Here is a 137,393-nt window from a genome sequence, read left to right as displayed (position 1 = left end):
TGTGTGGTGTGTGTGTGGTGTGTGTGTGGTGTGTGTGTGTGGTGTGGTGTGTGTGGTGTGTGTGGTGTGTGTGTGGTGTGTGTGGTGTGTGGTGTGTGTGTGGTGTGTGTGGTGTGTGTGGTGTGTGTGGTGTGTGTGGTGTGTGTGGTGTGTGTGGTGTGTTGTGTGTGGTGTGTGTGTGGTGTGTGTGTTGTGTGTTGTGTGTGGTGTGTGTGTGTGATGTGTGTGTGGTGTGTGTGTGTGGTATGTGTGTTGTGTGTTGTATGTGTTGTGTGTGTGATGTGTGTGGTGTGTGTTGTATGTGGTATGTGTGTGGTGTGTGGTATGTGTGGTGTGTGTGTGGTGTGTGGTGTGTGTTGTGTGTGTGTGGTGTGTGTGTGGTGTGTGTGTGGTGTGTGTGTGTGGTGTGGTGTGTGTGGTGTGTGTGGTGTGTGTGTGGTGTGTGTGGTGTGTGGTATGTGTGTGTGGTGTGTGTGGTGTGTGTGGTGTGTGTGGTGTGTGTGGTGTGTGTGGTGTGTGTGGTGTGTTGTGTGTGGTGTGTGTGTGGTGTGTGTGTTGTGTGTTGTGTGTGGTGTGTGTGTGTGATGTGTGTGTGGTGTGTGTGTGTGGTATGTGTGTTGTGTGTTGTATGTGTTGTGTGTGTGATGTGTGTGGTGTGTGTTGTATGTGGTATGTGTGTGGTGTGTGGTATGGTGTGTGTGTGTGTGGTGCGTGGTGTGTGTGTGGTGTGTGGTGCCTGTGGGTGCGTGTGTTTCATTCAGGAACACAAACCATTGAAGCAGGAAGTAACCTGCACTGGAATTTACTTCTTTAATAAGTAATTCAACATAACAGTGTCGACACACCCTATGCAGCCTAGATGGGAGCTCCCTAAGGCTCCGTCCCACAGTCTCCGCCTTTCAACAGGAACTATAGTATAGATAAGGGAGACACTCTTTGCAGACCCATAGTGCCATGAGAGAAACCCCTGTTTGAACATCCCTGGCCCACCCACTCATGTGTAGTCCAAATCCCTCTGCTGATGATGTCAAGATTCCCAGTGTGCAGCCTATCCCTTTCTCCCTGTCTGCAGGTCCCCTCCCTCCCTCCTTCCTTTTCTTCCTGTGCCTAGAATGGGTACTGGCTCTATCACTAAGTTTCCACAGCTGTGACAAGATACCTGAGGAAATCCATGCAAAAGGAGGCAAGGTTATCTTGGCTCATGGTTTCAAAACTATCAGTGCTTGGTATTGTGTTTTGCCATGAGCAGAGAGCCAAGGAATGCCATATGACAGCATGCAACTGACCTCAGATGAGAGGTCTATTGGTGCAGAAGTATGCAAAGGACTGCCTTTGAGCAGAGATGGGGGAGGGGGAGACAGCAGACTGTGATGGTGCCGGGTTTTATAAGGGATATGGAGTATGCACATAGGGAAAATACATGACTGTGGTAACAGTGGAAACATGTGACATTGGCTGTTAATGGCAGGGCTGTTGGCACTAAGTCACTCAAGGCAGGTTGGGAGGCATTAAAGGAGCCGTTACGCTGAGGTCAAAGTCTGAAGCAGGGGATGAAATAATAGGTTTGTACTATATAGGAGAGGAGATGGGGGAGAGGCTGCAACCTTGGAGGAAGGCTGAATCACCTCCTCTACCTCCTCTATCTCCAGGGGTTGAGTAATTGGGATATGTTTTCTCTGGGTTTAAATCATGTTCACCGGGTGTAGAACTTAACAGTACCACCCATTTCCCATTTGGGATCCCATGGGTTTGTGATATAGAGATGAAGTTTTTTCAACAGAGAAGAAAGTTAGAGTGAGGATACATGTGTGTTACTTGTGTGATGCTTTGTATATGCTTGGCCCAGGAAGTGGCACTATTTGGAGGCGTGGCCTTGTTGGAGTAGGTATGTCACTGTGGGTGTGAGCTTTAAGACCCTCACCCTAGCTGCCTGGAAATCAGGTCTTCCATTAGCAGCCTTCAGATGAAGATGTAGAAATCTCACCTCTGCCTAAACCATACCTGCCTGGATGCTGCCATGTTCCCGCCTTGATGATAATGGACTGAACCTCTGAACCTGTAAGCCAGCCCCAATGAAATGTTGTCCTTTATGAGAGTTGCCTTGGTCATGGTGTCTGTTCACAGCAGCACAACCCTAGCTAAGACAACCTGGCATCTTCAAGACCAGTATGGGCGGCCTCCATGTAGGTCTGGCCATTCTTTACAATACCCTTCTGTTTGTTCATAGAGGAAGCAGGCAAAAAGGTCACGGGTGGAAGGAGAAGGGGGCAGATACAGAGGTGACAGGAATTATAATCAGCTCCTGATAGCCAAAATCCAACAATGCAAATACCTCAGTGTCTGAGATATGGGACCCACTCGTGACCTTCTAAGCTCCAATGTGCTTGAGCTTGAGCTTCACTTCTCTGGCTGCAACATGCACTGTTTTGTAGGCTCAAGCCTCCATTTCACAACAGCTGCTATCTTTGGTGGTCACCCCTGTGGGCCTACCATGTCTAATATGTTGGTATCTCCACTGCAATGGAGGCCGCACCCTCACCAACAGCCTCCTGGACTCTCTGACGCAAAGAGGCCCGCCATGGTGTATGACTTCAGGCTTCAGGTTCTCTCACCCACCCACCCCTTCCATCATGGGATTCCCGTGCAATTGAGAACGCATCTTCACCAAAGGCCTCTCACCTCTCGTAGCACCAACTTTTCATGTCCCCTTTATTTCTGCAGCTGTCGTGCCACTAAAACCAGTAAGTCTCAGCTTATTAAATTCTAAGGACTCGATAGCTTTTCCAGACCAAATGCTTCCCCAAATCAACACGGCTGGGCATATCACAGTAAGACCTCCGCTCCTGGTACCGACTTCTCTGCCGGTTACGTTTCTGAATGTAACAGCCACCACGATCAAAAGCAACTTCCGGAAGAGAAGTTTTATTTTGGCTTACGGTCCCTGTAGGTGAGTGAGTTCATCATGCCAGAGCAGGCGTAGCAGCCGGCGTGTATCCGCGCAGGAAGGCGATTATTTCTTCACTCTGTTCAAACACAAAGAAAGCAAACAGGAAGTGTGACGAGGCTTTAAAATGTCAGTAAAATACTTCCCCCTGTAACCACCACAAATGGTGCCACCACCTGGGGACTCAGTGTTCAAATACGTGAGACATCTCCGTCAGTTCTGGGTTACTCTGGACCATCGCTCGGGGATGAATTAAGGCCTTTCTGGCAGAGAGATTCAGCCTCTTTGGACTGCATGTCAAACAGCTGCCCAAAAGCATATTTACTGATTGTTACACATAAAGGTTTTTTTGTTTTTCCAGTAAAACAAGATCCTCATAGCAAAGCCCTTGATCTAATCTATGTGGCTCCTGAAGGAAGACGTCAGGCCCCTGCAACTTAGTCCTTACTGTGCGCTGTCTGCAGCACTCAGTAATGCTACACATTCCGGGTGTGCCGGGACAGTCACGTGACCAAAGTCACGCAAAGGCTGAGAAACTCCTTCAGAAAAACAACTCCACAGATGACAGAAAACAATCCCGGTTCTCTACGATGATTTCTTCAAGGTCAAAGGACTTCTAGAAAACAGCTATTTCATTCTAACGTTTGCCCTAGATCCGACGATCTGTATCAACTAGAATTCCACCACATTCTACTCCCCGGCCCCCTCGAGCAGCAAGGTCATGTCGTATATGCAAAATACACATAGCCCAACTTCAAAAGAGCCTATACACGGTTTCAACACTTGTTTAAAAGAAGTCTCTTAACTGTAACCCCTCATAAAATAAAAAAGCAAAGTGCGTACTGTGTATCGTCAAGATACAGTGGCACAGAACGTACTCTACCGACCCCCAAAGTGAGGAATAGTGGAGTAGAGAAATACAGGACCAAAGCAAAACTAAATTCCAGCAGGGGAAATCCAAAACCCTATACCTCCAGGGCCAGCATCTCTAATTCCAAAGGTCTTTGATGGCTTGGCTCATCCAGCTTTTAATTCTACACCATGTATCTTGCTTGGGTTGGTTCTACTCCCTCTGGGAAGTTCTCTTTGGCAGCTATCTCACAGCTCTGACATCTCAAACATCTTGGGGTCTCTGCCTGGACTGAGGCTTCACTTTCAGAGCTTCACAAAAGGCCTCCCGGGTGCTCCTTGCCTCCCAAGACTGTCTTCTTGCAGCAGCTCCAGCACAAGCACACAGTGCCTGGTCTCGGTGGCAGCTCTGAAAACAAGGGAGAATTCATGACCTCCTCGATCCTGCATCTTTTACATCCCCAAAGCCTACCCTGTGGATGACACGATGGAGCCTGGCTGCCAGCCTGGGATAGAATCACATTAGCAGCAGCTTCAACATACAGGTTTGTCGTTGCTGTTTGGTGGTGTTTTGTTTTGTTTTGTTTTGTTTTGTTTTTATAGGAACCAAACCTGTAGCCTCTCTTCACCACGTGGAGGGCCACCCAGGTACTGTCTTGCCCTCCGGGTACTTTCTCATTGTTCTTCTGTGGAGTAGGCAACTCCAGAATGATGCTAACAGTTATAGCATCTCTTCCCCACAAGCCTTGACTGTAACGTGAAGAATCCTAGAGCTCTTTCTGTTTCCAAACTGTATGTATGTTTTGTGGTTTTGTATTTTTCTCTGTTCCCCCTTGTTCTTGTTCGTCGTAGATCCGAATCAGAATGATCAGTCCAAAACTTTGCTCTCTTAAAATTTTCTCCATCAAAAAAGAAGCACATTGCTTTTTCATATTCAAAGATCATTTTATGTCTTGTTTTTATTCTTTGAGACATTCACACAATATATTTTATCATATTCCTTCCCTTTCCCCAGCTCTTACTATGTCTGCCTGTCTCTAACAAAACTAAAAAACCATGGAGTCTAGCTTTTGTTGGCCAACTTTGTGTTGGACAACTATTCCTGGGTGTGAGGCTTGACCTGGAGTGTGGTTGACATACCCGGTACCATTAAAGAAAACTGACCACCATCTCACAGAAGCCACTAATTGCTAATAGCTCCTTGTCCAGGGATGGGACTTCATACCCATACGTCTTCCTCCTCCAAACCGGGATTTTGTGCTGTGCAGGTCTTATGCATGCTGAGAGTCTCGATGAGTTCATATAGGTGTCTGCCCAGTTGTGTCTGAAGTCCCTTTCCTTGAAGTCATGCCCCGCCTCCGACAATCTTTCTCCCCTTCTTCCACATGGATCCCTGAGCTTTGAAGAGAAGGGTGTGATGTAGGCATCCCAGGCAAGACCAAACATTCTCTGTGCATTGCCTCGTTGTGGATCTCTGTGTTAATTATCATCAACTACAAGAAGAAGCTGATCTGGTGAAGGTTGAGCAGTGCACTGATCTATGAGTACAGCAATAGTGCCTTATAGTTGTTTTGCTATAGTTTTATTGCTATGGTTATTTAGTAGAATAATAGTTGCAGGTTTCCTCTTAGGACTTATGACCTGTCTAGTCTCAGGTGCTTGTCCTTATTGACAGTGTCTGATATGCATCCCAGCTCATGGCGTGGTTCTCAAACTCAATTTAAGACAAGAGGTTGGTTGTTTCTGTGACATTTTTGCCACAGTTGCACCAGAGGGTTTTAAGCTTGCTGGGCAGGTCATTATTATTGTTTACAGGGTTCACAGCTGGATGAAATCAATGATTACTTCCTCTAGTAGCATGTGTAACACCTTCCAACATGGCACACATTAGCCTCTAGGGGTGAAGCTTCCAGTTGAGTGCCAGCTATTTGTCTCCATATTCTGTGGCATAAGAATGTAATGTCTTCACATTAGGGCCTTAGAGTCAAGTTGTGGATAGTAATCAATAGCATTGGCAATAGCCTATAGCATATAGGTTTTGCTACCCCACCTATAGCTCCCAGCGAACCATGCTACCAGCCCCACCTGGTTTCCCTCTGATCCAACGTTGAAAGACACACACACACACACACACACACACACACACACACACACACACACACGTTTGTTTTTGATTTGCTTTATTTAGCTCAATGGCCAGGCTCTTCAAAGCCTTCCTCACCTATCACACCCTTCTTTTCGCTCCCAGCTTAGCACCCTAAATCTACCCTCATGCAACTCCAGTCCCAGTTGGGAAAGCGACCAACAGTCACTCTGCCCAATATTTCACGTGACTGATGTCTCCTCTTTCTCCCTCTGAAGCATGGGGAATAAATTCTTCACTCTTTATCTGCTTGCCTACCTAGGGGGTGGGGAGTCCTGCCTATTCCACCCAGTTCATCTTTATTGATTCATCTTTATTGCTAGCATCTTTATTGATCATTCAAAAGCCAATTGGGGAATAGGACCTTCAGTGCTCACATGCAGATTCCCAATCAGAGCATCAGAGTCACCCCCTACAGTAGCCTATAATATTTGGGGATGTTTGCGGGGTCCCACTGACCAACAACTCAAAAGATGTAACCTGTTCCTGGTCCTGAGGGTTTTATTATCATGTGATGTCTGGTTGGGGTATGCCCGCTCCATAACATGTTAAGTCCATTTAAACTCCTCATTTCATATATGCATATATTTTAAGAAGATGCTGTGATCCACCTCAAGCGGCCTCATTACTAACGAGGAGAAGGCAGCTGCCAGGATGCTCCCCCCAAGCCCCTCCTGTCTCCCTTCCAACCCCACACAGCATGTTTAAGAGTGTTGAGATTTGCCAAACCAGTGTTCAGGTCTCACAGTACCTCTCCCACAGGCTCAGAGGTCAGTGGAGACACTGACAGAGAACAGCAGGTGACCGGGAATCTCAGCAGTGAGGCATGAAAGTGAGGGTCCAGGCTGCTCAGACTGGCTGTTACCTGGGAGGGGCCACTTGTTTGGGGCCCTCCTTGAAGCCTATTCAGTACATACTCTGAAGCCTCCAGAAAGGGATTCTGAGTTGAACAGGCTGGGCTCTTGTATTCAGGTTTGCCTCCCCTGGAGACCGTGAAAAGAGGCTCAGCTAAGCAAGGAGGGCTCGCTGTTGAACGTCTTTATTGCACAGCACGAGGATCCAGCATATTTCAGCCATTCGGTCATTTACAGCATTCAACACTGAAGCAGATACCCACCACCCAGCTTTCCTGCAGGCGTGCTGTGGTGCCATGGGTAGTCAAGGGTGACACCTTGCAGGCTCAGGAGGAGATTCTGTCAGGGCAGTTCAGAGCCTCAGCCCTTACCAGCCACACACAACCTGCAGGAGGAGGCAGAGCACCAGCAGGAGGAGTCTCGGGATGCTGCATGCCCTTGATCCTCTGGCGCCTGAAGAGAGGAAGCTTTTCAGGTCTGGAAAAGAACACAGACAATATGTAAAGTGCATGGCTACAGGAACATAGATATGTCCGTACCCATTCTCACTAAAGCCCTCTCCTGCCTGGTACTCTAGGGATGTGTGTGTGTGTGTGTGTGTGTGTGTGTGTGTGTGTGTGTGTGTATATATTCTATTATGTATGAGTGTATATAATTTCTTTGAGGTAGGGTCACAGTAGTCATCCCTTAGCTAGCCTGGAACTCAGTACTCAGCACTTAGTACTAGCCTAGAGCTTAGTACTCAGACTAGGCTAGCTTCTGGCTCATAGAGGACCTCCTGCCTCTGCCCACCCCACCCCCCGAATGCTGGGACCAAAGGTGTTCACCACCAGGCCTGACCATTTTCAGGATGGCAGAGCTCTTGCTGAGTATGTGTTCAAAACAAACAAAGGAAAAGCTATTTTCCTCTGCAGCCAGAGACACCTAAATTCTCACAGAGCATTGAGAACTGAAGGGAAATGCCTCATTTGCTCTTACAAGCAAACAGCCCTTCAGCCTAACTCCTTTAGCTCCTGAGGAGAATGGGGACACCTCAGTGTCCCTCACTTGATCAAAGCAAACAGAACGATTTGCAGCCACTTGCTATACAGATGGCCGAACTTTCTGTACAGATTAGTTCTTTGTGTCTTTGTCTATATGCAGGTATGAGTACATGCATGTGGACAAGGTATCTGCATGCCTGTGGAGGTTAGAGGTCAACCTTGGTTGTCATGTTTCAGGCACCTTTCAGATCATTTATTTTTTAAAGACATTGTCTCTCACTTGGACCTAGCGCTCACAGATTAAGGTAAAGTGGCTGGCCAGAGACTGCTTCACAATAAAATAAAATAAACCATAAACAAACAAAGGTCCTCACAAACGAGCAATAAATGTTGATGCTGGGTGTGGTGGTACACTTCATCAATCCCAGCTCTCGGGATGTAAAGGCAGGTGGGTTCCAGACTGGCCAGAGAGATATACAGTGATAGCCTGTGTGCCTCAAAAAGAGGAGGAGCAGTCGGGGAGGGGAGAGGAGGAGGGAGAAGAGCAATTGATGAAGATCCCTCCTGACAGAGATCCTGGCCATGCACAGGTAATTGAACACGGCATCAGGTGAGGACAAGGTCTATCACACCTTTCCAGGAGAATGGAGGCCACCGTGGAGACTCAGGCCCCTTGGGCAGTTGGTCCTTACACACAAACTACACGTTCAAGTAAATAGTTTCATCAGGTTCTGTAAAGTAAGCAGCCTGGGGTCTCAAACTTGACCCGTGACCACTGTGGGGTGTGCTTCCCAAGTGATTCCTTGAGATTAGAAAGAAAAAAATCAGAATGTCCACTGTAGACTTAGATAAAAACTGAAACTTAAAAAAAAAAACTACATTTCTTATTCTGTGAATCCCCACAATTCTTTGTCACACTAGGGAAGAAAAAAAAAACTGTTATTTGTGGATGACTTGATACTGGTGCCTGAGACCTTATATATTCACCATAAGGTCTTCTAGGGAGGCTGGAGAGATGGCTCAATGGTTAAGAGCACTGACTGTTCTGCCAGAGGTCCTGGGTTCAATTCCCAGCAACCACATGGTAGCTCACAACCATCTGTGAATCCGATGCCCTCTTCTGGTGTGTCTGAAGATAGCTACAGTGTACTCACATACATTAAATACATTAAATAAATAAGTCTTTAAAAAGCAAAGAGGCCTTCTAGATTTTTTGACAGCTAGAGGCCTTTGTCACACCCATTACTTTTGCGCATCTGTGAGAAGGAAAGAACTGAAGCCAAGTTTGAGCACTCCCTGCCTGTCAGTATGTCTCTATGCTGCACAGACTACAGGACCAGATTCTCATTTCCTCTTGGAGGTTTTAGGGTCTCTGTGATGAGGGAAACACCACATCTGGTGTGAGATCCAGACCAGTGCTTCTGAGATCTCCAATCTGCAGCCCCTGCTGGAAGTGCCACTGAGTGGCCCCCTTCTGTACAGACACCACAAGAGCCATGCCCACCAAAAGGACACACACACACACACAGAGCATGCCTAGGATGGTTGAACACAACCCTGGGTATACACCACAAGCAGGTACTCCTAGGGCCAGGGGCTGGGTCTACTCACAGTTTTTTGTTCGTTTATTAGTTGGTTGGTGGTTGGGTTTTTTTTTTTTTTTAAGTTTATTTATTTCATATATGTGAGTACACTGTAGCTGTCTTCAGACACACCAGAAGAGGGCATCGGATCCCATTACAGATGGTTGTGAGTCACCATGTGGTTGCTGAACTCAGGACCTCTGGAAGAGCAGTCAGTGCTCTTAACCGCTGAGCCATCTCTCCAGCCTGGTTGGTTTGGTTTTTTTATTGTTGCCACATATGCCATTTAAAGGGGAAACTGAGGCCTAGGAGGTGGCTTGGTGGTCAAGAGTGCTCTTGCCGGGGCTGGAGAGATGGCTCAGTGGTTAAGAGCACTGTCTGCTCTTCCAGAGGTCCTGAGTTCAATTCCCAGCAACCAACCACATGGTGGCTCACAACCATCTATAATCAGGTCTGGTGCCCTCTTCTGGCCTGAAGGTGCATTACATGCAGGCAGAAAGCTGTATGATGTATACATGGTAAGTATAGGAGAGGATCAGAGTTCTGTTCCCAGCACATGTCTGGTGACCTGTAGCTTGAGTTCCTCAGGCCCTCTTCTGGCCTTCCTGAACATCTACACATATATGTTGTGCACGCACACACATTCATGTCTACATAAATAACAAAATAAATATAAAGAGAACTGAAATCATAGTGGTTTGACCTGGGTCTATCTCATGTTTAGATTAACACGCCAGCATTTCCCAGAGCTCCCATGTTTGTTAGTAGAGGCTAAACCAGGGTTTTGAACATTCTAACTGCTATGCCACCCACCACACAACACAATAGTCAATTGACTTTTTTTTTTCCCCTTGCATCTCTGATGATGGGACTCAGGGCCTGGCACATGCTAACGGAGGACTATGGTGTTGAATCCCACGCCAGCCCTTCATTCACTGTTGTTTGTTCATGAACATTGATTCATCGTCCTTCAGGGCTGCTCTGATGGGGAGAGCTTTGGCTGTGTCTAACCTGAGCTAGGTGGGAGCTTCCCATTCTTTCAGATGGAGGACACAGACAGAGCAAAGGCTCTTTAGCCTGAGGGAAATGCCTCCATGAGATCCAACACAGCACCACGGTGCCCCAAGATATCTGCTAGATACCTTGGCAGAAACACATCCCAACTCATCACAACACAGCCGTAAGGCATTTTCTCAATTAGTGATCCACGGGGGAGGGCCCAACCCACTGTAGGTGGTGCCATCCCTGAGCTGGTGGTCCTGGGTTCTATAAGAGAGCAGGCTGAGCAAGCCAGGGGAAGCAAGCCAGTAAGTAACATCCCTCCATGGCCTCTGCATTGGCTCCTGCCTTCAAGTTTCTTCCCTCTGTGAGTTCCTGTGCTAACTTTCTTTGGTGATGAACAATGATGTGGAAGTGTAAGCTGAATAAACCCTCTCCTCCCTAACTTGCTTCTTGGTTGTGAAGTTTTGTGCAGAAACACAGACCCTGACTAAGACAGTTTCCATGGGATTGGATGTTAAAACACAGCCACTTCTCAACATTCTAAATAAGACTGTCACAAATGAAGATACTCGTTCATATTGAGAGTAACTCTCACAATGAAGGCTCATGGGTGACGCGGTGGTCTGTTTGATACCAGTGGGAGTTTTTATCTCTGGGTTTCCTTCTCCCCAACAGAGAGGCAACAGATGCTCTTCCTAAACTGTGGTGGAATCCAATGATGTCAGTGGGCGGGGCACACTGGTTAAGAATACAGTCGGCACAACTTCAGGGGTGACCATCCCTTACCCATGAGCATCAGCTGGAAAGCTTGAACAGGGTACTCCCCATTGCTGACGTCAGCCTTTGAGATGGGCCCTGCAACGCCGCCAGTCGATCAAAGGCACAAGGTTGTTAACTGCACTTTCTGTGCCTGGCCAGCTACCCTGGAGGAGGATCTGGATATTTTGTCCAGCTTGGATGGATGGAAGCATATATTCAGAAGCCTGTGCCGCTGACCATGGCAGATAGAGAGGAGGCTTGGTCCTGGACGTTTCCAAGGACGGGAAACAGTAATTGGCTATCCTGACTCTCAGATGCTGCTCTGCAGACCTTGCATGGGAAAATTGCTAAAGTCCACAAAGAGCCCTTTCCCATAATTCCCAGGGAAGAAGCTCTGGTAAGAATTGAGTTCACCTGCAAGGTCACTAGCCTGTAAATTTACCCTGATTCCCAAACTTCGTGTCCTCCAACCTCTGGGGCCCAGGGCTAGCAAATCAAGAGACATAAACTCAACAAAAGGAGATTGCTTGGGAGAGAAAGGGCTTTGCATGATTGGTGAACAGAGAAATGCATTGGGAATGTGGAAGGCTAGGCCTGGAGACATTGCTGGTGCCCCACAGGAAGGGAAGGGAGATTCAGAAGGAAGCTGCCATTGAATGTCCTCCTCCACTAATGTCTTGACCCAGGGCTGTGACCTGAGGGTGGGGCTAGGCAGCGGAGCTGAGAATCTTCCCTGCTCTGGCTCTGCCCTTCCTAGACTGCCACGGGAGAAGGAAAGGATGAAAATGTCACTGTCACACCCACCGGAGTGCCTGAGAAAGAGCAGGAAAGGAACTCCGGGTTTCATGTCACACAATGCACAGCCAAATTACCCAGAGGTGAGAAAGGCAGAGACAGCACGGGGCTGAAGGGTGAACATTCCGCGACTGTGCCTACCACTGGGGAATCCACGCCAGCTTCTGTTAAGATGAGGAAGGCTGTAGCCGAAGACATCAGGTTGGAATGTGGCAGCCCCCCCTTCTTTGTCAGCACTGTCCCCATGTACCCAGTGTTCGGAGATCACTAGCGATCTGCTCTGCTAGCTTGGCTCCCAGGTTAAGCCTGCTGGGCACCGTACATCCAGCGATGACCATAAATTCCCCGCGGATTCACAGGGATCGGAACGTCATTGGGCTATACATGGATCTAATCTAATTTGATCATTTTTATGTCTCCTGGCACAAGCTGATGTTCTATGGACTGGTGTGCCAAGCACTAACAACAAAGACACAAGTGTATACGTGTGTGAGGTAAAAGTGTATTGTTGGGGCCTCCTTGTGCTTGCCACAGGCTGTGTTCCTACCCTGACTGTATAGAAAGAAGAGGCAGAATAAACCTACAGCCTAGGCCACTGTGCCTGGTCTGTAGGGTGAATAGGGAGACGGGGCGGGAAGGACGCTCTTACCACAGTGGCTGAATGTTTGGCGTGGGAGGCAGTAAAGGGCTGAGAAGATGCACCTGCATAGGCGGCAGCTGTGCAGGGTCCAAGCTCCGTGCCCCAGTGCGCCACAGTCTCTGCAGGGGCCAGAACAGGTCAGTGTTGTCAGTTTGCCCCTCCCTCCCAAGCCAGTCCCCGCCCAGCCTACTTTTACCCCACCCACCTGTGTCTCTGGTCGTGCTCGCAGTAGCGACCTGTGAAGTGCGCGGGGCACACGCAGAAACTGCCCAGAACGCAGGTGCCTCCATTGTGGCAACAGCGGGATCCAGGGACCGCACCTGCAGGATGACCCGGGTCAGCAGCTGTGTTAGCCTCCGGTGGCGCTTGGCAAGTCCCCTCCCGCAGAGGGGCAGGGCTTGGGAGGGGACCGTGCCTGCTGAGTGTTTGCTAGGTAAACCCCACTCTTCAGTTGATGAAAGCTAGAAAACAAGGTAGCAGGAATGTGGGCGGGGTCCCGGCGGGGACAGCCCTTGATACCCTCCAAGTTGCTTCTCTCCCTCTCTCTTCCACTGTTAAAGTCAGCATGTGACTTTGTGGACAGTGATTAACCACAGGCCTCCCAGGCAGGACCACCCAAGGGTGTGATGTCGCTAGCCGGGCCTAGAGCCACTGAGTTTGCTGGAGTTGCCCGAAAGCTAGGCGGCAGCATTTATCTTATTTACAGAGCAAAAGTTGCTGGGTTTACCCATGAAAAAGGGAATGAGACTTCAGAGTAAACTTCCTTCTTTTTTTAACTTGAGGTGAAAAGACGCCCCTGTCCGTGTCTCCCTTCCAGCCCGGGTGCTCGGGATCCACTGCCGAGGATGCGTAGCGTAGAGCTAAGACTTACTCTCCTCCAAAGTGTTGGAACCAGAAAGGGCCTCCGACGGGTGCGCTCCCTCCTGGCTGTCATTCTTTCTACTGGAACTACTCAGGGTTCCATCCAGTGTCGTCCCTGGGAGCTTTGGAGACAGGAGATAGCTAATTTCTCTGGCACCATCTCCTTCTCTCTGATAGCCTTTAAAGAACGACAAAGAGACAGAGATTTTACTATTTATAACTGAAACTGGGGGGGGGGGTGCGGGGATGGGGGGAAGGGGGTATTAACTTACTGTTTCCCGGACGGATGAGCTGCAACGCCACAGTCATCAAGAACAGAGGCCTAGAATATTTAAAGGAAGTCGTTGACGTTTCTAGTCCACAACCAGTCTAAGACAATTCCACACGTCAGTCATAATGTAAAATGTATAGGACATTTATAACTCAATAAAAATCACAAGCATCCGTAATCATTGTACCCCTTGTAAATTTTAAGGGTACCATCACAGTTTAGAAAGGTCATGAGACAGAAGATGGCCGGAGGATTTCAACCCTCCTAGCCTGGCTTTCTAATACCTGGCTGACTTCTGTCCTTACCTAGCTCCATTCGTTTTCAAACCGACACCCTGGGTTGCCGAGTTCCCTCTCATCCGTGCTTGAGGACCGATGGCCACGGAAGTTGAAACTCAAATGTTCTAGCCCTGGAGGAGTCCTTTGCTTCAGGTCTTGGAGTCACTATAGCGGGTTACAGAATGCACAAGCTTGCAAGATGGGGATGTCTCTGCCCTCTGCCTGGGCCAGAAGATGGCGGGGCTGAAGGAAGATCTGGGAGTCCAGGTGCTGGAGCCCCCTCAGGTCAGGACTGCTGAGCCACCAGGCTTGGAGTGCTGACTCCACGCAGTCCTGGATGCAGAGGGGGTGGAGATGGGCTGCCTGGCTCCCCAGTGCTGTTTACAGTGTTGGTGACAGCAGGGTGGCTGATCCCTGAAGTAAACCATTAGGGACTGAGACAAGCCTCCTCACCCACCCTAGAAAACAAACAAGAAATTGAAAAGGTTGAAATCTCAGCAGGAACCAAAATTTCTTTCTTGCTTTGGCAAGAGATAGGAGTGGAGATTCCCTACTGTATAGTTCTTGGGCTGGGAGGTAGAAAGGGTTCGGCTGGAGAGCGGTCTGGTCGATGGGACACAGCAGCTGAGGACTGCTTCTAAATGTCCTGCATGCTGACCGGGAAGGCAAGGGGGGGACCCTGCAGGCTCTGTGTCCTGGGGCGCTTCTCTGCTCCCACACATGGTGTTTCTGCCCTCTGCTGTGCACAGCACTCTCTGGGGAGACATATGCTTCCCTGATGTCACAGGTGAGGAAGCTGAACCTTGAGTGGGTAAGCCCTTTGGCAAGTAGATCATTGAGAAAAAGATTATGCAGACTGTATGCTGAGCCCGCAGCTCATCTGTGCACAGTCCCTTTTGCCTGAGCTGAGATGCTGCAGCCTGAATCACTGGAGTGGGTGCCCTGGGGCTTCTGCTCCTCAGATATTCTATCTGCTGAGATAGGACCGAGCCCTATCATTATCATAAAGGAGGACACTTGGCAACAGGTGTGGTAAGATCTTCTGTGACTTTATGTAGAAACTCAGTTCTAAAAAATCTTGTTTCCTCTGAAGTTGAAATGTTTGGCATTAACTTGATTTATTTTTTTCCTTTAAATACAAGCTTCATCAAAGAGGCTGTTAAATCAGAAGAAATTGGTGAGTTTCCTCAGCCTGTGACCTCCCAATGAAAGAAAGGGTTCTGTGAGCTTCCAGGACGAGAAAGGAACTGGCAAACACAGTGGACAAAACAGAGGACTCTAGGCTCCACCCTACAGTTACCTAGCAACATCCTGGTACTACTAGCCTAGCTCACTGTGTAAAACAACTCTCTCTCTCTCTCTTTCTCTCTCTCTCTCTCTCTCTCTCTCTCTCTCTCTCTCTCTCTCTCTCTGTGTGTGTGTGTGTCTGTCTGTCTGTCTGTCTGTCTTTCTTTCTTCCTCTCCATCTCCTTCTCCCTCCCTCCCCATTTTATCTCTGTCCATCTTCTCTCTCCCCACATTACCAGCTGGCCTCTTCCCTTCTCTCTCCCTCCCCTTTCTCAGCCTCTACTCCCTTCCCCAGACCCCCTTCCCAGGTCCCAAATAAACTTCCTTTTATACTAGGCCTGTCCTATGGCTGATACCCCAGGGGAATGCTCTGCATGGGCCCACTAAGGCCCCTCCTCCTGCTGCATCATACCCCGTTTTATAAAACATATCAACTAGTAAATCACTCAGTTCAATCACATGTACAAAACGAACACATTTTATAACTTGAAATCAGTGCATACTTTTATATGAGCTGAGCGACTGTAATTTTTAAAGTATAGGACTAGAGAGACGGTTCAGCAGCCAGGACCACTTGTTGCCCTTGCAGACGACCTGGGTTCCATTCCCAGCCCCCACGTGGTGATTCATAACTATCGATAACTCCACAGGATCCAAAGCCTTCTGCTGATGTCCCCAGGCACTAGAAATGCACACAGTGCACAGAAAAGCAGGCAAGCAAAATATGCATACTCCTAAGGTAAACCTGAAGCAGTCACTCTGCAGCTAACTGGGTGATCGCATTTCTTTACATGCACAGGTTTTAGGATGATGATGGTACAGAAAGCTATGAGAAATTCTTGATAATACTCAAGTTTAAAAAAGCTATCTCAAACCTAACCTTGCCTCCACACGATTTCCTTTACTAAAATTTTCATGGTGTCCATTTGAAAGCATACCCAAGAGCTGGGATATTTATCCAGTAAATTCAGACTCCTTATGTAAGTGCGAACCCGGCCAATCCCAGTTCCCCCTGGGCTGAATTGTCACTGAGTCAGGAAAAGCAGTTCCCAGACACCTTGGCCCCCACAGGTCTGATTTGCTGTGGTTCACCTGTGGCCTGTTTGCTTGCTAGGCAGGAGCTAAACCTCCTGAGACACATGGCCACTGCCTGATGAGGTTTGGGAATTCTACACTTTATGGTTGGAAACTGCACATGAAGGGAAAGAAAGGGCTTGCCTGCCAGACAGGAGAGAGACAAGCAGCAGCAGGGGATGCCCCTACCTCTGCTGTTTGCTTAAGGTCCAGGCGCCTGAGGAGCCTCAGAGAGAGGCCCTGGGTGTCAGAACTGTTGTTGATAAACCTTCTCACCTCACTGTTACTTGCTCTGCAGCAGGCCTTTGTGGTCCAGGCTGAGCCATTTACTCCCCATCAAAGGAAGAGCTTGGCATGTCACCCCAGACAGAGCTGCTGCATATCTGCCACCAAGGAGACCCAGCAGGAAGGGCTTGCCTGGCAGAGGCTGAGTGGGGCAGGGGGAGAGGATTCTCTCTTGTTATCTCTGTAAGAGATAAGACTGGAGTCACTGATCCTGCCTCCTGGGGGTCATCCCTAACTCACAGTGTGTGGGAACCAGGACCTCCCTGGCCCAGGACAGGACTGCATGCTGTCTGTCCCCTGTCCTCCTCTGGGACAAGCTATCACAGAGGAAATGACCTGATACAGATAGGTGTGGGGATTCTCTGAGCAAGGCTGAGAGCTTTCTGGGGTCAGAGGGGAGGCAGATGTGGCTCATCCCAACTCCTGGGTGCTTGGCTGAGGCACTTTCTGTCTGTCTGGCCTTTTCTCTCCTGGGTACATCATGGAGTGAAGCCATACTGTGCTTGTCCTCTGGGCCCTGGTAGCACAGGCACAAGACCAACAAGGGGCTAATGAGACCTCATGAAACTAGAAAGATTCTGAGAGGTTATTTCTCTGCCACGGGTGAAATGAGCCCATTTAAACCAGGTTAGATTAGATTAAAGGTAGGTTTATTGGGCAGCTGCTCTCAGGGTGAGTTTACTAACCCCAAGGACTGAGACTAGTCAGGGGAGGCCATGGATGTGTGATGGGGAAAAGGAGAAAGAAAGAAAATGCTCATTCTCAGAGAAGAGAACAAGAGATTAAAACAGTCTGGATTATTTGGAGGAAGAACCTCTGAGGGAAGGGCAGCCCAGCCCCTGATCTGGAAATTTCAGGGTTGGGGTCAGGGTGTGCCAGAGAGGGAGTGAGGGATGCTGGGAGAACCTGGATCCTGGGTCTGCTTTTTGTAAAATAGGCACCTCAGGGAGTTGGGGATTTAGCTCAGTGGTAGAGCGCTTGCCTAGCAAGCGCAAGGCCCTGGGTTCGGTCCCCAGCTCCGAAAAAAGTAAAAAAGAAAAAAGAAAAAAGAAAAAAGAAAAAAAAATATGCACCTCAGTCCCTTGTCCTGGTCTGGAAATCAAACTGCTTCTTATAGCAAAGGACGTCATTGCTTGAGTGCAGCCTCCTGAATGGGCGGAAGTTTATCTATGGAAGCTATACATCTGAGAAAGCCTTTGTGTCCAGAACATAGAACTCAGAAAACCAAACATCAAGAAAACAAACCAACCAGTTAAAAACCGGGGCACGGAACTAAACAAAAAGTTAAGAAGAAATAAAATTAGCTAAGCAATCTTTTAAATAAATGTTTAATATCCTTAGCTATCAGTGACATGTGAATTAACGCTACTTTGAGATGTCATCCTACCACAATCAGAGTAGCAAAAATCAGTAAAACAAGTGACAAAGCTGACATGTGCATCTGGAACGCAAACTGGGGGAGCCACTATACAAATCCCCATGGCAGTCCCTTAAACACCACGACTGGCTGCTTTATACCACCCCTGAGTATATTTCCGAAGGACTCTAAATCCTACTACAGAAATACCTGGTAATCCATGTCCGCTGTCCTCTGTTCACAAACTGCAAGAAATAGATAACTGGGTAATAGAAAACTGGGAAAATGAAACCGTGGATTTCACAGGTACAAGGAAGGAACTCAAAGTGATCATTTGGAATACAGGAACCCAGATCCAGAAAAGCAAATGCCCCATGTTCTTCCTAATATTTGGATCTAGCTTTAAATATTTAGATGTGTGTGTGTGTGCACATGCTTGTGTGTGCACACATTTAAATTGAAGTGTCCAGAGAGGGTAGATTTCAAGGAAAGGGAAGTGGAACAAATGTGGTAGGAAGAGGCACGAGAAATGATGGAACAGGACAGCAGGAAGGGTTAAATGGGGTGGAGGCAACAGGAGAGGGGAATAATGGGAATAAATGATATTAAAATAAATAATACTAAAAATGAGGGAACGTGGGAATAAGTAATACTAAAAACTTCTGCAAATTCCATGTGGAAAACTACTATTATAGAAGTTCCTAAAATAGATACACATATAAGAGGGGTTTAAATGAAGTTACCTGATAATTCTGGGTACAATGGCTCTCCCAGACACCACATGCTATCAAATAAAAAGCCCAATAGTACGAGTTAACTTTTCTCAAGCTGTTGATCAGTGGGATCGCATGGACACACACACACACACACACACACACACACACACACACACACAGACTCTCTCACACTACAGTCTATTTCCAGAGTTCTTGGACACTTTCCAGACCTTGATCAGAAATCATCATGGAAGACAGGAAGCAGACGTCTGTAGCAAAATCGTGTTTCCAAGCCATGACACCTCAGTTGAGACATGAACTCAGCAAGCGGGACGTCGTGAATGAGACTTGCACAGGACTAAGCAAGCCAAATTCACAGCATAAATGGGGTGGGGAGCACATGAAGTTCCATTCCTCTCTCAGGGGTTTGATCAATGGCTTCTGGAGAGCTAGAGCTAGTTTTCTTCGATGATTAGGTCCCTGCTCCAGTAGTCAGTCCCTGGACACCCATGCACACACAGGCAGCACTAAATACATTCAGTGGGTATTAAAAAAAAAAATTTAAGAGTGCACATGAAGTTGGGAGGGGAAAGGCATGAAGTGGGAAGGACTCAGAGGGGAGGGATGAGAACAGGAGCCTGTGGAGGACATTTTATTCCTAACCACACAGGGTCTTCCTTTACTAATTGAGCTAATTTGAATCACTGAAATCTGTTTGACAAGAAATCTCGGTTGCAATTTGCATAAGGATGAGAAAATTAAGCACCATCCCAGTATCCCCTGAAGGGAAATTCATCTTGTCAACTTACGATTTATGTAAGAATGCACTGTGTGTGGCTATATAATTGTTTTTCTGTGTTGTTATGTGTCTAAAAGAGAAGGGGGCAGAGTTAGGCAACCATCCTGGAAGTCCTAAAGCTAACTGAGGAGCAAACTGGTAGCTAATCATTTTCCATTGTCTAACTTCCTGCATGCTAAAATCGCTGTTTATGCTCAAGTGGAGAGGGTTTAATGAGAGAACGAGACATGGGAGAGGGATGAGAGAGAGAAGAAAAAGGAGAGAGAGGTTAGAAAATGTCTACCTTTTATTTGGAATATGACATAACTGCTCCCAGGTGAACGTGGGAACTAAGCCAAAGGTATGCTGGGAATGTCGCCATGGCAACAGTGACCAGGCAGTGTCACTGCTGGGGGCAAAAGCAATTCCTGATACCAACAGTTAATATTAAAAGTTAATACAGGTGGGGTTGGGGATTTAGCTCAGTGGTAGAGCGCTTGCCTAGGAAGCGCAAGGCCCTGGGTTCGGTCCCCAGCTCCGGAAAAAAAAAAAAAAAAAAAAAAGTTAATACAGGGGTTGGGGATTTAGCTCAGTGGTAGAGCGCTTGCTTAGGAAGCACAAGGCCCTGGGTTCGGTCCCCAGCTCCGAAAAAAAAGAACCAAAAAAAAAAAAAAAAAAAGTTAATACAGTAGAATCTTCCTAAAATACATACACACACATATATACTTCATGTGCATGTATACATACACAAATACATGTAAATCATACACATATACACAGACTCATATACATCATATATACATATATATCATATACACAGACAGATACATATACATCATACATGTACACATATATATCATGTACATATACACATACATATGTACATCATATACACATGCAGACACAGATACATATACATCATATACATATACACATACACATATACGAAGGTGATCTAAAGGAAATCCCCAAATGATGGGGGAGACAAGACCCGCTGGATGACTCCAGCACCAGGATTAGGTTATATTTAATTGAGTTGTTGGCCCAAAAGGTCCATGGGGACCCCAAACATCCCAGGCTGCTCCCTAGACTGAGGTCTGTTCTCCACAAGGCCTCACTGATGAAGACAGCATCTACACAACTCATTGAACATGAAGATATTGTGCTGGCCTTCATAGAGCCTTCACCCCTACATGCTAGCACCTTTAGTACAGGAAAGCGCTCTGCGTGCTACCAAAAGAGAAATATCAACTGCCACCCAGCCACGCACCCTGTGATCAACAATGGCGGCCTGCCTACAAGGTATGCTAGTGTAATCGTGGTGCAAGCTCGTGGGAGTGACCCACTGTGTAAGTCACTGCTCTGTTGCAGTGAAGAGACCAGGACCAAGGCAGCTCTTACAAGAGAAAGTATTTAACTGGGGCTGGCTTACAGTTTCAGAGGTTTAGTCCATTATTGCATGGCAGGAAGCATGGCCGTGTGCAGGCGGGTGAGGATCTCTGTAAGTTTCAGGCCAGCTTGGTTCACATAATGAATTAAGTTCCAGGTTAGCCAGGGTTGCACAGTGGGACTCTGTTCCAACATGAACAATAAACTAACAGACAAACAGATACATGTTCTTTTTAGGATAATCAAGGCCAATGAAAAAATTAAAAAGACATAAAAATGCTTTGTGTCAACTAAAGCACCTCTAGCTGCTGGAGAGATGGCTCAGTGGTTAAGAGCACTGACTGCTCTTCCAGAGGTCCTGAGTTCAAATCCCAGCAACCACATGGTGGCTCGCAACCATCTGTAATGGGATCTGATGCCCTCTTCTGGTGTGTCTGAAGACAGCTACAGTGAACTCACATACATACAATAAATAAATCTTAAAAACCCTCTAACTAATGTACATCAAAGTCTCTTTATTACATTATAGTTATGAATTTCTTTTCTGAGACCAGACATATATATGCAATAGTTGGTAAAAATGAGCTTTTTAAAATCAAGGTTGCAATAGACAAAAAATAATGTATAATAAAGACCTTCCTAGGGGTTGGGGATTTAGCTCAGTGGTAGAGCGCTTGCCTAGGTAAGTGCAAGGCCCTAGGTTCTGTCCCCAGCTCCGGACAAAAAAAAAAAAAAAAAAAAAGACCTTCCTGTCCAATTCCTTTTCGAAGATGGGACTAGACGAGAACAAACAGCAAATATTTAGGAGCCAAGCAAGCTCACTGTACGTAGTAAAGTGGCAGAGCTATACCATCAATTCTTAGAGACACAACTAACACCTTGAATTTAATATGATTTTAAAATGCTCCAAAAAATGTATAAGCAGCTTTTTTGCAAAGTAATTTTTTTTTTGGTTCTTTTTTTTTTTCGGAGCTGGGGACCGAACCCAGGGCCTTGCGCTTCCTAGGCAAGCGCTCTGCCACTGAGCCAAATCCCCAACCCCTTTGCAAAGTAATTTTAAAATGCATTCATGAGGTTGGGCTGAGCGCCCACTGTGGCCACACTACAAAAGCTGGCAGTAAGACTCGATCTGGACTCTCACCTTCTGAAGTGTTTAGATCTGCCTCCTGCCCTGCGAAGACTATATAGCTCATTCAGGGCAAAGTCCACGGTCAAATCCTAGGAAAGAGTTTCCTAAACCAGGATATGCTGCTGGCTGGACACAACCCTCCCCCCTTAGAAACTGCAGTGACTTCCAATGTCAGCTCTACTGCCTTCTGTGGCTGTTTGGTATGGTGATTTCCTTCCGGAGAGCAACTATTCTTTTGTGGCAGTGGTGGTGGTGGTGGTGTGTGGGGACAGAATATGATGGCAGGGACTGCCGGCAGTAGGCTGGGATGGAGACATCTCAGAAGTCCGAGGCAGCTCCTTGTAAAAAAGGGTGGCGTCTGGGACCTGAGAAGCAGGAGACACATCCCTCCAGGGGACCCACCATCTGAAATAAGAGGCTGCCTGCAGTAGGCCGGGATGGAGACATCTCAGTAGCCCGCAGCAGCTCTTTGGTTGTTCCCATTTCTCCTACCCTTAGCCCTGGTCAACGGCTGTATAGATTTCATTTGTGCGTGACTGCCTTTCATTTGGCCTCGGTGTGCATAATTATTCTATTATATCTGACTTTCCTACTTCTTTCTCCTTCTGCTCTAGTGAATTCTATGAAACTAGATGTTCCTTGATGTAATGATTCTTAAACAATTGGAAATTGAGGCATAGAGGCACAGCACAGCCCTAATGGCCCAGGTGCATGCTGTGTGTTCTCATTTTGGAAACAATGTCATAACTACACAATGGTAGTTCCAGATTAATACCTGACTTGCAAAGAAACTTTGAAGAAATTATTAGAAAATGAATTTGAGCCAACATTGGGACCCCAAGAAAGGAAAAAGTTATTGAAGTCAGGAAATAACGTTTTACATAACATTTGAGAATGGTTCCTGGATAAGGAAGTATAGAATATATAAAATTATATACTAGTAAAACTAAGTCAAAATACTGGGACTCTTATGAGAGTCATTGTGTGCAAGGGACAGAAAGCTAGCGGAACCTCCTAGTTAAGGGTTAACTTGATTCTTTCTGGCCACTGCCTGGCAGCTTTGCCCATGTCATTTATCATTAGAGCTTCACAGGAAAGTGCAAGTAGCTGACCTCGGGGCTCTGAGCTCTGAAGTATAATAAGTCAAAAGTTAAAGTTTAAATAATGATAAGTTTGCAATTATTATTATTTTGGCCATAGGCCTGGTAATAGGGGAAGCTTGAAACTTTGGGAAACAATTGTAATTCTTTTTTTTTTTTTTTGTTTGGTTCTTTTTTTCGGAGCTGGGGACCGAACCCAGGGCCTTGCGCTTCCTAGGTAAGCGCTCTACCACTGAGAACAATTGTAATTCTTAATTCTTTGTGGGATGTGGTTATTCTCTTGAATTTGATTTGGCAGTGGTTATACAATGTCTTTTTTCAACCTGCTTTTGGAGTGTCAATAAAAGACAGGGGCAAGAGAAAGGCTAGAGAGCGAGTAAGAGAGCAAGTGTGAGAGCAAATGAGAGAACATGTGTGAACATGTGCAAGCATGTAGAGGTCAGGTGGAGAGGGGGGGTGTGCATGAGATTGTGTGTGTGTGTGTGTGTGTGTGTGTGAGAGAGAGAGAGAGAGAGAGAGAGAGAGAGAGAGAGAGGAAAGAGAGTAACTTTAAGCCTTGAAATTGCCTGTCAGTTTGTACCCAAAGAGTAGTCTGTGTATATTTATTATGCCCTGCTTCCAGTTGAGAACTCCAGTCCTGGGCCGAGGCTGGACCCTGGCAGTGGTAGTGGGCTATGTGGAGACCATCTGCCTGCTGTTAACCTCTAAGAACAAATACCACCCGAGAATAAGTACCTTCATAAGAAGCATGGAGATTATACCGGCATCAATCATATCTACAGATTTGACAGTGAATGTAAGTGACGCTATAAAGTCAAGCTGTGAAAAATCTCTACCTACTTCCTGCCCTACTGTGGCCCCTGAAGAGGAGAAGGCTTTGTGCCAAGGAGGTTTCTCCCTGGCCTTAAATCCATCGAGCAGATTTAGCACAGGATGTGACCCACAGATGTGCCTGACCAGGTCCCACTGCGTGATCAGCTCTACTGGAAGGGTTTGTGTGTCAGCTTGACACAAACTAGAGCCATTTGAGAGGCAGGAACCTTAGTTAAGGAGATGCCTCCCTGAGACTCAACTGTAAAAGCATTTTCTTAATTAGTGATCAATGTGGAAGGGCCCAGCCCATTGTGTTTGGTGCCATCCCTGGGCTGATGATCCTGGGTTCTATAAGCAAGCAAGCTGAGCAAGCCATGGGGAATAAGCCAGTAAGCAGCATCCCTTTCTGGCCTGTGCATCAGCTCCTGCCTCCAGGTTTCTGCCCTGTTTGAGTTCCTGTCCTGACTTCCTTTAATGATGAACAGGGATGGGGAAACATGAGTTGAATAAACCCTTTCACCCTCAACTTGCTTTTTAGTCACAGTGTTTCATTGCAACAGTAAAACCCTAAGACAGCAGCCTTGGTCTGACTCTGTCAAGGATGTGCAGGTTTTAAAGAGTGACTGTCAAGTGGAGTGTCTTCTGGGGCTGAGACGGTGGCCGAGTTCCTGCATAAACCTGACTTGGAGCCCGGTTGCCATGCATGTCAGATGGTGGAAGGTGGCTATGTGTTCCTTGCCAGATGGCAGCCACTGACATTTTCTCTTTTCCATCACTGTTGTGAGTTTTCTGGCATCAAGGTGAGAACGGACAAGAGACTCCTGTGTACCTCTGAGACTCCCAAGCCTGCTGACAGGAAGACGAAATACAAACGGTGTCTAAGTTAGGATTTTACTGCTGTGAACAGACACAGTAACCACAGAAACTCTTATGAGGACAACATTTAATTAGGGTTGTACTACAGGTTCAGAGGTTCAATCCATTTTCTTCAAAGTGGGAGCATGGCAGTGTTCAGGCAGGCTTGGTGAGGAGGAGATGAGAGTTCTACATCTTATTTAGAAGACAAACAGAAGACTGGCTTCCAGGGAGCTAGGATGAGGGTCTTAAGGACCACACTCACACTGACACACCCACTCCAAGAAGGCCATACCCACTCCAAGAAGGCCACATCTCCTAATAGTGCCACTCCCTGGGCCAAGCATATGCAAACCTTCATAGTGGCCTGAGTCCTAGAGCCCATTCTATCATGCAACTTTTACAAAGCCAAGTTTTGGCATCCATGTGCCACTCTCTGCCCCTCAGAATGGATGGATTGATTGTACACATCCCATGCTGCTGTAGGTCTCACAGCCCTCTCAAGCCTACCCAGCACTAGGGACATGGAGTGTTGCTGTCTTTTTCTTTTTTAATGAAGGTGTAATAGCAAACACTCCTTCAGGGCTCCCTCCCACCTGTACCTTCAGTAACTACAAGAAGGATCTGGCACTTAAGCTGTATTTCAGGGCACTGGCAGGACAGATTGCTGGTCTGAGGGTTGCATGGCTTCAAGGATGGCAGCCAGGTCCTAGGGTAACCCATCTGGTCTCTCAAATAAAGGTGGATTCTAAGGCAAACAAACAAACAAATAAGAAGGCCCAATGAATTTAAAATTTGAATGATAAAAACAACTCAAGAAGCAGCCTATATATAGAAACGCTTTTACATGTTTCGCTCCATCTGAAACATTTTGTCAGTGTTGAGCCCGGCTGTTTTTGATCTCGGAAAGATAAAGGTGCTACCCAGCATTAACAACTAATCTAATGTAACAATGTAACAGATTCCAATTGTTACAAATAATGTTGTGAGATTGTTACTGGAGCTCCCTCTCCCCCTGGGAGAAATTCAATAGTCGGCAGAGATAAAGGGACGAACTCTATCACTGGTCCTACTGAAGCCTCTGGCTCCTGCTATGGAGGCTCCACTGCACATACCTTAGCTTACACAGGGCAAGCAGTGCTGTCACAACCTTGCCTACAGGACTAGAGTGGTCTTTTAATGCCCACCCCATGGAGATTTTTTGTAGAACTGAATAAATGTTACCAAAACTGAGATTGTAAGTTTCTCGTTAAACAGTTTTATCTTTAGAAATTTGCTATCTATGTTCTTTTTTTCCAGAAAAAGAGGGAGGGGCAAGTAAGGAAGTCAGCAGTGCAACTTCAGTTTTGTTGCCTGAGAGCAGAGGGCATTCCTGACTCTGTCCTCGTTCCTGGTCCCCTGATTGTTCCTAAATTAGTGCTTGTTAGTAAATTCATTTTATTCCTGTGTTGATTTAAACACACACCCATTTCTTCTCATTATCAAGATACTATAGTAACTAAATAAGTGTGCATACACATTATAAAGCTGTCAAGATAAAACAAGCAACATTCACAAAACAGGCAAAGTTAAATTTAGAATCTCTACTTTTTATTGAACTCAAGAGACTCAATGCTTGTAATAAAAAGTAATGGACCAAAGAGATGGCTGGGTCAGTAAAGGCTCCTTTCACCAAGTCTGACAGCATGAGTTCAATGCCTAAAATCTACACAGTGGAAGGAGAGAACTAACTCCCAAAAGTGGTCCTCTGACCTCTACATAGACACATACACACACACACACACACACACACACACACACACACACTCCTGCATGCATGCATGCATGCCTGTTGTCCTGCATAGGGAACCAATGGCTGTACTGGTGATGTTCTTTGCTATAAGCAGTTTGATTTCCAGACCAGGACAAGGGACTGAGGTGCATATTTTATATAACAAAGCAGACCCAGGCTCCAGGTTCTCCCAGCATCCCTCACTCCCTCTCTGGCACACCCTGACCCCAACCCTGAAATTTCCAGATCAGGGGCTGGGCTGCCCTTCCCTCAGAGGTTCTTCCCTATAATCCAGACATTTTATTCTCTTGCTCTCTTCTCTTCTCCCTCTGAGAGTGAGTGAGCATTTTCTTTCTTTCTTCTTTTCCCCACCCCACCCTATGACCACTCCACTGGCCTCACCTGACTAGTCTCAGTCCTTGGGGTTAGTAAACTCACCCTGAGAGCAGCTGCCCAATAAACCTATCTTTAATCTAATCTAACCTGGTTTACATGGGCTCATTTCACCCGTGGCAGAGAAATAACCTCTCAGAATCTTTCTAGTTTCATGAGGTCTCATTAGCCCCTTGTTGGTCTTGTGCCTGTGCTACCAGGGCCCAGAGGACAAGCACAGTATGGCTTCACTCCATGATGTACCCAGGAGAGAAAAGACCAGACAGACAGAAAGTGCCTCAGCCAAGCACCCAGGAGTTGGGATAAGCCACATCTGCCTCCCCTCTGACCCCAGGGAGCTCTCAGCCTTGCTCAGAGAATCCCCACACCTATCTGTATCAGGTCATTTCCTCTGTGATAGCTTGTCCCAGAGGAGGACAGGGGACAGACAGCATGCAGTCCTGTCCTGGGCCAGGGAGGTCCTGGTTCCCACACACTGTGAGTTAGGAATGACCCCCAGGAGGCAGGATCAGTGACTCCAGTCTTATCTCTTACAGAGATAACAAGAGAGAATCCTCTCCCCCTGCCCCACTCAGCCTCTGCCAGGCAAGCCCTTCCTGCTGGGTCTCCTTGGTGGCAGATATGCAGCAGCTCTGTCTGGGGTGACATACCAAGCTCTTCCTTTGATGGGGAGTAAATGGCTCAGCCTGGACCACAAAGGCCTGCTGCAGAGCAAGTAACAGTGAGGTGAGAAGGTTTATCAACAACAGTTCTGACACCCAGGGCCTCTCTTTGAGGCTCCTCAGGCGCCTGGACTTTAAGCAAACACCAGAGGTGGGGCATCCCCTGCTGCTGCTTGTCTCTCTCCTGTCTGGCAGGCAAGCCCTTTCTTTCCCTTCATGTGCAGTTTCCAACCATAAAGTGTAGAATTCCCAAACCTCATCAGGCAGTGGCCATGTGTCTCAGGAGGTTTAGCTCCTGCCTAGCAAGCAAACAGGCCACAGGTGAACCACAGCAAATCAGACCTGTGGGGGCCAAGGTGTCTGGGAACTGCTTTTCGTGACTCCTTGACAATTCAGCCCAGGGGGAACTGGAATTGGCTGGGTTCGTCCTTACATAATAAGTCTGAATTTACTGGATAAATATCTCAGCTCTTGTGTATGCTTTCAAATGAACAGTATGAAATTTTTAGTTAAAAAATCATGTGAAGGGGTTGGGGATTTAGCTCAGTGGTAGAGCGCTTGCTTAGCAAGCACAAGGCCCTGGGTTCAGTCCCCAGCTCCGAAAAAAAATAAAGAAAAAAAAAAATCATGTGAAGAACGGACAATATTTGATACAGTTTTTTTTAAATTTGATAGTATCAGGAAGTTCCCATAGCATTCTGTACAATGGCCATCAATTTTCTTTTTCTTTTTTTTTTTTTATTAACTTGAGTATTTCTTATATACATTTCGAGTGTTATTCCCTGGCCATCAATTTTCTTGTTTGTTTCTTGTTTCTCTGTATAGCCCTGGCTACACACTCTGTAGACCAGGTTGACCTTGAACTCAGAGATCTGCCTGCCTCTGCCTCCCAAGTGCTGGGATTCAGAACTCAGCACAGTGAACTTTAAAAAAAAATCCCCCCCACCCCCACCCCTTGGGGCTGGTGAGATGGCTCAGCGGTTAAAAGCATTGACTGCTCTCCACATGGTGTCTCACGGTGATCTATAAAGGGATCTTCTGCCCTCTTCTGGCCTACAGGTGTATATACAACACAGCACCCATGTGTAGATGAACAAATAAAATAATAGTAAAAAAATATTAAAATTTTCCTTTGCATTTCTCGCAAAGAAATACAATTACTTTCTTAGCACATAGATGATCTTTTTTAAATGCACCATTCTGCTCATGTGGAAGCCTGTATGTATTTGAAACAATTAAATGTTCTTGCTTTGTATATGCAATTGAACTGTGTTCTTTACCAACAATAAATATTACCTTTAAAAATGCCTTTTTGTGGGGCTGGGGATTTAGCTCAGTGGTAGAGTGCTTACCTAGGAAGCGCAAGGCCCTGGGTTCGGTCCCCAGCTCCGAAAAAAAGAACCAAAAAAAAATGCCTTTTTGTGTCTCTGTGAAATCCTGAGACATCCCCCCCAATCTTCTCTGTGGTTTTTGTCCACTGGTGTTTGCCTGTCTGGTCCTGGAAGCTCATAGAACCCTTCACTGGGAGGCCACAGACTGGGGAAACTCACCATTTCCTTCTTGGTTTAACAGCCTCTTTGGTGAAGCTTACATTCAAATGAGAAATAAATCAAGTTAGTGCCAAACATTATTTCAACTTCAGAGGAAACAAGATTTTTTAGAACTGAGTTTCTACATAAAGTCACAGAAGATCTTACCACACCTGTTGCCAAGTGTCCTCCTTTATGATAATGATAGGGCTCGGTCCTATCTCAGCAGATAGAATATCTGAGGAGCAGAAGCCCCAGGGCACCCACTCCAGTGATTCAGGCTGCAGCATCTCAGCTCAGGCAAAAGGGACTGTGCACAGATGAGCTGCGGGCTCAGCATACAGTCTGCATAATCTTTTTCTCAATGATCTACTTGCCAAAGGGCTTACCCACTCAAGGTTCAGCTTCCTCACCTGTGACATCAGGGAAGCACATGTCTCCCCAGAGAGTGCTGTGCACAGCAGAGGGCAGAAACACCATGTGTGGGAGCAGAGAAGCGCCCCAGGACACAGAGCCTGCAGGGTCTCCCCCTTGCCTTCCCGGTCAGCATGCAGGACATTTAGAAGCAGTCCTCAGCTGCTGTGTCCCATCGACCAGACCGCTCTCCAGCCGAACCCTTTCTACCTCCCAGCCCAAGAACTATACAGTAGGGAATCTCCACTCCTATCTCTTGCCAAAGCAAGAAAGAGATTTTGGTTCCTGCTGAGATTTCAACCTTTTCAATTTCTTGTTTTCTAGGGTGGTTGTCTTAGTCCCTAATGGTTTACTTCAGGGATTGACCACCTGACCTGTAGCTGGTCCTTTGCTACTTTGTAGGTTCTTTTTTTTTTTTTCTTCCACCTTTCAACTCCTTAACTCTAGACAGAAGAAGAGAATATGATAAAAGGGAAAAGGAGGTGTGTTATTGTTGTTGTTAAATATCAGCCGGTCCAGATAAAGCACACCAAACCAACACCAACATGGTTCCATGTGGACAGATTTAATAGGAGAATGAAACAAGGGGAAGGGGAGAGAGAAAGAAGAGAAAAGAGAAAAGAGAAGAGAGAGAGAGAGAGAGAGAGAGAGAGAGAGAGAGAGCAGAATATGTCTGCCTTTTATTTGGAATGTGATGTAACTACTCCCAGGTGGAGGTGCCAATTGAGCCGAAAGGTTTTCTGGGAATGTCTGGCCATTACCCTGGCAACAGTGACCAAATGGTGTTGCTGTTGGAGGTAAGGGCAATTCCTGATACCAACAGTTATCCTTAGTCCACGTCCTGCAGATTGAGGCACTGAGTTCTTTGGGACCAGTTTGATATTCACCATCAGGATATTCCATTTCTTCTCTCTTCTTTGTGCACTGCTACTTAACCAACTGTGAGCGACAGCAACCGACAACCAGCAGCCTTTGGCTTGCTAGCATTCACATACCCTCTGAAGAGTTCCCAGAGTTCCAGACGTCAAACACTCATGAAACGATCTGCAGCTGGCAAAGTCACATCCCTGCTAGAGCACTAAACAAATCACAGGCAGCTGCCACAGACAAGCCGCTAAAACAAAATACATTCCCATTTCTGTGTTTTTAGAAGAAACCACCCCGCTGTCTTTGTCACTGTAATTAGCACTGGGAAGCCAGGCAGGCAGCCTGCCTCTCCCTGGTTCAGGCACCAGCAGTACTAGGACTAGCCAGTACTTGTCCTCAAGAAGGAAGAATAATGGTTCATGAGTGCCAACAGCTAACCAAGGGCTGGAGGTGAGAGCCACCACCAGAGTCCTTGCTTAGCAAATGCCAGTTCCTGAGTCCCATCTCCAAAAGAACAAGGAAAAATCCAATTAACCATTGCAGTGCTGGTGTGCAGCATGGTGACAGCATATGAATTTAGAATGTTCTAGACAAACATGGGGGGGGGCGTCTAACAAACAAAACAAAAAACATGTGCTCGTGTGGAAATCTGAACACAAGATGGGGCCAGGCTGAGCTGCTACAATTTCAGTTTTCTCTTTACATATTTTTTTATTTATGTGCACATGTGTGTCTGTGTGTGCATGCCATTTATGTGCAGATGGGCAAGAAGTCCAGAAGAGGGAGCTACAGGCAGTTGTTAGCCAGAAGACATGCATGCTGGGAACAGAACTCTGGTTCTCTGCTAGAGTGGCAGCACTCTGAACCCCTGAGCCACCTCCTAGGACTCAGTTTTCCCTTTAATCAGCACATCTGGCAACAATAAAAACCAAACTAACCATTGAATAAACGAATAAATAACTGTGGGTAGACCAGCCCCTGCCCCTAGGGGTACCTGCTTCCAAGCAGTTCTCTCTGCTTGTGCTATATACCCAGGGTTGTGTTCAACCATCCCAGGCATGCTTTGTGTGGGGGTTGGGGGTGGGGTGTGTGTGTCCTTTTGGTGGGCATTGCTCTTGTGGTGTCTGTGCAGAAGGGGGCTACCTAACTCCCTCGGTGGTTTGGGAGGCTTCTCGCAGAGGTTGCAGATTAGAGATTTCAGAAGCACTGAATCTGTCCTTTACATTAAAAGGTGATGTTGTAAGACTCGAGAAAAGCCCTCTGAGCCCTACATTCGGGACGTCCCACTCACAGAGACACAGAGATGGAGATCAATGCAATAAGCAAGAGGTTTATTGATCCAGTGCACTGGGGTCATTCTGCAATCGGGGCAGAGGTGACCATGAAGAACAAAGGCCCACACTCTTTTACTTTTTCAGGGTATAGGCTTTAGGTTACAGCATGAGTTGGTTATTTCTCATTGGTGGGGCCTATTATCTTTTAAATTCATTGGTGGCTGCCTATTGTCCTTTGAATTCATTGGAGGCCCTTGGTGGGGAGGGTCCCACTCTTACTGTGGTTGGGACACTTCCTGAATAGGGTGTTTACTCAGCAAATTCTTGTGAAACTCCCCGGCCTCAAGCTTATCAGGAAGTCCCAGTCACCTGATATTTTCTGAGATAGATTTGTCTGCTTGGTTCCCATATTCCACAATGTTGCCCCTATCCACAATGCCCTTCAAATCCCTCAGCAGCTTCAGTGGCAGAGGAGGAGGAGGAAGGGGAGGGGGAGGAGGAGGAGGAGGAGAAGAGGAGGAGAAAGAAGCAGTATTCAGAATTAATAATAAATGTATTAATGAGTAATAATAAAAACAACAACAACATTAATAATTTGAGTCCAGCAAGAGAGACAGGTAGCAAGCAGACAAACTCGCTTTTGTTTGTTTCTTTCTTTTACACATACGCCGAACGTAACAGCTATGGCACAGGTCTCTGGTGTGTCCAAAATTCTGGCCCTTAGGAATCTTCCTCAACCATTCTTCTACCCTTTAATTTTTAAAATTAAAGGAAAACATGTGTGGGCAGCTTGCTTGCATGAATGTTTGTGTGCCACAGGTGTGCCTGGTCCCTGTGGAGATCAGAAGAGAGAGCCTGGTGTCTTAGGGTTTTACCGCTGTGAACAGGCACTGTGACCAAGGCAACTCTTATAAAGGACAACATTTATTTGGGGCTGGCTTACAGGTTCAGAGGTTCAGTCCATTATCATCAAGGTGGGAGCATGGCAACATCCAGGTTGGCATGGTGCAGGAGGAAATGAGGGTTCTATATCTTCATCTGAAGGCTGCTAGCAGAAGACTGGCTTCTAGGCAGCTAGGATAGTGTTGAGAGCTTTTGGTGCTGCTTCTAGGCATCTGGCATTTGTCACTGGACTCAGACAAGGAAGTAGTAGTATAAGAATATCAGGGGGTTGGGGATTTAGCTCAGTGGTAGAGCGCTTGCCTAGGAAGCGCAAGGCCCTGGGTTCGGTTCCCAGCTCCGAAAAATAGAACCAAAAAAAAAAAAAAAAAAGAATATCAGAAACAGTGAACGGGGCTTTGTTTACTGCTTTACTTGATTACTATCTTGTGTGATCTCTTCGTTTACCTCTTCATTTGATTACTTTGTCTTTGATCTAAGAACTGACCATGTTTTTTGGCTGTACCTGGAATGATATAAAAGCAGCCTGGAGAGAAATAAAGCGGCTTCAGCCTCAGCACTGGCTGGAGTCATGTTATAATTCTGTCTAAATGTTTTTCTTTTTCAATCCTCACTCCCTCTCTTGAGACCCTGTTGGCTGACTGAGCTGGCTAAGTCAGACAAGGCTGTTAAAGCCCACGCCCACAGTGACACACCTACTTCAACAAGGTCACACGCCAAATAGTGGGCCAATCAGAGACCATTGTGAGCCCCCAAGTGGGTGCTGAGCCTCAAACCCTGGTCCTCTGGGAGGACAGCCAGTGCCCCTAGCTGTTGAGGTATCACTCCAGTCCATTCTCTTCCTTATTCTCTAGGACAGGGACTGTTAATCAAACCCAGAGCTCTACAATACAGCCAATCTCATGAGCCAGCTTGCTCTGGGATCCTATTTCTACCTTCTGAGCAAGAATTTATAGGTGCATTGGGCAACAGGCCAATCTGCTATCATGTGTATGAGAATACAAACTCCATTCCTCTTGTTTACATAACAAGTGTTTTGTTTTAAAGATTTATTTATGTATTATATATAAGCACACTGTCGCTGTCTTCAGACACACCAGATCTCATTACAGATGGTTGTAAGCCACCATGTGGTTGCTGGATATTGAACTCAGGAAGAGCAGTCAGTGCTCTTAACCACTGAGCCATCTCTCCAACCCGGCAAGTGCTTTTAATCTCTGAGCTGTCATTACACACCAGGGTTGGCTGAATGCTGTCTTAACTAAGCACCTATCAACTTCTCCAGAACCAACCTAAGTCCAGGTGTTAAAGACCCTATTGGGCTCCCGTCAGGCTAGAACATATCACTTTCCCGAGGGAGCCAATAGGGAGGCAGCACTCAGGCCTGGAGTGCCTCTGAGCCAATCCCATCCCCTGCAGTCTCCCTGTGAGCAGGAGGGGAGCATCCCTGACAAACTGTAGCCTCATTCTCACCAGCTAGTCTACACTGCTCTGCACTCACAGCAGGTAGCAGTCAGGCCTGGGTAGAAGCAGGTAGCCTGTCCTCAGTGATCCTGGCCACCGGAAGAAGCCAGTAGAAGTTCCCTACGGTAAAACCCCACCTCAACTGCCCGCTCCACAAATGGATAAGCAGCTGTGCAGCTGATGTGAAGAGACTCTGGGTGGACGGGCAACGTGCCCATAGGGTTTGCTTTTTCACATACGTCATCACTGGGGACGTTAGCCAAGGTCTTCCTGGGCTAGGGTTCCGGATGCGCGCATAGCTAGCCTTCGGGATCTAGGACGCAAATGAATAAGGCCGGCAGTTGAGGGGTCACATAGGGTAGGGAAGAAAACAAGAAGAGACAGGTTCCTGCAACCCAATCACGATGGTGACAACAGGTAGCAGTGAGTTCGAAGCTTCGGGCCAATGGTTTAATTTTGAAAGGGCACTCTTCTACTGACAGTGACCTGGGAAATCGATCAAATGATCTTTCTAGACTTGAGACATATCAGAGATCTTTATCAAATCTGTCGGTGTGGTGCATCATGAAAACGGGAGAGAAAGCGGGGTGCAGTTTGGACATGCTCAACCGTCTCCCTCAAGACATAGGGGACACACACAAAGTATGACTTTACTCGTTGAATAGATTTGGGTTTTTGGAGACCTCTGTGGATGAGGATAGACATCATCAGGTCTCATCACAAGCATCAGATTCTGCGCGCCCCACCCCCCAAATGCTCAAGGAATGATTGTGACTGCAGTAATGGCTGCTCTCTCCTGGGCCTAATCTGAGTCAAAGAACTCAGGAGGGGGCTGGAGAGATGGCTCAGTGGTTAAGAGCACTGACTGCTCTTCCAGAGGTCCTGAGTTCAATTCCCAGCAACCACATGGTAGCTCACAACCATCTGTAATGAGATCTGATGCCCTCTTCTGGTGTGTCTGAAGACAGCTACAGTGTACTCATAAACATAAAAATTAATAAAAAAAAAATTTAAAAAAAAGAACTCAGGAGAACTGGGGAGAAGGCTCAGTCAGTGGGAAAGGGTTTACCACACAAATGTGAGTCCTCAGAACCCACAGAGAAAGGAGACCATGGTAGATTTGGTTACTGGGTAATTAGTGGGAAGGAAGTGTTTTTAACTTTTTTATAATTTTGTATATGAGTTATTCATCTATATCATTCCCCCTTCAACCTCTAACTTCTCTCAAGTATCGCTCTCCATCCCAACTGAACCCAGGCCTGGAAGGCAGGGACTCAGCCTGCCAGCATCTTGTTGTGGTAAAAATAAAAAAGGCACACACGTGGAGTCCGGTTCCCACGTGTACCGCTCTGCACTTTCTCTCCCGGGCTCCCTCTGATGGTACGAGAGCCGTTCCAAGGTGGTACCCTGCCACACCACCCCATCCTCACTCACAGTCCCCTTGTCAGGTTGCCACCACACCAGGCATACACATCCCAATTCCATGGCGGCCCATGCACCCAGCCACCACACACACTCTTGAACTCAATTAAGTCGCCACATGAAAGAACACATCACACAATATCCTCTGATCCAATTGATAAGATATAATTTGCCATCCAGACAACACAAAATCCTGTACATGCCCATCCCTTAAAAATAGTCACAACAACCTGTAACTATGCACAGAGAAGAATCTTAACACCTGCCACCATGTTCTCCCCGCTTTTCTTCTTCGCTTCCTCTCCCTGCTTCTCCCTCCCTTCTAAAACCTCTGTTCCTGCCTCCCTTCCTTCTTGCCCAATGACAGGCCTCGTTTTATCTTGTCTGCCCTCACCTGCATAATGACATCAACCTACAGCATCTCTCTGGCCTACCAGCCTCGTCTAATCTGAACACTTATCAAAAACCAGTGTCAACAGAGTCTGAGGGCTAGCAAATACACACACACACACACACACACACACACACAAACACACAAACACATATACACATATATGCATTTGTCCTTACATAGAAACAATATACACATATATACAGAAACATGCATATGCATGTACACATGCACACATGCACACAAACACACACAAAGTACACACACATTTACACAAATATACACACATAAACATACACACATATACACTTATGTACACACACATACATGTGGACACACAAACATGCACATATATACACGTATACACACACATGTGCACAAGCTCACACACATATACTTGTATGCACATATACATACACACATATGTACATATGTACATAGGCATGCATACATACACATACATACATATATGCATATGCATGTACATATACACACACCTGCTCATACATAGAAACAACACAAATATATATATATATGTATTCACACATACACACATACACACATTCCTATACACAGATGTACCTATATACATATGTGCAATACCTATAGACACACAGATGCACACACACACACACACACACACACACACACAAATAGAATAAGGACTAATCTGAGGGAAAGGTGTCTTATTGTTCTCCTTTAAGTCACTTCTTTGCCCTGAGTGAGTCACACACAATACTCACAGCTAAATGAGAGTCACTGAAGCGCTTTCCTGTATCAGACTCTAAAACAACGCAACCATTCTCCTTCAGCTCTTAGCTGTCCACAAAAATCGGACGTGTTGACTGCAGAGAAAGGAATTTTCTGTTTGTCCTAGAGCCCTGCACTTCACAGCCTACTGACCTGCCACTGAGTCTCAAATAGGACGTCTTTCCCTCAGAGGACCCTGGGAAGCCCAGGGCAGGGAGGCTGTTCTCTCCTCTCCTACATACAGTACAGCAGTAGCTGACTGAAGAAGGTGGGGGTGTCGAGGAGGGGATGTCATTCCACAATTACCAACACATTAGCCCTGGGGTAGAGAAATCCAAGAAACACTGTACCGTTTAAGTACAGCTTCGTTTCTGGGTAATTCTCCATTATTCTTTGTATCCGGTAAGCGAGAACTGAGGACCCCAAAACTCTGTCTTCATGGAGCTAAGCCATGGCCACGTTTTCACGTAACATCGGGGAGTGTCGTGATGGCTAAAGAAACTCCATTTGATGCTAGACATCCATCTTGGTTCTCAGTAGCTGTTTGTCTCGACCCCCAGTCCCTGGAAGGTAAGTTCCCAGTAACCCCGACTCAGTGACCCCCACCCAAAAATATACAGCCATGACTAGTTATCATATGACTAACTGCTTTTTTTTTTTTTTTTGGCCTTGCAAGTCGCAGATGCCCAAAAATTGTTTTGAAATGTCTCAACCACTTAATTTGGCAGAACAGAGCAGTTAAAGCTTGCTTGGGTAGATATTGAAGGTCTTCGTGTGACTTTCCCCTTTAAAAGTCTTTCCTCATACCCGTCTGTTGTGGCAATCTCAAATTTGGCTCAGAGACTGTCCTGTTAGCAGCTAATCAATAAACCTTTTAATTATAATTGGATTGAGTCTATGGACTTTTCCCAGGGGACACAAACCCCATAACAATATCACTGGTTGAGCTATTTTTAATACAGCCAGACCTTCATTTTCCCTGATTTCATTAACTCCAGGTGAATTAATAGTCCACACAGAATCTCGCTGCTTTTCCTACAATATGCCTTACTTTACCTGGTGACAAAGGGTCCATATACCCCTCTAGAGGTGGCTGGGGTTAGAATAAGTCAGGTGATGACTGAGGTTCGAGCCCCCACTGCCTGAGGCTGCGAAAGAGCCGATCAACAGCGCACTCCAGTGGCTGAGGGTTATCTATGCACCCTGTTCGTCCATGGGGCCCCACAGGGTGAAAGCGCCTACTGTTTGACCCGGTCAAGTAAGGCCAGAACTTCATCGTGAGCTCTACACACTCTGTTCATCGACCCCCCAACTCCCCCATCTCCCTCCTTCTCTCCCCTCCCCCGCTCCTTCCCACTTCCTCCCCTTCACCACCTCTTATTCCCCTCCTTAGGGCAAAACCAAAACAGAACTCAAATCAATGTGCATTCAGAACTCCTAAGCTACATCAACAACTGCCAGCTTGCCACGTGACTGTAGCACCGGAAATGCGGCAGGGTCGTTTATAGGGAACGGAAGTCGATTTGAGTTCGAGGTTCCCGGTAGGTAGATCTGGTGAACAAGTAAGTAAAGGTTTCCTCTGGTATCACACGGTAGCAGCAGGACAGGTGGAGAGAGGCATGCTGAGAAAAGATCAGTGAGAGTGGAGGCAGAGGACGAGGAAGGACCGGTTCACACTCTACAACACAGGCGTTCGGGACTAACCACTGCCACAGGAGCTGGGGAGGGGGGAGGGGGGTTTGGGAGGGGAGTATAAAAGGTTTCGATTCCACAGTTCAGAAGTGTGAAGTTCATCCTCCCTCCGTGTCTATTTTCTGGTGTGCCGGGGAGTAAACTCAGGTCCTAATGAGCACTAAGCAGGAGTTATATCAGCAATCCACTATAACCAACCCACTAAAACCAGCTCACTAAAACCAACCCATTCTAACCACGCCCCTAAAACCAGCCCAATAAAAGATTTTCCAAAATATTCTTCACTTGTGTGTGCCCTCCGAGACATTTTGGAATCTTTCATTTGAATTTAAAGTAGTGTTTTCATGTCTCTGGCAGTGGGTGCAGAGCACTGGGCTGAAAGAGACACTCACCACCAATAGCTTTGTGCTCACTTATTAATTAAGAAACGCCCTGAGTGAAGAATGAGGGGGCTGGAGACACGGCTCACTGGTTAAGAGCATTGACTGCTCTTCCAAGGGTCCTGAGTTCAGTTCCCAGCAACCACATGGTGGCTCACTACCATCTGTAAATCTGACGCCCTCTTCTGGTGTGTCTGAGGACAGCTACAGTGTACTAATAGATAATAAATAAATAAATAAATAAATAAATAAATAAATTAATAATAAATCTTTTTTTTTAAAAGAATGGGTTTTAAAGATTTATTTATTTATTTATTATAAGTACGTTGTAGCTGTCTTCAGACACACCAGAAGAGGGCATCAGATGGTTGTGAGCCACCAAAGGGTTGCTGGGAATTGAACTCAGGACCTCTGGAAATACAGTCAGTGCTCTTAACCACTGAGCCATCTCTCCAGCCCTGTTTTTGTTTTTTTTTATTCTTGTCATTTGAAAAGCCTGAATTACTTCCGTTTCTGTTTTCCTTTATTCCTCCTGGTGTTTGTTTTGAGACAGAGTCTCTTATGCCCTGGAATGGCCTTCAACTTGCTGTGTAACTGAGAATGACCTCGAAGTCCTGATCGCCCTCGCTCTACCTCCCTAGGACTAGGACTGGGAAGCATGCATCACGTGACTGACAGTTTTGGTTTGGTTTGGATTGGAATTTGGTTTGGTTCGGTGTTCTTATTTGTTTTCTTGGGAGGTGCATTAGTTACGGTGCTATCGCTCTGAAGAGACACCATGAACAAGGTAAACCCTTGGTTATGGAAATAATTTAAAGAAGATTACGAAAGGAAATATTTAACTAAGGGCTTGCTCACGGTTCAGAGAAGTATCCCGTTATCATCATGGTAGGAAGCAGACAGGCCTGGCACTGGATGGAGAGCCCTATCTGATCCATAGGCATCATGCAGAGAGAGAAGGAGAGGGAGAGGGAGAGAGGGGGGGAGAGGGGGGGAGATGGAGCCTGGTGTGGGCTTTTGAAACCTCAAAACCCACTCCCCATGACACACTTACTCCAACAAGGCTAGCCCCTCTAATCCTTCCCAAACAGCCCACCAACTGTTTACTAAGCATTGGAATGTATGAGACTATGGTGGCCACTCTCATTCAAACCACCACGGGAGGAGGCTGTTCTCTCTTGAGACAGTGTCTTACAGCGAAGCGAAGCTTGGCCTGGAAAGTCATTGCATTCCCCTGGATTGCTTCGAATGCCTGGCGAATTGTTGTCCTACTAAATTCTGGCATTATGAGTGAGCCTCCAAGTCTGGCTACTTGTTCGGGGTTTGTTTGTTTGTAACCAGGATCTGACGTAGATGGGATTGGATTTGTACTCTTACTAGGCCGGGCTGAGAGAAAGACTTCAACTTCTGATCCTCTTGTATCTGAGTTAGAGGATCACATTATGCCTGGTTTATCAAGTACTGGGGAGCAGACCCGGAGCATCTTGCATGCTAGGCAAGCACTCCATCAACTGACCTATACCATCACCATTTTTGTTTAAGACCAGGGTCTTTCCCTATAGACCAGGCTGACCTCAAACTCCAGTCCTCTTACCTTAATCTCCACAGTGCTGGGATTGCGAGCCTGTGCCAACAGCTTTCTCCCGGCTCTTCTTTTAGGGATTTTCTTTCCATTTGTGGTGCTTACACTTAGCACACGCTGCTTGTGCCTCTCGCAAAAGCTAATTGTGGCTTCGGATTCGCCCACAGCAAAGATCCATGCACCATCGCTAGGGAGCTCTGTATGTGTTTTGTCCCTGTCTGGGAGTCCTATGAGGCCACATTCACTGTTCAAGGCTACTTGGCTGACCCCTGGCCAACTGACTGAAGTGTGTCTCCTCTTCCTCTCTGTGTCAGGCCTGCCTTCCTTCAGACTTGGAGCCTCCCAAAAGGCAGAGAAGAAAGTTTATCACACTGCTATGACCCGAGGCCAGGGCTCTCAGCGGGGAGGAAAGGGGTCCCAGAGTCACTGCTGAACATGTTTTCCACAAAACTCCTGAGGTGGTTAATTCTGTAACCTGGATGATTGGGTGGTCTAACATTTGTTAAACGTCGTGGGTATGTTTTAAGATTGTTTTTAGATGAAACTAATTTGTAAATTGACAGATTCTGAGTAGATTTCTCTCCTTAAAGGATCAACTGGGTCTCTTATATGTTTATGTAGGTGTGTATACATGCATGTTTGTGTGTATATGTATGTATGCTTGTGTGTATGTGTGTCCTGGTAGTTTGAATAGGTTTGGCCTCCATAAACTTGTGTGTTTGAATGCTTTGCTCATGGAGAGTGACACTCTCAGGAGGTGTGGCCTTGTTGGAGGGAGTGTGTCACTGTGGGTGTGGGCTTTGAGGTCTTTTGCTCAAGTTTCACCCAGGGAGTTCCACCCAAACTCCTCCTGCTGGCTGGCTGCCTATGGAAGACAGCCTTCTTCTGCTACCTATGTGATCCAGATGTAGAACTCACTGCTTCTCCAGCACCATGGCTGCCTGCACACTGCCATGCTTCCTGCCACGATGATAATGGACTGAACCTCTGAAATTATAAGCCAGATGCAATTAAATGTTTTCCTCTTTAAGAGGTCGTAGTGTCTCTTTAATCGATAAAATCCAAACTAAGACGCATGTATATGTGTGCGTTTGGAAAGGGACACTGTTTTGTTTGCCTTGGTTCTTTGGTTTTGAAATGATTTGGCTTTTATCACCTGACATTCCCCCTCAAATGCAAAATCCTGTGCTTTTCTTTAGCTTAGGAATTTTTTTATTTTATAATTTATTTCATATATATGAGTACACTGTCGCTGTCTTCAGACACACCAGAAGAGGGCATCGGATCCCATTACACATGGTTGTGAGCCACCATGTGGTTTCTGGGAATTGAACTCAGGACCTCTGGAAGAGCATTCAGTGCTCTTAACCGCTGAGCCATCTCTCCAGCCCTAGCTTAGGAATTTAATGAGCACCTAATGAGAAAGACCCAAAGGCAAGAGGCACTCCTTGCCTCCCACCCAAAAATGTGCAGGTGTCAGGGGAGTACCCCATGGCATACAGTGGCCTCATAGGGACACCCAACAAGCACACTCCTCCCTGGATCAGAAGGAACTTCCTGAGCTCATGCAAGAAGACATGTCTGAGGGACTGGTCACCCAGTGTGTTGGCCACTATCACCCTTGTGTAAACATGAAGAATAACTCCCAAGATCCAATGGGAGGAGACTATCTCAGGGATAAAGCAAGTCAGTCCCCAAAGCAACACATAAAACCAATCCAAAACACACATTCCCCAGCTAGCATAGACAGACAAACTTTCGGGAGAAAAGAGAACTCTGTGTGTGTGTGTGTGTGTGTGTGTATGTATGTATGTATATGTGTCTGTATGTGTGTATGTGTCTGTGTGTGTATGTGTCTGTGTGTATTTGTATGTGTTTCTGTGTGTATGTGTCTGTGTATGTGTATATGTCTGTGTGTCTCTCTGCGTGTGTGTCTGTGTGTGTCTGTGTATGTATGTGTGTCTGTGTATATGTCTATGTGTCTCTCTGCGTGTGTATCTGTGTGTGTCTGTGTATGTATGTGTCTGTGTCTGTGTGTATGTGTGTCTCTGTGTATGTATGTGTGTCTGTGTATATGTCTGTGTGTCTATCTGCGTGTGTATCTGTGTGTCTGTGTATGTATGTGTCTGTGTCTGTGTGTATGTGTGTCTCTGTGTCTGTGTCTCTCTGTGTGTATATACATATAAATGTAAATATTTTTACATGAGGAACAAGTTTCTGAAAAGGAAATTTTGGAGATAAGTCACCATCTGGTGTTTTTCGTGTGTGATAATCACTAACTTGCAAGGGGTAGAAACATTGACTACCTCAAAACTGGTTTATCTTGTACACTTGGTAAACTCAACAGGCAAGGAAAAAAATTTAAGTCACAAACAGGAAGTTCATTCCAACTAAAACATAAAATCTGTTTAAAAAAAAAAAAAAGATAAGTACAGGAGGAGGAGAGACACTCAAGCGCCCAGCGTTGCTACGACGGGGGAATGCTTGAGGGAGAGAGGAGTAAGGAGAGCTGGAAGAGAATGTGGAGCCAAGAGATGCGTGCACTGGGGAGAGAGGAGGAACAGAGATGTGAGGATATGAGCCACCTGCCCAGCTGGGGCCACAGTGACTTCTGAGCTGCCACCCGAGAGCTTGTGGATGTCTCAGGATGCTGCTACAGGGGACTGTCCTGCCGCTAGAGGCCATGGTGAAGTCCCAGCCTGGTCTGCCACTGCTGAGGACCATGACTGGGTCCGTGGTCCTGCTGCAGCTAGGATCTGTGATGATGTCTGTGGCCCAAGTTACCACCAAAGGCCATATGGATGTCAGTGGCCTGGACTGCCATCTGAGACCATGGTGACATCCTTGCCTATGATACAATTGAGGGCTGTGTCCGGGTTTTTGATCCTGTCACAACCAGGATCTGCGTCGATGTTTGAGGTCTGTGTTACCACCCAAGATCATGGTCTGGACTTCTGCCTGAGGCCGCATTGATGTCTAAGCACTGTGATGAGCTAGCTGGTCCTGCCCCTCTCCAGGCCACCACACTCAGAAGAACTGGCTCCTCCCCTCGCTGGCTGCAGTACTCCTGAGAGCAGAACCTGGACAGCACAGTACAGGCTGGCCCTGGTGGCAGGAGCAAGGGTGAGCCAGCACGGAGGGCATCAGAGTGGTAGAGCTGGCCTGGCCCCTGACCTGGGCAAAAGCAGGAGGGTTGGTCCTGGTGGTGCCGGCTCAGAAAAACTGGCATGCTGACCAACTCAGCTTCCACAGGGGTTCTGAATTGACCCACCCCAACATCTGCCCCATCTGTGAACTGCAGGCACCTGTGAAGAAGCCGGTCCTGCAGACCCAAAGCTGTGAGATCTCCATGGCACAGGGCAACAGGATGTCAGAGAGGAAGCCCGGGAAAATCTAGTACTGATAGTGTGAAAGAAACTGCAGGCTTCAAACCAGACCATTGATTCATTGCAATGAGGATTTGTAAATCAAGCTGTACCTAAAAGGGTTTACTGTGTGACAGGCCGTGACACACTGCAGCTTCCACAGTGAGATTTTGCTTCCTTTCTTACTTACTTTCTTTCTTTCTTTCTTTTTTAAAGATTTAATGATTCTATATAAGTACACTGTAGCTGTTTTCAGACACCCCAGAAGAGGGCATCAGATCTCATTTCAGATGGTTGTGAGCCACCATGTGGTTGCTGGGATTTGAACTCAGGACCTCTGGAAGAGCAGTTGGGGCTCTTAACCGCTGAGCCATCTCTCGAGCCCGAGATTTTGTTTTCTTTGGGAGGAGGAGGTTGCAGGAGCAGAGCACAGATATGAGGGCATGGGGAGATGAGTGGGACAGGGGTGCATGATGTGAAATCCACAAAGAATCAGTAAGGTTTATTCAATTTTTAAAAAAGTAAATAACCTAAACTTTAAAAAATAAAAACAAAAAAATTATAAATAGATCATTCATAATAAAAAATGAGTTCTTCGGGGGCTGGAGAGATGGCTAGTGGTTAAGAGCACCGACTGCTCTTCTAAAGGTCCTGAGTTCAATTCCCAGCAACCACATGGTGGCTCACAACCATCTGTAAAGAGATCCGATGCCCTCTTCTGGTGTATCTGGAGACAGCTACAGTGTACTTATATATAAAAATGAATAAATCTTAAAAAAGAAAAAAAATAAGTTCTTCAGAAATACATGTGGGTTAGATTAGATGTTAAAATCAAAAATTCTCTCAGAACTATATTGAAACTGAAGAAAATTTTAAAATAGCTCACTTCTTTCTTTGACCTTCCTTCCTTGTCTTCTCTATGTCTGATAGTTCTCCTTGAGCAGCTTTCTTCCTTTTGACTCTCATTTAAAAACATACTTTAATGTTAACATTATTATTACAAAATTTAGAAAAAATTTAGTGATATAATTTTTAATAAACCACCAGGAAGCTGCATCTACATTGTGGAAAAATATAGTATATTAGATATCTAACAATTGTTTCATTATAATTTTTTAATTTTTTTAACTTTTACTTATATGAGTACACTGTAGCTGTCTTCAGACACACCAGAAGAGGGCATCGGATCCCATTACAGATGGTTGTGTGCCACCATGTAGTTGCTGAGAATTGAACTCTGGACCTCTAGAAGAGCAGACAGTGCTCTTAACCACTGAGCCATCATCTCTCCAGCCCATGTTTTCTTTTTTTAATTTTATTTTACATGCGCTGATGTTTTGACTGCGTGTATGACTAGGTGAAAGTGTCAGAGCTTCAATTGCAGACAGTTGTGAGCTGCCATGTGGGAATTGAACCGGGTCCTCTGGAGGAGCAGGCAGGGCTCTTAATTGCTGAGCCCTCTCTCCATCCCAACTTTTTCTTAACCAACTTTAAATGAATTGCTTATTAAAGATCTAAGTTACTATAACAGGTAGCCTGGGATGTTCAAATAAGGTTGGAAAGGATTGCCCGAAGCACCTGGATTTCTCTCAGGGCACCATGGCTCTGCCAAGAGTCCAGTGCTCTCTGTATCTACAGTTAACGTTGAAGAGTGGAGACTGATGTGGATCCCTAGTGAGCTCCCACACAGACAGAATCTGGTGTAGTGACGCAGATAAGCTTGCAGGGCAGCCCAGTGCTAAGCCAGTCATTCCCAGGTCTGCCAAGCCCCAGCCAATGCAGGCTGAAGCAAGTCCACAAGGACTGTGGGCTTATCAGACAAGTGGTAAGCTTTGGCATATAAAGAGGTAATAACAGTAGGGTGACAGCTGACCCCTGCAAAAGAGCTTTGGTGATTGCTACTGAGATGTCAGACTTCAGGGACCCTCACACTTCACTCTCAAACTCCCTAGAAGCTTAACTATGACCTTGGGCTTGACAGCTGCCCCTCACGCCAAAGCTGGGGCTTGCTCTGGGAGCACAGGCTGCTGCAGCTACATGGGGCTTGACCCATACAGTGGCTCATTCTCCTGAAAGGACACACAGCCTTAGGGGGCAGAAGTGATTCGTAGACTTTGGAAGCCAGCTCAGAGAGAGTTGGCTCCTACATTGGTAGACCAGCTCCCTCCACAGTCCCTGCCCAAGGAGGAAGTGGCTTTCTGATCCTGAAGAACAGAAGCATGATGGGACGCGGGACTTGGGGTGTACTGATGGGGACAAAAGAGAAGAACTCCACAAGTGTCTTTAGTTGCTTTATTCTGTCAGGCCTGGAACCCACGTGGCCTCAGACGGGACAGGTGAGCCCACAAGATGGACTCACTCATACAAAGTGACTCTCGGTTACTGGGCCAGCAGACATGATGGCTGGCAGACATGATGGCCAGCAAGGCTCTGCGGGCAAATCACAGAATCCTGAGCCAAATGGATTGCAGGAGGAGGACCTGAGAAGACAGCAGGGTTGTGCAGATCCTGGGTTCGAGGGTAGTGCCTGCACTGTAATTCCTCCAGCCTATCAGGGATGGTGCCGTTTCCTCAAGGGGTGCGAGGGAGGGGTCAACGTCAGGCGTGTCTGCCTTTTTCTTCTCGATCCAGTCAGAAAAGTGAGAGACCCTGGTGAAGATGCTGGGGCTGTGTATCGGTTCTAGACATGCTCCACTCCAGCTGGCCAGCCCTACCAAGTACCAGTAGCTATCCAGTAAGCAGACGAGGGGACCCCCAGAGTCTCCCTGAAGAGAGAGAAGACAGCTAATAGGTCCAGGAAGAAAGGAGCACACATTGCCCGGTTAGACAGGGCTCACTGGGGACCAGGGATCTCTACAGCTATATTGACTAGTCCCTTTGGGTCCATCTAGCTTTTTTTATTATTATGTGAGTACACTGTAGCTGTCTTCAAGCACACCTTGATGTAAAGGGCATCAGATCCCATTACAGATGGTTGTGAGCCACCATGTGGTTGCTGGGAATTGAACTCAGGACCTCTGGGAGAACACTCAGTGCTCTTAACCACTAAGCCATCTCTCCATCACCACTCCTCAAGCCTAGGCTGTTTTTTAAAAAGTGAAATAAAATAAAAACATAGACAGTCCCTCAGGTCAGCTTCTTCAGGACAGAATCATAGAGCTATAATAAAACGGATCCTGCAAAGGGATCTTGGACAGTGCCTACCTGGGAAGGTCATGGAGTTTTAGCACGTAGAAGGTAACATGTGGAACTGAATATCTGCTATCTGTCCCCATGGGAGGGGAGGGCTCTGAGGACACACGGGCAGCCTGCTGGCCAGGACTAACTAGAGAGAACACTGAGGTGTGTCTGAGCCGTTCTCACGTACTCGGCAGGTGGATTTCTGATTGGTGATGTCCCCGGCACATATCATGTCATCTTTTATAGCATCATACTCAGTGATGCTGATTTGCGGTGTCTGGAAAAAGGCCTCGCATTCCTGGTCATTCATAAGGAAGACCTCCGAGTCGAGCAGAGGGAAAGGTGCTTGCAGAAACTCTGTGGGAGGGGGTTCGCTTGTGAGACAGAGCTGAGGGAAGACCCCCCCACCTCCCCTTCCGGGGTGATCACCAGTGGGGAGGGGAGGCAGCCACTCTAGGCCACAGCAGCAGGGAGGGACTCACAGCAGGCACTCAGTGACCAGGGGATATGGCTGCAAGTGCAAGCATGAGGCTCTGTGGAAGGCGGGACCAGGCAGAAAGTCACCACAACTGCAAAGGTCCCGGGGTGCAGGCTGAGGAACACTAGGGACAACCACAGTGGGGTCCCAGGCAGAGCCTCCTCACCAGGCAAGGGGACCCAGACTACATACACCCTGAGGACACACAAGCCAAGGAAGGAAGGGGCTCCACTTTCAAACTGCTCTGGTTGGTCTGGGGGGGGGGTCCCCAGCTGGAGGCAGGGACACTGGAGCCTGAGTGTAGCAGTGGCCTAGGACACAGGCCAGAAACGCTCAGGAGAATGGCAAGAGGACCAGTCTATCTGAAGGAGCAGCTGGGGATGGAGACAGGGGTTCTGTTTCCAGCTGCTCTCACAGATCTGGCCTGGGGTTGTGCCACAGGAGCAGAGGGACAGCAGCATGGCTCACTGCACTCAGGGGCCATGGCACGCATCCCTCAAGGGTACCTAGGGCTTGGTAGCCTGTAGGTAGCAAACCCATGCCTGTCCCCAAGCACAGCAACTGTGGTCAGGAGAGGTCATGAGAGAGGGTGGCTCAAGGTTCAGAGTCTTAGGGAGGCCAGCTTCTCTGCTGTGAGAGCTGCCCCAGGCCATGCCTTCCCTGTGATTCTATTCTCATCCCCTGGCCTGACCTGGAGACCCTGTCTGCTCTGACCCACTGTTCTAGTGACTAGCCTGTGAGGATGACACCCAGAGGCTAGGGAGAGAGAGGGGGGCCCTAGCCCCAACCTCAGAGAATCTCCCACCTCCAAGTCTCCTTGTTGCTTGGCCAGACTGTGTGTGGCCCTAAGTTCCATGTTCAAATTTACATTCTCTTTAATTTAGCTTGCCCTTATTTTGTCTTAGATGGAAAGCATTTAGCCTCCTGTGGAAATCCTTGCCCGGGAATTCTGTGCTGTCAATCTAAATGTGTAGGCTTGTCCCTTGCTGTCAGCAGTCTCTTCCTGTGACCCACGGTACCAAAGTCCACAGACACTGGATTCCCTCTGCATGGTGTGCGCGGAGAACCTGTGCGTATCTTCCTGTACACTTGACATTGTGTCTGGATGACAGAATATCTGACATGAAGCAAGTGTGACAGAGATGGTCACAATCCTGTATTGCTCAGAGAATAAGAACAAGGGGAGTGTCACTCCCCAACACTAAGGTTTTTGGCACCCAGGTGACCGGGATCCATAGATTCAGAACCGTGTGTATTCAGGACCACTTGTAAGAGCTGGTAGAACCAGCTGAACATCCTTGCCTGTGATGTTCAGAGGGGTGAATGTTCCCCAGTTGAACACCCCAACCTGTCCCCATGCCAGGGAGAGAAGGTCACTCTCATACCTGGCAGTGTCTTTCCTGACCAGGGGAGAGCCTTGTAGTGGTCAGAGGTCAACTGCACCTAGAGCTTTGGAGTCAGACAGCCTACATTTCTAATCTGAAAGAGGGAGGTTGGGGGGCTGGAGAGATGGCTCAGCGGTTAAGAGCACTGACTGCTCTTCCAGAGGACCTAAGTTCAATTCCCAGCAACCACATGGTGGCTCACAACCATATGTAATGAGATCCGATGCCCTCTTCTGGTGAGTCTGAAGACAGCTGCAGTGTGCTCATATATATAAATAAATCTTAAAAGAAAAAGAAACCGGGGCTGGAGAGATGGCTCAGTGGTTGAGAGCACCAAATGCTCTTCCAGAGGTCCTGAGTTCAAGTCCCAGCAACCACATGGTGGTTCACAACCATTTGTAATGAGATCTGATGCCCTCCTCTGGTGTGTCTAAAGACAGCTACAGTGTACTTATACATAATAATAAATAAAATCTTTAAAAAAAGAAAAGAGGGGCTGGCGAGATGGCTCATCGGATAAGAGCACTGACTGCTCTTCCAGAGGTCCTGAGTTCAATTCCCAGCAACCACATGGTGGCTCACAACCATCTGTAATGGGATCTGATGCCCTCTTCTGGTGTGTCTGAAGAGAACTACAGTGTACTCATATACATAAAATAATAAATAAATCTTTAAAAAAAGAAAAGAAAAGAAAAAGAAATGGGGTGGGGGGGTTGCTTTTGAATGAGAAACTAGGGTTCCTCAACCACTGGAAAGGTCTCCAAGGCTCTTGCTCCTGCCCTGTCCTGGGTACCCCTCCCCCTCCTGCGTACTCACTGTCATCTGTCACCATTCCCCAGCCACTTATCCAGCAGGACTCATCAGAAGGCTCCTTGGTGGTTTGGTCGGGGACACAGACTGGGAAAATGTGGGAACTGTAGCGCACGGGCAGGTGCAGCTGAATCAGGACAATGTCTTTCTCCTGACTGTGGAGCTTGTTGTAGTCCTCGTGCACGATGACCTTACTCAGTGTCATCTGCCGGCTGTAGTTGGAAGGATTACTCAGCTCGTTGTACCCCAGCAGGATCCGGTAGTCAGATGGTTTGAGAGACCTATCGAGGGGCGGCACCCCTAAGTCGGAGTTGGCACTGTCACCCTGATTGCCTGCCCACCCTACAGGCACACAGACCAACACAGTCCTCCCCTCCTGATACTAGGGCGCTCCTTCTCTACAAGTGCAGGCTGACCTCCAACAGCCTGAGGATCTGGGCCTTTGAAGGCTTCCAATCACTTCTGCAGCCCTAGTATCCAAGGAGCTGAGGATTTTCTTCCTGATTTTTTTTTTTTTAATCAGAAGTACATCCAAATGCACTGCTTCATCACCTTGGAGACAGAAAGGTTGCTCACTGCCAGCCCTGACCAGATCCCCCTCAGGGCTGCGTAAGAATAGTTTGTCAGAACTTCTAGGAAGACCTAAAAGGAAAATTAGGTCTCCCACCTCTGGGTCTCTCCTCTTGTCCCTCTGTTTGATGTTTGAAGCTTAACAAGCCAGGTGACGGAGGATACTCAAGGTCGGGGCAGCAGCCTACACCGGCATGGCTGCTGTCTATCCTTCAGGCCTCTCCTTCTGTCCTAGGGACTGTCTCCCAGCAGAAGGGGCCAGGGAGGGAACACGCACCTTTTGAAGCAGTGGGCAGCACTGGCTACCCAGTTTTTGTCGATGAGAACCGCTCCACAGATGTGTCTACCACGAAAGATCAGACTGGCCTGCCATGGCCACCGCTCAGCCTTTGCAATAGAACCGCCATAGATCTTCCCTTGGAATTTGGTCTTGCCACAGACTGTGGAGACAATCCCAGCCACAAGGCACCTGCATTCAGGATGCATGCGCTTGATGCTCTAACTGTCAGCATCAGCAGGACCCAGGGGACACAGTGGCCTCCCCTCTCTGTCGTCAGGTTTGTGTACCCAAGGTCAGGAGTCATGTGACAATGAGCACCCCGAATGATGGGGTGGGGGTGGGGGTTGGATCAGACCAAGGCTCCCTCTCAGCAAGGCTCACAGAACAGAGGTGGGGCAAGGAGGAGGATTGTGCTAAGCTCTCCTCAGACCTTGTTAACTTAGGGAGCACAGCTCTGAAGATGTTGAAGCCAAGGCTGACAGAGAACAGTATTGTTCCAGGCCATGGTCTTTTGCCTGGGCGTGCCCTCCCATCTCAACCCAATAAAGAGCATGGTTCAGCCCTCAGTGCACAACCTTGATCCCAAGTGGAGGGTCTAGGGATCGAAGGGAAAGAGACAGCAGAAGATATGAGTATCCTGTATAAGCCCCCCGACTCCCGCTTCCAAAGCCTCACCTTCATTGTAAAGGCATGCACACCCTCCCAACGGCCTATGTTCCAAGAGACAGGGAGGGGACATGTCCACAGAAACCTTCCTTCTCTTCAGAGCACTTACTTTCCTTCTGGACACGGCCCATTGGTTTGAGCAAGGCGTCCGATGTGGGTGGAGGTGTTTGTGAGGGCTTGTAGTCCTGCGCATGTAGCTGGAAGAGGCTGAAAGAGAGTAAGAGAACAGCCAGCAGGCAGGTCCTGCCCCTATCCGGACCTGATTGCTGGGCCCTAGAGCCCCACATCGCATCTGGCTGCCCTGCGTCTGAATCCTAGACAGGACCGAAAGCACGTGAAGACAACCGCTGACGCTGGCAAACTGCCTCTAGGGAACCCCTCTGGCCCACCCTGATCTCGCGCGAGCTGAGCAAGGGTGCTTAAAAACCTAGGTCCGTGGGAGGCAGTCCACACTGGAACCAGCTTCTCCTTAGGCTCCTCTCTCTGGCCTCCATGGACATACGCACCTCCTTGGGGGCAAAAGCATTCACCACATCCCAGGGTTTCTCCATTTCCAGCCACATCGCCCAGGCCCGTGTATCACCACCTCCTTAGCCCAAAGTCCACAGAGTCGTTAACTGCCTCCTTTGAAGGGCTGTGGGTGAGAGTCCCCACCAATAACCAGCAAACACTGCCCAAGAGCACAGTTCTAGAGACTGAACGTTCCCAGAATTCCCGCTGGGACTGGATCTGGATAATTTACGTTCATGGGCAAAAGGTAGATTGGACAATGAAGAATATAATATACACGAAAGGTACTGGACTAGAATCGGTTTTATGTCTTATAGGGCAAACTCACTAGCGTTCAAGGCCCGGGGAAAGCATTCTCTGAGATTTACAGCTCTGCCTTGAGATTCTTTTTTTTTTTTTTTTTTTTTTTTTTTTTTTTTTTTTTTTTTTTTTTTTCCGGAGCTGGGGACCGAACCCGGGGCCTTGCGCTTCCTAGGCAAGCGCTCTAACCACTGAGCTAAATCCCCAACCTGCCTTGAGATTCTTAGCCAGTCTTCTTTTTTATCTCCCCCCCCCAACTCCCCAACCCCCACTTTAAGCAGGAAGTTGCACAGATTTGCATGTGGGTACTTCTGTAAGTTCCCTGCCAGGAGAAACGAGGCAAATTGGAACAGGGTGTGTTCTTTCTATGTAGTTTTCGTAGCCTCAGATGCGTTGAGCACTTCCTGGTCATTGTGTTTCATCCGGCTTTGCAGCATCCATATATAAAATATTTCCTCCTCTGCTTTGGCCAAGGGAAGACAATGCCCTGAGCGTGCCCCGTGCCCTTGGCTCTGTTGGAGACCTGCCTGTGAGAAGCGCTCACCCTCTTGAAGGGTTTCTAGAATAGACGCTGAGAAATTGCATTTTTACCCGAAAGCATTTTATAGGTCCCCACAGTAACTTAGCTCTTGCCACACAGGATGAGGAGTTTCTTCAGGAGCAAACATTAATTAATATGACCCATGAACCTGGCTTCGGGTTTCCCTAAATGGCATGCCCCATGGTAGAAGAGGTCGCGTGAACTCCACTGTCACAAAACTAAAACTACTAAGCCAGTGCATTTACTACATATAATGGGAAGGATAGTGGGGAGGCATTGTAAGCTGAAGTTCCAAGCAAAAGCTATGTCGTGGGTGTTGAGTCTCTAAGGGTGACTGGGCTGGGTTTTGCCCAGTAGAATCAGATGGGAAGAGAGAAACTCATTTGAGGAAAAAAGACAACATGCCTCTATCAGATTGGCCTGTACGAGTGTTTGCATGGCATTTTCTCGATGGTTGATAGATGTGGCAGGACTCAGCCCTCTGACAGCAGTGCCAGCCCTGGGCAGGTTGTCCTGGGAGATCCTGGAAGCAAGCCAGCAAACAGCATTCCTCCCTGGTTCCCACCTGTGCTCTGGCTTCACTTCCTGTCCAGATTTTCTTCCGGTGCTGGATTGCGATCAGGACCCAGAAGGCAAATACACCCTCTCCTCTCCAGGTTGTTTTTTTGATGGTGATTTTAATCCCAGCAACAGAGTACCAAACTACTATATTGTCTGACCGATAAGAACTTCCACTCACTGGCAAGTGGATATTAGGCCAAAAGCTCAAATTACCCAGGATACAATTCACAGACCACATGAAGCTCAAGAAGAAGGATGACCAAAGTGAGGCTGCTTCAGTCCTTCTTAGAAGGGGGAACAAGAATACTTATAGGATGAGATATGGAGATAAAGTTTGGAGCAGAGACTGAAGGAATGGCCATTCAGAGCCTGCCCCAACTGGGGATCCAGCCCATATACATACAGCCACCAAACCCAGATGTGTTGCTTCTTATAATTAAAAACAAAGTTACTTTCTCTTGAGAAGAGGTGTGAAGGCGGCTTCCTCAGGTTTGCAGCTTACCTGGCAGAACGCCAGGATTCTCGGCCTGAGAAAGTCTGCCTCCGGGTCTCAGTCTGCTGTGACTGGTAAAGACCCTAGGTTGTCTCGAAGCAAGCAAGCAGGGAGCCATCTCCTCATGCGATTTCTCTATGCTTGACTTTTATTTAAAGTAGGCTTTTAGGGTTGGAGAGATGGCTCAGCGGTTAAGAGCATTGACTGCTCTTCCAGAGGTTCTGAGTTCAATTCCCAGCAACCACATGGTGGCTCACAACCATCTGTAATGGGATGCCCTCTTCTGGTGTGTCAGAAGACAGCTACGGTTTACTCCTATAAATAAAATAAACCTTTAAAAGAGGGGGGGGGCTGAGTATCCCCCAAGATCCCCCAAAGTCCTAGTCTGAAGAATCTTCCACACAGGTGTGGCTAACATCAGAGTAAAGCCTGACATCTCTCTCTGCCTTCGCTTTGTCTGCGTGGGTCCTGATTTGTATTGTCAGCAGTGAGGGGACAGAGGCACAGCTCTCTGTGTCATCCTTGGCAACCTGAAGAAGTCCTCTAATCTTTTAGAACCTCAAGTCAGGCCAAGTCAGAATCATGGCTTCAACACAAGTTGGATTATTTATTTATTTATTTATTTATTTATTTATTTATTTATTTATAGACAGGTTTTCTCTGGTACTCTTGGCTGTCCTGGTACTCACTGTATAGACCAGGTCACCTGGAACTCACAGAGAATTGCCTGCCTCTGCCTCCCAAGTGATGGGATTAAAGGCGTGAGCCACCACTGCCCAGGATACAGTTGGATATTTCATTACCAATATTTTAACACAGACTTTAAGCACGAAGATTAGGCTAAGAGGAGATCCTCAGAGAAAGGAAGTAAGGCATACTCTCAGGTGTGGGTCTGAGCTTCTGGAGGAAGACCTACAACTAATTAAGCCATATGTATAATCAGCCTTATAAGCCATCTGGATGACTCTGGAATTGCATTTTAAAAGACTGTGAGAATGGATCGATTTGCATTCTTCTACATGCTGACCTGCAGTTGAACCAGCACCATTCATTGAAAATACTGCCTTTTTTCCATTGGATGGTTTTAGCTCCTTTGTCAAAGATCAAGTGACCATAGGTGTGTGGGCTCATTTTTGGGTCTTCAATTCTATTCCACTGATCTACCTGCCTGTCTCTGTACCAATACCATACAGTTTTTATCACTATTGCTCTAATACAGCTTGAGGTTAGGGATGGTGATTCTCCCAGAAGTTCTTTTATTGTTGAGAATAGTTTTCACTATCCTGGGTTTTTTGTTATTCCAAATGAATTTGTAAATTGCTCTTTCTAACTTTAGGAAGAATTGGGTTGGAATTTTGATGTCAATTACATTGAATCTGTAGATTGCTTTTGGCAAAATGGCCATTTTTACTATATTAATCCTGCCAATCCATGAGCACGGGAGGCCTTTCCATCTTCTGAGATCTTCTTCGAGTTCTTTTTTCAGAGACTTGAAGTTCTTGCCATACAGATCTTTCACTTACTTGGTTAGAGTCACACCGAGGTATTTTATATTATTTGTGACTATTGTGAAAGGTGTCATTTCCCTAATTTCTTGCTCAGCCTATTTATCCTTTGCATAGAGAAAGGTTACTGATTTATTTGAGTTAATTTTATATCCAGCCACTTTGCAAAAGTTGTTTATCAGGGTTAGGAATTCTCTGGCGAAATTTTTGGGGTCACTTAAGTATACTATCATATCACCTGCAAATAGTGATATGATATGATATTTTGACTTCTTCCTTTCCAATTTGTATCCCTTTGACCTCTTTTTATTGTCTAATTGCTCTGGCTAGGTCTTTAAGTACTATACTGAATAGGTAGGGAGAGAGTAGACAGCCTTGTCTAGTCCCCAATAATAAGTGGATATTAGCCCAAAAGTTCGAAATACCCAAGAAACAATTCACAGACCATATGAAGCTCAAGAAGAAGGAAGGCCAAAATGTGGATGCTTCTGTCCTTCTTAGAAGAGAGAACAAAATACTCATGGAAGGAAATACAGAGACAAAGAGTGGAGCAGGAAATTAAAATAGGTCATCTAGAGGCTGCCCCACCTGGGGCATCCATCCCATATGCAGCCACCAAAGCCAGTCACTATTGCTGATGCCAAGAAGTGCCAAGGAGCCTGATATGGATGTCTCCTGAGAGGCTCTGCCAGAGCCCTACTTATACAGATGAGGATGGTTTCAGCTAATCATTAAACTGAGCATGGGTCCCAAATGGAAGAGTTAGAGAAAGGACTGAAGTAGCTGAAGGGGTTTGCAACCCCATAAGAAGAAAAACAATATTAACCAACCAAACCCCCCAGAGCTCCCAGGGACTTAAACACCAACCAATGAGTACATGGATGGACTCATGGCTCCAGCTGCATATGTAGCAGAGGATGGCCCTTGTCGGGCATCAATAGATGAAGAAGCCCTTGGTCCCATGAAGGCTCGGTGTAGGGGAATGCCAGGGCATTTGGGTGGCAGTGGGTGGGTGGGAGTGGGAGCATCTTCATAGAAACAGGGGGAGGGAGAAGGAGGGGGGAAAGATGATAACATTTGAAATGTAAATACATAAAATATCCAATAAAAAAGATTAAAAAATAAAAATTAGAAAAATGAAAATGATGTAAGAATCTCTTTCATTCCCTTTCTTTCTCTTTTGATAAGTGAGATTATTGGACAGCTCAAAAGTGCCTTGGATAGGATTATAACCTGACAAAATGAAATCAGAAACCAGTAGGGTGACGCATGGGGGGTTAGTACATGTCTTTTCCCTGGAAATGGAATTTTTTTTTTTGGTTCTTTTTTTCGGAGCTGGGGACCGAACCCAGGGCCTTGCGCTTCCTAGGTAAGCGCTCTACCACTGAGCTAAATCCCCAGCCCCGGAAATGGAATTTTTGATGACATCCTAGAAAATTGCAGTTTTATATCTCAGAAGGGAAAATCTTTAAAAATCTTTAAACTGTGAACTATACTAGAATGGTGTAGTGTGTGTGTGTGTGTGTGTGTGTGTGTGTGTGTGTGTGTGTGTGTGTGTTTCTGTGTCTCTGTGGTATGGTCCCTCACTGAACCTGGTCATCACTAATTTGATGAGGGTGTGATAGAAGAGCAGGAACTTAAGAAGCAGAATGAAGATTAACACAGGAAAGAACCAGGTCACACAGGAAGCCTGGAACCCTTGATTTGATATTATCTAACACAGAGCAAGTGTGAGATCATGAGAGGGACTTAAAGGGCCATACACACAGCATGGCCAGGTGCTTTATGGGCTCTGACCATGGCTCAGTAGCCCACTTCCACTTTCAGAATGCTTCTTCTCCTTTTTTTTTCCTAAGACAAGGTTTCTTTGTTCTGCTCTGGCTGTCCTAGAACTTGCTCTGTAGACCAGGCTGGCCTTGAACTCACTCAGATCCATCTGCCTCTGCCAGGCATGCACCACTATGCCTAGCTTGCGCTTCTTTTCCTTTCTTTAAGATTTATATATTCACGTATGAGTGCCCCGCATGTACGCCTACACACCAGAAAAGGGCATCAAATCACACTATAGATAGTTATGAGCCCCTGTGTGGGTGCTGGGGATTGAACTCAGGACCTCTAGAAGAGCAGACAGTGCTCTTAACCACTAAGCCATCTCTCCAGCCCTGGACTTCTCTTTCTTAATCTATTTCTATTTTGTAACAAACTGAAAAGGCTTGACATGTTTCTCACCTGCTCTAGGTGACTGCTTGGATTTTCACCTCTCCTATACTATACCCTGTACTGTTTTTTTCTTAAACTGTAATAAATTCATTCTTGAGCTTTCTAAATTATTTGGTGGACAAGTCTCAGAACCTGCAAAGGGATTCTCACTTTGCCTGGTGACTGTTAGCCGGCGAGCTCCAGAGTTACCTCCTGGCTCCACTCCCCACTCTAGCAGATTACAAGTGTGTGTCACCCACTTTTGGCTTCTTAGTGGGTGTTGGGAATCAGAACTCAAAGACTCTCAAGCTTGTTTGGCAAGAACTTAACAACTAAGCCATTGTCCTAGAGTAAACATTGTGCTATCTGCCTTGCTTTGCAAAACATCTATGCAAATGTTTTTAGCCCCCACCCCACCCCCACACACACTTGAACTTGAATGAACTTTTGTTTATACAAAGATCCCCTCAACTTCCAGTTGCCCAGGGTTGGTACCCACCCCAGTAGGCTGCTCCACTACACACACACCACACACACACACACACACACACACACACACACACACACACACACACACACACACACTCAAGAAAACACGGTACAGAGTTGCATACAGACAAACTGATGGGGCATTTTTTTCCAATTGAATTGCCTTTTGCCAGATATCTCTAACCTGTGTCAAGTATAGATCGATCGATCTATAAATCCAAGCTAGGACACCATCCCAATAGCTGGAGAGGAAAGTACGCTGTGCACTGTGGATGCACTGTGACCCGTGGTCCCCAGCCTCCAAGTGCACCATTCCTCTTTACAGTTGACTGAGCCACTAACTGCGTGATCCTGAGTAATGTGCTTAGTAAGATTGAGTTTCCTAACCTGCAAACTGGAGGACGAATCCACACTACGAACTCGCTTCAAGAATCATTCGTGTTCACAGCTATCACCGTGGAAGGCTCCTGGAACAGAGGCGGGTACTGAACTTGGCCGGCTGCCGGGCGCCACCTGCACTGAGCTAGAGCAGGACAACTCAGTGCTGCCCCCAAACGGTAAGTCAAGGGAGCACGCGTTTTGCGGAGATGAAAACAGCCTCGGGGCGATGAAATAAACGGTTGGAATGGAAGAGAGAAGGAAATACATCTTCCAACTGGACGAGGAATTGACTTCTTGGGGGCTGAGATCTAGCAACATCCCGGAACTGATACAAAATAAATTATTTTATGGGACTGTGAGAGGAGCAATTTACAGACTGATAAAGGACCCCAAGTAAGTGGAGGGCAAGCACAAGGCTTCAGGGTTTCCCAGAGAGCGCCTGAAGGTAACACCAGCGCGGAGCAGGCGGGGTAGGGCAGAGGCCAAGACAAGATTGACTGAATGATTTGAGGGAACGGGCCACGCCCCTCCCGTAAGCCGCGGACCCGCCCATCCCGCAGGCCCATCTTCTTGCCCCAAGTGTTAGTTGACATTTTTTCTAGTCCCATCACCTCCCAGTTTACCATTTCGGTCACCCAACCTGGAGACAGCAGTTGTGAAATCTTCCCAGGCATGCGGCTTGGCAGGTCTCTATCAGGGATGAGCCTTCCAGGCAGATAAAGTAGACTTTCTCCTTTGGAGCTAGCCGCGGGTCAGATTTTTCCTGCAGACCCTACAGTTGTTCCAAATGTGTCGAGCTTGCAGCTTTCACTAATAAGTTTAGGAGGCTCAGAATGTCTTCATTCGACTGTTTGACAACGAGGAAGCCCCTTAGCAGCCCGGTATAAACCCTGCTCCCAGAATGATAGCACTCTGCTAATTGGTTCTCATATATTTCTAAATCCATTTTTGGTAAGGTGGTCTATGAACTAAGGTCAGTTAGGTAGAAATTCTGGTGAGCAATTGCAGGGTAGCATGACTGGATGACAATAATGAGCTAGAAATGCAAAAACGTAGATTTCGAAAAATCTCACCATCTAGAAATAATAACTGAGAAAATTAATACACTTAACCTGATTTAACATCATACGATACACACAGGTATTGAAACACAGCATCAATACATAGAATTTTATGTTTGCATGTGTCTATTAAAGAAACAAATCTAAGCAAAGTAATTGAAAATTGTTTTTGAGTCAAGAAAACACCATCCTGGGCTACATTTCTCCTTCTCACATTCAGGACCGCTACAACAAACTGATCAAAAAAGTCTCATTCACTGAGCTCTCCGACCACCCTGGGGTGTCAGTGTTCCTCACACTGTTCCTCCCATGAGAGCAGCTCCTTGGACAGGGGCTCTCTTCATATCACCTTGGGTAAAGAGGAATAATACACACCCCTCTTTTTGAAAAAAATCTATTAGCACTTTTTGTGTTTTTTTTAAACGGAAGTACCATTGCCACCGCTGCCACCACAGCCGCCTCCTCCTCCTCCCCCCCCTCCTCCCCCTCATCTTCCTCTTCCTCCCCCTCCTCCTCCCCCTCATCTTCCTCTTCCTCCCCCTCCTCCTCCTCTCCTCCTCTTCTGCTTTCTCCTCCTTCTCCTCCTCCCTCTCCTTGTCTTGCAATGCCAATCAATTAACAACTGTGACAGACCAAATGTCCCCCACAGGCTTGCCCAGAGGTTTATCTCCTAGCTGACCTTAGGTCGTCCTCACAAAGTTGACAGCATTAAGCACCACACACTCGATACTTTAATTTCAGTCACAGGACCTCCTCTCGACCTCCACACTCCAGTGCTGCCTAAGGACCCAGAGCTTCAAATATGAAAGACAAGCACTTTACCATTGAGTCACACCCTGACACATGTGTTGTTTGTCTGTTTGTTTGAAGCAGAGTCTTTCTGTATAGCCCTGGTGGTCCTGGAATTCACTATGTAGACCAGGCTGGCCTTGAACTCACAGAGATTCACCTGCTTCTTCCTCTCGAGTACTATTAAAGATGTGTATCACAATACTCATCTGTCCTTATTTTTAGGAAAAAAAAGATTTTTTTATTATTATTTATGTATGTTTGTGTCAGTATGTGCTTGCCCCTAAAGGAGAGCTATTATCTGCCTGACAGGTGAGCGTTTGCAACAGCACTCTGGTCTTAGAGGCAGGAGGATAATTGTGAACTCAAGGACAGCCTAGTCTATATAGTGATTTCAAGGTCAGCCAGGGTAACTCAGAGAGACCGTGTATTCAAATAACAAAAAACCACATACAAAGAAAAAGAGAACTCAGGTCCTCTGGAGGAACAGGCCTGCTTTTACCTGAGGAGCTTCCTCTCCAGCCTGTAAGGGACTTTTTAAGAAAACAAACTGTCCATCATCCCTTTTGCATTTTTGCAAATTAGCCTCACCACCTGGATTCCTGAGCCTGAGCTTATAAGGGCCTCACTAGTCACTAGCCCAAGACTGCAGTCATTTGCTGACCTGGACCAGAGCCCAGGACAAAGCAACAAACAAACCGGAAGTTCCCCTGTTGACTCTGGTCCCAAATAAACCCACCTCAGGACATGCAACAAAAGCATAACACCCATACACAGACTGGGCTCCCTCAGGATGATGGGGCAATTCCAGAGGATGCTAGTGGAAACTTTTATTTTTTTATAATTATTATAAAGTTATCTTACTGTTATTTAAATTAATACCATATAAAAAGAATTATCAGATGTAAAACCAGCTCAAAGGCAAACAATATGAAAAGTAGGAGGTAAGGATATAGAACTCTAAGATAGGGAACTTGTCAAGGCTGTATGAGGTTGGTCTTCAGCACTCAAACCAAAAAAAAAACAACAACAAAAAAAACAAAAAAGAAAAAACAACAACAACAACAAAAAACAAACAAACAAAAAACAAAAAACAAAAACCAGAGCAAAACCACCGGTTATGCTTATCTGGAGATGGCTCAGTCAGTAAAGTGTTGCACAAATGTGAGGACTTGAGTTTGCCCCCAGCTCCCACACAAAAGTTTGACCATGGTGACATTTTCTTTTTTTTTTTTTGGAGCTGGGGACCGAACCCAGGGCCTTGTGCTTGCTAGGCAAGCGTTCTACCGCTGAGCTAAATCCCCAACCCTGACATTTTCTTATATTATTGAATTAGAAAGGAAGAGACAGGGCTGGAGAGATGGCTCAGTGGTTTAGAGCACTGACTGTTCTTCTAGAAGTCCTGATCCCAACAACCACATGGTAGCTCACAACCATCTGTGATAAGATCTGATGCCCTTTTCTGGTGTGTCTGAAGACAGCTACAGTGTACTTATATATAATAAATAAATCTTTTTTTAAAAAAGAAAGAAAGAAAGAGACCGGCAGATTCCTGGGCTTCACTGGTCAGCCAGCCTAGATGACTCGGTGAACACCAGATCCCAGTGAGAGAGACTCTCTGTTTCAAAACACAAAGTGAACAGCTCCTGTCACAAGACCCTCTGGCATATATACACATGAGCCATGCTCATGAAAACACACACACACACACACACACACACACACACACACATGAGCGCACGCACTCACAAATTGACCTCTAGCTGAATCAAAGTATTGGGAGTATTATGATTTTATGTTCCCTGACAATAAAATTCCCATTGAAATACAATACTGGGGCTGGAGAGATGGCTCAGTGGTTAAGAGCACCCGACTACTCTTCCAGAGGTCCTGAGTTCAATTCCCAGCAACCACATGGTGGCTCATAACCATCTGTAAAGAGATCTGATGCCCTCTTCTGATGTATCTGAAGACAGCTACAGTGTACTTATATATAATAAATGAATAAATCTTTAAAAAAAAAAAGAAAAGAAATACAATACTGGTGTGGTGATGAGGTAGTAAGGGGTGGGACCAGGCGGGACTTTTAAAAGAATCGTTTCTATTTATTGCTTGTTTTATGTGGATAAGTGTTTTGACTGTACACCACATGAGTGCCTGGTGCCTTTGGAGGTCAGAAGAAGATGTCAGGTCCCCTGGAACTGGAGCTATAGATTTTTGTGAATCACCATGCTGGTGCTGGAAACCAATGTCCTCTGTGAGAACAGCAAGAGCTCCTAACAGTTGAGCCCTCTCCCAGACCCTCAGGGTAACTCAGGAGATTACTCATTCATTGATTGGTGGGTTAATGGTTCTTGAAGGAAACAGTTTGGCCCTGGTTTCTTGTTTGTGTCCCTTTCACCAGGGCCACGGCTTGCTCCACTTTAAGGCTCTGCAGAAAAAGGCATTACCAAACGCACCCCATGGAGCTTGACCTTTTCTACCTCCAAAAACTTAGCAACCCAAATAAACCTTTATTCTCTATAAACTACCAGCTGCGGAATTTATTAGATTTCTGAGGCTGCTTAAAGAAGCAGAAAAGAGACCAATCTGACCTCAGCAGACAGAGCTGTTTGTTTCAAAAAGTGGAAGGCAGACACCGGAGGAAAGCGGTACCTGCCAAAGAGGAAGGGAGTGTAGGGGTTAGTAGAAGAGGTTTTGGGGTGGGGGGAATGGGGAGTTAAACTCAGCTGCAGGGACTGAGAGCCAGCACTTTCTCCTTCCGGGAGTCGTTTGCCCAGACCAGCCTGTTTTCTCCGTTAAACACTGCCTTGCCCCAGGCTATCATAATGCAGGTGATAGTGGGCAACTGGGTTAGGTAATGGCAGCGAGGCGGAAGGAGATACAAAGTTTCCACATAGGAGGGAGTCTGACACGGGTTTCCCAGGTTTATTTAGTCTAATGGCATTCAGGGATGGTAACAGAAAACAGAGGAGAATCGGGACAAATAGCAGGAAGCTGCTCTACTGTGGCTGAGACCGGAAAGCTGCGGGTGTGAGGAAACTTTTGCTGCTTGATGCGTTGCCCAGGACAGCATAGTTTTAGCCACACCCAGTCACCCATAGTTTTCTTCTCTTGCCTGCACACCTCTCCATCTCCTGACTGGTTTATTGTTTACCATTAGAAATGTTTCTTGGGGGCAGAGATGGCTCAGCGGTTAAGAGCACTGACTGCTCTTCCAGAGGTCCTGAGTTCAGTTCCCAGCAACCACATGGTGGCTCACAACCATCAGCAATGGAATCAGATGCCCTTGTAGTGCCAGCAGAGGGTTGAAACCCACTGACCCCCAAAAAAGACAGGAGCCGATCTGATGCAATTCACAGCATCACAGCAGTAACTTTATTTGAGATAGTTCCTCCCCGCCCCCTCGCCCGTCACATAGGACAGTTTTGGTGGTGAGCACCCCGGAATATCTATCAGGGCAAGGCTTTATAGTAAGCAACAATGGGGACGGGGGTAGGTGTGCAAGCATCTAATTGGCCATCTACTGTGGCCTTTAACATAATTGGCTGATGCTGGGAATCATAAACTTCAATTCTGCCCCCCTCTGCATTGGTGGTCCTTAGGCAGAGGGATGGGCTTGTAAACTGGGGTGCAGGTTTGTTGAGGGGAATAACCTGGAGACCCTGGTCTTGTTGGGGATTAGCCTAGAGACTGTAGCAAGGCTTGGGTGTTATTGGGGGGAGGGGGGACAATTTGGAAACTAATGCTAGGTACCAGCTGGTTAGTTTACTTGAGTTCAAACTTAGGTCAGGTCCTCTTAAATGGAGTGCGAACTGAAAAGATTTGGCCTCTCACCTTCTGCTGATGGTCGGACCTCTCCCCCTTTTCTGTTTTCAATTTTCCACATTCCCTTCCAGGAATGGGTCCTGTTCATGAGGCCATTGGCATATTCCTCTTCAGCCATTGTTATTATGGTTCTGCTTTGCCTGTGGCTTCCTGCACTCAGAAGCACTCCATGTTGCACAGTGTCAAGACAGTTCCACTTTCAACGCTGATTTCTCCATTTTGAAGGAAAAAAAAAAAAGAATATTGTTAGCATTCTGCCTAAGCTCCACCCCCACAGTTACCTGGCAACAGCCAGCTATGCTCCACCTCACAGTTACCAGGCAACAGCTAGGTATGCCTGACACTATAAAAGGGGCTGCTTGCCCCCTCCTCACTCTCTTTCTCTTGCTTCCTTACTCCTTCTTGTTCTTTCTTCCCCCTTTGTCCCTTCTCTCCCCATTCCCCTCCCCCCTTCTCTCCATGTGTTCATGGCCGAGCTTTCCTCCTCTCCTCCTCTTCTCTACTCTTCTCTACTTCTCTCTTTCTCTTCCCTACTACCCTCGTAACTCCCCTCCCCATGCCCTGAATAAACTCTATTCTATACTATACCATGCTATGGCTGGTCTCTCAGGGGGAAAGGATGTCTCAGCATGGGCCCGCTGTTTCCCGAACCTCCATAGAACATAGTCTCCCCTCTCCTTATCCTTTTAAAACACAACAAATATTACTGGGTATATAGCTCTCCCCTTCTGCTGAAGGTTAGCTTTTTTCAGAGAGTAAACTCTTGCTAGTGGCCTAAATGGATCAAAGCCTACAGATGTTCACCTTGCCATCTGCCCATCTCCCACCATATCTAAGACACTCCCTACCCATAAAGATGGTGGTAACCTTTGTTCTTAATATGCAAAGAAAACGATAAAAAAAAAAAACAGTGGAAAAATTAACAAGGGATCTGAATGTCACCGTAAACACTAAAACCTGTTCAACTTCACTTAGAATTAGAGACTTGGAGATCCCAGCACATAAAGAACCAATCTTAAAGTCAAGGATCCCAAGTTTGGCCACATGCCTTACAGTAAGTCAAGGGTGGAGAAATAGCCCCCTCCCATACTCTTTGAAGTGGGATTTTGAGAGTTAGAAGAAGGTAACTTAGAAACTGAAGACATAAACAGTGCTTGCTTGTCATGTGTTTGGAGAACATTGTTAGTTGGTAGAGCATTCGTGTATCATGTGGGAGACCCTGAGTTAAGTCCCTACTTTAAAAGAAGTTGCATGCAGCCGGGTGGTGGTGCATGCCTTTAATTCAAAGACAGAGGTAGACAGATCTCTGAGTTCAATGCCAGCCCTGGTTTACAGTTCCAAGACCGCCAGGACTACACAGAGAAACCTTAGTGGGGGGGAAAAGTTACACTTCTTTGTTTCTGGACTCAGAAATGTTTCTATGTATCCTGGACAGATGGGCTTCAATCTAGATCCTCCTGCCTCAGCATCCTGAGGGTTCAATTATAATTGTGCACCCCCATGCCCTGTGGATATATGCCTCTTGTATGTTTATGTGGTGTGTGCATGCATACGAGAGGAGGAAAGATTCATACTGAAAGTGGGCAGCCAACCTCATGAGCTGGAGTCCTAGACTTAAAGGAAAAAGAAAGCGAGCTGAGTACCAGTGTTTGTCTCTCCCGGTTTCTTGACTATGGACATAGTGAGACCAGCTGCCTCTGAGCTCCTGCGAACATGCCTTTCCCACCAGGGCAGACTATGGGCCCTGAACACATGAGCCCAATACCCTTATTCCCTTAAATTGCTCCTCGACAGCAAATTGACCATCACAACCAGAAAGATCTGCTAGCCCATCTGCCTAGACCCACTGACACAAAACAGGAGCCAGATTGTTAAGGAACCACAAGACTAAGTTTCTATTCTCCTAAACCTAACGTATCCTGCAAACCGTTTTCAGCCTATGCTGAATTCATAACCCCATGATGGATATCCACCCCTTTGCCCTGCCAAGCTCCTGAACACCTGTGATACATTCTTGTCTACCCTTCCACATGACGCATTCTTGTCTACCCCACAAACAGCCTTAAGTCCTCCGACCTCCTGATCTTTCTGTCCAGGTGCTAACAGCCAATTTTCTCGACAGCTGTTCTCTGTCGCCCGTAACCCTTTCCCATAGAGCAGCCAGTGAGGGACTGCTCTCTGAAATCCTGACTTAGGGAGATGTCTGGCCAATCTAAATAAAGCTTGCTAACTCAGACAGTTGTGGGAATGTTTTATCCCTCGGGTCTAACACCATCAGCTCTGGTTCTGTGGCCCGGAGGAGCAGGCATTCTTGAGTAATGCTCCATTTCAGTATAAACCCCACTACTATGTCTCGCCTTCATCTGGTCAGTCCTAAGCCAGCCCTGTTTTCTTTGTACCCTTTTGCACTGATGCCTCTGCACTTGAACTCTTCAGTGACCAGTTATTGCTTCCTCTTCCTGTTCTCGGTATCTACAAAACATGGTGTTTTTCAAGTTTTAAAAACTGGTAAGTGTGCCAGGGGCGGTGACACATGCCCTTAAACTCTCACTGGGGAGGCACAGGTGTGTAGGTCAAGGTCAGGCTGTTCTACAAAGTGGGTTCCTGGCCAGCCAGGATTACCTAGTAAGACCCTGTCTCAAAACCAAACACTCACATACACATGTGGTGATGAATGAGAAACTGAGGCCCAGGATAGGATGGTCACGTTCCAAGAGGATCAGGACCCATAAGAAGCCATCACTCTGAACATAGGATCCTTGCTGTGGGCCCCTGGATGGCAGCAGAGCAGGAACTGCTCACTGCAGCATCAGGATCAGCCTCAGGGTAATGGCTTGATGGCTGGGTCCACTTCAGCAGTGTCCACTCACATGGCTGTTCCTTTAGAAGGCTTCCAGCCAGGGATCTCAGGTCAGTGAGGATGATCAGAGAAAAGCTCTTAGCATCAGTCTCTTGTAATAAATGTCACTCAGGCTTGTCACCTCACCAGGGTACGGGAATGAGGCAAGGAAGGAAATGCCAGCCTCTGCGTCCTTAGTGCTGCATCTCTGGATGCATGGACACACTGGAGGGCTACAGCTCATGTGTGCCACGAATTTTATCCAAATGCTGTTTCCTTTTCTTCCCCAGTATCCCTATATTACTTTCTTTTTTTTTTTTTTAAGATTTATTTATTAGGAAGGGGGAGGGGGAGGAGGGGAGGAGGAGGGGAAGGAGGAGGAGAAAAAGAAGAAGAAACAGCAGCTGGGTTGGGTAGCAGTCTTACTATTAACTCCTTGGGAGGTTGAGGCAGAAGGATTATAAACTGAAGATAGCCAGGTGTGGTGGCAAAGCCTTTAATCCCAGAATCCAGGAGGCAGAGGCAGGTGGGTCTCTGAGTTCAAAGAGAATTCTGGGACAACCAGGACTACACAGAGAAACCCCATCTTGTAAGTCAACCACTCAACCAACCAACCAACCAACCAGACAAAATCCCTCGAGCTAAAGAGTGAGTTCAAGGCTGTCTTGAAAAAAATCCACAGAGACCACGTCTCGAATAAAAATAAAAAGTATCTTGGTAAATCAGACATGACTACAGCAAGTAATCTCAGAATTTGGGAGGTGGAGGCAGGAGAATTAGGAGTCGAAGGCCAGCCTTGGTTCATAGCGTGGTTTCAAGGTCAATCGAAGCTACCCGACTCAAAACCCTGTTTCAAAACAACTAACTAGCTAGGTGAGTAAACGGGGGCTGGAAAGGTGGCTTAGTTGGTAAAAGCGCCTGATGCCTTTCTCCAGAGCCTGGGTTTGAATCCCAGCACCCAGCTGGTGGCTAACAATCACTTGTAACTCCAGTTCTAGGGCATCCGATGGCTTCTCTGGCTTCTGCATACGGTGTACAGACATGCAAGCAGGCACAACACCCATGGAAATAGTTGGTTTTAAACTTTAAAGATAAATAGCTACAAGAAGGCTGGGGCTCTAGCTGGGAAGTAAAGCTCCAGGCTGCCATGCAGGAGGCCCGAGGTTTAGTCTTAAGTATAACAAGCAAACACCAAAGCAACATAACAAAGTCTCATTTCTTTGGAAGGAGATCAATGACTGCCTACGACTTTCCCTCAACCAAACATGTACTTCCTGTATTAGTTACTTTGCTATTATAGGGACAAAATGACTGACACATACAACTTAAGGGAGGAAGGTTTTATTAGAGGCCACAGGTCCGGGGTACAGTCCACCATGGCGAAGAAGTCACTGCAGGAGCAGGAGGCGGCTGGTCACATTAAATCTGCAGCCAGGGAATCCAGTGCCCAACCCGCTTTCTTATTATTCAGCCCAGGACCCCAGCCCCCACCCCCACCCCCAGGGGTGCTGTCCATCCTGACAGTGAGTCCTCTCACTTCTCTGAACATTCCACAGACCCTCTCACAAAGATGTTTGCCTCCTACCTAGTTCTAGATTCTGTCAAGTTGCCATTCAGTGTTAACAATAAAAGTAACAGGCTGGCGGTTGCTCTGAGCAGAAGGGGAAAAGGAGGAAGGTTGGGAAAACTACTCGGAAGTGAGTAGCCCTCTGACAGGCAGAAACTGACAGGACCTGCCTACAGCTACAGATAGCCTCGGAGTCTTCTGTCTGTTGATCCCAGAGACTGGCTCCCTTAGGCTTCAACACAGCTCCTCCCTGTATTCAGACAGGGCAGCTAAGACCCGAATAGTGCTGAGCTCAGAATTAAATCCCATCAACATAGCCATGGTTAACATTGGTTGGTTTCTCTTCCTTCAGGATGAAGGATTCTTCCTTTTCTGCAACAGCTCCCCATTTCCAGGAACTTACTGCTTTCCTGGCTGCAAGGAATTCAATGGTTCTGGCTTTGAGATTAACCTATGTGCCAAATGTCACCCTATCCCTCCTCTTCCCTTCCTTTCGTTACTCCAGGATGGTCAGCCTTAGCCCAGGCTCTGAATATAACAGCATCCTGACCCTTCTCTGCTCCCAGCTGCCTCTCGGTCTGATCAGCCCCCCTCCCCCAACTTTCGTCTTGGAGTTTAGTTTGGATTCACTGAGGTGCAGGAGATTCCCAAGGTTTCCCTGTCATCCGCCATTCCTGTTGGCTGAGCTGTTCATGGCCCAGATTTTCTAGAACTTGACAATGAGAGTAGATACTGTGGCCAAATAAGGCAAGTTTCATACACCAGCCCCTTCTGCCCCCAACACTCAAAAGGCAAAAGACCTCCCAGGACCACCATGAACCTGGGAGCCTGCAGCCACCTGTGGTCTAACACTCACGAAGCAGTATAAGGCTCTTGAGCTGAGTTTTTGACCCACTCTTTATTGAATTCTACATTAATAATTTTAATGATGTTTGCAAGTTCCCGGTAGAAGCTTTCATCAAGTTCAAGACGGGCATTCCAAGAGTCTGCAGAAGGCACTATCTGAGCCTGCAGAGGCCACAGTCAGGACTGACTAGATGAACAACTGTCATATAGACCCTGACTTGTTTGTGACATTATGGCAGTGAGGCAGGGCAGGATCAGGGCGTAGAGCATTGTACATACATTTATTCTTGAGGATCTATTTTCTTCCATTTTGAGAAAGACGGTATCTTGCAGTTCTGTCTTCTGGATGGCACACTATTTACCTGACTAGGTGATCCATTTCCCTGACCAGACGGAGATCTTTCTAGCTCATTGCAAGTTTACATGAGGATCTAATTAGACATGTCTCTAGCTGTAGGGCCAGCATGTCCATCCAGGTAGGCACCTGTCTGAGGTGCACTGTCAAGTTAGGACTCTGTCTGGGGTGCACTTTCCAGTAGGTGTATGGGGAGAAGAGTGGCGATGCTCACTCTTGATGTGCTTTCCTAAACTTTCTCAGAGTAGATCCACCACCTCCCCCACTTACCCCTCCTAGCCCCTGGCTTTGACTGCTATAACCACTGGCCAAAGTCCCTATTTGTTTTTTTCTACCCTGAGAAACTTTTATTTTGATTCAGGCCCATGAGTCCCACTCATACATAAGACAGCACACAGCAGCATGGGGGTTGCAGTCGCCCAGCCACCACTGAGTGATAGGCTGGAACTGGTACAGCACTCATTACACCCGTGTCCACTCTGCTGGAGGATCCCGTGGCCCTTTAGGTCTTCCAATGCGCAAGTTGAAGCCTAAGGGGAGAAGGGTTCCATGCGGAGGAAGGGTTCCATGCGGAGGCTGAGGTGTCAACGGGTAACCTCCTCCAAACCCGCCCCGCTCCAGATGAAGGTATGTGAAGGAGAAACCTGAATCCGGTGCCCTCGAACTCCCCAAATCCTGGGGCTCTCCAAAGCTGCATCCTATGCTCTGACTTACCTAGCCCACCAGTCTGCGCTCCATCTGTTACTTCCTCATAGGCATCAGGCCCGGAAGGGTTTTCATCCGCAGGAACTGAGGGTAGGAGAACCCCTACTAGTCAGCTCAAGCTGCTTTTAAGAGTACCAGGGACTCTTAACAGAGCGCAGCTACAGATTCCCCTCCCGAGGTATGGATTGGAGGCGGGGCCATGGGCGGGGCCAAATACCGAGGTCCGACTTTGCCGCCCGGCTTAGACAACCCAGTCTCCCAACTCAGTCTTGACCTGGAGCTCATTTGGGGGCTTGAACCCCGACAATTAGGAGCCTGGGGGCGTGGCCATGCTGGGTCCCGGCCTGAGCTCCGCGTGGCGCTTAGACGTTCCCGAACCTTATGAGAGCGGGGAACGGACGAACAGGTGCTCGCCCTCAGCTCCTCATCCCGGTAGGGCCTCAACTCACCTCGGCCCAGTGCCGTTGTCCCCTGCGCGTTTTCGGTGTGTGACACGGGCCGCTGGATACGTGGAGCCACCTGGCTGTAGATCGGGGTGTCCGTGCTGTTGGGCGCCCGCGTCCCCGGCCCTGTGCCTGCCGGAGCGCCACGCTTCTGCACCACAGCGTAAGTGTCAGCCATGGGAAGGGTCGGTGGCCCAGGCACCGAGATGCTCCTGTAGCGGACCGTAAGCAGAGGAAGTGAAAGCGCTGAGCACGGGGAGAGAGGGGGAAGGGAGCAAGCTCGGCCCAGGCAACCAGCTTCCTTCCTGCCTGCCCCAGTCCCCAGAGCAGGAAAGGAGGGAAGGGGCGGGCCACCTGAGGGTAGAAAGCAGGGGTTCCGTGTCCCTAGTAACCCTACAGCAGGAAGAACAGGGCCACATTGGCAAGTGGGACTAGGGAGGACCCCTGTAAAGCTGTATTTGGTCATGTGTCTGGGACTCCAGCCCTCCTACAATGAGACAGAGACAGGTGAATGCCCAGAAACTGTTGATGTACATAGTGAGATGGTCTCAAAACACGTGGAAGGTGAGGACCCAGGGTTGGCCTCTAACGGTCCAGCAATGTATACGCGCGCGCGCACATACACACACACACACACACACACACACACACACACACACACACACACACACACGAGAGAGAGAGAGAGAGAGAGAGAGAGAGAGAGAGAGAGAGAGAGAGAGAGAGATTCTAAAAATACATTTACCTACTTAATTAATTGCCTTCTGGAAGACCAAGAAAGGTTAACCCAGGCTAACCCAGGATACAGGGGTTGGTGTTCCAGGGGCAGAGTGAACAGTGAGCAGACGGAGCCAGTACCTGAGAACCCCACCCAGTGGGCGGGATGTGGCAGGCAGGGCTGAGGAGGTCCTGAGGGACGAGGAGTCCTTGCAGATTGGAGCGCGGTTCTGCAGGGAAGCAGGAAGGCAGGGAGGGTCATGAGGCCATGACTCTGACGCAGGTCACTGTGGGTGCCTAGGAGGGGACAGCCTGAGGAAGGAGGGAGTTCTGAGGAGATAAAGGTGCCTTTCACAGTGAGGCCGTTACTGTTCCCAAGAGGCAGAAAGAGTGGAATTGGGCACTCCTGTACCTCCTTGAGGTTCTGGTAGAGGGGACTGTTGTTCTGGAGAGTGCGGGAGAATAGCTGAGCCACTGTGTGGTACAGGAACCTGTACTGCTCCTGTTGGGGTGAGTGGTTATTTGAGAAGAGGGGATTGGGAAGATAGGGAAGCCTCCCTGTGTCCTTGGGAAAAGACAGAGCAAGCACATATACCTCTGTCTGCACCGCTGCAGGTCGCTGTTTCCGCATCTCCAGGACCACTTCAAAGAGGCTGAAATTGGGCGGGATTGTCTGCGATACAGAGGGGAAGTGTGAATAGGCCCTGGTAGGCAGGCATGGGACGCACTGCCCTCAGAGAAGAGGTCGTCGTCGTCGTCATACCTGAGTCAGAAGCAACTGCCTCACGTAATCAACAGCACACAAGACACCTGTTCGTCCACAGCCAGCACTGACAATCGAGAATCAGAACAGACACCATCATAGCCTACCCACAATGCCCCTTTCCCCGTTTTTCCATTCTCTCCCTCCTCCCTTTCCCACAGATCTTGCTGTGTTACCCAGGCTGGCCTCTGACTTCAGGTTCCTAAGTGCTGGGATGTCAGGACTGCCTAACCCTGCAGATACCACAACCCCTTCTGAGATGAGCTGAGGGAGATCAGTACTTAGTAAATTGCAGGGTCCCTAGACTATAATCTTAAATAAAACCTTTTGATTTTATGTGTACATTAGTGTGCACCCATTTTGTGTGTGTGTGTGTGTGTGTATGTGTGTGTGTGGTGACAGTGTGGAGACAGAAGGTCAATATTAAATTTGAGACAGGGTCTCTTATTTAAATAGGATGCTCACAAATTTGCTTGACCACCTGAGTAGCAACCACCTGAATGGATTCACCTGTCTCTCATCTCCCAGCACTGGGGTTACACAGGGGGCCAAGCCACCCGTCCTGGCTTTGACTGGGTAAATGAAGACCTGAACTCAGCAAGTGCTTTGCCCACTGAGGTATTTCTTCAGCGTCGGAAAACTTTTTCTATTCACTTAGACGTGTGAACGGTCAGCTATATGTTTACTCTCCAGCGGGCAGTCTATTCCGGCTAACGATTTCAGCTCATTGCATCATGAACACACATCCAGAAGTCTCACAAGAGATGCAGCTGAGGGGCTGGGGAGATGGCTCAGTGGTTGAGAGCACTGACTGCTCTTCCAAAGGTCCTGAGTTCAATTCCAGCAACCACATGGTGGCTCACAACCATCTGTAATGGGATCTGGTGTGTCTGAAGACAGCAACAGTGTACTTACTCATATAAATAAAATAAATCTTTTTTTTTTTTGTGGTTCTTTTTTTTTCCGGAGCTGAGGACTGAACCCAGGGCCTTGCGCTTCCTAGGCAAGCGCTCTACCACTGAGCTAAATCCCCAACCCCAATAAAATAAATCTTAAAAAAAAAAAAAAAAGATATGCAACTGAAAGCTTCAAGCCACAACCGCTCTCCCTTGCCTTGCTGTCTCATCCTCTCCCTTCTGCCTCACCAGCTCCTCATAAAGCTAATTTCCTAAACCTGCAGTGGACACAGAGGGGTCCAGGTCCAAGTCCTTGGAGGCAACGGGCCTCCTCCACCATGGTGAGAATGTGATCGGAACTGCTGGGAACCCCGTGGTCCGGCCAAGACATGTACTGTAGCTGGTGCACAGGACGGGATTCCTGAGGCAGGGGGACAGAGAATGGAAAAAATGGAAAGAAAAAAAAACATATTTATTGATCACCTACTAGAGTTCTAAGCACATTGCATTTAAATCCACCAGATAAGGTACAGTGGGAAAAGATTAAGATTTGCATAGCCTGCACAAGGCCGTGGGCTCCACCCTCTGCGTCACAAAGACAAACAGGTCCACCATGTACTAACTGGGGGTGTCGGAAACAGATTGGTATCATGAGTGTCCATTTACAGGAGAGGAGATAGCTTATCCCATGCCTGAGCCCCTTCACCTTTTGACCTTTTGGTACCTTCTGGAATGTAACCTGGAGGGTCCTGAGAGTGATGTCCGCAGTCAGTGCTGTCTCCTTTGTCTGAGCACGTGAGAAGAGGACAGAGAAAACAGAGGAGAAATAGGGATCCCCAGCCCCACATTTCATATTTCTAGAGAGCCAAGGTTTGGGGTTTGTTTTTACATTTGAGACAAGCCTTGTGTAGAGCCTAGACTGGCCTCAAACCAGAGATCCCTCTGTCTCAACCCACCATGTGCTAGGATGGCAAGTGTGTACCACCTCATATAAGTAAAGCATTCTTGATTGAAAATCAAATACTAAAAACATTTCTTAAACTCTTAGGCCTGCAGTGCTGTTTTGCATGCCTGGGATTGCTGGCTTAGCCAGGTGGTTGAGAGAGAGCTTGATGGGCCTGTCTTATAGTTCCGACTCTGGCAGACTAGCTGACTTATTGTGTCTAATTCCAAATCCTTGGGAGATTTATATTTTTTGCTTCCTTTTGCATTCTTATTACATGGGGGTTTTTTTTGTTTTTGTTTTTGTTTTGTTTTTGCTTCAAAAGAATATTTTTGGGTTGGGGATTTAGCTCAGTGGTAGAGCGCTTGCCTAGCAAGTGCAAGGCCCTGGGTTCGGTCCCCAGCTCCAAAAAAAAAAAAAAAATTTTTTAAATTGTTTCACAGCCAATGATGATATGCCCTTTGGGTGTTATGTTATTGTAAATATAGTCATATATTTTGGATTCAAATAAATTTCTAAGATTTATTTACTTATTCATTCCATATAAGTACACTTATGGCTGTCTTCAGACACACCGGAAGAGGGCATCAGATCCCATTACAGATGGTTGTGAGCTACCATGTGGTTGCCGGGATTTGAACTCAGGACCTCTGGAAGAGCATTCAGTGCTCTTAACCACTGAGCCATCTCTGCAGCCCCTCAAATAAATTTCTATGCTGACGATATGTTTAATTTTTCTTTCGGCCCAAACTTCTCCCAAAGTGTTCAAGGAAACTTTTGTCAGAACAGGGACAAAAGAGGAATGTGCACAGAAACCAAACTAATCCTTTTACAGTGAGCATAAGAGAGTCCTATTGTTCTACAATACAATGGTCTCCTTGCGTTTGTTAATGGCTAACTACCTGTATGTGGAGGGATTTCCTCCAGTAAAGAACACTATAAAACAAGAATTGTAGAAACCTGAGCAAGTCCATTTTGGTTACAGAGGTACCTGTGATCATAATTAGAGTGGTGTATTCGGAGTTTTTCTCAGTGTAAGGGAGCTGTGAGGAAAATGGTTCATCTTTCCAAGCCTAGCCCAAGGCTTCTCACTCTCTATGACTTCCATGAGATCTCTCACTCTATCCAAGGCCTGCGGAAACCACCTGTTCCCACCCTTGTGCCAGCTTACCAGGGTGATGCAGAAAGGCCCGGCCTGTAGAGGCTCCCGCTCCTGGGCCCAGTAGCGTTCACACTTCCTCTGCAAAGTAAGGCGGGGAAGGCAAGGAGTGAATGGGCAGGTCCCGTTCAGAGTGGCAGGACGCCCTGAGAGCTGCTTGTGGGAGGGCCAGCAGCTTCAGCTGTGAGGGCAGCTGCTGAGTATGACATAAACGCACAGCATAGGAGCAAGCTTCTGATCTCGCAGCGGGAAGACAGGTCAGGATATCCTCCTACCGGGCTGTCACTAAGCGAGGGTGGTGCTCACTAAGTCGACTACCTGGCCTACCGCCTTGACTTCACTGAGCTGTAGGAACCAAGAGCTCTGGGATTCCACCATGCCTCAGAAGCACAGATCGCGGCTCAGAGAGGACGGCGACAAAGAATTTGCAGGGAAGAGAGAGCCAAGCAAACAGAAGCCAGGGAAACAGGAAGCAGCGCCAGAAGATAAAACCTGTCTTCCTAGAAAAGTAAAACACTCGAGACATTCTTTAACCAGAGTCGATGCAGTCTAACACTGAACTGTGCTACGCTTAAAATCCAGCATCCGCTGTCCTTGACAACCAAAAATGTAGCAAAATGTCGGCTAATCAGAGAGTATATAAAAGATCAGAAGTGAAAGAGGAAAAAGAGGCGAAGACCTTAACATAGCAATGGAAAAGGAACATAACAAGGAATATAATTAAATGCAAGAATCAGCCATCGATGGAAGTCCCAAGCACAATTCACTAAGAGCAGGGTAAAGCCCCGGAGGAAGACTGCACAGAGACAAAGAAGAGAAGCCTGAAATCAGCAAGAGAATCAGTCCTTTGTGGGACCCACCGTCCCCAGAGTCTTGGAGAGATGATCTAAGAACAGGAAAAAAATGTTTAATTTGCAGTATGTGCATGAGTGTTTTGTCTACATGTATGTCTGGGTACTATGTGTATGCTGGTGCCTGAGGCCAGAAGTGAGCACTCAGTCTCTTGGACCTGGAGTTGTAAATGGTTGTGAGCCCCCATGTGAGTTCTGAGAATTGAACTTGCAACCTCTGGAAGAACAGCCAGGGCTCTTAGCCCCTGAGCCATCTCTCCAGTCCCAGAGAAAACAGAAATTATACTTTAAGAGATAAAAGCTGGGCTGGAGAGATGGCTCAAGGGTTAAGAGCCCTGACTGCTCTTCCAGAGGTCCTGAGTTCAAATCCCAGCAAACACACGGCGGCTCACAACCACCTGTAATGAGATCTGATGCCCTCTTCTGGTCTGTCTGAGGACAGCTACACTGTGCTTATATACATAAAATAAATCTCTAAGAGAGAGAGAGAGAGAGAGAGAGAGAGAGAGAGAGAAGCTGGTGCTGGAGAGATGCCTCAGTGGTTAAGAGCACTGACTAGAGGTTATGAGTTCAATTCCCAGCAACTGTAAGGTGGCTCACAACCATCTATAAAGGGATTCAATGCCCTCTCCTGGTGCATCTGAAGACGACGACAGAGTATTCACATACATAAAATAAATACAAAATGTTTCTTTTAAAAGGAAAGAAAAACAGTACATTCCCCCAAAACTGTTGAGACTAAAAAAGTCAGTAATCTGTACTGAGTGGGGAAAACACATAAAGGAAGCAATGTTGAAGCACCCCAGGACCCAACTGACTAAAACCAGAACAATACTAAAGAGAAAAATGTAGGATGATAATTTCATTCATAAATTAGGATATCTTTATATCCTAAACATGCTGGAACTGAAAAGAAACCTTGGGCTAGATATTTGGCTCAGTGGGTAAAGGTATTTGCCTCCAAACCTGACAGTCTAAATTGTCCCACGTGCAAGGTCCCACATGCAAGGGAGAGAAGTGAGTCTTAGTTGTTCTCTGCCCTCCATACACGTGCCTTAGCACACTTGTCCCCCACCCCATGATGTGTTTATAAAAGGATAAAGAGAGGAGGGGTTGTGTTCGATGGAGGTGTGGTGACCTATGGGGTAAAGGGGGTGCCTCAGCGGGCCCATGCTGAGACATCCCTTCCCCCTGAGGGACCAGCCACCCGATGGTATAGTATAGAATAGAGTTTATTCAGGGCATGCAGAGGGGAGTTAAGAGTGTAGGAGAGGCAGAAAAAAGGGGAGAGGGGGAAGGAGGGGAAGGGGGGGGACTGGCCATGAGCACGTGGAGAGAAAGAGAATGGGGAGAGAGTGGGGGCAGGAAGGCAAGAGCAAGAGGGGAGCAAGAGAGCAAAAGAGGGAGGAGGGGCAAGCAGCCTCTTACAGTGTCAGGCATACCAGGCTGTTGCCAGGAAATTGTGGGGTGGAGCATGCCTGGCTGTTGCCAGGTAACTGTGGGTGGAACTTAGAATGCTAACATCCCATAAATAAACTAACTCGATGGAAACCTCATCAGTCAAAAAGGAGGCAAATTCATTGCAAGCAAATACATAAGAAGAAGCTCCTCATATAAATGGAACGGACACCCGATGGAAACTTGAAACTATAGAAAACAGAAAAGACACAGATCACGCGGTTACATTGAAACATTCCTCACACTTTTGCCTCCTGTAAGAAAAAAAGCAAATTAGTGACATTTATTAAAGAAGCAGAATTAATACCAACCTTTCACACACCCTTGAAAAAACCTGAAGGATCATGAACATGACCCAGCACACGGAGGCTGTGTAGGGCCCTCCTATGGAAATCAGGCATCACAAGGAAAGCAAAGTACCTACCAGGATCTCATGAACTTAGAGCTCAATTACTAGCCAAGTATTATGCACCATAGCCGAGTAGGTTTAATTTTAGGAATGCAAGGCTTTTGACAATGAAAACGCATCCGTGTCAGAGCCTTGCTGGGTAATTTATCAGGTGCTGTATAAGTGTGAGTATCTGAGCTGCATCCCCAGAGCCTACATAATGCTTGCACACAGTTGCGTGCATTTATCATTCTAGCATCCTTTCAAGAGAGGAGGCAGAATCCCTGGAATCTTGTACCTCAGCAGCAAAACAAGAGACCCTGTTTCAAACAAGGAGGGTAAAGACCAACACTAGAGCTTGTCTTGTGACCTCCACACTCATGCTATGGCACACACACACACACACACACACACACACACACACACACAGAGAGAGAGAGAGAGAGAGAGAGAGAGAGAGAGAGAGAGAGAGAGAGGAAATCTATGCACAATTAAAAACTAAAACCCACTGGCGTCAGATATCATGTTAATAGACCACAAAGCAAAAACACAAGATCAGGGACTGGAGAGATGGCTCAGCAGTTAAGAGCACTGGCTGCTCTTCAAGTGGTCCTGAGTTCAAATCCCAGCAACCACATGGCTCACAGCCATCTGTAATGGATCCGATGCCCTCTTGTAGTGTGTCTGAAGACAACTACAATGTACTCATACACATAAAATAAATAGATCTTGAAACAAAACAAACAAAGAACCCATGGGGGGGCACTTGACGAACCAACCTAGCTTCACAGATTAAAAAAAAAAAAAAGTAAAAAGAATTGGGAGTAGAAAGGAATTCTTCATCAAGGCCAAGAGCACCCAAAAACTCCACAAGAGATGCCAGTGATGATTCTAGGAAGCACAGGATGGAGTCAGGAGCACACCAGTTCTAACCTCATCCAAGCCTACAGAAGCACAACAGGGGAAAGGGGGCCTTGAGGGTGGATGGGGAGGGACAGAGAAGAGGAAGTGACGTGAAGGAGAAGAGGAAGTGACGTGAAGGAGACAGAGGAGAGGGCGTAGCGTAGGGAGCGTGGGGGAGGAGTCGGCACGAATGCTGGGAAAGGAAGAAGCAAAGCTTTGATCTGTATATGACGTGACTCCATCTTTGGGGGAAGCTACTAAAGAATGCACACTTCACACGCCGGGCTAATAAACTCAGTAAGGTCGCTGGAACAGATCAGTGCAGGACTGTCGATTTTGCATCGTTACTGAGTATAAGCTATTTGGTGTGTCCTAAATTAAAATATAAAGTATATGACATAAAATATAAAATATATGACATAAATTTTCAAAGTTGTAAATTTTAGTCTTGGCTGACCTGGAACGTGCTGTGTTGACCAGGCTAGTGTAAAACTTACAGAGATGCACCTGCCTCTGCCCACCAAAGGCACACATACCATGCCAGACAAGTTCATTCTTTTTTCTTTTCTTTTCTCTCTCTTTCTTTCCCTTTTTCTTTTGTCCTTCCTTCCTTCCTCCTTTCCTTCTTTCCTTCCTTCCTTTCTTTTTCTTTTCCTGTTTTTTGAGACATATTTCTCAGTGTAGCCTTGGCTATCCTGGAACTCCATCTATAGAAGAGGGTGGGACCTTGAACTCACAGAGATCCTCTTGTCTCTCGAGTGCTAAGATCAAACGCATGCACCGGCACTGCCCAACTAAGTACTTTTATCTAGAACTCTTTCAACTCAGTACCAAAGACAATAACCCAATTTTAAAATGGAACCTGGATATATGTCTCTCCAGAGAAAACCCACAAATAGACAAAAACACATGAAAAACAAAACAAAAAAATGAGTGGGTTTTTTTTCTCTCTCTTTTTAAGATTTAATTTTTGTCAGGCAGTAGCGGGGCACACCTTGAATCCCAGCACTGAAGAGGTGCAGGTAGGCAGATCTCTGAGTGTGAGGACAGCTTGGTCTACAGAGTGAATTCAGACAGGGCTACACAGAGAAACCCTGTCTACAAACGAACAAAGACTTCTCTTTAATTGGGGAGGTTACATGACTGTGAATGCAGGTGACTGGAGCTGAAATTACAAGTCCTTACAAGCCACTTGATGTTGATATTATGAACCAAATGTGGTTTCTTGACAATGGTAGAATATACTCTTAACCAGTGAGCCATCTCTCCATCCCCATGAGTGGGAAGTAAATAACTACTGGAGAGATGGCTCATGGATAACAGTTGCTGAACAAGAATGAGGCTCTGAATTCAAATACCCAGCACCCACAGGAAATGACTCGTATGCCCCTGTAACCCCAGCATGGCAGAGGCAGAGGCAGGAGGATCTCTGAAGCATTGTTACCAGCCTAGCTCCAGGCTAAGTGAAACACCCGTGTCAGGGGGAAAGGCAGAACGTGGATAGAACAGAACACCTGACATCCTTTTTTGGCCTCTAAATGTGTGCATTTCACACATCACACACACACACACACACACACACACACACACACACACACACACACACACACGAATGCATGCAAAGCACCAAGTGTTGCTGAACCTGCAGAGAAGCTAAAACCCCTATCTGGTAGAAGAGTAAAAGGTATAGCCACTGTGGAAAAAAAAAAGTTAAACAATCCGACTGCGGATTTATACTCAAATAATTGAAAAAACAGAGAGTCCTAGAGTGATAGCTCAGCAGTTAAGAGGGCTGCACGAAAAAAAAAAAAAAAAAAGGGGGGGGGCTGCACGACCATGAACACTGGAGCTCAGACCCCAGCGCCCATATAACAAGCCAGGCACCTTTGTATGTTTGTGCCCCAGCTCAGCGGTGGGCAGAGGCAGGAAGAAGATCTCTGGGGCTTGCCGGCTTCCAGCTGAGCTGAGAAAATTCAAGCACTGAGTTCAGGGAGGACCCCCAGGAGGAACAAAAGAGCCAGCAGAGTCTCTCAAGCCTTTAAAGCCAGCAATGTAGCAGGAGCAGGGGGTGCAGGGACAGGTGGGTCTCTGTGAGTTCGTGACCAGCCTCGCCTACATAGTGAGTTCCAGGCCAGCCAGGGGGACAGAGTGAGATGTCTGAGACAGAGGCCTACACCCACAACCACACCCGTACATACACTGACTCACACAAATGAAAACAAAAGTCAGAAGCAAACACATAACTGTTTACCAGTGTGTGCCAACAGTATCAGCCACAGTGGTCTGAAAGGAGAGCAGCCCGACTGTGTATCAACAGATGAATGGGTACAGAAGACTTGACACAAAGCCACGGCATAGTCAGTCGTAAGACGAATGACATTACGGTACCCATGACGACATGGACAGACCTTAAAACTATCGAGGGAAAGAAACCAGAAACAGAGAGGGACACTTATTTTATAATCCTATTTACATGGTGCCAACTAGGACAGGCAGTTAGTTCAATGGAGACAGAAGACAGGTGGCCAGGACCAGGGGAGCAGGAGTTTATGCTTTTTATTTGTGTGTGTGGTTTTTTGTGTGGTTGTCTGTGTGTGTGTGTGTGTGTGTGTGTGTGTGTGTGTGTGTGTGTGTTTGAATGAAAAGTTAAATGTGTTTGGGTGCCCAAGGAGGCTAGAAGTAGGCATCAGATCCCTTTGGGGCTGGACTTACAGGCAATTGTAAGCTGTTTGATGTGGGTATGGGGGCCTAGGACTTCAGGTCCTCTACAAGAGTAACAAGTGCTCTTAACCTCCAGACGTCTTTCAGCCCCTTAAATGACAATTTATGTTTACATATATTTTACTACATGGTTTAAAAGAACCAGTTAGAGATTCCTTCCTATTTCCAACAATGGCTATAATGAGAGAGAGAGGGGTGGGGCAGGGAACAGGCAAGATGGCTCACTGGATAAAAACACTTGTTGCCAAGACAATCCCAGGGACCCACATGGTTGAAAGAGACAGCCAATTCCCAAAGTTGTCTCTGACCTCCACCCCATATTCCACGACACGCTTGTGTACACATGCACATACCCCTGCACACAATAAGTAAAAGGTTTTCAAAATGAGAAGGAACCAGAACTGTTGGCAAGGATATAAGGAAACTGGACTTGTGCACTGTGGATGGAAATGTAACCTGATACAGCTACTATGGAAAACAGCCTGTCACTTCCTTAAACTAGAGTTAAAACTAGAGTTCCTCTATGAACCAGCAATTCCACCCAACGTATGTTCGAGAAACGAAAGTTCGTGTCCGCACAAAGGCTTGCATATGAATATTCATGGCGGCGTGATTCAGAGAAACAATCCAGCATCTACAAACTGCTTAGAGTGGGGAGTGAAATATAGGTCCATTCAATGGGGGGAGGGGTGCTATTCAGCCATCCAAAGAACACTAGCAAGAGCCAAGAACACAAAGAGAAAGAAGCCATTCGCAAAGCCACCTGCCACACAGTTCTATTTCGTGTTACACACACAGAGTCGGCAAATCTACTGGCGTTGCCTGTGACTCTAAACACAGGTGGATGGAGTGGTGAAAGTGTCGATGGTCTCCCCCGAGTCACCCAGGCTGGCCTCAAACTTTTGATCCGCTCACTTTGGCCTCCCAAGAACCTGAAGAACATACGGTAGGGAGCTGCCAGGCCTGGCTAAACGGACGAATCATATCCCAGTAAGAAGGCAGTCGAAGATAAAAATAATAGCTTGTGGGAGGGTTGTCATCCTATGGTGACATGCATTTCACATTTCGAACTATCCCATGTGCTGAGGTAGATGAGAACTAGGAAGGAACATGGGAAAACACAGGAAGGAGTTAGAGGGGGGCATGTGGAGGTCCAGGTAACATAATGGGCTCTGGCAAAGTCCACGGCTGAGGACGGCACCAAGGCAGATCCTTCTCTGGCTCATCTGAGAATAGCCAAGGTAGAGGGGAGTATAAGGGGCAGGAAAGGGTATAGAAAGACCAGGGTGGAAACTCTTCAGTACAGTCCTTAGCCATGTTGTGAGCTGGTAGGAAGCCGGTACTGAGGGGACAACCTCATAGTCAAAAGGAAAAAGATCAAGGCAAAATGAGGACCAGTGGCTTTTGCAGAGCTGCAGTGGAGTCAGCCAAGGGCTGCACTTCTGGTTATAGGGACAAGAAGGAGACCCCCCCCCCCAAGCCTCCCCTCCTCCCTGCATTCTTCTTTGCACTCTAGGAGCCCGAGGATACATACCCGTCCATTTTCTGTCTCCTGACAGGCCATCAAGATCACCTAGACAAACGGCAAGGAAGAGGGAGGCCACTGAATAAGGAGACAACGGAAGGACAGGGACTCAGAGCCATGCCCCTCTCTCTGCCCCAAAAAGCTGACCTTGACTCCAAACTCCCAAACCAGGCGCCAGAAGTCCAACAGAGTGTGAGGCAGGGGTCCTTGCGTCGCAATGTAGGCCTGGCTTCCATCTGTGCCCTGGGAAAGTCCCACTCATTAACGAGATTCTGAAGCCCGTCCCAACCCTCCCAAAGCCACCTGTTCCCTGATCACTAGCCTGACCCGGATGAAGTTGGCATTAATGTAATCTCCGTGTCCTTCCTCCTGGAGCAGGGAAAGGATGACTCTCGTCTCATCATCTGCCAGAGGGTGAGACATGTGGAGGGGTCTGGTGTCAAGTCTCTGACACCCTCCCAGGCAAAAGCAAGCAGGGTGACAGCACACTAGTGGGTTTCTGCCCCCTTGTGGCTTCAGGGAGTAATGCAGCCACCTCAAGCCTGGGTGATGGTTATGGAAGAGGTAGGGATGGGACGGGTGGGAGGGGTTGGCTGTGGGTGGGTGTAGCCAGATGGGCACTGCCACTCAGCATTTGTGCAAGTGGCACTGACTCCCTCAAGACACCATCTGACTTACACGGTACCACGTCTTTGTAGCGGTTCTTCTTTGAGTTTCCCTGCTGACTGCCGGCTTTAGTGGAGCACACACCTTCAGTCTTCCAGGCCACTGAGCGGGCCTTAATGTCCTAGTGGGAGGCACCGTGAGCAGAAGGAACAGAGCAAGACCCATCCGTAGTCGGATGGGTGTGATAATATCTAGGACAGCAGGTGAAAGCCAGACTCAGTGCTAGGGGATTCCGGCATCCCAAGTGGCAACTATCCACTCTCCTCATTGCGCAGAAGAACGTTGTTGTAGGAAGTGGTTGAGTAACTTGCCAAAGGTCCCACGAGGAGGTACCCCAAAAAGGGTTGAACCTGCACACTCCACCTCTCAGACCTGTACACTCAACCGTGTTACAGTGTACTATAAATAGCGATAATAACATATGCATTCTTTGCACCCAAAAGATTGTTCAGTGCATACGATAAGCACTTTCTGCACAGGTCTGAAGATTTTGTACTCATTCCCCACATCCCACACCATAAGGAGAGAGAAGCCACACCAGAAAGTTGTCCTCTGACCTGTACATAGGTACTGTGGCCTACACAAAACCCACACTCCCAAACAAAGGACACTGGAGCAAGGGAGATGCCTCAGTTGGTGCAGGTACTTGCCACTAAGCCTGATGACCTGACTTTCACCACAAGGTAAGGTAGTAGTGTAAAATTAACTCTCACGGTTGTCCACAGTCTCCCCCCCAAAAAAATAAGTGTGCGCACATACATAATTAAAAAACAAAAACCAAAGTTCAAAGTCATCCTTGGCTGCATATTGAATTCAAGACCTGCCTGAACTACATGAAACCCTGTCGTAAAAACATAATAGTGGGCTGGAGAAACGGTTGAGTGGTTAAAAGCACTGACTGCTCTTCCAGAGGTCCTGAGTTCAATTCCCAGCAACCACATGGTGGCTCCCAACCACCTATGATGGGATCCGATGACCTCTTCTGGTGTGTCTGAAGACAGTGACAGTGGACTCACATACATAAAATGAACTTTTTTAAAAAATTAAAAATAAATACTTATACAAGATGCAGCATGATATGCCATAGATATGAGGTATAATAGATATGAGGTATAATATATAACACGTAAGAAATTGCTATAGGTACTTAATAGCTGGTACATTATAATAACTAGCGAGAGGTATCACTCCTATTGGGTGTTCATATTTGTGATGATTGCCGTTGTGTCTGGGCCGCCATTCCAAAGTGGTTTACTTATGCCAATCAGGTTATTCCAGCCCCCAGAGACACCTTCTTCCTACAGTGGGTGTTTCAATCACAGCGGTAGGAAAGTCAAAGTTCTGGAGTGAGTGAGTGCAAGACTCTGCATGCAGCCCTCAGAACTGCTCTCCTCAACCCGAAAGACACACCACATGCATGTGTGGGCACAGCTTCCTGCTTGCGACGTTTATATTTTATGCTGATAAATTTCTTATGTTACAGCATTCTGCATGTGCAAACTATTTGGATTCATATTTAATCTGCCCATATGCCTGTTGTGTATTTACTTATGGACTTAATAAATTTGGTTTGATTTTTTTTGTTTGCTTTTTGGTTTTGGTTTTTGGCTTTTGTTGTTGTTTTTTGCTTTTCTTTTTGCTTCCCCCCCCCCCCAGACCCGTGTAGCCCTGGAAGTCCTGGAACTCACTCTGCAGACCATGCTGGACTTGAACTCGGAGATTCACCTGCCTCTGCTTTGCCAAGTGCTGAAATTAAATCTGTGTGCTACCCTCACCCTGCTATAAATTTGGTACTTATTAGTGTTTGTTGTATCTGTTGTGGTATTGTGGTTGGTTTGTTGCTATTTTGTGTCGTTTGTTTTGCTTGCTTAGTTAGTTGGGTTTTGTTTGTTTGTTTGTTTGTTTGTTTGTTTTTGAGACAAGGTCTCCCTACATAGCCCTGGATGTCCTGGAGTTCTCTGTGTAGACCAGACTGACTTTAGATTTACAGAGATCTTCTGCCCCTGCCCTAAGTGCTAGGATTAAAGACCTGTACCACCACAGTGCTGTACTGTTATTGGTTTACATATTGGTCTTTGTGTAAACTATCTTTTTCATTTTCTTGAGACAATCTCCAGAGTGGTCACAAATTATTTAACTCAGGTTGGAATTGAACTCGTTGTTATCCTCCTGTTTTAGGCTGTCATCTGCTGGAACTACAGGCATATACCATCATGCCACGCTGTAAATGATCACTTAACGTCACATCTATTTCTATATCTTTATAGTTTATATTTCTGAGTTTGATAACAGAGTATTACGTATTTGGATCACGTCAACTATATTTAAAATACTTCAATACACGTTGTGTGCCGTGGCTGAGTGGAATTCCCTCTTACAAACTTGATTGGTCTGATGTAACGTTTACCAACTTCTGTAAGCCCCGTTAAACGTACCTGTCTAGCCAGTGAATGTCCAATACGTGCTAGGTGCATCTACCCAAATCACCTCATTTTCAGACCGGCTTGGCTTTTAACAATCACAATTCAAAACAGGTGAAACTGAGGTCAGAGCTCCCAGGGCCACAGCGCTGAAAAGCCCTAGTTTAGCCTGGAAACTTGGAGCCCAAAGGCTAGGCGACAAGTTTCCTTGTTCCTCTTTCTGTTGCCCCAAGCCACTTCCTCCCAGGGATTGCAAGGTGACCCAGGAGTGGGGGACTGGAGTCCTGCGCAGGTGTGCTGCCTCCCTCCCCGGCGGAAACCACCGCCCCGCTTGGGATAAGGTTTGCTCCGGGAGCTCGACAACGACACCTATAGTGTCTGGCTACTCCCAGACAGCGACCGACTTCACCCTTTGGACACCTGCGGGCAGAGTGCGAAAGGCTGGGAGAGAGTCAGGGTGAGAGAAGTGCGGGGAGAGGAAACCGGAGAGCTGGTGGCAGAAGACGCCCCGGGAGCTGAGAGGAAAAGGCAGGGCTTTCACATTGCACAGTTGGACAGCCGTGGGGAGCGCCTGGCTGAGAAGCTTGATGGCTGGAGTGTCACTCACGCTGAACTCACGGGCGAGGATTGCCCCCTCCCGGTGGTCCCGGGCCTCCTGCTGCTCCAAGAAGCTCCTCACTAGGTCCGATTGGCGACTCATACTGCAACCCGCTCGCGAGGTCTCCGCAGGGAGCGCTCCGACCCAGAGAGTTTAGATGCTGCGGGGCGGGGCCTCTATCCTAGCAGCCAATGAAGGCCGGTAATGGCGCGCCCCTCGGCCAATGGCATTAGGAGTTCACTCCTTGCGCCCCGCCTACAGGCGCGGACCGCTGCTGCAGCCGATCTGTCCGTTCCTGTGGCTGCGGGTCCAGCAATTCCCGGCTGCCGCCTCGAGTACTTCGGCTGCTGTGCAACTAGTGAAGTCCTCACAGAGCGCTCGGTCTCATTTGCCTTTCCAGGGGGATGGCCGCGCTCTCTATCTCGCAGGCCAGGTTCCCAAGGTTGCTCCGGACTCCCGATCGGCCTGCCCGCTCCGACATTCTACAGCCCCGCGACAGCGGAATATGAGCGAGGTCGAGTGAAAGGCAAGCTTCGAAGAAAATACTACCCTGCCACTGTGCTCTGGGAAAAGGCCTACTTTCTGAGACCTGCTGGAAAAGCGGGGACACCAGGATTCAGTCCTAACTTGAGGATCTTAACCCACACCCCTCTGGGAGGAAGAGAATGAGGCAAATAGGTCTCAACGCCACCCCCTACCCGTCCCGCGCCCCCTTCAGAACATCTGATGCTCAAGCTCCTGGGGTCCTCCTGGAGACCAGACTGGAGAAGAGGCTGCACTAAGGTTGTAGCTGTATTATAGTGTCTGTCCCAGAATTCAGAAGGTGGAGACAAGAGAATCAGAAGGTCACCCTCGCTCACACTGTGAATTCCAAGTTAGCTTGTGATATATGAAACCCTGCCTCAATGAAAGAAAGAAAGAAAGAAAGAAAGAAAGAAAGAGAGAGAGAGAGAGAGAGAGAGAGAGAGAGAGAGAGAGAAGGAAGGAAGAGGAGGAAGGAAGGAAGGAAGGAAGGAAGGAAGAAAGAAAGAAAGAAAGAAAGAAAGAAAGAGAGGAAGGAAGAAAGAAGGAAAGAAAGAAAGGGAAGATGTTTTAATGATGGTGGAATGGTTCAGTGGAAAAATGCACTTGTTACCAAGCATGACGACCTGAATTTGATACCTAGGACCCACATAGTAGAAAGAGGAGAAAATCCACTAGAGAGTTGTCCTTTGACAACTACACAGGTTCTATGGTGAGGGTGTATCCCCCTACACACAAAATAAAATAAGGGGAGGGGGGGCTTCCAAAACACAGGCTTCAGCAGATTGGGTAGCACCACCCTCAGGGGAACTAAAGAATTTCTAGGATTAACAACTCTCTGTTGAGGGAGGGCTCAAAGGAAATCTATTTGGGGTTGTGTGGAAAGGTAGGGCTAAAAAGGATTGAACGTTCTTTAAGTCATTGGAAGACCAGTGGGGTCATTGGTAAAAGGCTGTCAAGTGGTCATCAGTGTTTAAATGAAGAAATGGATAGCAGCTTTAAAAGTCAGACAAGGGGCTGGAGAGGTGGCTCAGCGGTTAAGAGCACTGACTGCTCTTCCAGAGGTCCTGAGTTCAAATCCCAGCAACCACATGGTGGCTCACAACCATCTGTAATGAGATCTGATGCCCTCTTCTGGTGTGTCTGAAGACAGCTACAATGTACTCATATATAATAAATAAATAAAATATTAAAAAAAAAAAGTCAGACAAGACCTGGTTTGGCCTTTATCACTAGATCTCCGTCCTACTTACGTCACCGCCCAGGGCAACATAACAGCTAGATAGTATGAGGGTAGGGGTTGTATCCAAAAAAACTTTTCACTGAAAGGGGGAAGATGGCAGTAAGATGGCTCAGCAGGTAAAAGCCTTGCTGCCACACCTATCAAGATTCGCTCCATCCGCTGACACACAAGGTAGAAAGCAAAAAAAAAAAAAAAAAAAAAAAAAAAAAAAAAAAAAAAAAATCCAAGTTGTCCTCTGACCTCCTTATGAACAGCCTTGTTCGTAAACACTTAAATAAATGTAATAAAAACCGTTAGAAGGACTGGGGTGATGGCTCATCAGTTAAGAGCTCTGGCTGCTCTTCCAGATGACTGGGTTTTGATTCCCAGCACTCACATGGTAGGTAGCTTTGCAACATCAGAAACTTGAGTTCCAGGGGGACCCAATGCCCTCTTCTGGCCTCCACAAGCAGCAGGCATGCACATGGTGCAGATGTACAGGAAAGTAAAGTACTCAGATACATAAAAATATTTTTTTTTTCTGAGACAGGGTTTCTATGTGTAGCCTCGGCTGTCCTGGAACTAGCTCTGAAGGCTGGCTCCGAAGGCACAGAAATCCACCTGCCTCTGCATTGGGGGTGCTGGTATTAAAGGCTAGTGCCACCACCTCCCAGCCAAATAAAATTTTAAAAAGTTTTAGAAACCTCGTTGACACCAATCCTTGGACTTTGTGGCAACTTTTAAAATGTGTGGCTTGCTGGACCTACGTTAAACATTGGGAATAATATCAAACTGGTTCAAGCACTGAGGATGAGTGGTTGCTAAGTGTTCAGCCCTAAAGGGGACATCTGTGTCCACTCTCCGAAGCTCAGGGAGTGTTGCAGAGGGGTAGGTGTGCCATTAAACATTGCCTCCTGGATGTGACATAGCAGTTGCATGCATGGGCTCATAGCATTGGGCCCGCCCAAGTTCCGTGGTGAGTGAGTAGGGCATGGGAGGACTCATGCCTCCCTGAGAAGCTACAGGCACTTAATAGTTAGAGAAGGGAGTCATATTTCTCAGTGATGCATCTACTGCTAGGTTTCCCTCACACAAATAAGCGACCCCCCTGTACCCATTTCTACTCAGGCAACCCCAATTAAATGCAGACACACAGAAGACATGAAAGTAGGAGAGGGGGGGTTGGGGATTTAGCTCAGTGGTACAGCGCTTGCCTAGGAAGTGCAAGGCCCTGGGTTCGGTCCCCAGCTCCAAAAAAAAGAACAAAAAAAGAAAGTAGGAGAGGGGGTTTGTGAAGAAGGGGCATCTGCAGGAAGAGAAATGAGATTAGAGAATGAGAGGGATATCATCAAAATACATTAGGTGTGTGTGTGTATATATATATATATATATACATATATATATATATATGAAGAAATAAATTGTTTCGGACCTTCAAAAGTGGGGAAATCTAAACTATTATAAGTTATTGGATAGTCACTGTTCACACCTGCATGTTCTAAGGGGGTCAGCAGGATGGACAGTCATTGCTGGGTTCACTGGAGGTCAGTGAACGTTGCTAACCACAGTTGGGGAGTTGGTGTCCTCTGGAGCAGGGTGAAGGACAATGAAGTCATGAGTGGCTGCAGGAACTTGGAGTATTGGTTTCCAAAGAAGCAGAAGGTGGCCCTGAATAAATGCCAGGAGGATTGCAAATGGCTGGTGGAGGGGCAGGGACGGGCTGCTGGTGACTCAGGGAGGTGGTACACAGAAGGCCCGTGTACTGTGTGAAAACGGGAATCGCAGAAGCTGAATCTCTTGAGACGACTCATAGCAGTCATTCTAAGCCAGGAGCCTCCAGAGCAGATAAGGGATGTCACCAAGGGATCGTGAAAGGCCCTCATGGAGCATCAGTAGATGGCAGTGGCAGGCAGCAGTCATTGGAGACCCCTTCAGTACCCAGGAGCAGTGGCAGCTTGGAGAGATCAAGGGACCAGCTATGGTAATAAGCAGGAGGCAAGGGAGCTGACCAGTGCCTGAGGCATCTCTACTTTGGTAGCTGGAGATCTGTCTAAACCAAGGACGAAAACCCAGCTGCTGCAGATCCAGGGGAGTCTATTTCTCCAAAAGGTGGAATCGTACTAAAGGGATTTTTCTCACAGGCTTAAGTTTGGGTAATAAGTAACTCTGTCCATCTGAAGACTGAGTGGGAGGGGAGGGTGAGGTGGTTCTCCACTGGGGTAATTTACTTGGTGGAGACGGTCTGTCTTCAGTTGTCTGAGATTAACCTTAGTCAGCAAGGAAGGGGTGGTTGTATTTCTCTAGGACCACTGATCTGTCTGTACAAGCAAGATTGTCTGGAAAAATATCACTCAAAGAAAGCTGTCTGTGCTCAAGGCAGTAATGCAGCATTCCTCAGAGGGCTCTGCTTTAGTCCCTGCCTCCAGGTTCTGACTTGAATTCCTTAGGTGGCTTCTCTCAGTGACCAATTGTGACCGGAAAGCCAAATAAACTCTTTCTTCTCTTTAGTTATGGTTCCTACTGCTGTGATCATCATGACCAAAAGCACCTTGGGGAGGAAAAGATTTATTTCACATATACTTCCAAAATCATAGTCTATCATCAAAGGAAGTCTCACCAGGAACTCAAGGCGGGAACTGGGCCAGAGACCATGGAGTGCTTGCTGCTTACTGGGGTGCTCAACCTGCTTTCATATAGCCCTCAGGACCACCAGCCCATGGTGGTCCCGCCCACAGTGAGCTTGGGTTCTTCCACATTAATCATCAGTCAAAAAAAAAAATCTGGTGGGAGAATTTTATCAATGGAGGTTTTCGATTACCAAATGACTCTGGTTTGTGTCAAGCTGATAGAAAACTAGCTGATACATCCCCCAAGCAACTTCTGGTTGTGATGTTTGAAAACTAGTATTGGAAAACGAACTAGATCAGAAATTGGTAGGAATGGGGTTTTGCTGTGATGGACCTGACAGTGTTGATTCTGCAGAAAAACCATGGAGAATTTGGGATCCTTGGATCAGAAAAGCCCTTGAGTGTTAATGAACTGTTCCGTAGCACCTTGGAAAGTAAGGTGATAGAGACTGGTCAGTTGAGTGACTTTCTCAGTTCCATTTGTGTGGTAAATTAGAATTAAGAATCTGGAAGTTTGTTCTACTGGGATAACGGATGCTGAAATAGCAGCTGCAATTAGTAAGAGGCTAGAATCACTGGAAATTCTTTCCTCTGTGTCAGCATAAGGAAGCTGTGGCCCGAGCCAGAGGCAAGGCTGCATTTCGAGCTGGTAGCTGGATTTGGTAATGTGTAAAAGCCTCCCATATGGAATCCTGTTTTTAGGCCTGAAGTGGTCATGAAGAGCAGCTGAGACTTGGCACTGTGGTAGGGTGGCAGTCTCTCTGCAGAAAGGCCAGTGAACTGGTAAAGGTGAAATCTCGCTTTCCATGGAATCGTGAGGATTGAGAGGGTCGTGGAGAGAAGCTGACGCATGGCACCATGGGAAAGGGTCTGAGTCCATGCGGACGGCCTTCTTACTTGCTGTGGAGACCCCAGGATGTTGGAGGCTACGTAGCATCATGGACCAAGGGCTGCAACAGAGAAGCCAGCCTGAATTTACTAGACAAGCTGTGTAAGCTGCAGATGCCACAGGCAGAGATGTAGGGCTGTGTCTTAGTTATTGCTGTAGCTGGGAAGAGACACCAGAACAGAGGTGGTTTCTATGGGAAAGCGTTTAATTCAGGGGTTGCTTACCGTTTCAGGGACTGAGTCTATTACCATTATAGCATGGGGTCTGGCAGCAGGCAGATGGGCAGAGTGCTGGAGCAGCAGCCGAGAGCTTATGTATCCTCAAGCAGCAACTAGAGAAGGTAAGACTGGGCTTGGCATGGGCTTGTGAGACCTCAAAGCCCATCGAGTGATACATCTCCTCCAACAAGGTCACGCCATCTAACACTTCCTAAGCAGTCCACCAACTGGGAGTCAAACATGTGAGCCAATGGAAGCCATTTTCTTTCAAACCGCCACAGGCAGGAGATTGTGAACAAATGACAGATGTCAAACATTGAGCTGCAAAAACTTGAGCAACACCGCTGGGTTTTGCTTCGACGTGACCATAACTGTTCCCTGGTTTCCTCCTTGTGAAATAAAGTATATAATAGGGGGCTGGAGAGACAGAGCTCAGCGGTTAAGAGCACTGACTGCTCTTCCAAAGGTCCTGAGTTTAATTCCCAGCAACCACATGGTGGCTCACAACCTTCTGGAATGAGAGCTGATGCCCTTTTCTGGTGTGCATGAAGACAGCTACAGTGTACTCATATTCATTAAATAAGTAAATCTTTGGGAAAAAAAGAAAGTATGTAACATGAACTTTCCCACTGTAATTTCTCCCAATAGGCTCTCTTTCCTGCTCACCATGGTCATGGTGCTTGTCACGGCAACCAAAAGCAAACTGGAGCAGAAATCTAAGTTTGTCTAGGTAAAACCAGTCTGGTTGGTTACTGGCCAATGGCAGCAAGAATGTTCGACTGTATGCGCATAACTGAAAAGCAAAAATTTTCATCAACTGACAAACATGGTCTTATACCTACAGCGGATTACTGGGCAATAAGAAATGAAGTCTGGACATGACCTACAATATAAGTTTTGGAAACATTATGCTCGGCTGAAGCAGCAATTCACAAAAGATAACATATCTCATGATTTTACTCATGTGAAACAAGACAGGCAGGCCTGAGGAGACCAAAAGTAGAGTAGTGTTTGCAAGGGGCTCAGGTCTTAGTTACAGTTGGAAGGAACTGAAGAATCATGGCTGAAGGCGTACCCATCCTAGCAGAAAGATGACTGTTCTTCCAGAGGTCCTGAGTTCGATTCCCAGCAACAACATGTGGCTCACAACCATCTGTAATGAGATGCTCTCTTCTGGTGTGTCTGAAGACAGCCACAGCGTATTCACATACATAAAATGAACAAATCTTTAAAATAAAAAGAATAATATAGTGATCCGTCAACTCAGAGAGGACATGGATCTACTCCAAGAGAACACAAACAGCTGGAAAGAATAAGAAAGTCCATTCAGGATGGGAAACTGTTCGATAAAGACAAATGCGGAGGAAAGACTGAACTGAGATGAAGGTAGAAAGTGAGAAGTGCAGGCCAGGTAGCAGCGGGGTGGGAAGAAGCTCAGAATAGAGGATCGTGTACAGGAGGGGAGGTCAGGGCTTCAGACAAGGCAGAACTGCATCACTCAGTCAAGGCCAATGATAAATGTAAGAGCGCGGGAATAAAACATGCAAGTGTAAAGCTCCACATGAGTCTTAACTACCGGGAGACCCCCACCCCAAGTGAGACAGGAGAACGGAGTTTGATGCAAACGCAAGGTTTCTTTTTCCGGTGCATCCGGGCCCACTCTCAATCAGCCCTTCGTGGCGAGTGACTCAAAAGTGACCCCGAATGGCAATGCTTGTAAAATGCTTGTAAAAACAAGCAGTTTTTACACTTTTTAGGGGTACAGGTTATAGTTTAAACTTATTGGCTAAGCATATTGGCCTTTGAATCTATGCATTCGACCTCTATCTGGGACCAGAGGGTCAGGTGACAACAGATGGCAAACTAATGTGCTGGGCAAGAATCCACTAGAAATCCTAAGGGTTGAGAGAAAGTTTTATTTTCTAAGTAAGAGGAGGCCAGCGCCATGTTGGGTCACATGATGTCTCAAGCGCAGGAACTTTAAACAAAGAAACACAGAAGCAGCCTGGGCTGGCAGGCTGTAGGTCCCCTGCTGTGCGATAAGTAGTGGCAGATCAGAGAGTTGGAGATTAAAAGCTGCTTTTTAAAGAAAGTTGTTTACAAAGTCTTTCAAGATACTCATATTCCTTCTAACATGGGCTCCATGGGAATTTTGGTTTGAAATCCTAGTTAGACAAGCTACTCCTTCTTTTTTCTTTTTAAATAAATTAATCTTTTCTTAATATGTATTTATTATGCATACATCATACAGCTTTCTGCTGTATGGTTGTGAGCCACCATGTGGTTGCTGGGAATTGAACTCAGGACCTATGGAAGAGCAGACAGTGATCTTAACCGCTGAGCCATCTCTCCAGCCCTGACAAGTTACTTCTTAATGACAGGTATTATTAGAAGGTGATTAAGTTTGCTTTTAAAAAGAAGAGAGTACAGGGATTACCCGAATCATGTGGGGATTTTCATCCACAGTTTGGAACTTAGGAAAAAATTAGTCACTGACTCCAAGTAGAGTATTGTGATATTTACACGTTATTAAGGTTAAATAAAAATCTGTGGCTCCGGGTAGAGAGCCTAACAGAGGGATATATTTTGGGCTAAAGTCCTGATTTCATAAGTTGCTTATTGATGTTAGAGTTGATAGAAAGTGTTTAGTTTGTTTTATGAATTACCCCGCTAAAGGCCATATGGCTCGTTAATGCCAGTTAGTGAGGGTTTGTGGTTACTTTTTGATATTTACCACAACATGCAGCTCAGATTCTCTTTTTTTTTTTTCTTTCGTTTTTTCGGAGCTGGGGACCAAGCCCAGGGCCTTGCGCTTCCTAGGTAAGCGCTCTACCACTGAGCTAAATCCCCAGCCCCAACTCAGATTCTCTTAACCTGGGCTCCACGGGGAATTTTGGGTTAATTTCCTGATAGTACAAAGTACAAAAGCCTATCAGGCTCATTGTTTGGCTTTCTTCCTTTTTAAAAATTGTTTTATCTTCATAATGGGTGTGACTTTGAGTCTTTTTTTTTTTTTTTCTTTTCTTTTTTTCGGAGCTGGGGATCAAACCCAGGGCCTTGCACTTGCTAGGCAAACACTCTACCACTGAGCTAAATCCCCAACCCCGTGACTTTGAGTTTTATGGTTATATTATTATTCTGGGAGAGAGTGCAAGATACAAGCTTTTCTGGTTACAGACTAAGGGAGAAAGCTTTTTGTCTTTGTGTTTTTAAAAAGTGTGATTAGGCTCTGGAAACCTCACAGAGTCGTACTGATCAGATTTGAGAGAGGTAGACTGCCTGAAAAACTAGATTCAAGAGAATCAAACAAAAAGATATCTGGATTCTAAACTTTTGTCTTGAGAGTTGTATTTTGCGGGGGGTTGGGGATTTAGCTCAGTGGTAGAGCGCTTACCTAGAAAGCGCAAGGCCCTGGGTTCGGTCCCCAGCTCCAAAAAAAAAAAAAAAAAAAAAAAGAAAAAAAGAGAGAGAGAGAGAGAGAGAGAGAGAGAGAGAGAGAGAGAGAGAGAGTGTTGTGTTTTGCAGAGTGTGCCTACTTGGATTCCTGGTGTCAAGGACTTTCAGCTGGGTCCGCTCAGGACCCATCCTGCTACAGCATTTGCTTCATTCTTCCTACCCCCTACTCCCAAATGTGTGTGTGTGTGTGTGTGTGTGTGTGTGTGTGTGTGTGTGTGTGTGTGTATCTCTATATATATCTATATATACATATATCTCAATGCCCATGTACAGCTTGAAGAAGTTATAGAGGAGTTGTTGCCCCAATTCCCTGGACTTTTGGGGGGCTAAAAGTGGTTATTCTAAGGTTGTTTTTATGAGGAATTTAGAAATGGTTGTAATTTAACAGGGAGGAATTAGGTAGATTGAGTTATGCAGTCATAATCTCATTTGGTAGCTAGGCTGGGATCATATCTTTGCTTTGGTATAGAATTTATTTGTCAAAAAGGTTTAAAAGTACAAGGTTTAGAGCCAGTCCTTCTAATGATGTCATTACAAACTTCTGAGTTGATTACACATGTGAATTAAGGGCCAAATAACAAATTCATGACTCTGAGTTTGTGAGAGTACTCTCAAGATAATATTTAAGATATAAAGACAACAGTCCAGATTACCTTTTATGGATAGGTATTTTTCAAAAACGTCAGAAATCTACAAAATTTGAGATTTAAAGTTCCATATCTGCTCCTAACAGTTCCCCTTTCATGGATTTAATGAAGAAGTTGAACATCTCTACCTCCAGGTGAGGCAATACTTTGTGGCTAGGCAGCCACTGGACAAAACTGCCTGTTTCATCTGCAGACTATTACTAACCAGAAAAGGACAAATTATGCAGAATAGTTGACTGATAAGCCCTGCCAAGACAGGGTGATCAGCCCTTCAAAAATGTGCATTTTAAGAGTCTGTCAGTTGATTTTGGGCCAGAAGGCTTAAGACTTAGGCTCACATGTTGCTAACAGAGGACTGTGCTTGTGGAGATTTGTCTCTTCAACCTTTCAGTTCTGGAAGCTGTGTTAGGCTTCCTATGTATATAGATATTTGGTCATTCTCAGACTTCTGACATGGTTGAATACTGGTAGTCTCATAGACAACCCAAGCTGTTTAGCATTGAGAAAGATAATAAATTTGAAAGGGTGGTTTTTCAGGTGGCATATGATCTAAAAACAAGATGTAAGTCAGTTAAAGAATTATAGTCTTTTAGGATAGATGACAAGGTGCTTTAGCTAATGGACAAAATTGATGGACTGGGTGTTGAGTGTATTTTATGTTTTATAGATTGTAGAATGGTAATAATTATGCTCAATTTATATATAAGGGAAAAGGCCTTTTAACTGGACGAAAGGGAAATGTTGTGTTTTGCCCTGAAGTTATCTGTATTTTGATGCTAATTCCACTGCCCCAAGGACATCTGCTTACTCATGTACTCAGGACTCAGGTGACTTCACCAGAACCTTCTCCCCATTTAATTTGTAAAATAAAGGTGAGGGCCTGTACTGGATAGAAAGAGGCCTGTCTTTGGAAGAAGGACGAGAAGGATGGTCAGGAGAAAAAGTTTAAGGGAAGAGGAGGTGAGGGGAGGAGATGGAGAGTAGCCTCGAGACAACATGGAGGCTGACTTAAGATTCCACCCTGTACCTTTACAGGTTGTTATGACTGTTCTTTTTTTTTTCTTTTTAAAGATTTATTTATTTTATTTATATGAGTACACTATAGCTATCTTCAGACACACCAGAACAAGGTATTGGATCCCATTACAGATGGTTGTGAGCCACCATGTGGTTGCTGGGAATTGAACTCAGTACCTCTGGAAGAGCAGTCAGTGCTCTTAACCGCTGAGCCATCTCTCCAGCCCGTTATGACTGTTCTTAAGGGATGGATGTGTATTGGGCTTTGTATGTTTAGGTGGGCAATTATATTTTATCAATTGGATCAAAGGTTATTGTGTTGTGTGTTCTTTCATGTGTAGATTTAAGTGTAAGGGAGTGTGGGGGGAGCTGGACTATGCCGACACGGAGTTAGGATGTGTGTTTCTGGCATGGAAATCTGCCTTGGGAACTAGATAGGTAGAGATTGCTGCCAGGCTCATAGAGAGGCCTTTGGCAGTGTGATACGGGATGGTGCAAAGCGGGTGAGAGGCTTTGCACTGAGATTAAGATATCTAGCAGATATCTTGGGGCACTGTGGTGCCGGATCTAGAGTGGGTAAAAAAACTGCATTTTTTTTTTTTTATAATTTTACTACAACAACTATCAGTACATTCTGCAATTTTTTTTAACAATGTCCCTGCTCCTCCTGAGAACTGTGGGTGGAGAATGAAACTTGGCCTACCCCTGACCAGAGGTGGGAAGCTAGTACTTGGCCTAATCTTGACCTGAGACAATCAAGGTGTAAGGATGGCGAAAACCCTTTGGGTCTTTCACAAGATCTCTGGGACATTATGAAAAGGCCAAAATTATGGGCATACAAGGAGAGGAATTTCATGCCCAATGAACTCAGAGAGGAGATATTTTCAAATTTCCCAACTCTAGATGAAGAGGTGTCCAAAGAGCTCTAAGAGGCTAAACTCCACAGGGGCCGGACCAGAAGCCTTTCTGTCATAGCATAATTAAAACAGTAAACATGCAAGATACAGAGTGTGTAGGAAGCTGCAAGAAACAACAAATTAATTTACAAAAGCTGGCTCAGGTGTTAAGAACACTAGATGCTCCTGCAGAAGATGGAGGTTCAATTCCAAGGGTTCATGTGATGGCTCCCAACTGTCTCCAGACCCAGGGATTCTATACCTTCTTCTGGCCTCATCCAGCAACAGGCATTCACGTGGTACGCAGGCATATACACAGGCAAAATTCTCTTGCACATTACAAAAAAAATTCCTAATTCTTAAAGTCTGTAAATAATGGTGTATTTGAAAGGGCCTCTGCAGATACGATTGAGTTCAGCATTGTAAATGAGATGGACCCAGGCAGTAAGCACATATAACAAAGGTTCTTCTGAGAGAAATGTTCAAGAGACTTGGTGGACAGAGGCAGCACTGAAGATGAAGGCCCCACCCCACCCTGACACTGAAGTGCTATGGTGGTAGCCGTTTGCTGCAACAATCGGAAGCCAAGAAGCAAACAGATCCCCATCTCCAACACACTCAGCCTTAGGAGGGAGGAAATGCCCTGACCTTGCACCTGCTGGAGGGTGAGGGAGCTTGGGCTGTTGTCATGGCAGAGGACCAACAAGTCTTGACCTCTAGAACTAATTTCTGTTAAACTATCTGCTCCACAATAATTCCTTATGGTAGCCATAAGAAATGAACAGAACTGGGCTATAGAGGTGCATGCCTTTAATCTGAGCACTCACAAGGCAGGGGCAGGCGGATCTCTTAGTTCAGGGCCAGCCTGGGCTAGAATGAGTTCCAGGACAACCAGGGCTATACAGAGAAACCATGTCTCGAAACAAACACAGGAGATCACATGATTTTACTTGTATTTTGAAATTTCAATGCATGCCCACCCGCACACACCACAAAGCTATGGGAGAGTCCCAGAGGCCTTGTTTGGACAACTTGATTCATGAGCTGGAGTTGTGATCCCACCATTGCAGAGCACTGGTCTAAGTGGGTCCTATGGCTCCCTTTCACTTCTTACTGGACCTCAAGGCCCTTGCATGTCATCCAGATGGCTTCTTTTCTCTCTGTTGTTCAGTTTTCATAATAGCATGCAGACGTCTCCCTTATCCTGTTTGACATGCTTCCTCAGAGGCCTCCTCCTAACTGTGATGGGTCTCATCACCAGCATTCTCTGCCAGCTCTAGAGCATTTGCAGGGTCTTGACAACCATTTCATATAAACCCAGGGCCCTTGGGGAAGTACAGGGATTTGGGTACAGAGAGGGCAGTAGGTTGAGAGAGGCTGTAGCACAGACTCTTGAGGCAACTCCCTGGGCAGCACTAGCTCTCCTTCTGTGCTGTTGGATAGCCCATACAGCTACAAGAGTTAGAGGTATGGTAGGCAGGTTGTGGGTGTCACTCTGTCTCATGTGAAAGAGGGAGGGTGCAGAGAGAATCTCTTGTGTTCTGTATGGAAATATCACCTGTCAATAAAAAAGCTTATGGCCAATGAGCTAAGAAATAGGAGGCAGGACATCCCATTCTGGAAGTCTGAGGCACAGGAGATGGTCGCATAAAACGGAGACAGTAACCAGCCATATGGCACTCATAAAGTAAAACAAACAGGTAACTGAGTTATGAGTGAGGCAGGGAACAGGCACTAGCTATTGGCCTAGGAATTTATTCATGAAACATCAAGTTTCAGAGTCGTTATCTTGGCGAACAAAGAGGCTGAGTGGAGAAGCTCGCAGTTAGAGGAGGGTGCACCTGCTTGGCAGAGTTGAAGCGACAAGTTAGGCTAGCTCTTGAATGGTTTGTTGCTGGTGACAAAGACTGACCCTAAAGCACAGGAAAAAGTGCTCACAGGGCCTAACTCCCAAGAAGGTAACCATTCATTTTCCAGTGCAGATCTGTACCCCTACCCCAGCCTGAGGGTGAATTCATAGTCCAGAGGCATTAGATCCCCCCCACAGACGCTTTGTGGGCTTCATCTTTCAGGTCTGTCTGGACAGTAGACCCACTGTAACCAGTTAGAGGCAGCTGGTAGGATGAGGACAGAGACTTTACTTAGATCCTTCCTGTCTCCACCTAGGATTACTCAATCTGTCCGTGACAAGTCAGTCCCAACTGGCTGGCGGCTCAGCTCACTCAGCACTCAGAAATACCCTCTTGCGGGCTGTGTTGGTATACGGATGCCAGCGCCACTCTACATCTGCGGTAGCCTCCTGCTCCAGTGTGCCCAGGCGAATCATGTACACTAGGGTGAAGAGAGAGATGTCATCCCACAAACAGCCAAGTCCCACCAACCCTCCCTCAGCCATAAACTAAAGCCCCAAACTCACACTTGAGCTCAAATCGAGGCCCGACCTCAGTCAGCTCCACATTTCGATGGTCTGTCTTCTTGTAGACATGGTGCCTGGGGAGAAAGGAGGCAGAGGTAGGTATGTGGGTCAGCCCATGGGCTACAAAGGCCATAGGCCCACACTCAGCTCATGGACCCACCGGAATGAGATGTAGTCATCCTGGTTGGCAAAGGTGATAACCCGATGGCTGTCGTCTTTTGGCACAGGGAATAGGTAGCGAAGGATGTCAGACACCTGGAGACACAAGGACAGAGTCACAGGGCTGGCCTGAGCCTCAGCCCTCCCCACAGGGTGCCGATACTCACCCGCTTGCCCAGTCGAGAGGAAAAGCCATGAGTGATGAGGTGGGGCTTAGCCTCTGACATGGTGCCCAGGTCAGGGATGTCGTGCCGCATGACCACGTTACACAGTGTGAAGTAGGCAGTAGGACCGAAGGGCAGATGGCTGACAATGAGTCCCACTGTAGGGGAGAGGCTGTCAGACACTCTGCCAAGACAACAGCCCACGGTCCCTTGCCCCCCAGCAGGCCTTACCAGGTGTGCCTCGGTGCTCATGGACAACCAACAGGTCGGTGACCCCATTCGCTTTGCAAGCTCGAACCAGCGCTCCAACCTCATGCCGACCTCGGTTCATGCGCTGGGCACCTGGGAACACCAGCTTCAGTTCCTGCTCATGGACCAATGCCAAATTAGAATCGGGGCCACCAGGCCTGGGCATTCCCTACTCCCTGTCCCCAGTACCTTTGCAAACATTTTCAGGCGAGAACTGGGGTCTCGGGAGGTAGTGATCATGACCTTAGGGTCCTCAACCCCAGCCCATCGGTACTCGTCATCCACATGGCTGGTTACACCTGTCAGGAGAACAAGAGGCAATACAAGTGCTGGCTGACTCTGCTCACGAGAACCTCACGGAAATATACCTCTAGTGGCCAGGAGAGCAGCTACCAGCCCACCAGTGACCAAACACAAGTGAGCAATGGAGCAGTCTATGGTGGCAAAAGTCTGAACAGCTAAAACCAGCGGTAAGAGACTCCCTCCTCTCACCACTATCTATAGCATCCATGATTTTTCTCCTGCTTATTGAGTAATGCAGTGAATAATCCATTTGGGTACCGGTGCTAAGAATACTTCTGCTCCAGCAGACACTCCGGTGAGGAAGAGTGAGCATAGATAAAAGCTACTGTGCTCGCTGTATAAATGGAACTGAAATCACCTGTCCAGGGAGATGCCACCCAGGCAGACAGGAGGGAACCTGGGGACAGGGACAGAGACTGCTCACCTGGACACTTCTATCAGGTGGGAAATGGCCCAGTGTGGCCAAGGAGGACATGGAGCCCAGTGGGCACAGAAGTTGGTTCAGTGTGGAAGAAAGCTGCAGAGCTGTTTACCTTCACCACCAGCATCATCAAACTCCAAGGACCCCTGTAATGCGAGAGCCTCCCGGCGTAACTCGGTGGGAATCAGCTGGTTTTCTGCAAGGAAGAGACAGGGGCAGAATGAGACACAAGCAGGCTCACCAATGTATACAATACTGTGTGGTTCACTAGGGAATACAAACTTAATAGGAAAGCCCCTGGAATGTTCTTCCTTAACATTCTCAAAAGAGTCAGTACAGAAATACAGAAGGAACAAACCAACTACTTTAATTATTTCATTGGAGACATGGTCTTGAGAAGCCTGTTGCTTTGGCTTCTGAGTGTGTCGATAACAGGGTATGGCACCACACTTAGCTACCAACTTCTTTTCATCTAATTGTCAACTATAACGTCACTGGGGAGCTCACTTTCTAAATACTTCTTCATATCATCATCAATATTTTTATAACCAGACAAAAATTTAAAGAAACTTTGATAATGTACTGGTGGGCAGTTTGCTTGCAGGTTAAGACCCTGATTTATAAAGGGATCTGATATCTTCTTCTGGCATTCAGGTGAACATGCGATCGGAGTAGTCATACTTAAAAAAGAAAGAAACTGCTTCTTAAGTAGGAAGGGAGACCGTGACTTTCAGGTCTTCACATTGCATACTAAGGTCCTCTGCACGCCTTTGGTCCCAGCACTCGGGAGGCAAAGTCAGGGGATCTCTTAGTTTGAGGACAGTCTAGTCCGCATAGTGAGGCCACACAACTCTACATAGCGAGACCCTGCCTCAAAGAACAATTAACAACAATATAAAAAAAAGAGAACACTGCTGTCTGGATGTACAGAATACCTCAAGGTGCATGGCCGCAGCTGGCTGTGAGCCAGAGATTCTTTCTGTGGACTACAGTGGGACAGCCAGGGCTGAGGCCCAGATCTGCTTCTCTAGCATGTGAGCGAAGCAGGGAAGAGTCAGAGCAGCTGCACTCCTTCTAGCTACCAATTGAAGAAAAGCTCTTATCTGTCACAGGATACTTACAAGAATTTAAGTCCGACCATACCTTCTGCATCTTAGAAACGATACTGAGCCCCCAAACCCAACAGGCACAGCAGCCAAACACATACTCTAATATACATCCTTAGGCCTGTAACTCAAACATCATAACTTAGAGATATAAGTAAGCATAATGTAAACACAAATAATAGCTTAAAACAGTTGCTTTTAATGTAGCATTGGACATAGTGATAGTTATAAATGTTAATATACTCATCATCTTTCTGTATATGTGTGTGTCTGACTGAGTTACACGCACATGTGTCAGGAGCTGCTAAGGCCAGAGGACACTGGATCCCTTGGAGCTGGGATTACAGACAGTTGTGAGTCACTCTATATGGGTAGTGAGAATGAATTTGGATCCTCTCAAAGAACAGTAAGTGCTCTTAACCCTTGAGAAATTTCTTCCAGTCATCTCCACTCTTCTTTTCCACTTTTAAATTATGATGATGAGTCACAGACGCTTAACATCTTCTGTATCAGCCCAGGCTGATCTGGAACTCTACAGCCAAAGCAATCCTTGAACCTCTAACCTCCACCTTACCAGTGTTCCACTATAGGCATAGGCCCCTAGGCCCAGTTTAGTTAGGCTGGGGACAGAATCCAGAACCTCCTTCGTGCTAGGCAAGCACTCAAGCCGAGGTACAATTCTAGCCCTAACATTAAGTTTTACTCAAACAAACTTTACATAACACACATATACTCTATATTACTAAAACATAGGAACAGAATTTGGTCACCAGTACCAGGGACGATGTACTACCAGACGGGAGACTCAAAGCTCCTTGGATTCAAAGCCAAAATAGGGATAAATAGAACATTTCCACTTAAGCTCTGTCATATAGGGCCTTTATTTAATAGGGCAAATGAAAATGTGGATTAACGAAAGGCAAAGTTTTAAGCTAACTTGCAAAGCAAATGGCAAATTTTAAATGGAATAAGAGTTTTAAAATGCAAGACAATTATAACAATCAACAGATTTTTCTGTTTTGAAAGAAGACAGCAAGAACAAATACCAAGGATTCTTGTAGACCCATCCCTAGATATGGGAATCAATAAGACGAGACAAAGGTTTCTTGCTTGTTTTGCTTTTTAGTTTTTCGAGACAGGGATTCTGTTTTAGCTCTGGCTGTCTTGGAATTCACAGAGGTTGGCCTGTCTGCTTCCGGAGGTCTGGGATTGAAGCCGTGCGCCGCCACGAGCCCACTGAGGCAAAAGTCTTAAAACTAAAGAAAAACTTGATATTCTGTAACTAGCAATCAATCTGTAAACATGGGCGACTGCAGCATAAACGGCCATGCCATCACATGGTGGGTCCATTCAGAAACCAGTGAGAAGTCCTAACTAACAGGCAAAGAAAGGAAAGACGCTCAGCCGCACTAATATAAATACAAGAAGTTCAAACGCGTTTACACTTCTGTGCAGCATGCTCTAGCAAGGACTTGTAAACCCAAGAGCACAGGGAGGCCTTACCTTCTAGAGCACGCTTGACTCGCTCCTTCTTCTCCTGAACGGATCGCTGCGCCTCCTCCCGGGCCTTACGGTACAAGTACTCGCGGCGTAGGCGAGCCTCCCGACGAAGCTAGAGAATACATAGGGTCACCATCCACTCCGGAGCACCGAGGACCACAACTCAGCCCTCCCGTACCCCACTTCTTTCCCCCTAAACCAGAACACGAACTCAAACCATCCTACCATGATGAGCGTCGCTCTCTCACGAGTCCGGACTATTCGGTCGCTGACGGAACCTCGCAGCGACACTTCCGCCCTCAACTAGGAAGGCCTTTAGGGGCTTCACTCAATTCCACTGCCGTGCAGCTTGCCCCATCTTAAAATGGCGAATGGCGTCGCAAGGTGATTGGTCAGACCGACAACCAATCAATTACCCGAATTTGGGATGTCATGTGGCCTAAGGCCGCCCTGATAAATAAGTCCGTCCGTGGCTTCACCAACGCTTGAGCCAGTCAGGCAGTAGGCTAAGAAAAAGTAAGAGTGGCAACTGCGTGGATGGCTTCCTGGACTCGACTTTTCATAGCCATCTGATTCGAGAAATGTTCCGTTCCAGAAGCTAACCCTCATGCAGGCCGTTGACACGGGTCACCCGGAAGTTGAAACCTTTGACTTCCGGGCCACGATTAGGAACGCCTCCTAAGGGCGGATCTCGAGCGTTGATTGGCTGACATGCACATGGGCTCACAGTGATTAGAGGGCTCGGAAGGAAGTGGCTCTGCCCCTCCGCGTCCCAAGACTACCTGGACCATGGAGGTCCAGGCCCTGCGAGAGGAATTGGACTCAAAGTGCCTACAGCTGCTTAGTGACCTGGAGGAACTGGAGGCGAAGAGGGCCGCACTGAACGCCCGGGTGGAGGAGGTGGGCCATGGGGAATGGAGGGAGGGATAGAAAAGCGAGCACAGGGAGCGAAACAGTCTCAAGTCCTCCTGTCTCCCCAGGGTTGGCTTTCACTTGCCAAGGCTCGCTATGCCATGGGAGCCAAGTCGGTAGGGCCCCTGCAGTATGCCTCGCGTATGGAGCCTCAGGTCTGCGTGCGCGCCAGGTGAGGTTCCCCCCTCACCGTTCCCCCCCCCCCCCCGCCCTCGTTTCCCTTCCCACCACCTCACCCCCATATAGAGTGGGCGGGCAGGACCTAGGCCTGCGCGGCCAGAGTTCATCTTCCCTTCTCTTTCAGCGAGGCCCAGGATGGACCCCAGACCTTCAGAGTGATCAAAGCTAACGCCCAGATCCCCGAGGAAGTGGGGCCTAGCGAAGCATGTGAGTTTCCTTTCCTCCTGTCAGCCCTTACTCTATGCTAAAGGCAAAACTCATTGAACATTTAAGGAAGTTACTTCATTAATGGAGAGCGCCTGAGCTGGAGAGTTGAATGTCTAAGGAAGACGTTTTTTTCTTTATACTTTGCTAGTGTAGGGTTCAAAGTAACAGGATAGGAGAGCGACCCGAGGAGGTCTAAGGGAATGGGGTTTATTCCAAGCCTTGATGTTACATGATTAGGTAAGAGGGTTAAGGGATGTTGGTGTTTAAGCTGATTGGTTCACAGCATCTGGTCAAACCACAAGAAGGGACTACACGTTCTAGAAGGAGCATCTTGACCTGGGAACGATTCCTATTTTCTTAGCCCGCCCTGTCATTACCGACTGGCCACAGCTGTTATGTCCGTTTTGCAACTGCCAAGAATATCTTGGGTTTTCTTTTTGGTTTGTTTGTTTGGTTGGTTTTGTTTGTTTGTTTGTTTGTTTTTTCAGAACTCAAGGTTAGAGACCAAGTCACTCTGAGGTCAAGTTAGCTTAAAATGGAGTCTGAAAAACAAAATGGAGTTTGTTTTGGTACTTTAATCCTTAAAGAAGAAGTTATAGGTAGGCTGTTTTATAGTGGGGTCTATTTTGCAGTCAAAGGAGCTCAGCTGAACAGAAAATGCATATCCCTATATCTAGGGGTTCCTTGGAAATAAACTTCTAAATCCAGTGCATCATTCCTGAAACAGATTGGGGACATTTCAGGGTCTTTCATCACATTTAGGTAAAATGGGCAAAGTCAGTCTGTGATCTTGTTACAGGCAGACAGAATTGTCTGTCCTGGAAGTCGGAGTAGACCAAGAGTCAACTGGACTACAAAGTTACTATTTCCAGACACACAAAAAGGTTGGGGAAACATCCAACTTCATTGTTTCCCAGGAGGACTGGATGGCCATTAACCTTTCTTTCTCCAGCTCTGCGCAGGCGCAAGGGCCCTACCAAGACCAAAGAGTCAGGATCCTCTGTAGTTCCTCAAGATCCCTTGAACTGGTTTGGAATCTTGGTTCCTCATAGTCTGCGGCAGGCCCAAGCCAGCTTCCGGGATGGTGAGTGGACCCTGTTGGCTTTATAGCCATGTACTGAATTCTAACCCTTTTCTACAGGGAACATTTGAATACTAACATCACGTGAAGACTTTGCAAGTCTTCAAGATAGCAAAACTGTGTTGAATATCTGCTGAGGTCCGCCCCTCCACCCCCACCCCGCCCCAAGCATTCACTGGCTGTTTTTAGCCTTCTAGGTTCATGTTTGTTGACTGCTAACGGATATACTAGCAGCCAGGATAAAATGGGAATTTATTCTGTATAGGAAGAGAGACAATGTATAAATAGATAGGCACATGGTCCTTTATTGTAGTTTCAGGCTCCAAAAGTCATGAAAAAGTAACTTGGGAGGGAGGGGAGTGGACCGGGACTGTATTATGAAGATGGGACAGAACAGGCCTCTCAGGAGACAAAGGAAGAGCTTTGTAAGTGATCCCAGCAAACTGTGCTGTAGCTAAGGAGACCAACTAAACCCTAAGTTGGTCTAGCTACTCGGGCAAAAGCCCTGAGGTATTTGGGCTGGAGGAAAAGCTGAGGAGTTCAGAGAGCTGGAGTACCAGGAGCTGGGTCCAGGGAGCCAGACCCTAGTGAGGTTTCCATAAGGACCTCTAGAGCCACGTGCAGACCCAGAGTCAGCAGAGTGAATCAGCAGGACCAACAGAGTAACGAGTTCTGTGGGTGTAGAGTGAGGACAGAGAGAGAGCAGAAAGAGGAAGTGGGTGCCAGCATCAGCCAGCTTGGGATGTAGGTAGAGGCACTAGGAGTGGGGTGAGTAGTGGGAATTTGCACAAGTGGAAGCCCCAGTGTCTGCTGACAGATAGATGCAGGAGCAGAAGACAGCTATTTGACCTGTGGGCAGGCAGTAGGCAGCAGCCAGGGAAAAGGTGAGAGGTGACTGTGGATGGGGACACATGTCTGGACTGACAGATTTGGAGGTGTTTAATTTCCTGAGTTGTTGACACTGGTGCACATAAAAATTGAGGTGGAGATGAGTTGAGGGTCAAGGAGTCCCAAGGAATAGGGCCCCAGAGTAGGGTGTCCTACACAGCAAGACTTTTTTTTTTTTTTTTAAAGATTTATTTTATTTATATGAATACACTGTAGCTGTCTTCAGACACACCGGAAGAAGGATGGTTGTGAGCCACCATGTGGTTGCTGGGAATTGAACTCAGGACCTCTGGAAGAGCAGTCAGTGCTCTTAACCTCTGAGCCACCTCTCCAGCCCCACAGCAAGACTTTTGAGAAAACATTCCCTGGAAGGCTAGAGAGAGTCATCAGCCATGCTGCCTGGTAGAGAGTAAAGACAGGCCTGCCTGGCCTACTGGATAAGGTAGAGGAATGGAGAACAGAGGTGGGTGCCACCTAGAGGTGGATGGACTGAGGAGGGTGATTCATGCTCAGGTGCAGGAAAAGGGTGGAGGGACATCAACTTGGAACAGTGATGGAGTTTGATGCTGGAAGGGCAAAGAGGTTTGCGTGATCTGTGAGGTGCTCGCTTATTCCTGCCAAGTACAGTGAATCAAGGGTGGGTTTTTGTTTTTGAGGAGATGATGGTTTAGCACAGGTGAGGTGAAGGTGTGGTTCAAGTGATAGCATATGTGGACCATTTTAGTACTATTGTACAGGCTAGGGAGGTCTAACATCCCTGTAGTCTATGAGGGGTCCGTGTATCCTGCCATGATGACATTCCTCTTCTCTCAACAGGCCTACAGCTGGCTGCAGATATAGCCAGCCTCCAGACTCGCATCAACTGGGGTCTAAGTCAGCTCCGAGGCCTCCAGAGAAAACTGAAGGAGTTGGACCCTGGGCCCGCCTGACCTGCATCTACTTTTCGAGGCATTGAGCATAGCTGATGTGGATGCTACTGCCTTGTCTTAGGCCTTCTTTCATAAACAGCCCCTGTCTTAGCTGATGCCCCTCCTAGATATGTCCTTAGCCTGCACTGTTTCCAACTTTTCGAGGCCTGAGGTTGAGTTATGAAGTTTGATGAAGCAAGCTACACAGTGTTGAGAGCAACTTGTTGTAGGCCCATGGTCTCAAATGGCCTTCCTCCCTGTGGCAAGACAGTGACCTCGTGAATAACCTTGCATCAGCCAGCTGGGATAATGAAATGCAGGAATGACAACTGGGAGGAAAGGGAGTCAAGCAGGACAATTCCAGTCAGTAAACATACCTCTGGCTGGGCATGCTAGTGCATACCTGTGAAAGACCCTCAGATTGAGGAGACCCTCGCTCCAATCCTGAGGATGCATACCACCCCACGAACACACGGGACTCACATCTTGATGCAAAAACAAGAGGTTTACTCGGGATACCAGTGCACCGGGGCTTGACACGGTACTCACGCAGGAGGGATGTGAAGAGCCCCGAACAGCAGAACCACACAGTTTATATGGGCAGTGCAAGTGAGAGGTAAAACAAGATCACAGCTATTTTAGCACTAAAAGTATCTGACTTGGCAGATGTTTCCCGCCCTGCAGTTCTGAGAACAGGACAGTCTATACCATCTGTTCTTGTGGTCGGCCGACTTCCTGGGAAGTGGGTGGGAACATGCTTTCTGTACTTTCTGGTCTAACGTCTAGGGGCTAAGCAGAGGCCAACTTAAAATATTTCACTCTTAAGAGATGGCTGTGCTGATGTCAAGCGGGGATCTTTCACCTGCAGTCACAACAGCAGGAGGATCACTTAAGACCTGGAATGACAGACTAGCCTGGGCAATGCACACACACACACCCACACACCCACAATAGCTCCAGGAAGTATTGCTTCTGAATAAAAGGTGGAGATCAAGGAGACCTTTCTGATTGTGTCAGCTTGTAGAAGTGAGACCCAGCCTCTTTTGCTGACTGTGTATTCCCTCATCTGGGAACCGTGTCCTGCTTCACTTTTTTTCTGAGCTAACTTTCCAGTTGGGGAGGGGAATATAATTGTTTGTGGGGTGTAAATATTTCTTCCTAATTTGTTAATTTTGCTTATATTGGTTTTTCTACTTATGAATTATAAAACACAAACTTGTACAGAAAAAATTGAATAAAGTGAAAGCTACAGTAACTCACCAAGCTCTTTCATTTCTTAATTCATTTTATTTCAGCGTATGGGTGTTTTGCCAGCATGTAATCTGCACCATGTGGTCCTTGGGCTAGAAGAGGTGATATGTCTCCCGTGGGTGCTGGATCAACTGGAAGAGTGGCTAGGGACTGCTCTTCTGTTGTTTTTGCTTGTTTGTTTGTTTGTTTGTTTGTTTGTTTTTTGTGTTTTCAAGACAGGGTTTCTCTGTGTAGCTTTGGCTGTCCTGGAACTCGCTCTGTAGACCAAGCTGGCCTCAAGCTCACTGAGGTCCAGTAGCCTGTACCTCACTAGTGCTGGAATTAAAGGCGTGAGCCACCCCCTTTCATCCTTTACGCCTCGCACCCCAGCAGGGAAGTGCTCTTGATCAATGAGCCATCACTCCAGACCCTCTTAAATCAATTTTTCAAGGAAAATCGAATTTCTGTGATGTTTGGATTTGGGATCGTAGTAATACAGTAATAAAGGGATTGTGATGAACTGTGGTTTCAGTTGCATGTTAAGTGAGTCTGGCACCCAGCTCTTCTACCACCGTCCAGGCTGTATGTATTTCTGGCTGTCTATCTCTGAAAACTATAAAGCTTCCAATTTTTAGTGATAAACAGCAAGAAGAATAACAGCGGATTATAGACCTGTGAGAGATAAGAGAGCACTTTCTCCCCTTCTAGCTCTCTGGTTCCTGTATGCATGGGGCTATTGTGACTAGAAAGAAAACGACCCTGTTCCTTCGTTTTGTTTTTAATTTGAGATGGGCACAGTGTGTAAACCAGGTGGGCTATGACCTCGCAAGAACCCACTAGTTTTCGCTTTCCCACTATCCACCAGAACGCCAGGAGGCTGAGCGTCTTAACATTCTTCTGTCAGTAAAGTAGCATCCCTACGTGGGAGAGAGGACAGAGAACACAACCGTTTTGATCTTAAACTCTTCCTGCAGGACCACCTCTCCTGGAACGCTGATCTTGCCAGAGTCCACGAGATTAAACTAGGTACAGACACAAAGACATTTACTGCGCGGCTGGGCTCCGGGTGTGGTGGGCTCTGGAAAGAGTTACACTATGGCCGCTGGGGTAGGGTGAAGACAGTGCCATCCGCTGCTGGTTACTGACTTTGTCCCCACTCTCACGCACGGAAAAAAGTTCTATCCTTCGGGTCACTGGTTCCGGCAGTTGCCGAATGCAGGCGTCCTTCATTGTTTTCTAGGAAGCGAAGATGATGATTTGGGAGGGTGGAGTTTATACAGGCGGTCTTAATGACGTAGGTATCATAAGAGAAAACGAGAGACACCTACCGGCAGCTCCCATATGGTCTAGCGGTTAGGATTCCTGGTTTTCACCCAGGCGGCCCGGGTTCGACTCCCGGTATGGGAACAGCTCTTTTAACGAGTTATTTTGCCCAGGAGTAATTTACCTCAGTTACATATAACAACTGTCATCTACATTATAGATCCAGAATTATAGATGTTGAAGTTAAAAGAAATATTTACAATTTCAAAATGACACTGTGGAGTGCCGATACGGAGGTTTCTTCCGCCGTCCCCTTCCCAGATTCTTGACCTGGAGTAAAGGGAAAACGTGGAGTGGAACAAGCAAAGCAAAGAAATGGGAACTGAGAAGAAAGCAGAGAAGGGAAGGGAGCAGACGCGGCCTCCTCGAGCAGGAAGTTGCTCACAGCTAGCGGTTTTGTTTTGGAGTTTTGTCTGTGCTAGTCCCGCCTCTTGCTGCCGCACCCTTCCGCCACAGGCAGTGGCAATCGACACTGGATTGTTACTGTACTCTGCCCCCTCCTTTTCTTGGGCTCCCAATGTAGCACTTTTCTTAGCAATAGATTCTCAACATGGTATCTGCTCGTTGCCGGTCATGCAAATTAGATTTGAGGCTTGTTCAAAACAGTGAGCTTGTCCTGAAGGCGGCACAACCGGTTTCTCACCTAGCCGGCCTTACCGTTTGTTTGTTTTGTTTTGGAAGCAGCTTCTGCTCTCCACTCCTCCCCTCCCTTCCCCATCAATGCCTCCCACCAGGAAGCAGTGTGGCTCCCTAGTTTTGAACTGGTCTCTCAGTGCCTGATTTTTCCTCGGTAGTTTTCTCCTATCCTTTAACCTCCCTTCCTGTGAAGGGCCCCAACTTGACACGGCAGACTCCGTCTTGTATCCAGGCCTGCACTTTATACACTAGGCCTTTTCCTTAAGTTAAACTCCAGTTACTGGGGAAACCACAAAACTGTCCCGGAAGGAGTCATCCTACACTCGGGCCTTTAGCGGGAAAACAACTGCAGTTCCAGAGCCTATAGATAGATTTCTTAAACCAACGGACACCATTGTTAGCCAATCACGAGCCTGCCAAGTTGATAAGCCCCGCCCCTCACCCTGCTGTAACCACTCTGAAAAGGCTGAGCTTTAGGAGCTCCGGACCTTCTGTGCTGCCCTGCTGTGAAGGAGGATCCTGAGGGTCCCGGCTCGGGCTTGAACTAAGGCTCTTTGCTTTTGCATACGAGTTCGACTCCTGGTGGTCTTTGGGGACCCTGGGATCTGGGCATAACATTTGGGAGGCTCATCCGGGATCCCCAAGTCCCCCAGGACCTCCGAACCGTTGAGTCAAAACCCGGCCGGTAAGTGTCTGAATGTTTGTCCTCTGTCTCTGTGTCTCGGCACTCCACCCTTAAAACCAGTAGCCTGCAGGCGGTCTGGGCGGACGCGCATGACGCCCCGTACCACGGGACTTGGGAGCCGCCCCCGAGCCGCGTGTAGGGGTTTGGATTCCCCTCCTAGAGTTGAAGAGACAAAGTCGCACGGCAAGAGGCGGTCCTCCCCAGGAGGACTTTCGCCCTTCTGTTTGCTCTCCGTCTGTCTTAATTCTTTGTGACTGACGCCATGGGACAGACCCAGACCACTCCTTTATCTGTGTTCTTAGAACATTTCAAGGACTATAAAATTAGGGCTAGAAGTCGAGGCTTTGTTGTTAAGAAGAAAAGACTGGCCGCTTTTTGCAGGAAGGAATGGCCAACCTTCAACGTTGGCTGGCCACCAGAGGGGACTTATTACCTGCCCGAGATTTTTAGGACCCGGGATATCATCATTTTTGGACGACCGGGACGCCCAGCCCAAATCGCCTACATCAGCACCTGGCTGGATCTGGTCCAGGACCCCCCAAAATGGCTCAAGCCTTGGCTGCCAAAGCAGCCAAGCATAGCCATACTCTCCCTGGAAAACCCCGAGCCACAAGAAACTGAAACTAACCCAAGGAACCCTCTTTATCCTGTCTTGCAGGGTGGCACTGAGGAAGACCTCAACCCTGAGCCACGAGAAACTGAAACTAACCCAAGGAACCCTCTTTATCCTGTCTTGCAGGGTGGCACTGAGGAAGACCTCAACCCTGAGCCACGAGAAACTGAAACTAACCCAAGGAACCCTCTTTATCCTGTCTTGCAGGGTGGCACTGAGGAAGACCTCCTCCTCTCACATCCGCCTTACCGACCCCCACTAGGGGGTCTCCCAGGTCCTCAACCTGAGGCCCCAGGAGGGGCTCAAGGGCCCCCCTTGGCGATCCCACCTCGCATCCAAGAGAAAGCCCAACAACAGCTGCCTCAGCCGCCCACGGCTGAATCCATGATTCACCCCTTAAGGGCAATAGGCCCCCAAGACGATGAGAGGAACCAACTAGCCGTTAGAGAGCTATATAACTGGAAAATGAAGTACCCTCGGTTCTCAGAGAAACCAGCTGCGTTAATTAGCTTAATAGATTCTGTCATTTTAACCCACCAGCCCACCTGGGATGAGTGTCAATTGCTTTTGAAGATCTTCTTCACTAGAGAGGAGCAAGAGAGGATTTTAATTGAGGCTATAAAATTGGTTCCAGGAGCAAATGAGAGCCCTATTCCTAAACAAGTTCTGTTTGACGCAGGCTTTGACTCGACCAGACCAGACTGGAACTTTAACTCGGCAGAAGGTAAGGAGAGTCTTCGGGTCTACCACCAGACTCTGATGAGAGGTCTCAGGGCGGCTGGACAGGGACCCACTCATTTGGCCAAGGTACGTAGTGTGCATCAGGAATGGAAAGAACCACCCGAAGCCTATTTAGAAAGGATTAAGGAGGCCTATCGCACCTACACGTCCCTAAACCCAGAGGCACCTGAGAATAAGTCGGCAGTCATTACGACCTTTGTCAATCAGGCCGCCTGTGACATCAGGGACACATTGCAGAGACTAGATAGGGTAGAGGAGAAGAGTTTGCAGGAGTTGCTGGTAATAGCTAAGAAAGCGATTGACAACAGAGAAATACTTAAGAAGAAACAGCTGCAAACCTACGAGGAGCCACGGAATCGAGGGTTGGCCATGACCCTTATGGCAGATTCCCCGGAAGAGAAACGACGCCAACGGCACCAACTCGAAGACGGAAAAGGTAAGCGGCCCCAACCAAAGGATAAGCCAGCGCTCCGAAAGAACCAATGTGCGTACTGTAGGAAGATGGGACACTGGGTCAGGGACTGCCCCAAGAAACCTACAAAGAGGGACAAAGGGGGACAGGGTTCCGACCCCCTCCCTGAACCCAGGGTAACCCTTAAAGTGGAGAGGAAACCCAGTAGTTTCTCAGTAGACACAGGGGCACAATACTCAGTCCAAACCCAATCCCATGGCAAACTGTCCTCAAAGAAATCGTGGAAACAGGGGGCCACTGGTATGAATCAGTATGCACAGACTACCCAAAGAACAGTGGATCTTGGATCAGGCCAGGTATCCTGCTCCTTCAACTGCCCCAACCCCCGCTTGCTGACCGAGATAGGAACTCAGAACTCTTTTGATCAAAAAGGGAACTCTGTCACAGATCACAGAGGGTGCCCTGGTCACAAAATCACCCTGCCTCTAGATGATGAATATAAATTGCACCAAAGACCAAGCTCTCTCCCAAATGAAATCTCAACTTGGTTAACCAAATTCCCTTCAGCTTGGGCAGAAACCGGAGGAATGGGGTTGGCAGACCATAGGACCCCCATTTGCGTTGAACTGATACCAGGAGCAACTCCTGTCCAGGTAAGACAGTACCCAATCTCCCAAAAAGCCAAATCAGGTATCATGCCCCACATCAGAAGGCTCATAGACTTGGGCATACTGGTGCCTTGCCAGTCCCAGTGGAATTCGCCCCTAAAGCCCATCAAGAGGCGCAACTCTGATGACTATAGACTAGTCCTGGATCTCAGAGAGGTCAACAAGAGAGTTATGGACATACATGCAACAGCACCAAACTCACATACCCTCCTGAGTTCATTAAATCCTTCCAAGAGTTGGTATACAGTATTGGACCTCAAAGATGCTGTCCTTAGCCTGCCTTTAGCCCCCCAGAGCCAACCTCTGTTTGCCTTTGAATGGCACGATCCTGAAAAAGAATTCAATGGACAACTAACATGGACCAGACTGCCACAAGGCTTCAAGAATTCACCAACCATCTTTGACAAGGCTCTACGTGAGGATCTGGGTGAGTACAGGCGGGAACACCCCAATACCACCCTCTTGCAATATATAGATGACCTCTTGGTGGCAGCAGAGACCATGGAAGAATGTCTACGGAGTACTGAAGACCTGCTAATGACACTGGGAAAACTAGGCTATCGGGCATCATATAAGAAGGCTCAAATCTGCCAACAAGAGGTAATGTACTTGGGATATACCCTAAAAGGGGGCCAACGATTGCTATCGAAGGTACGAATAGATAACATTTTGAAGGTCCCCACACCAACTACAATACAGAAGGTCAAACAATTCTTGGGGTTGGCAGAATTCTGCCGTCTTTGGGTCCCTAATTTTGCAGAATTGGCAAAGCCCCTCCATGAGGCCACCAAAAAAAAGGAGCCCTTCCAATGGACTGAGACCCAGGAAAGCTCTTTCAATCGACTCAAACAGGCCTTATTAGCAGCCCCCGCATTGGCGCTACCTGACGTCACCAAGCCCTTTTATCTATATTTAGACGAAAGCAAAGGAGTAGCTAAAGGAGTCCTCACTCAAACGTTAGGCCCAGTAGCATACCTATCAAAGAAATTAGACCCTGTGGCTTCTGGATGGCCTCCGTGTTTGAGAATTATTGCTGCCACAGCCTTGCTAGTCAAGGGCGCAGACAAACTGACTCTGGGGCAAGAAGTTTGCATTACTACTCCCCATGCCATCGAAAGGGTTCTCAAACAACCCCCAGATCGTTGGATGAGCAGTACACGCATAACTCACTACCAAAGTCTGCTAAGCCCCCCGCGTGTCCGTTTTCTACCAAGGGCTGCCCTGAACCCAGATTCTCTGCTACCAGACCCTGGTCTGGAGACCCCGTTTCATGACTGCGTGGGCACACTGAACCAGGTGCACCGACTCGGGAAAGACCTATCAAACCCGGGCCGCTGCTGAATGCAGAAACCACTTGGATCACGGAGGGTTACGGCTTTATGCTCGATGGACAAAGGTGCGGGGGCGGCAGCGTTATCAGACTCAGAAACTATATGGGTGTCTGCCCTGTCACCTAGCACTGCTGCACAACGGGGCAAACTCACGGCGCCCAAGAGACACCTTAAAATTGGGAAAAGGCAAAAGACTCAACATTTATATCGATAACGGGTATGCCTCTGCCACAGCCTGTATCCATGGGGCTATTTATCAGGAGAGAGGACTCCTGACGGCTGGAGGAAAGACTTAAAAGCAAACAGGAGACCCTAAACCTGTTGGAGGCCCCTTTGGCTTCCAAAGAAACTGGCTATAGTTATAGACTGCCCAGGCCGTGCCCAAAAGGCAACTATGCCTAAAGCAAAAGGCAGTCAATGTGGCAGATTTGGCAGCCAAGGTAGAGGCTCTCAATCCTATATCAGTTTTGACTTTCCAACTGCCTGACCCAGGAGCTCCAATCCTACCAGAGAAGCCTGAGTACTCCAAAGAGGATGCCACCTCTATCCACAAACTCCCTATGACCCATAAGCCTGAGGGCTGGTGGCTCACCGGAGACTGCAAAATAATCCTGCGCACCAATTTGGCAGCCAGTCTGCTCCAGCGTATACACCAGACAACCCACTTGGGCACCACGAAAATCAAGGATCTGATAAGAAAGGCAGACCTACAGATCCTCAATCTCAGGTCCCAGGTCAAACAGACTGCATCCAAGTGCTTGAGCTGTAAGCTCACTAATGCAGAGAATCAACCCCAGGCTGGAGGGTGCTAAACCTGGCTGGCACTCACTGGGAAATGGACTTTACTGAGGTAAGACCAGGGGAATATGGTTACAGGTGCCTACTAGTGCTTGTAGACACCTTTCCGGGATGGACAGAGGCCTACCCGACTAGGCATGAAACAGCACCAACAGTGCTCACAACGATACCAGAGGAGGTGCTTCCCAGGTATGGAATGCCAGCCGTCCTAAGCTCTGACAAGGGACCTGTCCTCACTACTCAGGTAACACGGGATGGCTAATGCCACTGGGGTGAATCGGAAACTACATTGTGCTTACAGGCCCCAAAGCTCAGGGCAGGTAGAGAGGATGCTTAGAACTCTAAAGAGACCCTTACTAAATTAAACTTTGAGACTGATGGGGATTGGGTGGTTCTCCTCCCCTTCGCTTTCTATAGGGTGCACCACACACCCTATACGTTAGGTTTAACCCCTTATGAAGTCGTGTTTGGAAGACCCCCCCCCCCACTCTACCTAACCTAAAATCTAAAGTGTTAGCTGAAATTGATGATAGCCACTTACCTGACTCTCTCGAACATCTAGGCCACACCCAAAAGGAGCTCTGGCCTAACCCGAAGGCTACTTTTGAGGCTACATCACCTTCCCCCCCCCCCCCCCCAAACTGCTATCGCAGACTGACTGAGCTGGCTTGGTCAGGAAGGAACTATGGCAGCCTCCTTAAAATCAAATTAGATAAGTGACGACCTACACAGCCTACACCCTATAGGTCTAGGCCCTAATAAGGTATTGGCATCTCTGACACCCAATCAACCTCATCCACGGACTCCACCCATGTCCACACCTCCCACAGAGTCCCCTAACAGATTCTGGCCCATTACATCTTGAAGCCACCAACAAGTGTTAACCAACAAGTGTTTACTCCGTCTCACACAGATCTGAGGAGTGTTGGTGATGCTTGAATGCCAATCCCTGCCCTCCCCCATATTGTGATGGAGCAACCCTCAAGTCCTTGGTAACAGAGTATCAGGAAGCTCAGCATTGCAGGTGGCAGCCAGCAGGTCCCAGCTGAATCACTCTGCAGTCACTGCAGAGACAAGGGCTCTGTGTAGGTAATTCTGTGCCCCCATTCCCCCGTTGCTCCTGCCTATGTAATACCACAGTAACTCAGACAGGTTCAGGGTACTCCTGTGGGTTGCCCTGGTGCTGTTTGTATTTTGATGCTAATTACGCTTCCCCAAGAGGGGCTGCCTGGGACAGGGAGTGAATCACGTACTCAGGTGACTTCATCAGAACCTTCTCCCCATTTTAACTTGTAAAATAAAGGCTAGAATCATGATTGGGCAGGGGAAGGGAAGGTGGAGCTGAAGAGTTGGGGGGAGAGGGAGGAGGAGAGAAGGGGACTACAGAGGAGAGGAGGTGGAAGGAAGATGGAGATGAAGCACGTGGTCTGGAGAAACCACAAGTTATAAGGTGTGGGGAGCCGACTTGCCTGAGACTCCAACATTGAGCTAATTAGGACAGAAAAAGGACATATGAAAGTTCACCTAAAGGACAAGCTCAGTGGAAAAAGCCTAATGTCCTAGCTAAAGTGTCACCCCTCTACGCCTAGTAAGCTTTCTGAGCCAGAGGAAGGTTCTGAGGGAGAACCAGAACCTGAGACCCAAGATTCCCCCAAGGAGGAGACCACCACCACTGATCCGGCCCCAGAGGGCCTGCCTCGGTATCTTTACAGGCCCTTAGATCTTAAGGTCTTAGAGAAACTTAAGGCTGCTGTTTCTAATTATGGACCTGTTACTCCTTTTACCTTGGCTTTGCTTGAGTCCAGTACAGAGGGGTGGTTCACCCCACGGGAATTTTCCCAATTGGCTAGAGCTGCCTTGAGTGGAGGAGACTTTGTTTTATGGAAATCTGAAATGACTGAGGCAGTAAAAGAAATTAAAACCAAAAATCACTCTCATGTCAGCTCCCGCTCCTGGACTGCAACAAAACTTTTAGGGGAGCCATCATATCATACTCTTGAGTCACAAATGTTGTTGTCCCCCCTCCCCTTCTCCCCGGGCCTTTAGTCCAGGTCTGTCAAGCCTGTTTGGCCGCTTGGAAAAAACTTCCTCCAAAGAACGGTGCTTCTGCAACTTTAACTAAGGTCCTTCAGGGACCTGATGAGCCATACAGTGCCTTCATCAGCCGACTCGCTGAAAAGGCTGAACGGCTGTTTGGCATACAAGAGCCTGAGAATCCCTTTATAAAACTACTTGCTTATGAGAACGCCAACCCAGCCTGCCAAGATATTTTAAAACACCACTGTTCTAAGACCTTAGTTGAATATGTTTGCCTATGTGCTGGAGCGGGGACCAGTCATGCTATCGGACTAGCAATTGGTGCTGTCCTACAGTGGGCTGGGGTGTCAAACACCCCCAAGACCTGCTTTAATTGCAAACAGGTGGGCCATTTCATGTGAGAATGCCCTTATCCCAAGATGAATCACAGAGGAAAAACTAACTTGACAGGACAGAGAGAGATGGACGTCGCTCTATCCGCATGCCCTAGCCCTACAACCCTAAGTGCCCGTTGTCATCATGGCCGCCACTGGGCAAGAGAATGCAGGGCCAAGACTGACAGTCAGGGACGCCCTCTGCCCTCTCGCCTGTCAGGAAACTTCTTATGGGGGCAGCCTCCCGCCCCCTTCCCACGGACAGACCCCGGGGCAATAGGGTTTGTTCCTTAGGCTTCCCATGTTCCCCAGTTTGCTCCGTGGCTGATCTCTGGCGGGCCACAAGTGGTAGCTCAGGATGGACCTCTGTGCCTCCTCCGGCACAATCTTAACACCTGAGAAGGCATCCGGGCCCTGCCTCCAGGGACTTTGGGCCTGATATCCGGCCGTGCTTCCTCTTCCATTAAAGGGCTTCAGATTACTCCAGGAATAATAGACACAGGGCAAAATGAGGAAATCCAGGTCCTGGCCAGGGCCTCCAACGATCCCATATTTATATCCACTTAACAGGCCATTGCTCAGTTAGTTTTGCTTCCCAAAACTTCAATTAACAATCCTTATACAAAGATTCCAGAGAGCCAAAAGAACGTAAAATATCTGAGGTATTTTGGGCTCAAAGGATTTCTGCCTCTCGCCCCATGCTTATTCTTAAGTTAAAGGGAAAGTCTTTTCAAGGTCTGTTAGACTCTGGGGCTGATGCCACAATCATTTCAAGCAAATTTTGGCCCGCTACATGGCCATTGACTGATTCTGACACCCATCTCCAGTGTATAGGACATTCTAAAAATCCTCAGGTCAGTGCTCAGACCCTAAATTGGACAGATTCTGAAGGCAATTCAGGAACTGTTATTCCTTATGTTATACCAGATTTACCTACTAATCTCTGGGGAAAGAGATATTCTTTCCCAGAAGAATGTGATTATGTGCAGCCCCAAGGAAGTTACCTTTACTATAAAATTACTTAAAAGAGCCAGTGCATCCTTCTGCTCCCATTTCCATTGGTCCTTGTCCTGTTTTGGTTCCTCAGTTCCCTCCTGGACCCTCTCCCACTCTGCCTGGATCCCCCACTTCTTCTCAAAATAATTACTTTTCCTTCAATTGCATCTACCCCGTTAGTTCCTCAAGCTGCATATTCTTCTCCAGAGACCAAGAGTCTGATTCTTACCTTGATTAATCAGACTTTTCTTACAATTAATGCTACTTCTCCCTCTGTGGTAAATGATTGTTGGTCGTGCTATCATTCCCAGTCTCCTTTCTATGAAGGTTTTGCAGTTGATGCTGAAGTTATCCCTACCAATAATTCCCATTTGTGTCGCTGGCAGACAGGGGAATGGAATGGCCTCTCACTTTGACAAGTATCTGGTTTGGGATTGTGTGTTGTTGGAAGCGACACTCCCACCCAATATACCCATCTTTGTAATCGGACCATCTCCCCAGATAAAGATTCTAGTTACCTTCCACCACAAAATGATACATGGTGGATATGCCTTGATGGGCTTTCCCCTTGCTTGGCCACCGAAGCATTTTTTACTGACAGTTCTGATTTTTGTGTTTTGGTCCAACTTGTTCCTCAATTAATTTATTATCCCTCTGAGGAAATTTTTCATCTTTGGGATCAGTCTCATGACTCTTCCCTTGGCCTCTCTTGACAGTGGCGCGAGCCCATCTCCGCCATCACTATTTCTGTTTTATTGGGACTGGGAGCTGTGGTGCTGGGACAGGAATTTCATCACGTGTTCTTTCAAACAGCCGCTGCCAAGAATTGAGTGCTACCATTGATGCTGATGTTCAATGCCTTCAACAGGGGTGGATGACCTTACTGACTCCCTCTCCTCCCTCGCTGAAGTGGCCCTTCAGAATCGTAGAGGCCTTGACCTGCTTTTCCTTCAACAAGGGGGGCTGTGTGCAGCCCTAAAGGAAGAATGCTGTTTCTATGTGGCTAAGACAGGTCTAGTCAAAGAAAGCATGAAAAAAGGGGGAGGGGGATGGGGGAGGGAAGGAGGCGAGAGCTGGCATCACAATTGGTTTTCCACCTCCCCTTGGCTGACCGCCCTTCTTCCCTCTTTGTTGGGACCCTTGGTTGGTCCTCTTTTGCTCATATCTTTTGGCCCATGGGCCTTTAGTCACCTGACTAGCCTTATTAAACAACAAGTAGATGATTGGGCAGTGAAACCTATTCACATGCATTATCATAGATTGGCTTTAGAGGATTTAGGTAAAGAAGGCTCGGCTTCAACTCCCATCTCCACCCAATCCGATCTGGGCAATATGGCTCTTGGGACTGCCTAATGTTGGCCCTACTTGCAAAAATAGCCTCCATCACCTTTCAGCCTTGGCACTGACATTGACTGTGATTCTCTGTCCCCTGCTCAGTCCATGCTGGGTAGAACGCCAAAGACGGGCAACTTTCGAGACCCCCATTCACCTAAGACAGAAGCCCTGAAGGCTGACAGGGTATTCAGTGACGGGTAAGACTGGTGGGCTCCTCGATCGATCCTAAGACAGGCACTACCCCAAAAGGATAAGAGGGACTTCGTTCCCCGCTGAGCTACTTGCCATCTTGGAGTGCTAATATCAGGGGCCTTTCATCCATACCAATCTGGTGGTCAGCGTTGCTCAGTAACAAGGCTTGCCAGAAGTGTTGATATAAATTTGGTGGTCCAACAGGTTTTTGTTGAGAGCTAGTTTCATACAGACCTAGGGCTGGTGACCTTTGCAAAAGAATCAGCTTCCTACAGACCCCTACAGCCCCAGGTCTTGTGACCTTTTGCTGAAAGCCAATTTCCTACAGACCCACGGATTGTGACCTTCTGCTAGGGGCCAACTTCCTACAAGGAACCTAGGCCAACATCCTGCAGGAGTGAGCTAACTACCCTATTGGTTAGAACATCAAGGTCTCCCGCCCCCTGAAGACTTCCTCCTCCCCCTGCCTTGTTACTGTATATAATCAGAGCCTGTAAGCATTAAACTTGTCGCCTTGATCAGACTCTTGTCTTAGCGTCCTTCTTCGTGTCTCTTGTCTCCCATTCTCTTCCAGGTACCCTCCGGACCCTCGTTGACTGTCCTGTTGGATGGGACAATAAGGGACCTCACAGTTGGGGGAATAGAGTGGTGTAGTAGTAGATTGAAGGACCCTAGGGGCTTTTTCCAGCCTTATACCCACCGGCCTCAGGTCAAGACCAGTCCAAGTTCCATTCTCCACCCAAAGTTCTCGGGAGGAGCAGGAACATTCTTGAAAAACCACAGAATGTACTGACTGATGGTCACCTGACTCTCTGGTCCCAGATAGAGTTTGAATGCTTGACATAATCTACCCATGCTTGCTAGCCAATAGATTCAAAAGTCATTATGCTTAGCCAATAAGTTTAAACTGTAACCTTGCTGATGTAGCCTGTACCTTTAAAAAGTATATAAATTGCTTGTTATAGCCATTGGGGTTGCTTTCTAGTCATTCACCATGAGGAGCTGGTTGAGGGTCAACCCTGATGCCCTGGAAAATAAACCTCTTGCATTTGCATCAAACTCCATTCTCTTGTCTCACTTGGGGGGTGGTATCCTGGTCATTAAGACTCACTTCGAGTCTTACGGGTCTGCCCAATCTAGGCACACAGCTCGTATTCACATTATATGAGTTGTGTTTCTATTGCACAGGTTTATCTGGGTTGGAAAATTTACAACATCCTTGGTTCCCACGGCAGGCATGTTCTACTTGTCTAACTCCATGCATTCGCACTGGAGTCTTAAATGTTTCCCCTGATTTCTGTGTCCTAGTACAACTCACCTCAAGAATAGCATATTGTTCAGGAGGGGAATGTCTTTAGTCATCTCACTCCTGGGCATCATATATGATCCAAAATGGAACCTGTAACTGCCCTTGTTCTGTTCACCCTCTTAGGTATAGGTATTGCCAGGGTCGTAGGCACTGGAACCTCTGCTCTGGTATTGCAATGTGCTCATTACAGGCCATTGAGGCTGGCTATCGGCAGGATGTCCAGAGACTAGAAAAATCAATGTCTGCCTTAGAAAAACCACTCTCTTCTCTGGCTGAAGTTGTGTGGCAGAATAGAAGAGGATTTAGGTCTACTGTTCTTACAGCAAGGTACAATATGTGTCACATGAGGAGAAGAATGTTGTGTCTATGCAGACCAGACTGGCCCAGTTAGAAAAGATATGGTGGAACTAAGGAGAATACAGGACAGAAAATGAGAAATGGAACAATATCAAGGATGGTGTGAAAGTATGTTTAATGGGTCCCCTTCACTGACTACCTTCACATCTACCCTTGCTGGACCACTCGTTAATTGTGCTCTTACTAATACTCACCTTCAGGCCTTGCATACTAAATAGATTAACCAATTTTGTTTGGGCCTTCTTTTAGGTATTTGTGAAAGGGGAATGAAGGGCCCCCAACTTGACAAGACAGATACCATCTTGTAACCAGGCTTACATTTTATATACTAGGCCCTGTCATGGTCAGGTTAAACTCTTAATTACTAGAAAAACCACAAACTGTTCCTGGAAGGAACCACTCTAGACTCCAGCCACCAGCAGGAAAATTCCCTGTGTTCAGAGGCTATTGACAGTTACAGATTTCTTAAGCCACCTGCAATCATTGCTAGCCAATCACATACCTGCTGCGTTGATAGGCCCCCTTGTGTTGATGTAACCCCAATGAAAAGGTGCTCGTTGCCTTCTGCGCTACTCCGCTGTGTCTGAGGAGCCCGAGGGTCCGAACTCAGGCTTGAATTAAGACTCTTTGCTTTTGCATACAAGTTCAACTCCTGGTGGTCTTTGGGGACCCTCAGGTCTGGGCATAACACCTGTGCTTGGAATATAGTCTGTTTTGTCTTACACTTGACAGAATTTTCACTACAAATAGGCAACTTTCACTTTGACCTCTCCTCTTACTGTGATCTGAAGCCAGTGGGTAGATAAAACCTCGGAGCTGCCTTTCCTGTCCTAGGTTTAAACCGTCCAAGGGTGCTGAGGTGCTGTCAATATAGTAAACATACTGAGTTTCTGGCTTGGTATCATGTCTCCATCAGGCAGAGTTCACAGCTCAGTGGATCCTAGCTACCCCAGCTCCTCTGTCCGTTGTGTCTGTGTGTCTGTCCTTTTATCTTTCTTTTGTCTGTCCTGTTAAGTCAAGTCCAAAGCCCCAGTGGTCTTGGCACTCCAGGCCTTTTGTGAACACACAAGGTTGCCTTTGCTGTGCTTGGCTATCAAAATCAACAGGCCTCACTAGAGGCCTCTTAAGCAGGTGAGCTTTCCAATCAGCTAAACTAGCCAGTCTGCTCTGAGGGAAACTCCTGTCTTCCACTGTCCCATGCTGAAATTAGGTGGGATGCCATGATGACCTACCGTCTATGTGGGTAGGAGGGGCCCGAACTCTGGTCTTCATGCATAAACACTATCACCTCTGATATCATCTCCCCCCACCCATCCCCACACGGTGATTTAATATTTATTTTCATTTTATTGATGTGTGTGTGTGTGTGTGTGCGCGCGCGCGTGCGCGCGCGCCGCGCCATGTATGTGTAGGTGACTTCAGAGGCCAGATTCCCAGGAGCAGGAGTTCCAGGCAGTTGTAACCTGCCCTAGTCATGTGAGTATTGGGAAACACAGAGGTCCTGTACGAGGGCAGTATATGCTTTTAACCACAGAGCCATTCCTTCAGCCCTGCATAGGGATTCTTACTGCAGTATTTCCTGGCTGTAAGAAGCTCTTTTGGAGCCTAAGGGAGACTCTCAGATGATTATGTGGTAAGACCCCAAAGTGGCCCTACATCAGGAGCGCCACCCACAGAGTGCAGATTGACAAAGTGACGGCTGCAATAGCATGAGGGTATAAGGTTTTAATCCACATACGTGGGGTTGCTCATCCACACAGGGAGAAGCAACCAGGAACTCAAAATGCACACAACTTTCATTCATTACAGAGGGCAGACTTCAGCAACAGGGTTAGCTGGCCTATTCTCATTGGTGGTACACAGGACAAAGGATCTGGTCAGGTATTGGCTGGCCTGCTCAAGGGGCTGTTCTTGGCTCAGTTGGTCACTTTCCTCATCCAGCCCTACAACTGGCCTTGGTGAATCACCAAGAAAGGGCTAAGTTGGCACGTCCCTTAGAGGGGAGTGAACTGGGTGGTTGGGCAGGGTGGTCTTGTGGTTGTTCTCAGGATTTACCACAGGGAGGGATAGGGAGAACAGCTGTTATTGTTTTATCTTAATTAGCTTAGTCAGAATTGCCTCAATATCTTGATCATCAAAACTTTATCATATCACTGGGCATCCTGACGTCAGATGTGTCTCTCAGAAAGGCCACAAGAGGGGTTGGGGATTTAGCTCAGTGGTAGAGCACTTGCCTAGCAAGCGCAAGGCCCTGGGTTCGGTCCCCAGCTCCGAAAAAAAGAAAAAAAAAAAAAAAAAAAAAAAGAAAGGCCACAAGTTTGTCATAGGCATCCTGACGCCCAGATGGATTTCTCAAAACCTTGTTTTCACAGCTTTGCTTTTCACATCTATGAAACTTTATTTCTTCAATTAGTGTTGCAATTTCTTGTGACACCCAGTGAAGTTATTTACTGTAGGTTACCCTTATTTCCAGCATGGACACAGTCTCATTTTTATTAAGAGAACAGTCATGGGGTTGGGGATTTGGCTCAGTGGCAGAGCGCTTGCCTAGGAAGCGCAAGGCCCTGGGTTCGGTCCCCAGCTCCGAAAAAAAGAACCAAAAAAAAAAAAAAAAAAAGAGAACAGTCATTCATTTTCTTATTTATTTATTCATTCTCTGAAAACTTCATCTATTTTTTGTCTACTTTCTTTTTTTTTTTTTATTCAGCTAGAGGCATGTAGAAATTCTTTTCTTTTTGATTTTTCAATTTAGTGGAATTCAGTTTTGGTTCAGTTTTGATTTTCTGAGTTTCATTAATATGTGTTGTAATATCCACCCCACCCCCATCTCTAATTTTGTGGATTTGGGCCTCTTTTTCTTTTGGTTACTTTGGAAAAGGACCGTTTGTTTCATTGATTATTCGTATGTTGTCACGTAAACAAACAACAACAAAGAGAACTGGACCAGAGGCATTCACTGACCTTCAAAGAATTACCACTGATACTGCTCAAATTATTCTGTAAAACAGAAAAGGAAGAAATTCTCCCAGCTTTTGTAGGAAGACATTATTCTGGCCAGAGAAGGACAAATATAGTTACATACTGATTTTCCTGATGAATATAGATATAAAATCTCAAAAAGTAAAAACCCCTTGGAAACCTAATTCAAATCACATCAAATAGATTATTCATCACAATCCGATTGGCTTCATTTCAAACATGCTGGGATGAGTCAACATACTTGAATTAATACGTGTAATTCATACATGTATATTAGTCAAAGACAGAAAACACATGATCATTTCAGTAGACATTTCAGTAGAAAGAGCCTTTCACAAAATTCAACATCCCTTCACGATGACAGTCATGGAGAGCTCCTGTCTGTGGCTCAGTTGAGTGATGAGGTAAGTTGCCAACTCCTCAACATACAATAAAGTCCTTAACTAATTTTTTTAAGCAAATATGGAGACACACACCTTTAATCCCAGCCTTGGGAGACAGAAGTGGGTAGATCGGTACAAGTTTCAGGGCAGCCTGATTTCTGTTTATTGTTTTTCTTGGAGGTGAGTGTGAAGGGAAGGCATTCAATCACATCTGAATATTTTAACGTTAATTTTAAATGAAAGAGAAGGCTAACAAATGTGTATAAAAATCATCTGAGAGTCTCCCTTAGTCTCTAAGGCTCTAAAAGAGGACTACTCATGTGGCTGAAAAGTGGGGGTTGGGGGAACCTTTTGAAATGGGGGGGAGGGGGCAGCTCAAGTCTAGCCTGAAAAATAGGAGACCCAAACCTTGTTTCAAAAACAATCTGCCAGGCATGGTGGTACATACCTTTAATCCCAGGGCTCCAGGTACAGGCAAGTGGATCTCTGTGGAAAGCCAACCTGATTTACATCCAGGACAGCCATGGAGAATATGGACAGAATATCTCAACATAATAAAGACAATATTGTCTAATATACATAATATGGAAAACCCGTAGCCGTGTTGTGCTAATCAGAAAAACTTCCTACTGAAGTTAGGAACACAAGGGTCCCTTCTCTCTCTACGTTCTCCAAAGTAGGCTTTGTTTTCAGAAAGGTGCCAAGACACAAAATGAGCGCCCAAAAATCAGTAGAGTTCCTATATGCTGATAGCAAAAAAATGAAAGATCATCAAGAAAATGATCCTATTACTAATAGATAGCTACAGGGGGCTGGAGAGACGGCTCAGTGTTTAAGAGCAGTCTGCTCTTCCAGAGGTCATGAGTTCAGTTCTCAGCAACCACATCACATGGTGGCTCACAACCATCTGGGTTCTGATGCCCTCTTCTGGCATTCAGACGTACTCATACTCATTGAAAAAATAACAACAACAACAACAAAAATCTTTAAAAAAAGATAGTAGCCATGAAAAGATAAATTCCTGCGCTGAAAACTAAGTGAGGAAAAAAATATCTCTACAATGAAAACTCTGGAAAGAGAGCCAGGGAAGACACTAAAGGTGAAGCAGAAGCCAGAGAGGAGCACTGTTCACCACCTGGCTCCTCATGGCTTGCTCAGCTTGTCTTGTATACAATCCTGGACCACATTCCTAGGGATGACACCGCCCATAGTGGGTTGGGTCTTTCTAGGCCAATCATTGATTTAAAAAAATGTCCCACAAACTTGACTATAGGCCAATTTGATGAAGGCATTTTCTCAATTGAAGTTTCCTCTTTCCAGTAGCTTGTGTCATGCTAACATACACACACACACACACACATACACACACACACAACCAAAATAGTACATTACCAAAAGAAATCTACAAATTTTGTCTCCAAAACAAACAAACAAACAAACAAACAAAAATCTGTTCTTCAGGGGCTGGAGAGATGGCTTAGCAGCTACAAGTGCTGGTTTCTCTTCCAGAGGATTCTCAGTACACACATGGCCGCTCTAAGGCATCTGTAACCTCAGTTCCAAGGGACCCAACACCTTCACATGTACATACATGCTGCGGGTAAAGCATTGACACACATTAAGAACAATAAAATAAATAAAACATTTAAGCCAGGCAGTGGTGACACACATCTTTGATCCCGGCACTCAGGAGGCAGAGGCCAACTCTGTGAGTTCGAGACCAGCCTGGTCTACACAGTGAGTTCCAGGACAGCCAGGGTACAGAGAGAAATCCTGTGTGGAAAAACCAACCAAAACCAAACCAAACAAACAAAACCACTCTTCACAAATATAGAAAAACAATTAAAATTAAGAAGTAAAAGGAAAAAAAAAGCCAACCCAAACAAAAAGCATACTGCAGGAGGTATTGTCTACCTGATTTCAAATTATTATACCTATAGTCATAAAAGCAGTATGGTGCTGGCATGGAAATAGATGGCATAGAATTGAAGACCCAGGCTTGTCCATTTAATTCTACAGTCACTTGATTTTTGACAAACACAAGATGAAAAGCAAAAAACAAACCACACACACACACACACACACACACATACACACACACACGGGAGAAAAGGCAGCATCTTTAACTAATGGTGCTGGAGATGTGCTTATCAACATGTAGAAGAATGAGACGAGGGCTTTTTCTCTCACCTTGTCAAAACCCAACTCTAAATGGACCAAGAACCTCAACCTGAGACCTGATACTATGAAACCACTTAGAAAAGTAGAGAATACACTTCAACATACAGATAGGTATAGATTTTTCTGAATAGGACTTCAGGGTCCCAGGAAATAAGGCCTCGGTATCAACAAATGACACCTCAGGAGACTAAAACAAACAAAAAAGGAAACTGTCAGTTGCGTGATGGGGCAGCTCACCGGATGGGAGGAAGGTTTTGTGAGGTATTCGTGTCGTGAAAGGGCTTGGCCAATCGTAGGTAGGTTACCCATGCCCCAGTGGATGGACCCATACCCATACGCATATGGGAAGTAATAACTGGTCTCAGGGGTTTACTAATAATAATGGAAAAGAGAAAGCGTGACCACCATGCTTGTCTACCATTCAAGTTTTTAAAAATTACATTTCATATGTGTGCACGAAGGTGCACATGCCACAGTGCCTGTGTGGATGTCAGAGGACAATTTGCAGGAGTCAGTTCTGTCCTTCATGTGGGTCCAAGGCATAGTCCTTAAATCACTGATTCATTTCTAAAATATAACATTTGCTCTAAAAGCTATTATAGAACATATCAATTACTTTATACCAAAAGTATTCCATAGGAGAATTCTCACAATATTTTGCCTAAATGACTTCAAATATATGAATATATACTCAGTCAGTAGCCTTATGAAGAATGCTTGAAATCAGTCCTCTGTATGTTCCAGTTCCATAGGACTCTGACCAAACCCTGGAAGTCTAGAACGCGGTTTGGTTCAGTATGAAGCTCCTCCTCCCTCAGTTCTCCAAAACCTATTTTAAAGACTGAGCCACTAGGCTGTGTCTGTTGAGATGATTGACCAGCAGAGGGCAGAAAAGCCCCACAACACTTTTTTTCCTCCCAGCTCAGGTCACTAAAATTATAGTCCGTGTCATGGAGTTGGTTTTGTGTTTATGCCTTGTGCGTATTACATAATGAAGTTATGTCATTTAAGGCCCCAAACACAAAGCATCTGTTGCTGGCTTTTCTGAAGCAGATATCTGTGACCACAACCCAGATCCCTGCTTAAGAGTAACGTTCTTGGGGTTGGGGATTTAGCTCAGTGGTAGAGCGCTTGCCTAGCAAGCGCAAAGCCCTGGGTTTGGTCCCCAGCAACGAAAAATAGAAAAAAAAAAAAAAGAGTAACGTTCTCTTTTGTCAGTCATGTTTGGGATTGCTGTAGAACATGGAAGAGAAAAGACTTTCAGTTTTAATCAGATAGCCTATTAAATTAACTTCGATGGTCTGGGCACCGGGATCCTCTGCAAGACTGGTGTTTCATTCTTAGAGGCCGGGTAACAGCCTTTGAAATCCTAAAGAGAGCAAGTAGAAGTTGTTCCTTAGTCTGATTTATGATCTCTTCTCACTTACTGCAAAGTGAGGAGGATATGACATGCCCAGAACATCGTTAAATGATCTTTTTATTTGCATAGCAAATAATCACATATAAGGGAATGTATGTTGACTCCCTAAAAGAATGGCATCAGGGGTGGTGTTGTAGCAGCAGGGGCGTGGTGTTGTAGCAGCAGGGGCGTGGTGTTGTAGCAGTAGGGGCGTGGTATTGTGGCGGGGGCGGGGCATGGTGTTGTAGTGGGGGCGTGGTGTTGTAGCTGGGGCGTGGTGCTGTTGTGCCAGCTCTGGTTCTTTTTCAGATTTTAAATTAATTTTCCTAGAACTGGAAGTCCATATAGATATAACAATGAGAGTACATACAGCAGAAGCTAATATAAGTGGCAAAGGATAGAAGAACATGTTATGTTTATCACATAACAGTTTGAGCACACATGCACACAAAAGGAAAAAAAACCCTTCAAAACTTGAAAGAAGAAAACTTTAATTGTATCACAGCATCTGTATCGATTTGCTACTGGTGTGGCGATGTGGACCAGTTTGAAGGTTACAATAGAGGAAATCAGAGCTGGACTGTCAAAGACAGCTGATGCTGCAGATCCAGAGGGCTTATCAGGCCGCGATTACTGCCATTCTGACAGGAAACAACAAGCAAGCCTTTTGCTAAGCACAAACACAGTCGATATTACAACAAAATTTGCAAACCCTATGGATGATATGGCGGCAAGAGTTCTTATGAGTTAAAATTAAAAAAATCAAAACTGCAGGAATTGGGAGAACTTAACGGCAACAGCTCATGTCCTAGCAAAAAGTTGGCAGCATGAATTTAAAGGTTAAAATAAAAACAGTGAGGGGCTGGGGATTTAGCTCAGTGGTAGAGCGCTTACCTAGGAAGCACAAGGCCCTGGGTTCGGTCCCCAGCTCCGAAAAAAAAAAGAACCAAAAAAAAAAAAATTAAAAAAAAAAAATAAAAACAGTGCAATGCTGAAGACAACAAATACACACAATACCTTTTAATAATAATAATAATAATAATAATAATAATAATCCATTAGCATCACCTCTCATCTTTTTTCCCCCTTATTTATATTTGTAATATTCTCTTCCTTTGTTGTTCTGGGCACTGAACTCAGGGCCTTGCACAAGCTTGGCAAGTGCTCTATTGGGAGCCACATCTCCAGCTCTGCTTATATTTTTTCATATGAGATTTAGACTTAAATATAAGCCAGGTCCAGGGCAGCAGAACAGGAAATGAGAGGGAGACCTCCAGTTTGAATTATTTGCTCTTTGTATGATGCTTGCTGCAAGGTCATTGGACTGGAAGGTGTCCCCGCCAGCGGGGACCCAGTTATTCAGGGTCCCGAAGAGGCTTTCTACCTGTGGGCCAAAATGGGGGTGAAGAGAAGAAGGAGACCAAGCAAAAGTTCTGTTGTCAAGGTCTCGTTTATTGGGATGAACATTGCAGCTTTTAAGGCTTTCAGGTAGGGGGAGTGACCTTTGTGAAATATGAAGGAGGGGGAGATGAGGGTATAGGCAGTGATAGCTGGAGGCAAAGAAGTCAGGCGATGAGGTCAGGTGGTGGAGACACTGGGTGTTGACTGAGGAGATAACTGGTATCTGCTCGAGCTGAGGCATCCCTTGAATGTTATACTCCTGTGCCGTAAATTCATGGGAGAGGCTTTATCCAACAATCTTAAGATTTATGGCAGTCATCTTCGGGGTGAGTCTCTGTGGCCAAACAGCCCAGAGTCACTTTGAACCATGCAGTCAAAAAGCGGCTAGGCCCAAATCCAATATGGCTCCGTGCATCTCCCCCATTTTTCTTTAAAAAAAAAAAAAAAAACCATTAGGTGGAAGTAGTGGTCTGAGAGAGATCAGACATGCCTCACAGAGTGCCCAGCTCGGCCATGGCGAGCCACTCTTGCAGTTAGGACTGCACCCCAATGGCTAGGAATGAACTTATGCTGTAACACACCGTTCTGGGCTATACATGTGTGTTATTGGGGGAGAAACTGGGCAGAGGAGCATTTGACCGGCCCGCACATTTAAACGGGGTGTAGCCACCTCTGTCTTAGGATCGACCTCTCAAACCCCAGCCTCTCTGTCATAGGACCACCTTGTCGCCCTCAAGGCTCCATGTCTAGATTGGTCAAGGGTCAGAGGAAGTTGCCCGTCGCTGAGAATAGCTACATCAGGTCATCTTCTCATTCCTCTTACTTGAGCCCAGGGGCGAAGGAGCAGAGGCCAGATGGCATTAATATAAGAGATTGTGGAAATTGAGCCTCTCCCGATAAGTTGTAGGCACCTCATCTGGTTCTCCTCAGCTGTTATGGCCATACCACCAAGGACCTAGTCAAGCCTCTCCTGTAATAAAATTTAGAATTCCCAATTGTTAGCAACTACTCCAGAAAGTTCACCCACTGTGCTTGCCTAACAATAGATTGGGGGAGGGTAGCTCCAGACACTGCAGACACAATGGCTGCAGCAGTAATGGCTGCTACAATAGCAGTGAAAATAACAAGGTCTTTCCCAGGACAGTTCAGGATCAGCCATTCTTCTCTGGAACAACCAGCAGGCAATGGGACCATGTCTGAGATCTGCAAAACCAGGGCAGAGTTCCCTAGTCCACAGCAGCTTCCACCAAGCAACAGTGCACAGAGGGTCGGAGCGCAGGCCGTGGTGGGACGGGACACAATGACTGCAGCAACGCCAGAATTTCTGTGATGACAAAAGATGAGTGGGAATCCTCCATATTCCTCCAAGGACACAGGAATGACTCCAGGGACCCGAACCAGGAGAGCTGAATCTTCATGCTCACAGGATCAGCAAGTTTCACCAGCCACTCGGGCAGCTGGCACACTCCTGTAGCATCCTGTAGAAAAAACACAAAGATTCCCTCTTCCCCATATAAAATATCTGAACAGGATCATGCCAATATGTGGATCTTTCTATTTCACCTAGGCAGAAGTATGCCTAGCTGTAGGGTGCCATAAACTCAGAGTGTTCCTTGGCATCCAAATTTTAAAATTGAAATAAAAGGAGCATATTTTAGCATACAGGGATAACTCCCCTTTTTATTTATTAAAATATTGTTAAAATATTATTTATTAAGATAAGTCCTTAAGGATTAAATTGAGGACACTGAGCACTTGTATTTATAAATTTACTTTTATACCAAATTATTGTCTCCAGCATTACTGTTTTGGATATATAAAGAATGAGATTTTTTTACTAACTGTTCCTATGTAAGGCCTATAATCTGTCTGGTATCATTGTCCTCCCTTGCTAAGGGGTCTAGGCAATCTAATTTGAGTTCTTAAATGGCCTATAAAGGAACAGTACTTAGTGCTCTTAACCACTAAGCCATCTCTCCAGCCCCTCACCAGCTTTATTTACCTAAACATAAGCATTAATTAGAGATGCCAAATCCTATAAATACTGTACTAGAAATCCCTGAGCCGGCAAGGTGAGGCTGGGAGTTGAAAGTAAGCAAATGGAGTCTTCCTCTATTTGTGAGGGAGTGTTATCAACTCCATTATCATTTTCAAAGAGCTGGGTCTATGGTTTTGTTTAGTTGTCTGAGCCAGAGCACTGAAAGGACAGTGAGTTGTCAGACAGTCACACTGAAATCACTCACTGATTTTATGTAGAAAACCTGCCTTTAATAAAGCATTAAGTAATTGAAATCAATTGTAAACCACAAGCAGCACATTGGCTATCAGTATATGAATTGAAAGCTTGTTTTTTTTAACATTATAAAAACAGTGGCTAAAGCCAGGAATTTAATAATCTGTGCTGAAGCAGCAGAAACTCAAGAGAATAAACAAGTGATCCAATCATACATGTAGCCTTTTCATTAGATGAACCACCTATAAATACAGTAAGCGCATTTCCTATGGGTTGTATGCATAAATATACAGGAAATACAAAAACATGTAAAGAGTAAAATTATCAATTTTGCCTGAAAAATTTGTATATGTGATAGGCCAAATATCAGTATTTTGTAATAACCAATTTAATTGCTGTTTGGAATAAGATATGTTTTACCAGGTTTCTTTTTAAAAATACTTTCATGACTCTAGTCTACAATTCTGTATTAACACAACTGAAGCTTTATCTTCAGTGAGGATAACAAGGAAGGCTTAAGTCCTCTGGTAAGGTGAGGTATTTAGCCAATTAACATATCCTTAGAAGCTTAAAATTAGCTTCAAATATTTTTTTTTTTGGAGTAGTGTAACAGCTACTCCCCAAATATTAAAGCTCATTTAGAGAGCAAAAGTTTGTAGTAAAAATTTCTATATACACTTAAAGATTTAAAGTTCTAACTTCTTACATTGAAGAAGCGACAAAATTACATAATATAAGGCTATTAGCCATTCTTTAGTAAAAATTTTAATGATATCACTTTATGGGCTCTCTAAAATTATAAGCAAGCTCACGAAATGAAAACTAATCGCCAGGACGTAAACAAATTGTATAAAAATAATCCTCTAAATCTATCTTGAAATGGCAGTTGGATAAGCAAACAAGCTGTAATGTTCTCACAAGTTCTAAAACCTCATCAATCCTTTTTAAATCCTGTAACAATCTCTACCTGTTTGATTTTTTCTTAATTGCAAATAAGTTTGAGTTAGTCAATGTAACACTTGACAATCTTTAATCACAATCTTTAAGATCTCTTTGTAACACCAGAGCACAACCACAACTTTGGAAAGTCACCTGAATTCTGAGTATGTGACTAGGCAGCTGTTCTTGGGGCAGTGGAATTAGCATCAAAATACAGTAACTTTAGGGCAAGCCACAACTTTGGCTATGATTGCCAATTCCTACATATGAATGCACGATGGTGCGGTCTCCAATACCTCAACAAAGAGACATTGCCCTAAAATCTTTTAGAAGCCTGGTTTTTAGAATAAGAATTCCATAAAAATATTACCTCAATTTGGACCTGTTTCCCTAGGTTGGCTCATATCCAAATTACAGTTTTAAGCCAACTTTCTGTTACCAATGTTACACCTTTTAAGCTGTGAAGCTCCTGGTGTCTTTAGGATCAGCTAGTATAAACATTTAGCCAGCCCCTGGGGAGCTTGTCCAGCAGACTTAGGCTTCTAGCTACAGATGTAGGCTCCAAAAGCCAATTGAAACTGTTTTTTATGCATTGTTCCCTTCTTGAAACGAGTTAAAACCAAGTCAAGGTGTGAACGACTGGCAGATAAAGTTTTTATCATTTTTTTCTTTTGAACACGAAACATAAAACATTTAAACAACGAGAAACAAAGACCACAGACACAAACTGACAGACATGGATAGCTTGGTGCACCAAGGACACACAATAGACATAGAGGGAAAAAACTAGATGGTGTCCCACGATAGGGATCCACATATCCTACTTATGGAACCCAGAACTAGAAATAAGCATTTCTCCAATAGGAGCCAGCAGAGAGGCAGGACGTCTCCTGCCTTTCTTCTGTTCCCAGGAGAGCCCTGAAAAGTTTTTCTCTTTCTCCAAAGCATCTGTGGAGAGTCCGGGAGGACTGTTTTTCCCAAACCCATTCTCTCTCATGTCTAGGGTGTAAACTATCTCTAGTCAGGATCCAAAGACTAAAATATAACTCTAAAAGAACGCATATGCAAAAACACTTTACCATTACCTTGTCCCTTTTTTATTACAAGTTTTACTTAAGCTAGCCCCACACTGCTTAAAATTAACCAGGGACACCTTTAAAACAAAAAAACTTGATTAAATCCTTTTTCTTAACTCTTAATCCTCTCTCCCTGAGTGAGCGCTTGATCTCTCCTATGAAACAAGCCTCCTAAATCCATACCTTCCCCATGGCAATTAGACGACAATTATTCGACCGGTCCTTACCTCCCTCTCCAGCGACGCACGAGCGATGCGGCCTGAAGAGTCCTTGATTCCCGCTGCAGCTCTCTTATCTCCATCGTCCTGTAGTCGGCCTTGCTTCGGGGTCCCTGTGTTCGGGCGCCACTTGTCCCCGCCAGCGGGGACCCAGTTATTCAGGGTCCCGAAGAGGCTTTCTACCTGTGGGCCAAAATGGGGGTGAAGAGAAGAAGGAGACCAAGCAAAAGTTCTGTTGTCAAGGTCTCGTTTATTGGGATGAACATTGCAGCTTTTAAGGCTTTCAGGTAGGGGGAGTGACCTTTGTGAAATATGAAGGAGGGGGAGATGAGGGTATAGGCAGTGATAGCTGGAGGCAAAGAAGTCAGGCGATGAGGTCAGGTGGTGGAGACACTGGGTGTTGACTGAGGAGATAACTGGTATCTGCTCGAGCTGAGGCATCCCTTGAATGTTATACTCCTGTGCCGTAAATTCATGGGAGAGGCTTTATCCAACAATCTTAAGATTTATGGCAGTCATCTTCGGGGTGAGTCTCTGTGGCCAAACAGCCCAGAGTCACTTTGAACCATGCAGTCAAAAAGCGGCTAGGCCCAAATCCAATATGGCTCCGTGCAGGAAGGGCTTTTCAGCTTTCTTGACTGTACATTTTCTCCAGGATAAACAAGAGGGTGGAGCTAGTGCCTCCTTCACACATAGCCACATAGCCATGTCTGTGTCTCCTGTGTCTCGTGTCTCCTGTGTCTGTCTCCTGTGTCTCCTGTGTCTCCTGTGTCTTGTGTCTCCTATATCTTTGTCTTGCGTCTCCTGGCCCCTGTGTCTTGTGTCTCGTGTCTCCTGTCTTCTGTGTCTTGTGTCTCCTGTCTCTTGTCTTCTGTGTCTTGTGTTTTGTGTCTCCTGTATCTTTGTCTTGTGTCTCCTGGCCCCTGTGTCTCGTGTCTCCTGTATCTTATATCTTGTGTCTCGTGTGTTTTATGTCTTGTGTCTCCTGTGTCTTGTGTCTTGGTCTTGTGTCTCCTGTCTTCTGTGTCTCGTGTCTCCTGTCTCCTGTCTCCTGTCTTCTGTGTCTCGTGTCTCCTGTCTCCTGTCTTCTGTGTCTCGTGTCTCCTGTCTCCTGTCTCCTGTCTTCTGTGTCTCGTGTCTCCTGTCTCCTGTCTTCTGTGTCTCGTGTC

At 46.7% G+C, this 137,393-nt stretch overlaps 6 protein-coding genes, 3 long non-coding RNA genes, 1 other non-coding gene and 1 pseudogene across 47 annotated transcripts; 6 read left to right on the top strand and 5 right to left on the bottom strand.

Moving 5' to 3' along the window:
- Positions 1-6,959: 6,959 nt before the first annotated feature.
- Cfc1 (cryptic, EGF-CFC family member 1) lies at positions 6,960-19,794 on the bottom strand. Of its 3 annotated transcripts, XM_087567243.1 has the most exons (10): positions 19,764-19,794; positions 18,709-18,749; positions 18,176-18,210; positions 16,600-16,789; positions 13,990-14,420; positions 13,686-13,735; positions 13,424-13,591; positions 12,758-12,872; positions 12,562-12,671; positions 6,960-7,267 (listed from the first exon to the last, which is right to left on the bottom strand). In XM_087567243.1, the coding sequence occupies exons 5-10, from the start codon at positions 14,040-14,042 to the stop codon at positions 7,158-7,160; spliced, it is 606 nt and encodes a 201-aa protein (XP_087423369.1). In that variant the 5' UTR covers positions 14,043-14,420; positions 16,600-16,789; positions 18,176-18,210; positions 18,709-18,749; positions 19,764-19,794; the 3' UTR covers positions 6,960-7,157. The 3 variants fall into 3 exon arrangements, with proteins under 3 accessions (XP_087423369.1, XP_087423370.1, NP_001102774.2); XM_087567244.1 differs by lacking the exons at positions 16,600-16,789; positions 18,176-18,210; positions 18,709-18,749; positions 19,764-19,794 and adding an exon at positions 15,753-15,931; NM_001109304.2 differs by lacking the exons at positions 16,600-16,789; positions 18,176-18,210; positions 18,709-18,749; positions 19,764-19,794 and having other exon boundaries at positions 13,990-14,316.
- On the top strand, positions 12,425-12,543 carry LOC148003678 (small nucleolar RNA SNORA51; annotated as a pseudogene).
- An 18,297-nt stretch (positions 19,795-38,091) lies between the features above and the next one.
- On the top strand, positions 38,092-41,266 carry LOC148003677 (uncharacterized). Its single transcript, XR_015629461.1, has 2 exons — positions 38,092-38,123; positions 39,208-41,266. It is a non-coding gene; the product is annotated as an uncharacterized LOC148003677 (long non-coding RNA).
- Positions 41,267-45,879: 4,613 nt separating this feature from the next.
- On the bottom strand, positions 45,880-64,310 carry Prss39 (protease, serine, 39). Of its 20 annotated transcripts, XM_087566638.1 has the most exons (8): positions 64,216-64,310; positions 63,637-63,839; positions 57,956-58,035; positions 51,080-51,177; positions 50,302-50,464; positions 49,461-49,735; positions 46,969-47,138; positions 45,880-46,366 (listed from the first exon to the last, which is right to left on the bottom strand). In XM_087566638.1, exons 4-8 carry the CDS (start codon positions 51,099-51,101, stop codon positions 46,043-46,045), a joined length of 954 nt encoding a protein of 317 aa, XP_087422764.1. In that variant the 5' UTR covers positions 51,102-51,177; positions 57,956-58,035; positions 63,637-63,839; positions 64,216-64,310; the 3' UTR covers positions 45,880-46,042.
- Positions 64,311-68,912: 4,602 nt separating this feature from the next.
- Positions 68,913-86,519, bottom strand: Ptpn18 (protein tyrosine phosphatase, non-receptor type 18). Of its 11 annotated transcripts, none has more exons than XR_015628528.1 (15): positions 86,400-86,519; positions 83,385-83,493; positions 83,034-83,110; positions 82,854-82,949; positions 82,716-82,754; positions 74,873-74,941; positions 73,465-73,545; positions 73,037-73,179; positions 71,863-71,929; positions 71,695-71,772; positions 71,512-71,601; positions 71,241-71,411; positions 70,389-70,594; positions 69,949-70,023; positions 68,913-69,764 (listed from the first exon to the last, which is right to left on the bottom strand). XR_015628528.1 is itself a non-coding variant. In XM_087565146.1 (15 exons), exons 1-15 carry the CDS (start codon positions 86,490-86,492, stop codon positions 69,697-69,699), a joined length of 1,380 nt encoding a protein of 459 aa, XP_087421272.1. In that variant the 5' UTR covers positions 86,493-86,519; the 3' UTR covers positions 68,913-69,696. The 11 variants fall into 11 exon arrangements, 5 of the variants coding, with proteins under 5 accessions (XP_087421272.1, NP_001013129.2, XP_087421275.1 ...); XR_015628526.1 differs by having other exon boundaries at positions 71,241-71,396; XR_015628524.1 differs by having other exon boundaries at positions 71,128-71,329.
- LOC134480354 (uncharacterized) lies at positions 70,158-72,204 on the top strand. Its single transcript, XR_015629460.1, has 2 exons — positions 70,158-70,545; positions 71,715-72,204. It is a non-coding gene; the product is annotated as an uncharacterized LOC134480354 (long non-coding RNA).
- A 13,104-nt stretch (positions 86,520-99,623) lies between the features above and the next one.
- Imp4 (IMP U3 small nucleolar ribonucleoprotein 4) lies at positions 99,624-104,762 on the bottom strand. The gene is made up of 9 exons (NM_001009700.1): positions 104,428-104,762; positions 104,206-104,314; positions 101,709-101,792; positions 101,062-101,171; positions 100,855-100,987; positions 100,627-100,781; positions 100,461-100,555; positions 100,301-100,374; positions 99,624-100,215 (listed from the first exon to the last, which is right to left on the bottom strand). Exons 1-9 carry the CDS (start codon positions 104,428-104,430, stop codon positions 100,103-100,105), a joined length of 876 nt encoding a protein of 291 aa, NP_001009700.1. The 5' UTR covers positions 104,431-104,762; the 3' UTR covers positions 99,624-100,102.
- Vma22 (vacuolar ATPase assembly factor VMA22) lies at positions 104,541-108,505 on the top strand. Its single transcript, NM_001108793.1, has 5 exons — positions 104,541-105,102; positions 105,183-105,286; positions 105,419-105,501; positions 106,454-106,585; positions 108,287-108,505. Exons 1-5 carry the CDS (start codon positions 104,992-104,994, stop codon positions 108,397-108,399), a joined length of 543 nt encoding a protein of 180 aa, NP_001102263.1. The 5' UTR covers positions 104,541-104,991; the 3' UTR covers positions 108,400-108,505.
- A 441-nt stretch (positions 108,506-108,946) lies between these two features.
- On the bottom strand, positions 108,947-112,277 carry LOC120094660 (uncharacterized). The gene is made up of 2 exons (XR_015629459.1): positions 110,937-112,277; positions 108,947-110,844 (listed from the first exon to the last, which is right to left on the bottom strand). It is a non-coding gene; the product is annotated as an uncharacterized LOC120094660 (long non-coding RNA).
- Trnae-uuc5 (transfer RNA glutamic acid (anticodon UUC) 5) lies at positions 110,944-111,015 on the top strand. Its single transcript has one exon. It is a non-coding gene; the product is annotated as a tRNA-Glu (tRNA).
- Positions 112,022-122,272, top strand: Foxo1l (forkhead box O1 like). Of its 7 annotated transcripts, none has more exons than XR_015629458.1 (3): positions 112,022-117,059; positions 117,729-117,904; positions 121,036-122,272. XR_015629458.1 is itself a non-coding variant. In XM_087568973.1 (3 exons), exons 1-3 carry the CDS (start codon positions 112,515-112,517, stop codon positions 115,222-115,224), a joined length of 1,677 nt encoding a protein of 558 aa, XP_087425099.1. In that variant the 5' UTR covers positions 112,022-112,514; the 3' UTR covers positions 115,225-122,272. The 7 variants fall into 7 exon arrangements, 4 of the variants coding, with proteins under 4 accessions (XP_087425099.1, XP_087425100.1, XP_087425097.1 ...); XM_087568973.1 differs by having other exon boundaries at positions 112,022-114,042; positions 114,586-114,671; positions 115,162-122,272; XM_087568974.1 differs by lacking the exon at positions 121,036-122,272 and having other exon boundaries at positions 112,022-114,042; positions 114,586-114,671.
- Positions 122,273-137,393: the final 15,121 nt, after the last annotated feature.

This window comes from Rattus norvegicus, chromosome 9, assembly GCF_021556685.1.
Source record: "Rattus norvegicus strain SHRSP/BbbUtx chromosome 9, alternate assembly SHRSP_T2T, whole genome shotgun sequence".
Lineage (NCBI taxonomy): Eukaryota > Metazoa > Chordata > Mammalia > Rodentia > Muridae > Rattus > Rattus norvegicus.
This window is presented reverse-complemented; position numbering and strand designations above follow the sequence as displayed.

What these genes read in the sequence shown, in the direction of transcription:
- Cfc1 (XM_087567243.1), bottom strand. Translation starts at nt 14,042, where the DNA reads ATGAGAGGGAACTCGGCAACCCAGGGTGTCGGTTTGAAAACGAATGGA. An exon ending in TTGAAAACGAATGGAGCTAG is followed by an intron (nt 13,736 to 13,989) that starts GTAAGGACAGAA and finishes TAAATATTCTAG; the next exon opens with GCCTCTGTTCTTGATGACTG. An exon ending in TTCCAACACTTTGGAGGAGA is followed by an intron (nt 12,873 to 13,423) that starts GTAAGTCTTAGC and finishes GTCATCCTGCAG; the next exon opens with GTGCGGTCCCTGGATCCCGC.
- Prss39 (XM_087566635.1), bottom strand. Translation starts at nt 51,533, where the DNA reads ATGTGGCTGGAAATGGAGAAACCCTGGGATGTGGTGAATGCTTTTGCC. An exon ending in GGGCCGTGTCCAGAAGGAAA is followed by an intron (nt 50,494 to 51,079) that starts GTAAGTGCTCTG and finishes TCCTGAATGCAG; the next exon opens with GTGCCTTGTGGCTGGGATTG. An exon ending in GCTGCCCACTGCTTCAAAAG is followed by an intron (nt 49,736 to 50,301) that starts GTGCGTGTTCCC and finishes GCCCCTCGATAG; the next exon opens with GTCTCTCAAACCATCTGACT.
- Ptpn18 (XM_087565146.1), bottom strand. Translation starts at nt 86,492, where the DNA reads ATGAGTCGCCAATCGGACCTAGTGAGGAGCTTCTTGGAGCAGCAGGAG. An exon ending in GGCAGTTGCTTCTGACTCAG is followed by an intron (nt 71,773 to 71,862) that starts GTATGACGACGA and finishes TCTGTATCGCAG; the next exon opens with ACAATCCCGCCCAATTTCAG. An exon ending in CTGCAGCGGTGCAGACAGAG is followed by an intron (nt 71,602 to 71,694) that starts GTATATGTGCTT and finishes TCACCCCAACAG; the next exon opens with GAGCAGTACAGGTTCCTGTA.
- Imp4 (NM_001009700.1), bottom strand. An exon ending in GCCTGAAAATGTTTGCAAAG is followed by an intron (nt 100,988 to 101,061) that starts GTACTGGGGACA and finishes GTCCATGAGCAG; the next exon opens with GAACTGAAGCTGGTGTTCCC. An exon ending in CCTCTCGACTGGGCAAGCGG is followed by an intron (nt 100,556 to 100,626) that starts GTGAGTATCGGC and finishes TTGTGTCTCCAG; the next exon opens with GTGTCTGACATCCTTCGCTA.
- Vma22 (NM_001108793.1), top strand. Translation starts at nt 104,992, where the DNA reads ATGGAGGTCCAGGCCCTGCGAGAGGAATTGGACTCAAAGTGCCTACAG. An exon ending in TGAACGCCCGGGTGGAGGAG is followed by an intron (nt 105,103 to 105,182) that starts GTGGGCCATGGG and finishes CTGTCTCCCCAG; the next exon opens with GGTTGGCTTTCACTTGCCAA. An exon ending in CCAAGCCAGCTTCCGGGATG is followed by an intron (nt 106,586 to 108,286) that starts GTGAGTGGACCC and finishes TTCTCTCAACAG; the next exon opens with GCCTACAGCTGGCTGCAGAT.
- Foxo1l (XM_087568971.1), top strand. Translation starts at nt 112,515, where the DNA reads ATGGGACAGACCCAGACCACTCCTTTATCTGTGTTCTTAGAACATTTC. An exon ending in CCAACTCGAAGACGGAAAAG is followed by an intron (nt 114,043 to 114,585) that starts GTAAGCGGCCCC and finishes AATTCCCTTCAG; the next exon opens with CTTGGGCAGAAACCGGAGGA.